The following is a 144,179-nucleotide window of genomic DNA, read 5'->3' on the forward strand; positions in this document are numbered from 1 at the left end:
TAATTCTTTTTATTAACAGATTCGAGTCGACTTCACAAGTTACAACCAATGAGGCAGAAACTTAAAACAAATGTTGGCATGATTACAGGGTACATAGTTAGTTTGTGGTAGTTAACAATGACTATGGGATATTCAGATTTTCTGGCTTTGGGACAATGGGGGGGAGCACAAATATTGCCTCTGTATTCGTTCCATTTACTCCAAATGGAAGACCACTTTCTGGGGCACCCACGTGCAACATATACAGTCTTTTCACGGAACATGCACCAATCCATGTCTGTCTTCCAAGATGCTACCTTGGGCGGCTCTTCCGCCCCCCACATTTGTGCAATATTCCACTTAGCCACCATCTGACCCAGTGTGACCCAGATTTTGTCTTTACTGCTAAGATCGGTGGGTTCCCATATGTTCAATAAGCATCTCTTAGCTTCCAGCCACAAGGCAGCCCCCAACACCTTGTTCATGCAATCGTGTATTTTCGACCAATAGGATTGAATATACTCACATTCCCATATTATGTGTATAAAGGAGCCCAGCAGTCCACACCTTTGTCTACAGTTGCTGTCCTTTGCTGTCCCCATTTTAACTAGAGTTGGTCCGGTGACATATACTCTATGGAGGATTTTCAACTGTACAAGACGGAACCTAGATGAAATTGCCACCTCTCTTGGGGATGCGACTGCCTCCTGCTATTCTTCGTCATCTATTTCTTGTCCGTCTCTCTCTCTCAGTGTTTCCTGAGTGGCGTCAGAGAGTTCGGAGAACCATTGATCTGTTTTTTATAGGGCTGGGATATCCCCTGGTTCAAGCACATCGTTAAATGGTGCAAGTTATTGAACCTAATGGATCTATGGGAGTATCCAGAAAGGGCTACCAGTCGTGACATTTTGTCTCTCAAAGCTACTTACTGGAAGGTGGTGGGCGAGCACTATATGAACAACCCAACTAGCGGCCAGTTAACTACAAACTTCCTAATCATAAAATCTTGCTCCCTATTTGAACCGTTCCTTGACCTGATCTCGCCCCCTTTTGCTAAAAGCTTGTACATCAGGTTTAGGTATTGTAATCTGTTGTTGAAATTTCCGGGGAAAGAAGCGAAGGGACTAACTATATAAACCTGCCCGGCATGCTGCGTAGCTGCCGAAACGGAAGAACATGTTCTGTTTGTCTGCCCCAAGTATAGGCAGGTACGCAGGAGATGGATTAGACCTATATGCCTCAACATGATTATTAGGAAGTACCAGTTTGCATTTAGAATTTTAAAAACAGACACTTCTGGACCAATTGTGTTTTCTCTTAGTCGTTTTCTGTTATCTTTTTGGTTGATTCGTAAAAAATGTCTTTGCTAATCATGACACCATTTTAAAACTTGTTTTATCTATCCTTTCATGATATATATGTATCTTACATTCTTAGCTGACTTACATGGTTTAGTTTCCAAATGCTTGGTGACTGCATTGTGCCCCTCCCCTAGCATAATTAGATTGTTGGTACATGTATTTATGTTCTTAAAATGATTCAAGATGTCATTTGTATTTGCGATTGCAATGGTTTAATACTATTTTAATTGTAGATATATTTATGTTTTATTCCTTGTATACTTTGATGGCTTTTTCACAAATGACCGAATAAAGTTATTATGATGATGAGGTCTGGGATATCGCTTTATTCGGCATATACCCGTCCAACAACTTGTCCTCTAGTGGCGAAGAGTCAGGTAGGGTGGTACCTCTGGGTATATTAGACAGTAGTGCATGTCTGACTTGTAGGTAGCGAAAGTGCTCAGTGCTAGCAAACTCATGGCTCTGTTGCGCAATGTGCACATTTGAATACACTGGTGAAATGGGAAATTTGGTGACTTGCAACATTGTTCTTTCACTTTTGATGTGAACATTGTTAGGTTAATGACCTTATTTACATGGGCATTGTGCTCCTGGAGGTGGGATGATTACAGTGCCAAAGGAGTGAAGTGAAAGGGCCACCCATGCTGGGAACTGTACATTTACACGCATCCGCACTCCCTGTTGTGTCACCTCTTCACATTCAGAGGCATTAAGTGCCTGTCATTATCCGCTGTGCCACGGCCAGCTGCGCATACTGATGTGGAGACATGCGCATCATTCCTCCATTGAAGGAAGAGACTACATTTCAGGCAAACAAGCTCCAGTCCTCTCTTGCATATTCTTGTAGTGTCAGGCGTTACATCTCAAAAACAAATCCTGATATTTTCATTAGCAGCTTTCTTTTGGACTGCAGCAGATGCTTCTAGGGACTTTGGGGCAGACTTTAAAGCCTGGATTCCAATCGTGGCTTCTCACTGGAGATCATGTCATTCTCCACAAATCACTCAACCTCCTACATATTTCATTTCGCTACCTTCACTGTGCTCTCCAGCCTCTTTCCATTCTTCGGCAGCAGGCAGTAGAAATGTCAAAACGGTGTAGGCTGTGGGCTGCTACTGCTCATTTAATGATGCCGATCCCATTTGGCAGCTTGCGTGATAAAGTGCAGGAGCCCTCGAGAGAAAATAAACACGCTTTTGCAATGCAATCGGTCTCGCATTTGCGATATTTTGAGCTATTGGCATTGTAAATGACAATGCAGCGGCATTGTCATTTGCAATACCAATAGGTCAAAGTTTTTTTGTTTTTTTTAAAAGAATTTTTATTGTTTTCATGATAGGCAAAAACAGCAAGACACTTAAATAAACAATGTGCACAGATCATTTGACATACCAGCACCCCAACAAACAGTATAGGAGTAAACCCCATTTCAGGTATGCTAACACAGCCGGTATCAACCCACCGCCCCTCGACCCTGCAGTCCACCTCAATCATCCGAGTCCGAGGAGTCCTCATGGGACAATGGCGGCGGGACGCATATTCCTCCTCTGAATCTGTTCCAGGGCCCCCATACCTTGTCCCATTTGCGAGGGCAGCCCCGCCTAATAAATGCTGATCGCTCAGCGAACATGGCTACATCCATATCTCCTCTCAGCAAGGGCACCCCCACCGCTCCCCATTTTTGGGCTATGTTCCGCTTGGCCGTCATTATCCCCATCGTTACCCAGCCCTGCGCCTGGCGGCTGAGATCATTGGGCTCCCACACATTCAACAGACACCGTCGAGGCTCCGGCACCAGCGACACCCCACACGCCTGCGACATTGTCCGCATCACTCGCTTCCAGAAGTCTTGGATGACAGGGCACTCCCAGATAGTGTGATAAAAGGTTCCTTCCTCCCCACAACCCCGCAAGCAGAAGGGGTGTATTGCTCTGCCCATTTTATGTAGTAAGCACCTGGTGTAATATGAGCGATGCAAAATGCGAAGCTGCACCAGCCGCAGCCGCGAAGGTATACCCGCCTCGCGCGGCAAGGCCAGTGCCTCACGCCATTCCGGGTCATCGAAGTCGCCCATTTCAACGGCCCACTTCTCCCGCAAGGGCCCCATGGGGTCCGGCATGTTGTTGATAAGTTTGCGGTACGTTAAGAACGTAGCCTTCTGTGGCATGTACTCCGTCAACAGCCTGTCCTCCAATGGGGACGCCTCCGGAACCTCCGCCCCAGGGGCCAGCTGCGCGACCAGGGCATGTTTAATCTGAAGATATCTGAACCACTCCGAAGGAGCCAGCTCATATTGCTGTTGCAAGAGTGCAAACTGGACGACCGCCCCCTTTTGCCACATATCTCCTAGCACCGAGATCCCGATATTGTCCCAAGCGTCGAAGCCCTTGCTATCCCTCAATCGTCCCAGCTGCTTGGCATTCCAGAGAGGTGTAGGTCAAAGTTTTTAAAATGCGAGACCTATGGCATTGCAAATGCTTGTTGTTAATATGCTGGCGGACAGTTGTGCTAGGGAAGGGCAGCATGTATGCTGCCTTTGTTGATCTTAAGTCAGCTTTTGACTTAGTCCCACAAAAAAAGGCTCTGGATAGTGCTACAGGATCTGGGAATGCCCTCTGATTTTCTATCTTTAATTCTTAGGCTTCATGAAGACAACTTTGCACAAGTCCAATGGGTTGTGCAGGGCAACGTTACTGATCACTTTCTGGTGGAAAAGGGTGTGTGCCAAGGGTATGTCATGGCACCAACGCTATATTCACTCTTTTTAAATGGAGTCTCACAATTTCTTGCTACTTATCCCTCAGATGCCCCAGTTTTAGCAGGGACAAAGATTTCCATCCTATTATTTGCATATGACATGCTCATGATCTCTAAAACAACGAGCGGTTTGCAGCGTGCACTTTCTCGCTTTGAAGACTTCTGCAGCATACGAGGGCTAGTAATCGATACTATGACAACATAATTTATGGTTTTTAACCAGCATCGATCATTCCGGAGTACCATCAAACTATATGAGAAGCCCCTAGAACAGATAGATGTATTCACTTACTTAGGAATCACACTGGCAAAAAAATTGAGATGGAGGCCCCAAATAGAAATTATGGCTTCTAAAACACCACCAGCTAGCAGGTGCACTAGCAAAAGTATTTAAGACTTCATTGACAAAGCCAATCAGTCCGGCATTGCATATCTACTACTCTAAAGTAGTGAGTTCGGTCCTCTGTGGTTCAGAACTCTGGGTTTTTGAGAACCTGACTCCTCTTGTTGCAACAGAGAATAAATTCTTTCTAACAATCACTAGTGTCCCACAAAGTACTCCCCTTAACCTTCTGCTCAATGACCTAGGTCGAAAATCATTGGAAGATATAGCAAGGCTTCGCCCTATTTTATAGTGGTGCAGAATATGGATTACTCCTGAGCTGGCAAATTATGCTGACGCTCTTAGGGATGTCATTGAGGCCAACCGCTATTCAAGACCTGCTGGCTTCTTAACATCAGGGGTGCGTTGACTAAAATGGGAATGCAGCAACAATGGAGGAACCCTACTAAAGAAAAAAGGAAAGAACATTATTGGGAAATGACTAGGATAAACAATCTTAGAGCAACAGAGTAACTCACGTACAGGGAGATTTCTAGAATTCAAGCCATTTCCCTGGTAGGAGCCTTATTGAGACACAATTATACATCCAATTCTGCGTAGGCACCCTCCCTTTAAAATCTTTTACTTGCAAGTGGTCCACCACAGTCGATAATAAATATCCCAATTACCCAGGGGCAAACTGAAACATATTCTCACGTCCTTTTTGTCTGCCCTGCCTACACACGGCCATGAAAGAAATGGCTCAAACCAACCTGTGAGAACCTGGGCACCAGCTATAGTAGTGTCGCTCTGAGATTGCTGCGCTCAGACCCATCTTTGCAATACACAACTCCTGTTGCCAAGTTCCTGGGATTAATGTGGATCGTAAGATCAAAGATCAATGTCTTGTGCACTGTATCTTTAGGAAATTGAATACGAATTTAGCTGGTCTTACCGTGAATGATAGAGCTATGTTTGCTGAGTCTGGTCTCCATTCATAAGTATATATGTTTGTATGATATTTTAAGTTTTTAAGTATTTATATTTTATACTGCTTTTATGACATGTATTGTGGAAATAAAGCTTTGATGATGATGACTACTTGTAACCCTTATCGATCTGGGTAAGTACAACCCCGAAACACTTACCACTTTCATCTATGGCAATAATGTTTTTATCTAAAGGGTTAAAACCATGTAAGTGTAGGGCTTTCCAATTTCAACTTACAGAAATCTCTTTGCCATTCGTGTCCACAATAATTTTAATTTGTTTTTCAGCAATAGTCTAAATGAGTATGTTTTATGCAAACATATTTACAAATTTAGAATGGATTTCTTCTAAGCCTTAAAGACTCATACATCGTCCTTTCTTTTACCAAGGAGTGGTTCCTTGATCACTACAATTAGTCTTTTTATCAGCTTAAATCCATGTTGGGTGTGCTCAATATGTCAGAATATGTACTGCAAATCTGCATTTAGGATATTGTGCTGCCGATCCCTTCTGTTGTAACATCTTCAACACTTCTTTCAGTCTCAAGTCATGCAATTCCCTGTTCCTCCCTATCACAAAAATGTAATCTTGAATGTCTTTAGAAATGGCATACATTAGTCTTTGAAAGATGGCTATTGATATGAGCCCACAAGGTACCCTCATAAATTGAAAACATTTTATTCAAATTATAAAAATTGTCAGAGGACTTCTTTTAGGATGTAAAGGTACCTGACGATATGCAGCTGAAAAGTCAATGCTGTTCTTCCGTACTCGGCTTCATAACTTAAGATTCAACGACTGACTCTCATTTTCGCTGAAAGTTACCAACTAGATGTAGCTTGCCCTGATGCCTTTTGTATATTTCACCTGCTCTTTATTACATATTGTATATTAGTACCTAGTGCATATATTTGTATTAAATGCAAAGCGCCCCAAAACCACTGTGGATCTGGTTTGTACTATGGAAAACAACAAAGTAAATAAAGAATTTGTATCCAAATAAGTTTCACCTGCAGCTTTCCTATAAATCAAACTTGACACAACAGTTTTTTATTCTCTTCTTTTCTACATATATTAAGAATTTTATTGTTGGAAATCTCATATTTCTTATCACCAACAATGACTAGGAGCTTGCCTCTAGTCAGGATGCTTTCTTGTGTGGATTCTAGTTTCTAGTCAGTACAACCTTTTTAATGTGCATATTAAAAAAACTATGCACTGATTAGAGTGGTCAGATGTACATTTCTTGTATCTGTTTTGACATGTTTGGTTTTGATCATAACTTTTCTGTTAGTATCTGGATTGCCTTGATGACCACAACTCAGTCAGGTTGCACGGGTTGTGACAGCAGACGAGGGGCTATGTTATAGTTCCCTTCATTATAGAAAATTGTTCCATAAGGAGGCACTCGTCCTTCTTTTCTTAAGGTATTAAAGACAATTACGTTTTAGTAGAAAATGTCAAGAGTTCATGCCAGACCCCTTTTATGTGTGTGCGGTGTGATGGGTCCACAGGGCAAACAGGGGCTACTGTGCTTCAAAAGTGGTATACTTTACTTATAGTGTCCTGAGGTCCTATTATGGCTGTGCAAAATAAAGGGCTAAGTATAACACCTTACGCACTTGACTCTCAGGTGAGGACAAGCATTCAAAGGTTTCTTAGAGAGGTAACATACAGCAGGCACAATAATTCATTGCTCAGCGCAGTGCTTTCCTTTTAGTAAAATGAGAAGAACTTTAAAAACACAAACCAAGATACACAGACAAAAAATGTTACTCATAACAGGATTATGTGCTACAGGTGGTATGGGGGTTATCTGCACAGAAATCAGTAGTCTAGAGTAAAGCACAGGAACCTGATCTCTAAGGTTGAAGATGACAGCTTCCCTGTGTAACATACTGCGCTGACTCATGACCATGATTACATCAGTTGAATGTTAGGGATGTAATAGAATGAAGAATGGTGTGGATTGAGGAGAAAGCAGCTGGCAGTTGAAGGTGGCTGAGGTGTCTGAATAAACGGCACCTGAAATGAGCTGGTCTTCCATCCTTCACCTATACAAAATTTGGGTGGTGATAGTGATGGTATACGACTGACTCCAACACCTCATCATGAAAGGAGTGTCACCCAAACTCAACACGAAAGGAGTATCTCAGAATGTTTTGTTTTCTTTTAACTTGGTTTTTGACTGGAAGGTGACCTGCAGGTGAACCCTCAGCTGCAGCAAGGGGTAAAGGCTTGTCTCACTCAAGTCTAACATGAGGTACATGTGGCATACTCTGTCTATTTACTAAGCCAAAGTGGGTGTTAGCACATTCTAGTCATTCGTAGGTGCGCGCGCATGCGTTCTTCCCCGATTCAGGCCGCCTTTCAGTAACACGTTTACTGCGGGTGTTGATTTGCTGGGCTGACTCGTTGCCATGTGGGTATGATGTCATCAAGTAAGGTACATGGCGGCCATTTGGAGATTGTGGCAAGTCTCTTTTTTCAGTGTAAGCCTAATTCTTACTGAAAAAGGAACAAGCAGCATTCTGAGGCAGTCATTTCGAAATTATGAGAAGTTTTTGGTGAGCTTCCAATCTGCACTATGAGGACAACTTACAATTGAAAAAGGACAAGCAGAGTAATTTGGAAACAGATTAGCCATCTTGTGAGGTTGAGAAACTGATTGAGGACATCGAGGGAACTCATATTTGAGACTGATAAAAGGAAAATATCATAACAGCATTGTTCTCAGTTTTTTAGAGACAGCTGAAGAGTGACTTATGGAGAAATGGTTGCCTACATCATATGAGGTACTGTAAATTGAATTTAGCTGTGCTTGAGTATAAAACGTGCGATAATAGGTTACACAAGGTAACTGGAGTAACTAGTTCAACATATCCCTGGGACTGGAAATCACTATTAAAGATAGAGAGTTTTCACGTATGGAAATTCCTGATCAATAAGAAATAGTGAATAAAGCAAACTTCACAGTATTAATACTTTTGTCAATTTTTCAAAGTTACAGTACCTACTGTGGAATTTGACCAACATGAGGAATGTTAGAGCTCCACCTTTTTTCTGCCATCCCTCGGTGAACCAAATCTCAAGTGGAGCAAATGGAGGGTCTTTGGAAATTATGCACAAGATTGGGGCTCCAACCTAAGTTCTGAAAGAAAACATGTACTGTTGTTTGTTTGTCTGGGTGTGCTACAGTACCCTCTCAGGGCCGATATGAAATGGTATCATTTTGGATTGAGGATCAAGGGAAAGAAGAATCGATGGAGGATTTTGTAATTAGTCTCTGCAAACTCACATCAAGCTGCAAGTTTGGTGTATCCACGGAGGAAATAATCTGAGACCAGTTTGTTTTAAGATGTAGTAATAAGATTTGTGAAGAAGTGTGGATGAAGGATGACCCACCACTGGAAGAAGTACTAATGGTGGTGAAACGAGCGGAACATATGTTGAAGTGTGTGGAAGAATTGAGTACAGAGAAAGGAGGAAAGCCCACAGTTGTAAAATATAGTACAGGTGAAGTATGCATCATGAAAAACAATTTTGTTCCCCCCAAAAAATTGATGGAGAGTTTAAAGGTACATGTTTTAAATACAGAATGAAGGGACATAGATCCAGTGACAATGTATGTTTAGCATTGCCTCTGACATGTCATGCCTGTGGTAGGAAGGGTCATTTCAGTAAGTGTTCAAATTACTATAATTTCAAAGGATATGTTTTATATGTACTTCTCTAAGGGAAATAAACTTATGAAGATGGAGATCAAACCTGGCGGTTATGATGGTTCATTGGTTAAAATGCTGGGATACTTTGAAGCATGTGTAGAAGTTGAAAGCAAGTATACCATTGCAAAAGTGTGTGTCGCATGTGGGAGATGATTTGCTAGGCTGGCCCCATCAAGGCAATTTGGGTGTCATTTTGAATCCCAACAAAGATACACAAGTTCAGGTTGAAGAAGTAGTATCACCGATCAACACATTTGTGAAGGAATTTCAGGGTCTTTCTCAAAACAAACTTGGTTCGCTCATAGGCTGTAGGCACAAAATAAAATTGAGAAAGAATGATATTCTGGTTGTGGCAAGGGTAAAACACATTCCTCTAAGTACACAGGACACAGTCACCAGTTAGTTAGAACAGTTGTTTTCTTTGGGGTTTATTCAACCAGTGGAAGCTACGGAGTGGTTGTCTCCCAAAGTTGTAGTTCATAAAGGGAATGGTGATATTGGACTCTGTTGATTTTTGTGCACTCAACAAAGCGGTTATAATTGACAAACGTTGATTGCCCAATTTTGAAGAAATTATTTCTACCTTCTCCAAAGCAAAATGTTTAATGAACTTGGATTTAGTATCTCATATCAACAGGTGAAACTAGATGAGGTGCTCTAAGGGCGGTAAGGTGTTGATGGTGGCAGTGTCTACCCTGACCCGCTAGATGCCAGCCAGTGTTGCAGGAAGTGTATTGAACCTACTGAAATGCTTAGCGCCGGATAAATCACAGTAGAAAGAGATTTTAAAAATCACGTACCTTTGTTTGTTTTAAAATATGCTACAGCTAACAGAATCAGTGTATTAATCCCCCTCTTACCAGCACTGAGTTGGTAGGGAAGTCTGGAGTCAGTTGCCAGCCTGTACGCCTCGGTCCGAATCGGTTATTGTAGCCGTTGAGCGGAGGGCGGACAGGCAGACCCAGCTACTTCCGCTTTGCGAGCGGTTAGCGCTCTAGCGTTTCGAACTGCGAGCTGCGAGGACTACAAAGGCTGCTCGTCACTCTGACGCGCAGCGGTCGCGCGCAGGGGTGTGCCTAAGGGGTGTGCCTAAGAACGCGCCTAAGACAAGCCAAAGAGAAGCCCGTCTGCGCCCGTCCGCGACTGGACGAGGCTAGGGGCCAGAGGAAATGGTTCTCACGCCCTTTGAACTGATCAAACCCCGGGTTAGATATTCTGTACTAGATCTACTACGTATCTGGACACCACCGCTTCATGGTTCATGTCGCAAATGCCAATATCAAGCCCTTTCATGTCAATCGCTTTGTATTCCACATGAAACCACTACACATAAAGCTATCGCACAGAGCCGGTTCAATAGCAAAAATCTTTTGTGTAACATCAGATCACTGTCAAAACATTACAGTGAAGTATGGGACTTGATTACCTCAGTACAACCTGAACTTTGTTATCTGACTGAAACCTGGCTAAAACCCTATTCAGTCCCGGCAATCACACTAGGAATCCCAGAAGGCTATAAAATAGTTAGGTTAGATCGTCCTGTCAAGATTGGGGGTGGTATTGCGATTGTATATAAAAATGTCCTATCGATTACCATCTTAGAAGAAATGAGTACTCCAGAGCTAGAAATTTTGGTTTTTAGGGTCTGCATCTCTAGTAAAATTAACTACAAAGGGGCTTTAGTATACCGTCCTCCAGGTCCCTGTGCCAGCTTTAATATCTTACTGCTGGAAGTGCTGGCCAGACACATTGACCCTGAGAATGAATTCATACTCTTAGGAGATTTCAATGTGCATAGTGACCTGGAAGATAGTAGAGATGCACAATCCCTACTGACAGATCTTTCTCTGTTTGGACTAACTCATATGAACTCTGGTCCCACACACTTAGCAGGTCACACCCTGGACCTCATTTTTACTAATAAACCCACCACCATGACATGTGCTCCTCCAACTCAAGTGAACTGGACAGATCATTTTGTTTTGGAATTCCACACCTCCCACCTAGGTAAAGCCCCCTTGCAGGTACAAACCTTCTCTACCAGACGCAGGCAATGGTATAAAGTCTCCCCCGAATCATTTCAAGAGCAATTTACTGCACCTTTTATTGGCTCTACAGATGATGTGGATATGGTTTTGGCCAATTATAATCAGGACATTCTGAAAGCGATAGATTACATAGCCCCCATGAAAACATTTAAACCATGCCTAGCTCGTAAACAAGAAGCATGGTTTTCAGAGCATTTAAAATCGCTTAAACAACTAGCTAGGAAACTGGAAAGGGTGTAGAGAACGACCCATGATGAACATGACAAGAAGCATTATTGGGCAGCTCTCACCACTTATCACAAAGAAATTCGGCGCGCCCGAAAAACTCATATTGAGTCCCTTCTCTCCACCGCAGGAAATAATCCTAGAGTTCTATACCAAACCCTCCAGTCGTTTTCGAGACCAGCTGCTTGCGAAACTTCTGAATTAACATCTTAACAATTATGCAACGAAGTCACTCAGTTTTTCACCAACAAAATAAATAGGATACATGATGACATTACTAGATCAAATCTGTCTATCATAGAAGATACATCCCTACCCCGGGAAGAAAGAACAGAATTAGGATCGGCGACCTTGGACTCCTTTCCCCCCATCTCTTTGTTAGAAACTGAATGTTATCTAGGCCAGATTAAGAGTGGGAGCCCCTCAGACATCATGCCGGCTAGAATCGAACCAATAGTAGGTAAGATTATTAGCCCGCAGATCCAATGTCTCGTCAATCTCTCATTGAAGGAGGGTCAAGTTCCGAGGGAATGGAAGAAAGCATTAGTACGACCTATCAGGAAAAACCCTTCAATTCCCTGGACTGATATGTCCAACCTTAGGCCCATTTCCTTACTCCCTTTCTTGGGGAAACTGATAGAAAAACACGTCAACAAACATGTATCAAATTACATTGAACAGACTGGTAGGCTAGACTGCTCTCAGTTTGGCTTCAGACCAAACATAGTACCGAATCTGCCCTGTTATCGGTGACTGACGATCTTCATATGTACCAGGACAGAGGATATTCTGTTATCCTGGTACTATTAGATTTATCGGCAGCGTTCGATACGATATCTCATAAAATCTTAATTGAACGCCTGGTTATGATCGGCGTTGAGAGCACAGCATTAGCCTGGTTAAAGAGCTTTCTATCTAATCGTACCCAAGCTGTCAACATGGGCGCATTTCGGTCGATTGAGACTTGCATTACGAAGGGGGTGCCACAAGGCTCCTGTCTGAGCCCTACTCTTTTTAACATCTATGTGGCACCCCTGGCCACAATTCTGAGAGACTTTGGGTTCATCCCCGTCTCCTACGCGGATGATACGCAGCTCTTATTCCCTTTTAAAAAACTCACACAGGAAGTGAGGACGGCCTTCTCAGAAGGCATGAAGGCTGTGGCAAATTGGATGACATCAAACTATCTCCAATGCAATGTAAACAAGACCGAAGTCGTGCTCTTCGGGGAGGTAAGAACATTGTGGACACCAGATTGGTGGCCATGTGAGCTTGGCCAAGTGCCAGAACCTAAACAGGTAGTAAAAAACCTAGGGGTTAGCCTCGATCGAGAGCTTACTTTTAAACAACATGGCAACTGGGTGGTTGGCCAATGTTTCCATGTTATTGGACTCCTACGAAAAGTTTTTCCAATCCTACCGGACTCTGTCAGAAAAACCCTGGTACAGGCGCTAGTACTGAACCGCCTGGATTATTGCAATGGACTTTTGCTGTCAGCTAATGAGAGTGTCCTAGCAAAACTCCAGGTGATACAAAATACTGCAGCGAGGCTCGTGCTGAACGCCCCTTCAAGAACGCCCTCCAAGCCCCTCCTGGATAAATTACACTGGCTTTCAGTTCGTAAGAGAATTTATTTTAAGATTTGCTGTCTGATCCATAAGAGCCTACATGGATGTGGACCTTCCTATTGGACTGATAAATTCGTCCCTTACAATCCTACTCGCTCACTTAGGTCAAGCAGCCAACTTTTATTGAAAATACCAATCACAAAGAAGGTCAGACAAGGTGGTAAAGCTTTTTCGGTTGTCGGACCTACCTTGTGGAATACTCTTCCTCTCGAGCTTAGGCAATGCCCAGAACATTTAAATTTTAGAAAAATACTTAAAACATTCTTATTTTAATTTTATTGAACGATATACTTTCTGCTGCTGCTGATGTCTTTTTTATGGCTTTTCTCTCTTCCTCTCTCTATTTTCTTTCTGTGCGCAGAGATACTCTGTACAGAGTCGATTCTGGCGCGTTATAAACTATAAATAAATAAAATAAATAAATAAATAAATAAATTCACAACATTTGCTACTCCCGGGGGATGACATTTTCTAAAGTATGCTATTTGGATTGATTTCAGCTGCTGCAGTATTTCAGAGTCATGATATCAATAATAAATGGTATTCCTGGAGTCAAGTGCTACCAAGATGATGCTCTCATACACGGTTCAACTATGAAAGAGCACAATGAAAAGGGAAGTGAAGCACTTAGTGCATTGCAGGAACCAGGTCATACTTTGAAGGCTGAGAAGTGTGTGTTTAGAGCCAATAAAGAGAGTTACTTATGTAATAAAATATCAGGTGATGGTATATATATCCAAACAAAGAATTAGTAGACACAATCACATCGTTGAATGATTCAATGAATAAGGAAGAACTGTCATCTTTTCTAGGCGTGAGTGACTATTGAAGCAAATTTGTTAAAGAAGTTGCCATTAAAATCAAAAACATGAGGAAACCTTTGAGTAAAAAAGTAGAATATATATGGAGGACCAAATGTGAAAAAGAGTTTATGTGTTTTAAAGAAGAACTCTGCCATGCTCCTTATCTACAAGGCTTTGTTCCTATAAGTACTACCAAAGTTGTCTGTGATGCCAGTACAAAGACTTTGGGGGCACTACTCATAAAAAAGAGGGATGGAGAAGAGAAACTCATTGCATGTGGGTCAAGGTTATTAAAAAACACCGAGTATAACTGCTCGTTCATTGAGTGTGAGTCACTAGCAGTGTACTGGGCTACTAACCGATTCAAGAATTTTGTGCGGGGAATGGAATTCACAATGCAAACTGATCACAAGCCTTTGGTTAAAGTTTTCATGAAAAAAGGTCTTGACTGCATCTCTTTTCACATATGTAGATGGGTGGTAAGTTTACAAGAATACTCATTTAATATGCAGTATGTGCCATGTCCTGGAATCTTTTCAGCGGATTGTGTGTCTAGATTGGTGGACAGGAGTAGTACAGTTGATGTGGATTACGGAGTGTGTGAAGAAGAGAGAATATCAGTGTACGTGAAGTAACAAAAGGGTCCATAAAAGAAGATGAATAGAGACAGGAAAGTGAAAAGGATGATGTCTTAAAAGATGGTATAAAGTTGTTTTGGGCTGGAAGTCAGAATAAATAAGAGTAAATCCTGGTGGTCGTTGAGAAAAGTTAATGGTTGATAATGGGTTTCAATTGAGAGAAATAAGATTAGTACCTCCACAAGGTATTCTAACAAAGCTCTTATAGTTGGCTCATGAAGGCACTTAGGGATTGCAAAGAAGAAAGAAAAACTATGCAAGGAGTTTTGGTGGTCCGTACTTGGTTATTATGTTGAGTGTATAGACAGTATTATGTGCTATGTGATAAAGGTTAAAAAGTTGCAAATACCCCCATTGTTTTTCTGAAACTTCTCTACCACCAGTATGGATCTCTTGGGACTCATGCGCGGCGAACAATCCACTTCTTATATTCTTGCTCTATTGGATTTGTATTCGAAACAGAGAGAGAGGTATTGTATAAGGGACATCTATTCAGCAACTGTGTTTAGATTTCTAGAAAATATTTTTAAGAGCGAAAGTTATCCCAGATATCTACTTACAAATAACGGGGTACAGTTCTGTTCCAAAGAGATGAAAGATTATCTGAGTGAGTGTGGTATAGTTCACAAGAAATCAGCTTTGAACCATCCCCAAACCAATGATGCTATTGAGAGAGTGAATTAGACGTTAAAGTAAGACATACAATTAGCTAGTGAAAACAGTTTCGATTGGAAAACTGAATTGTTCAGAAGAATCACAGGATATCACGTCTCCTCACTCTATTACAGGAAAATCCCTTAAAAGCTCTTCAAGGGGAGGATTCCATGCACTAAAGTTTTCCCATGTTAGATGGTGCAGAGCAACAGGTGTGTAAGCAATGTCCCCGGTGAGTGAAGAGAGACAAACTGATTCACAAAGAGGAAGAAGAGGAGATTATGCAAAGTGGAAAAACGGGAAGTATGTTGTAATTAAGGTGTGTGATTGGGTAAGAATAAAAGCATCAACATCATGTGTTGATTGGTTCAAGTTCACTAGAGATTAGAAAGGTGTTAAAACTTTTTAACAAACCACAAAATGGCAGGATTTGGAATAAAAACAGCTCTTCACCATCAACCCTTGTCGGATGATAAGAGGAAGGGACTAACAGATGGAAGTGATGTGTGTGAAAATGATACAGAAAACAGTGGTCCAGGACCTTTCTTTAGCGTAAATTCCTTCTAGAGACAATAAAAAACTCAGAGCATATAACAATTTTTGCTCACGGTTACATAGAACTGAATAAATTCAGGTACTCAGATGTGCAACAAACATAGGTTTCCAAAAGGCATGTATTTATTTAATCACAAAATTGAACCAACATACAGTAATTGTTTGGCTCCACTATGTTGGTTGCACATCTGAGTACCTGAATTAATTCGGTTCTATGTAACCGTGAGCAAAAATTGTTATATGCTCGGAGTTTTTTTATTAAATAACAACTGTCTCTAGAAGGAATTTACACTAAAGAAAGGTCCAGGACCACTGTTTTCTGTACCAAGGACTTCTGTTTGGGTTACCTCATTTATTATAATGGTGTGTGAAAATGACGCTGCAAATAATATCAACCCTCCTTGTTTTATGCATGATGGGAGGAAGAGCCCTAGGTTTGTAAGGAAACCCACGCACTTGTCAGAATGTGTAACACATTAACTGTTTACTGGCAAGTTCATTGATAAGTGAACCTTTGTATAAATCTTTAAAGCATGCTTTGTTCATTTAGCAGCAAATTAGTATAATTGTTGAGATTGTTAAGCTTAAAATAATTTATGCCTATCTCATTTTCTTAAGACGTTAAGTGCTAACTTTAATTCAGTTAGTCTTTTTGTACAGAAGTGAGGCATATTGCACTGAGTCATGACCATGATTACATCAGTAAAATGTTAGAGATGTAATAGAATGTAGAATTGTGTGGGTTAAGAAGAAAGCAGCTGGCAGTCAAATGTGGCTGAGGTGTATGAATAAATGTCACCTGAAATGAGCTGGTCTTCCATCCTTCACTGGTTGGCTACAGACAGTGATACTATACCCTGGTTTATGTGCCCTGAATTGTTAAAAAATGAATCCCACACAAATCAATAGTAAAGTTCACAGTGTTCAATTCAGATTATGCCTTTACCTGAGATGTTGGGTGCCTGTTAGGCTGGAGCGTGAGCATATGGGCCACAGCTGCACAGAGAAGCAGACATGCTTGTGGGTGCCATGACTTGGCCAGGCAGCCCAGCCTGCTCTTCACATAGGGTCCACTGCAGGGGTGGCAGCTCTGAGGAAGTCAGCTCTGATCGGGCAAGTCACACTACTCCTTGAAGTTGACTTTCATCCTCTGGTCCTTAGTGCGGGTCCACTGTCTCAGTGCACAGAAGGTAGAGTTCACACAAGTCACTTTTACTCCTCTGTTGGTGGTTGCTGAAATGTGCACACTGAGGGAGTTGGTAAATTGGCTCGGCTCACCTTGCCTTCTGCAGACCCAACAGATATTAAAAAAAATGACTGACACATTTCGCTTCTTCCTTTCCCAGCAAAAGTCATGGAAAAAGCGACTAACATCCAAATGACCAACTACCTCAAATCCAACAAACTCCTGGACCCCTCACAATCTGTTAACTGCACCAACCACAGCACAGAAATCACACTCAAAGTAGCCATGGACGACATCTGAGCCCTCATTGACAAGGGCGAAACGGCTGCCCTCATACTACTAGACGTCTCGGCGGCTTTTGACACCGTATTTCACCACACACTACTCCAAGGCCTCCACTAGATGGGCATCCAAGGAGAAGCCCTCAAATGGATTGCCTCCTTTCTCAAAGGCAGAACCCAAAGCATCCACCTCCCACCTTAGCTCCAACATCATCTGCAGAGTCCCCAAGGCTCCTCCTTCACCCCCACCCTCTTTAACACCTACATGCCCCCCCAGCCACCCTGGTCAAATCCCACAACATGCACATCATATCTTACACTGCTCCCACCCAACTCATCCCTTCCCACTCCTCAGACCCCGCCAACACAAAAGCCAATTTCCACAGATGCATGGCAAACGTCGCCAGCTGGATGCAGAGCAAGTGCCTCAAACTAAACACCAACAAAACTGAGGTACTAATCTTCGGGAGCTCTGCCTCAATGTGGGATCACACCTGGTGGCCCATCAAACTTGGTCCCCATCCCAAGCCTATAGAGCACGCAGAAAACGTAGGCATTATTCTCGACTGCAACCTATCCATGAAAAGACAGGTGAACGCCGTCACCTCAGCATGCTTCCAAATCCCCTGCATACTGAACAAAATCTTCAAATGTCTTCCCACAGACACCAGAAGCACCATCACCCAGGCCCCATAACCAGCCGCCTTGACTATGGAAATGCTCTATATGCAGGGATCAACACACATCTCCAAAACAGGCTCCAAAAAATACCGAATTTGGTCGCCAGCCTCAACCTCCTTAGATAAACCCACATGACTCCCCCACCTCAGAGCTCTACACTGCCTCCCCGTCAGCAAATGCTGCCCCTTCAAACACCTCACTCACACCTACAAAGCCCTCCACAGCAAAAGCCCAGTTTACCTCAACCACAGAGTTAACGTCCACCAGCCCATTAACCAACTCCTCTCCTCCTCCCTCTACATCGCCTACTCCCCCTGTATTTACAAAAGCGGAGGCCACTCCTTGTCCCACCTCGCACCCAAACTCTGTAATGACCTCAACCTGTGATCTGCACCTACTCTACTGGAGTTCAGAAAGAGACTGAAGACCTGGCTCTTCAACAAATAGCTCAGGAGCAGCGAGCGAAGAACCCATCCCCAGATCCTGGAGACCCTCAGAGTAATAAGTCACGTTTTAGAAATCCCAAGTGAATCGATTGATTGCCTAAATGTAGAACCACTCAGGGAGACCGAGAGATCTTCGGGCAGACTCAGGACAATTCTTGTTATTTTCTTGCAAACAGGCTTTCCTCTTCTGGGCTTGCCTGCTGTTTTTTTTACTTCCGCGGGCAGTCAGTTCCTGTGGAGCAAGATGGCTAGACTTCATGTGATGTCCTCTTATCACTGGGAAATTTGCTGTCCAACACCAGCCCTGGATCTCAGCAGTTCTTAGAGTACTATGCAGAGCACAACCTTCCTTGATCTTGAAAAACTTGGAACTGGTCCCAAGTGAGGATTTATGGGTCCTGCTACTATAAACACTTCTCAAACAGGGGATGTTGATCCCATGGTAAAGCCCAGGAACCAATTTATGGTGCTTTCTGTTCATTTCATTCTTTTCCTGCAGTGCAGATACAGTCTTTTTCATAGGTGACGGCTCTCACAGAAGGTAGTATGCTGTTTTTAGGAAGGAGTACTCAAAATATGAGCACAATGAGAAGTGAAATCTCTTCACCTGGATGCCATCAGCATTCCTGAAGTAGCACTCCGGGAGAGACAAAAGGGGCAGGCTTTACTTAGAATCTTTCCTCCCTCTAGAAATAGATAACTCTCAACCCCATTGCCCCACCATTAACCTAAATGGCAGAGATCAGGAATGACTAATCAGCAATCTCCTGCTAAAAAGGTTACCTTTCAATATCTAAATGCAGCCTGTCTCCATCCTCTCACACTCCAGTGTCTACAGTTACGCCCTTCAGTTAACAAAAGTAGACAATACATTTCCACGGTGTGTGGAGCCTCTACCCCCACGTTTATCTTGTGCCATGTAAAGCCAGGGATAATCCAAAATGGAACCTGACAGTTTCAGCAATTTTACTCTTACATCGACATGGAATGCTGCTACCAAACATACTTTACTTAACATGTGCTCAACATGCTCATGGGATGTCAGCTCTAGGGTCTGGGTCTCGCATACAAGCAGAACTTTAGATGAGTGGGACCAGTAGGCGCCAGACTCCTGAATCGGAGAAATATGCCTGCTCAGCAATATAATCATCAAAACAATCTGGGACATGGAGAGCACTACCTTACCAGCTACAGGACATGCATGAGGTGTCCCTACAGGTCTCAGAAACAGAGTCCGGTTCTCAGACTCAAAGGACAGACCGAAGCCTCAGTATTCACATTGGATTTGTGAGGGACTGTGCCTCAAAAAGTCAAATTACGAGATATCAAATTCAGTTAAGCCACTCAGGACAGTGGTAGATGCATATTTACCATGCAGGGGTCATGCCCATACCAACAGTTCATAAATTATTGGTTGTAATCAATTACAGAAATACCTTGCATCAAACATAATCATCCAACCAAGTATTAAAAAAATCTTTTAAGCAACGCAATTTCCAAATTTTTGAAACTTCTTTATGACTTTCTCTAACAATTTCCTATGATTTGAGTGCAAAAATAGTTTTTACTCTTCCTTTAAACTCTTGAAAAATAATTACTGTCCATTTGTTTTATCCATGCAATGCTTAATTTGAGAAAGAAAGAGTGCTATTGTCTGAAGCTCTACTCAAAAGCCATCTGCTGTTCAATTAATTTCAGTGCACCTAAAACCAAGGCTAGTAGTATTTAATCCACTACCAGACTTTTCCTCGCTCTTGCTGGCTCCTGCCTTCTCCCTTTGTGACGGTTTTGCGGTTTTTCTCTTCCTCTATCTTTCTGCCCTGTGTTTTCCCACCCCTTGCTTTCTTGTGGGAAAGTAAGTGCTGGTCCTCAAAAAAAAGTGCTGGTGGCCCCACTGACAACCACAGGCTCTAATTACGCACTGCATCCATGTCAGACAGAGTCTCATACTGCAGACACTTGCAGTTGGTAGCCATCTGTCATTATCCATGTGTGCTGGTCTCTGCTGTGGTTATGTGTAGGAGGACTGAGCTAATGAAGAAATAATGCAAATTAAATTGAAACCATAGCAGATAAAGGTGCAAAATATTAAAAAAGACAAAATATTAAGTCAAAAATCAAAACAGCAAAATAACTATGCACAACACACACTTGTGACTTCAAATGGCAACAAAATTGAGTGGAAAAGGACTGAAAACCATTGCAGAAGTGACAAAAATCAGCAAACCTTGGGAAAGATAGTAAAAGAGTCAGACAAGAAGAACAAGCAAAGCATGCGTAAGAGATTGATACTGGAAGTAAAGAGAAGACTAAGCAAACAAATGCAAGAGCAAGACGAAAAATAAAGCAAAACCATTAAAGATCACAAATCACCTTTACAAAAAAAAGCATTAAGTCATAGGTCTTCATTTCCTGTTGAAATGAAACAAGATAGATACATTACTATCAGCATTTGTAAACCTATCCAAATGTATGTTATATTAATACGCTAAACCTTGATGTTACTAATGGGGCACCATGTAAGCAGTGTGGAGAATATGAATTCATACAGACTGGTTAAACACTTAGCATCATAATTGACACATTGCTACTTCCTCATGACTTATCTGCATTCAGTCTTACCATATTTTCATGGCCAGCAAACAACTTGACAAAAGACAATCAATTAAATCATTTCAGGGCTTTGAGGACTTTCCTACAGCAAATAGAAATATTACAGTCCACTAAGCAAATTAATACTGTCACAATTTACCAAGCATAGGCAGTTGCAATTGGACAATCACTATTATAACCATTTTCTGGGCAAATTATAAGCTTGCACACAAAGCACTTTTTGTAACTTCTATTTATTTACCATTTTGCACATTTCATTATTTACAGCTATAAAATAATTTATATTAAAAGAAGCTCTTTTCCACTTGGAGGCTGACAATTTGCCACACACCTCCCCCATATCATGAAACAGCATGGGCCATTTTTTTCTGAGAAATTACTGTTTTGCATGTATTGTATTAAAAACAAAGGATGATACATTTTGATATATTAAAAAAAAGAAATCACATTCTGTGGAACATTTGGTTTTAGGATCACATCTTGTGAAGCATTTCTGTCTTCTGCTCAGGGTATTAAAAGTGGTTAAAACCCTCAATAGAAATATAAAGCTATTTTCTTCCAATGCAGCCAACAATGGGCATGAATTGGACATAGAATGTTTAAGTGTTAATTACATTAAATTATTGTTGATGAAACAATTGTCTCTCCTGAGAGTCAGTAGATTTATGCCACTCTGTGGCTGCAGGTTTTACCACGTTTATGGACGTATTACAGTTGCCTAAATTTGCTAAAATTGTAGATTTCACAAAAAAGGTTGTTTCTAGCCCAAATTGACGAAATAACATGGCTAGAGAAAAGGCTGTATAATTTGTGTTTTCAGAATAATTCAAATAACTTTACTGCATAGTTTGGATAATCTTACTGCATAATCCCTGGGTCTCTGATAATGGTATAAAGCTCTGCAGAGTGGTTTGCGGCAGTCACTATGATGATGCGATCAGTATTTCACTGGAAAACATTACACATCTCCCATATTTTAAGGTTCTCTGTGAAATGTAGAGTTTATGACACTGCTTGTTGTGCAATAAAAGCACTCAACCGTGATCATATACTTAAAACACGAAGAATTAAATATGCCATTATTACCATTGCTAACAGTGTTTAGGGGCCATGAGTCGTGCTCTTCCCCTTCCTAAACAACGGTAATAAATAAATACAAATGACACTATGTGCATCTACATATATGGTTTATGCAAAGACATTGATTTATGTATATTTGTTTCAATAAAGGGTATTTAATTATAAACCAGGATGCAAGAGGTTACATTTGTGCAGTATGGTAAAATCATATTGAGAAGTATCTATGACTATTAGGAGAGTTGATTGCCTGTGTAAATTAATAGCTGCTTGCAATCTGTGAGGCAGTAACAACTGTTCTTCCAGTGTAGATTTTGCTGTACTGTGGTAATAAACTCAAATTTAAACTTTGTACTGTAGTATTACATGTCTATGTCTAGTCTAGTCGCTCTAAATATCTAATTAACTTTTACCTTATTTAAAGTGAACATTACACCTATTCTGTGAGGCAGTAAACAGTACTTTTCTAATGTCGGTTTTGCTATACTCAAATTAGATTTTGGGACTGAAGCAATTGCATTAATTTACAAAGTAGTTTCACTCTTGCTCATATAATATGTTCATACAATGTATACTCGATCACTGCCCTACTGTTCCCATCACTTACAATACTCCTAAGAAACACTACCCATCTGTTTCTTTTGGTCCTTCTTTCTACTCCTCTTCAACATTTTCTTTTTAGAAATCATAAACTTCTTATTGACACCAGCATCAAGAAACTCTTCTGTGGCTGGGGTGTAGTCTTATACTGACTGTGCTCCCTTCTGGGGTTTGCTGTCTCTTGGCATTCTTTTTGTCTCCCTTTTGACATTTTTGGGTTTTTGATAACATCATCCTTTTGTCAATTTGCAGATTCACTTGATGGCAATGATTTCCATGTAGGCTGAATTCAAGAATGAAGTCTTCTGTGTGTATCAAGACGGCTTTTCCGAGTGAAGCTTCTGTCACATTCAGTACATTTGAATGGTCTTACTATAGTGTGTAACAGTAAACGGTGCTCATTAAGGTTGCTTCTCCGGCTGAACCTTTTTTGACAGTCAGCACAAGAGTATGGTTTTTCACCTGTATGTATTCTCCTGTGTGCACTTAGATTTCCTTTTTGACTGAAGCTTTTGTTACATTCAGTGCATGTGTATGGTCGCTGGTTTCGCTGAAGGTTTGGAATACGAGTAAGACATTTTGTATTCCTTCGATTACTTTGACATTCATTATATCTATTTGGTAACTCTGCTGTAGGAGTTCCCTGGTGCAAAATGAAACAAGTAGGGTTATTGAAACCCAACTGGAAAAGTGCAGTATTCTCTCCTTGAAACTCCCAATTGTGTTCTGTTATTGGCTGATTTCTAGAGTCCATTCCTCTGTGGAAACCTTGGTGCACATTCACTTTAACTTCTGAAGCTCTGCCAAGCAGTCTGTCTTCAGAACATTTCATAGAATCCTCCGCTGTTCTTGGTCTTTGCAATCCTCCAGCTTCTATTACAAGTGAATGAAATGTGTTATTAATTTTCTACATGTTATAAACCTATCAAAGAATTAACAAACTTAAGCTTCTTATACAATAATTTCTGTTTTGTTACAGTGAGGCCTGTAGCTATATGCAGTCTCTATAGACAAGTGGAAGAATATTATTAGCTTTCGAGCAGAGCTGGAAATATGCAAAATAGGGTACTGATGCTAAAGACGCTTGTAGAGCATACTCCTCTTACCACCTCTAACATGCATCCTAAGTGCACTTGCACCCAACATGATTCTTTAACAACTGCTGTGTGCAGCGGTACACAGCTATTAAAACAAAATCCACATTGACATAATGAAGATATCTTCCCAGACGGATGACCAGTGCATTTGCACCAGGAGCCCAGGGCATAGCATAGTCAAATTATATGGCTGTCAGCATGTTCAGTGTTAAAGACTGGACAGAGAATGCACCTGGTCGCAAAAGCATCAAAGCTGAGTGGGGAAGGTCAAGTGGTCAGAGTGGCAGGGATCAGGAGATGTCTTGGGTAGTTCTAACAGGGATTCATGGCAGGCTTCAGAGCCCATAAGGGCCACAAGCAATGACAAAGAGCTGAGGCTGCAAGCAAGATTGATCAACACATGGATTCTCAAAACATGCCAGATGGACATTTGCTGCCTAATGTGGACGAAGCTAAAAGCATTTAGTTCCCATCATTCACTCTGATGCACCCAAAATCCATTCATCACTATGACCAGCTCAGCAGGCGTCCTTGACTCACACCTTAGTACACTCCAAGGGACTTCCACAATAAGTGAATGAATTTATCTTTTGACAGTTTATTCATAACGTCTTACTGAGGAGGGTCTTACGAAATGAAAAAATTAGAGTAGCGTTACCTAAATCCTTCACTATTTCAAACTAATAAATTAGAGTTTACAAGCCTTCCAAGAAAGGTAATTAAAGCTCCTAATGGAAAGTAAACATCTGCTTTACTGGGAACTTCGAGTAAGAGTAGATCGGACACCAAGATCAAGTCTATTGATCAGTCTCCCACTGCAACAGGATGGTTCTATGTTATGTAAATGACCATAAAAAATCATGCTATAAAAATATTGTGAAGATAGGTATTTATCAGTAAATATGAATTTACTATTCTTAACTCCACATCCATGTACCACGAAGATATATATCTTGACATATAGGTGGAGTTAATTATAATAAATCTATATCTACCTGTGTATATTTCTGCTGTCTAAATGATTGCTAAGATATTTTTGTAACTCAGTATTCTGGAAGGATACCGTTCAGGATCCTTAAAAACATCTCCGTTACTTCTTTCAAAGAGTGTCTCTCCCTTCTGTACCAGAAGTTGTGCACGCAGCGGGAGGGTGACTTTCTACTTTCATTCCATCATGCAAGACCAATGGGTTCTGAAAGTAATTCTGTAAATTCACTTTTTGAACCACTTTCCAGGTCCACCTACCTGCACTCCAAAATTTCAAGAATGATATCTAGAGTTTTCCCAGGAGATTGAAAAGGGTCTACTTCTAAGAGATCTGTCTCATCAGGAGAAGGACCTTGGGTTGCACTCCAGAAATGTCATAATTTCCAAAATGACCAAGCTATCAGTCCTATTATTGATATGTATGAACTGAGATTTTTCCAGGTTACCTTCAGGCAAATACTGAAGGTGCTAAATCAGAGATCAAAGACCGTCCCTTTCAAAAATCATCTAAAGATTCATCTCTTCCATCTATTTGAACAAGCCGGCATCTGTTAAAAGATGACAACGTCTCCATAATATCTATGCCTCATTTTTCATGTTTGATGCCATTTCTGTTGTTCATTGTAAAAACACTAAAGGATTTAGGTACAGCTGTACTAAAGACATCTGTTAAATAAATACATAAAACGGGACAGATGACCATCTGGATACCTACCTACTTGCGTTGCCCCTTCAAAAAAAGATATTAGCAATACCTGGTGATTGTAAAAAAGTTCTCTCCAACAGCAGTAGAGATGCCTCCCATTTGCTCTCAGTTCAGTTCGTAGGGTGTTCACAAACATTCTTTCTGTATAGCCTCCCATCTTCGCCTCCTGGAAGTTCAACTATAACCTTACCTTAACAAGGGCCCAATCTCTGGAAAAATGGTCTAGAATTTACCGATGGTGTCCAACATCTTTCACAACTTAGGATGTTCCATAAAGGCCAAAAAGACAGAGCCTGTTCTTGCCAAAAGGTTATAGTTTATAGACTCTTCTAAATACTTCATTGGGAATGGTCTATTTGTTGTCAAAGTGAGGAGTTGCTGAAACAATTGCCTACCTGGCGTTAAGACTTTGGTATTGTAGTTTCAGAGCCTGCTACGCCTCATAGACTCATGCAGCTATATAGTTCCCCTCGCTTGTCTGAAAAGGACAGATATACAGCCCTGTATAGGACCAACTTTGAGAGTTGTTGTCCAGGAAAATCCTCATTTTAATTCTCATCCCAAATAAAATTGAGAACCACCTCTCCCACAGTACTGGCAGTAAGAAAATCATCTAAAAGGTCGAACTTTTCCACCATCTACTGTTAAATGAATGATGACAACCGCCTCCCCACACTGACACAACTTGAATGCACAGTCTTTGGTCCGACCAGTAAAAGAAGCTCCAAATGGCTCATTTGGACAAAACAACACATGTTTCAGGGACTGAAATTATTTCTTCCCCACCTGGAGGGGGAAGTGTCACAATCCTTAAAGACAACAAAGCAACCATGTTCTATATGAACAAACAGTGTGGACCAAAGGCTCACTTTCTTTGCAAACTGACTGTTCATCTAAAGAACAGTGCACTGCCTAACACCTGTCCTATGCTTTTTTATCTGCAAGTGAAATGCAATATCAATGTAGGAATTGAGCCTAAACTGGAGACAGCAGGGCTTGCCTTTTCTCCTGTGTTGATCAGCAAATTACTCCTTTTTTTCCCCTCCAGCTACCACGGTAAACAAGTGTAGGAGAGTAGGGTCTGCAATCCTATGATCACCCAGATTTTTTGCTTTTGCTTCATTGGTTTACGACTTTCCCCGGCTGTGGGCCTGCCAATCAGACCCACAGCCTAGCTGTTCTCTCTCGAAATTAACACACATGTACATTAGGTGCATCCACCAATTGGAACTGGGCCGCCTTGTCAGTCCCTGTCTCAGCATACCCCAGGTATCCAGGGCATCGGGGTACCCAGGGCCTACCAGGGGCTGCAGCATGTATTATGCCACCCCTGGAATGGCCGCCCAAATCTGACACAACTGGCTGCACGACAGCTGGGGCAACGTGGTGTAATCACCCGTTGCTATAGGTGTAGTATTCCTACACCTAACCCTAAAATGGACACATGGGTTCCTATCAGTCACTCCTATGGCAGGCCTTATCAATCCTGAAGGCAGAGTGCAGGGAATCATGTGGGACGGTGCTCTGGCGCGAGCTGAGCCCGTCGACGGCTTGCGGAACCAAGTCCTAATAGCCGTTCCATGGTGACGCGGGCCAACTACTTTTAAATGCATGATAATCCTCGCGGTTATTTGCTAACTTTAGCATCGCATCACCTACACATGTCGAGTAAGGTGTCATACGAATGGGAATACGAACCCCTCGCCAGTTCTGGCGACGGGGTTAGCATTCCCCCCTTTTAGAGGGGCACGACATGGAAGTAACCTTGAACCCCGGTTAAAGTTGACTCAAGCCTCAGCATCACAAAATGGATGCTGCCACCAGACACAAGTCTGACCTCCTGCTGCTGGGAGACCTTCCAGCGAGGGGAGCTTGGACAAAGGGTTTCCTGTCGAGGGCGGTGTTAGCACCATCCCAGACAGGGTTTGTGTATCCCAGGTAGGCAGGGCTGAAAGGAAGGTGATTGCAAGTGGCACCCCGGTGCTCACTGTGCATAGCCCGGCTCAAACCAGTTTCGGGGGCACACCAGCCCCTGAGCTGGGGCGAAGCCGGACAAAGGATAGGGGTGTAACCACCCCCCTCCTGGCTCCACCCATAGGTAGAACCTAGTCACGGGCCAGCCCCTTTTCTTAGAATAAAGGTAGGAGCGAGTCCCCTTCCCAAATGGGATAATTCTGAATCTTGAACTACTTTCCACGAAAGGAACTCTTGACTATTTCTGAAGACTCTCCCTTGTGGCTAAGGAGTAGCCACCCTGCACCAGCAGGCACCACCTAAGCGCTTGCGGTTTGCTGTAAGTCTCTCCTACGGATCAAGACTGCCCAGCTCGACGAGACCCGAGTCCCTGCCATCTCTGACCTTTTACCTACCTCATCAGCCCAGCTGAGAGTCGTAGGTGTGACGAGACCTGCGGGACCGGCCATCTTCAGAACCGGCACGACGCTTATCTAGCACGCCCACCGAGGGACCCTCGAGTGAGTGCACCTAGGGTTTGAGAAGCCCTAAACCTGAGCAGCTCCAGCACCGAAGTCTGCCTCCCCAGCATCCACGAGATCTGCGTGGGGGCCCTTCCGCTCCTTGCTGTTCACCGCATTGTTCGACCACTTGCCGACCGGCTTGTGGCCCTCTTCACGACGCACCACGATTGTTTCATCACTAGTCTGGTTGCTCCAGACTGGCTCTTGCTCCCCTTCAACAGAGGAGTACCACGGACCCTCCTAGTCCACTCCAGACGCCGCCTTGACTCCACCGCGTGGGTTTGCCACTGCCAAGATCCGCTGCCCCATTCCTGGGCCCAGCATCATTGACAGCAGACACCTTCGTGGGACAGCTCGCCCTCCATCCTGGTCGCCGCCGCGCCTCCAGGTCCGAGGAACAGCCGAGTCCGACGTCATCCACTCACCTGGTCGAGGTGACTTCAGCCGGTACCCTCCCGGTACCCCCACGATCGCTGGCTAGCGGTTGAGAACTGAGTCCCCTCTGCTTTCAGGTTTCCTTCATCACCGATCCAGGCTTGGATCTCGCTGAACATCGACACTGGTCGCCTGCCAGCAACTCTTCTTTCAGGCTCCTGAGACTACAACGAGGACTTCCGACATCTTGCCGAACCTTCCACAGCCGCAGCCTCTGGGCTAGGTAACTTGAGCATTTCGGTGCTCCATCGCAGGTTCGCTTTACAAGTGTCCAGTTCCTTTTTCGTTTAGTCCCACTGATCGGACCACTCCGGAATCAGTAACTTTAGACTTTCTAACTTCTCCCGTTCCACTTGCAGTGTAATGGTTTCGTGCCCTCGGGCATTTGTGTAAATTGTGCAACCAGAAGTATTTTCCTAAGAGTTTTGTATTGTGCTTAGCTCCTTGACTCATAAAGAGCCAGGGTAGTCTCGTTATAAATAAATATCCTTTATTTTCATAACAACTTGTGTGGTGTCCTTTCACTTGGTGTTCAAGGGGTATATGTGATGGTAAACAGCTGGCTTAACACGCCCTCTAGAGTTTAGCCTAAGACTGCTCGTATCCACGCTACTAGGATAGCTGGTCTATAAGGTTGACTTACAACCAATCATCAATAAGGGTCGTTTGGAATGATACACAGTGATCACTAGAATAGTGAGCACTACATATCAGGCCAACTTCTCACATTGGTGGCAGCGGTGGGATTTGAGCTTGCTGTTGTTTTACCACACATGTATCCTAAGAATATCGCAGTGAAAGATCACATAAGTACCCAGGTACATATAACTTAACTTAGAATACTCCGAGTTCTACTGAACCGGCTGTTGTAGTGTAACAGGGCTTAGCACACCCTGACTACAACTCTTAGCAAGGGATCAGTAGGTAAACACATAGTGTAGGTAGGTGCATCACTTACACCTCACTAGAAAAACATGTCGGTCCACGGAGAGTCTTCGCAGACTCCCTTAGTGGTCAGTGACCCTCCACAGGTCGTGTCACGATATGCAACTCTTAGCTTTAAGGAGATGAGACAACTGTGTGCCTCCAGGAAGCTAAACCAGGGTTCTAACCCTACCATCGCAATTCTGATAGGTCTCTTAGAGGCGTACGATGCTAGGAGGTCCTCTAATACAGGTCCCCCCAGTGCTGATGGGAACATGCCTCCCTTAGAGGGAACCCTCGGTGACCCCGACCTCGACCTCCACACAGAGGAGGAGGACGAGGAGGAGTTATCAGGAGACGAGGCAGACAAAGGTCCAGTGGTAGTCGGCAGGCTTACAAGGACCAACTTAAGCAGGCATGAGAATGGAACTGGGGGAGCCCCGGGCCCACGCTCAAGCAGGCCTAACATTGGGAACGGACGAGCTAGGTCTCTCTCCAGAGGCTCTGGCAGATCGGTTCATACACATGTCTCTCAGGCATCTTCTCAGAGAGGAATGACGTCCCCTCAGAGAAGGGAGCATGAAGCGAAGATGAGGGAAGTCAATCTGAGGATCGAGCGGGAAGAACTTGCCCTCGCCAAAGAAAGACTTGCCCTGGCCCGAGAGCAGAAGTTAAGTGGGTTAGATCCCACTGGTGGCAGCATTCTCAATAGAGAGAAAGACAGGGGTATAGACACTAGACACCTGAGTAAAATAGTGCCCCCCTTTAAACAAGGGGACGACATCCACAAGTGGATAACTGCCTTGGAGAGGGCCTGCACTGTCCAGTGCGTCCCCCCAAGTCAGTGGGCAGCTATACTGTGGCTTTCCTTTGAAGGTAAAGGAAGGGACAAGCTCCTCACTACTAGAGCTGAGGATGCTAACAACTACCAAGTCCTGAAGAACACACTGATTGATGGGTTCGGCTTAACCACGGAACAGTACCGGGTGCTGTTCCGGGACACCCAGAAAATTCAGTCTCAGGATTGGACTGACTTTGTCGATTGTGCCACTAAGGCTTTGGAAGGCTGGTTGCTGGGTAGCAAGGTTACTGATTACACAGGATTGTACAATCTTATCATGCGAGAACAGATTTTAAACAACTGTCAGAACCAATTGTTGCATCAGCACCTTGTCGACTCGGATCTGACCTCTCCCCAAGAATTGGGAAAGAAGGCAGACAGATGGGTCAGAACAAGGGTCAAGCAGAACCAGAACCAGAACCAGGGTGGTCAGAAGAAAGCAGACCGAAAGGGTAGTAACAAGAACGAACAAAATGACCAGAAGTCTTCGACAGGTCCCCAACAAACCAAAGAGGGTGGGGGTCAGGCTTCACAGAAGAAGAAGACTCAAGAAGGCCAGTCAAAAAGGTGGTGCCAATACTGTAAAAGTAAGACTCACTGGTTTAGTGAGTGCACCAAGAAAGGAGGGCAAACTCCTGCCACTGCAGCCCCTAAGGCACCTGCACCCCCTAGTACAGTCAGCAGTGGTAGTGCGCCTCCCAAGGCACTAGTTGGGTTAACCTTGGGAACCGAGGGGAGTGACGACTTAGTCGGCACACTCACTCAGGCCGTCCTTGTCTGTACAGGGGATATGGATATGTCCCCTGATGCCAGTCCCAATACTTTGGGCAAATACAGACAGACACCTTTGATTAATGGAAAAGTGGCTCAGGCCTACAGGGACACTTGTGCCAGTGTCACCATGGTGACGCCTAACTTTGTGGACCCTGGACAGATCATGCTAGGTACCAGTTACCTAGTGACCAATGCCAGCAACGTCACTACCAATCACAGTATGGCGGTTGTTGATTTCTCCTGGGGAGGGGTAAGTGGCCCGAAAAAGGTTGTGGTTAGTTCAGACCTCCCCGTAGAATGTCTGTTGGGCAATGATTTGGAAACGTCACAATGGTCAGAAGTGGAGCAGAGGACTCACATGGAAATGTTAGGCTTGCCAGCACATGTCCTTGCTGTGACCAGGTCACAGGCCAAAAGATGCCCCACTGAACAGGTGCTGGATCCTGGAAGAACGGACCAGACACCTTCCAAGAAGAGGAGCAGTAAGGGTAAGGCTTCGCCTTCCCCCTTGCCCCAGGTCGTGGATCAAGTCTCTGAGGAGGCTGACCTTAAAGAACTGAGGGAAACTGAGCCGAAAGAGCTTGAACCTGGTCCGGTTGAGTTTCTGGGCTCAGGGGGACCCTCCAGGGAAGACCTGGGGAAGGCACAGTTAGACTGCCCCTCCCTTGAAGCCCTCAGACAGCAGGCTGCTGCTGAGGCTGCAGGGAACGCCACAGGTACCCACAAGGTGTACTGGGACGATGGACTCCTGTACTCCGAGGCAAGAGACCCCAAACCTGGTGCGACCAGGAGGCTGGTCATCCCCTTGTCTCTGAGAGGTTTCCTTCTTACCTTGGCCCACGAGATTCCCCTTGCAGGTCACTTAGGCCAGAATAAGACTTGGGACAGGATTGTTCCACACTTTCACTGGCCCCACATGTCCGAAGATACGAAGGAGTTTTGCCGCTCCTGTGTCACTTGCCAAGCCAGTGGCAAGTCAGGTGGCACGACAAAGGCCCCCCTCATACCACTACCGGTGGTGGGGGTACCCTTTGAACGAGTGGGGATCGACATTGTCGGACCAATGGAACCCCAGACAGCATCAGGGCACAAGTTTATACTGGTGGTGGTGGACCACGCCACTAGGTATCCTGAAGCTATTCCACTTAGGACCACGACAGCACCTGTGGTGGCACGGGCCCTACTTAGAGTGTTCTCCAGAGTGGGCTTCCCTAAGGAGGTCGTCTCAGACAGAGGTGCAAACTTCATGTCGGGATATCTGACTGCAATGTGGAAGGAGTGTGGTGTCAACTACAAGTTCACCACACCCTATCACCCACAATGCAATGGGCTTGTTGAGAGATTCAACAGGACCCTAAATGGGATGATTCACGGACTACCTGAAAAGCTTCGGCGGAGATGGGATGTCCTGATACCCTGCCTCTTGTTCGCCTACAGAGAGGTCCCGCAGAAGGGGGTTGGCTACAGCCCTTTTGAGCTTCTGTTCGGACATCCTGTAAGGGGACCCCTTTGTTTGGTAAAGGAAGGATGGGAGAGACCTCTCAGAAAGCCGGCATCGAACATTGTGGACTATGTACTCGGTCTCCGCTCGCGGATGGCGGAGTACATGGAAAAGGCGTCTAAAAACCTTGAGGCGAGCCAAGAATTACAGAAAGCTTGGCACGACCAAAAGGCTGTCCTGACTGTGTACCAGCCTGGACAGAAGGTGTGGGTGCTGGAGCCAGTGGCCCCGGCAGCACTCAAAGACAAATGGTCTGGGCCCCACACGATCATTGAGCAAAAGGGAGAGGTCACCTACTTGGTAGACCTGGGAACTCCCCGGAGCCCCCACAGGGTGCTCCATGTAAACAGGCTCAAGGCATATGTCGACAGGGAGGGCATGGGCTTGCTCATGGCCACAGATGAGGGACAGGAGGAGGAGAGTGACCCTCTCCCGGACCTGCTCACTCAGAACCCTGACGATGGGTCAGTCGATGGTGTTGTCTTTTGTGGCAGCCTCTCTGGACATCAACAAAAGGATTGTAAACAGGTTCTTCAATCCTTTCGACATATGTTCTCTCTGACGCCCAGTCAGACCAATTGGTGTACCCATGAGGTCGACACTGGGGACAGTCTGCCCGTAAAGAGTAAAATCTATCGGCAACCTGATCATGTCAGAGACTGCATCAAGACGGAGATGCAGAAAATGTTGGAGCTGGGAGTCATTGAACCCTCGGACAGCCCCTGGGCTAGTCCCGTAGTTCTCGTGCCGAAATCTCACACCCAGGGCGGTAAGAAAGAGATGAGGTTTTGCGTGGACTACAGAGGTCTCAATGCAGTCACTAAGACTGACGCCCACCCAATACCAAGAGCAGACGAACTTATCGACCGGTTGGCTTCGGCCAGCTACTTAAGTACGTTTGACCTGACAGCTGGGTATTGGCAAATCAGGTTAGCTGAGGAGGCCAAGCCCAAAACAGCATTTTCAACCCCAGGTGGGCATTATCAGTTCGTGGTAATGCCCTTTGGTTTGAAAAATGCACCTGCCACCTTCCAAAGGCTGGTGAATCGAGTTCTCACTGGGTTGGACGACTTCTGCGCGGCGTATCTGGACGATATCGCTGTCTTTAGCTCCACCTGGGAGGATCACCTGGTCCACCTGAGGAAAGTGTTAGAGGCCCTGCAAAAGGCAGGCCTCACTATCAAGGCCACTAAGTGCCAGATAGGGCAGACACAGGTTGTATACCTGGGCCACCTTGTAGGTGGAGGCCAGGTTCAACCATTGGAGAGCAAAATACAGGCCATCCAGGACTGGGCTCCTCCAACCACCCAGACTCAGGTTCGAGCTTTCTTGGGCCTGACTGGTTATTACCGGAAATTTGTCAGAAATTATGGATCCATTGTGACCCCGTTAAACGACCTGACAAGTAAAAAGATGCCAAAAAAAGTTCAGTGGACAGCAAGCTGTCAGAAGGCATTTGATGACCTAAAGCAGGCCATGTGCACAGCACCTATCCTAAAGAGTCCAGACTACTCCAGACCATTCATTGTCCAAACAGACGCTTCGGAGCTGGGTGTGGGAGCTGTTCTATCTCAACTGAATTTTGATGGTCATGACCAGCCCACAGCTTTTATTAGCAGGAGGCTGACCCCCAGAGAGAAGAATTGGTCAGCTATTGAGAGGGAGGCCTTTGCTGTGGTTTGGGCCCTGAAGAAGTTGAGGCCATACTTGTTTGGCACTCACTTCAAGATTCAGACCGACCATAAGCCCCTCTTGTGGCTAAATCAAATGAAGGGTGAAAACCCCAAACTACTTAGGTGGTCCATTTCCCTACAGGGGATGGACTTCACAGTGGAGCATAGACCTGGCACTGATCATGGCAATGCAGATGGGCTCTCCAGGTATTTCCACTTAGAGCAAGAAGACTCACCTGGTCAAGGTTAGCTTATTGTCCCAAAGTTTGGGGGGGGGGGTCATGTAGGAGAGTAGGGTCTGCAATCCTATGATCACCCAGATTTTTTGCTTTTGCTTCATTGGTTTACGACTTTCCCCGGCTGTGGGCCTGCCAATCAGACCCACAGCCTAGCTGTTCTCTCTCGAAATTAACACACATGTACATTAGGTGCATCCACCAATTGGAACTGGGCCGCCTTGTCAGTCCCTGTCTCAGCATACCCCAGGTATCCAGGGCATCGGGGTACCCAGGGCCTACCAGGGGCTGCAGCATGTATTATGCCACCCCTGGAATGGCCGCCCAAATCTGACACAACTGGCTGCACGACAGCTGGGGCAACGTGGTGTAATCACCCGTTGCTATAGGTGTAGTATTCCTACACCTAACCCTAAAATGGACACATGGGTTCCTATCAGTCACTCCTATGGCAGGCCTTATCAATCCTGAAGGCAGAGTGCAGGGAATCATGTGGGACGGTGCTCTGGCGCGAGCTGAGCCCGTCGACGGCTTGCGGAACCAAGTCCTAATAGCCGTTCCATGGTGACGCGGGCCAACTACTTTTAAATGCATGATAATCCTCGCGGTTATTTGCTAACTTTGGCATCGCATCACCTACACATGTCGAGTAAGGTGTCATACGAATGGGAATACGAACCCCTCGCCAGTTCTGGCGACGGGGTTAGCATTCCCCCCTTTTAGAGGGGCACGACATGGAAGTAACCTTGAACCCCGGTTAAAGTTGACTCAAGCCTCAGCATCACAAAATGGATGCTGCCACCAGACACAAGTCTGACCTCCTGCTGCTGGGAGACCTTCCAGCGAGGGGAGCTTGGACAAAGGGTTTCCTGTCGAGGGCGGTGTTAGCACCATCCCAGACAGGGTTTGTGTATCCCAGGTAGGCAGGGCTGAAAGGAAGGTGATTGCAAGTGGCACCCCGGTGCTCACTGTGTATAGCCCGGCTCAAACCAGTTTCGGGGGCACACCAGCCCCTGAGCTGGGGCGAAGCCGGACAAAGGATAGGGGTGTAACCACCCCCCTCCTGGCTCCACCCATAGGTAGAACCTAGTCACGGGCCAGCCCCTTTTCTTAGAATAAAGGTAGGAGCGAGTCCCCTTCCCAAATGGGATAATTCTGAATCTTGAACTACTTTCCACGAAAGGAACTCTTGACTATTTCTGAAGACTCTCCCTTGTGGCTAAGGAGTAGCCACCCTGCACCAGCAGGCACCACCTAAGCGCTTGCGGTTTGCTGTAAGTCTCTCCTACGGATCAAGACTGCCCAGCTCGACGAGACCCGAGTCCCTGCCATCTCTGACCTTTTACCTACCTCATCAGCCCAGCTGAGAGTCGTAGGTGTGACGAGACCTGCGGGACCGGCCATCTTCAGAACCGGCACGACGCTTATCTAGCACGCCCACCGAGGGACCCTCGAGTGAGTGCACCTAGGGTTTGAGAAGCCCTAACCCTGAGCAGCTCCAGCACCGAAGTCTGCCTCCCCAGCATCCACGAGATCTGCGTGGGGGCCCTTCCGCTCCTTGCTGTTCACCGCGTTGTTCGACCACTTGCCGACCGGCTTGTGGCCCTCTTCACGACGCACCACGATTGTTTCATCACTAGTCTGGTTGCTCCAGACTGGCTCTTGCTCCCCTTCAACAGAGGAGTACCACGGACCCTCCTAGTCCACTCCAGACGCCGCCTTGACTCCACCGTGTGGGTTTGCCACTGCCAAGATCCGCTGCCCCATTCCTGGGCCCAGCATCATCGACAGCAGACACCTTCGTGGGACAGCTCGCCCTCCATCCTGGTCGCCGCCGCGCCTCCTGGTCCGAGGAACAGCCGAGTCCGACGTCATCCACTCACCTGGTCGAGGTGACTTCAGCCGGTACCCTCCCGGTACCCCCACGATCGCTGGCTAGCGGTTGAGAACTGAGTCCCCTCTGCTTTCAGGTTTCCTTCATCACCGATCCAGGCTTGGATCTCGCTGAACATCGACACTGGTCGCCTGCCAGCAACTCTTCTTTCAGGCTCCTGAGACTACAACGAGGACTTCCGACATCTTGCCGAACCTTCCACAGCCGCAGCCTCTGGGCTAGGTAACTCGAGCATTTCGGTGCTCCATCGCAGGTTCGCTTTACAAGTGTCCAGTTCCTTTTTCGTTTAGTCCCACTGATCGGACCACTCCGGAATCAGTAACTTTAGACTTTCTAACTTCTCCCGTTCCACTTGCAGTGTAATGGTTTCGTGCCCTCGGGCATTTGTGTAAATTGTGCAACCAGAAGTATTTTCCTAAGAGTTTTGTATTGTGCTTAGCTCCCTGACTCATAAAGAGCCAGGGTAGTCTCGTTATAAATAAATATCCTTTATTTTCATAACAACTTGTGTGGTGTCCTTTCACTTGGTGTTCAAGGGGTATATGTGATGGTAAACAGCTGGCTTAACACGCCCTCTAGAGTTTAGCCTAAGACTCCTCGTATCCACGCTACTAGGATAGCTGGTCTATAAGGTTGACTTACAACCAATCATCAATAAGGGTCGTTTGGAATGATACACAGTGATCACTAGAATAGTGAGCACTACATATCAGGCCAACTTCTCACAACAAGACTCTCCAAGAATGTGAACATGTCCAACATCTTAAAGATGGCGCTTTTATCCCCATTCTTGTCAAAAGCGGATTGTGACCTGATTTTACTATCCAACAAAAAGACTCTACTATGAGATGATATAGTAATAACAATCATAATAATAGTTATCATAAAAATGATAACTTACTTTCTGCTTCGTATCACAGTTCTTGTATCCTTGGGTATTGTAAATGATTGATATTTCTTTTATTACATAACGGTACTCAGTTTAACAACCTCAGAAGATGGAAGGCTGGGTTGACCTTTCCAGGATTGATATGTGTGTCACAGAAGATGTCCGTGACAAGGGTTTATTACCCTCACCCACCTTGCCAGCTTGTCAGAGCTATAAAACGCTTGTAAGGAAGATGCCTGTCTCTGTTGCTCAAAGACTGCTGTGTCAGCAATCGAATCGGGCACTTCTTCCAGATGGGCTGGTTGGGAATGGGCCCCTGTGGGGTTGGCGTGCAGAGAAAGCAGAATCTGCATTTTAGAGGTGAACACAACAGTAGTCACTTGCATCTGATGAGGAGACAATGGCAATGCGGAGTTGTGATTGTCAGGGGGGAGCTACAAGATTCGCTTTGATTGTGGGAGTGGAGTTGACAGTAATGGCAAATCTATTTGGCACACAGCCCTAGAATCTGTAATAAATGGAAGCCACCAAACCCCTAACTATAATGTTCATGGTCAATACTCAGACAATAGCGAAAATTTCTTACACCTCTGTGTTAAGACCACTCACTGCCTGTGGAATAAAACTAGAGGAATATTATGCTTTTACCTGGTCACACATTCGTAAACCTCCTGTGAAATGAAATAATATCGGTGCAATTACAGGACTGGAATGGTAGAGGCATTTTCAAATTATCCTTTTTGTTTAATTTTTCTGAAAATGGAGAATGCAGTTGCATGAAAAGTATTTCTTTCTCCTTCAATCCCTGCACTAGGGCCCTATTTATATTTTCACGGAGGGAGGCAGTAGCCTCTCTAGACCAAGGCAATCCACCCTTGGGACACCAATTACACGAAAACATATCAAAATATGAAAAACACTGAAAAATCATGGGAAAAAAGACTGAAAGTAGGATTTCAGTGTTTCTAACAAGACATGGAGATCCTCTGCACTGTATACATGTTCGAGCTCAGTAGAATCAGGATCAAAAAGAAGAGAGTTACCCAGGTTAGACCAAAAGGCACTGGGTCATATCACACTAGTGAAAATCAAAATTCCCTTCTGTGTCATAGACTATTTCTAATGCAGATTTCTAAATTAGTGTAAACTGAACCAACGTATCTGTTGATTGTGTTGATGATCCTCATCGATTAGGAAATATTGAGGAGACAAGATGGAGTAAATGAAACGAGTCCATCAGTCCTATCGGGATTCCCCTGTAAAGAAGTCACAAATTGCGAATGCAATTTCAAGGGTGCAAGGGTGTCAAAAGGACACCCTGTTGCACCCCTGAAATATGTATGTGTGCACATATGGTGTACATACATACCACCAAAAAAAGTGCATTTTTCAAAGAAATCGCAAATTACCACAAACTTGAAGTTGGTGGTAATTTGCGATTTCTTAGGGCAAAATCGCACAACTTGGATGCTTCCTGCATTGCATTTAAGGAATTGCAATTTGCGATTCCTTAAATGCATTAGCAAAATAGCGAATCGCAAATTTTGCGATTCTCTAAATTGCGAGGGCCTTTTGGGTTGATACATCCCAAAGGACTTTTTCCCATTTGCAAACGGGACAATTCTGAGAATCGGCCCGTTTGCGAATGGGAATTAGGCTTCATACATACGCCCCTTAGAGACCTGGAAGGCGAGTCTAGACAAATGCATGAGTCTGGAAATTCTCATTTACACCGCCTTAGGCTTCCCACAGAAACACCACAGAATATGGGCAACTTGGGCACAATACAGAGGGTTCCCCTTGGTGAAACTGGAGGCTTGATTCCACTTCAGTGATGTAGACATCAGGATATTTTGGGATGAGTGAATTAGATGAGCTGCAGGAAGGCGGATGGGAGGAAAAAGGGGTTATTATTGCTACCTAGTTTATGGATGTCTGAGACTCATGGGGGGGAGGAGGTGGGGAGACTAGGGGACTTTAGCGGCAGACATGCTTATACAATGGTGGATTCATAGTCTATGACGGTGTCTTTGTTATAACTAATAAAAAGTGCTCTAAAAAACATAATGAACTGAGGTGTGTATGGTGGTTTGAAAAAAAAATAATTGAGCCCGTCACAACCACTAGCACAACAAAGATCAAATGAACAATAACTCTTGGATGCTATAATGATGCTTCATGGCTATCTCTAAACAAATTACTTCTATTTCCAAGGATTCAGGTCACAAACTACCTAAAAAATCCTGAGTAGCACTGACAGCACACACTGTAAGATGATTGTTTTGTACAGCTTTTATGATTGGGATGATTCTCAAATAAATGCATAGTAATAAGCAATAGGCAACATCCTTTTCTTTCAAATATATAGCAATAAACGCCTGGAGATGCCTGGCACCCTGTAGTAATTTTAGCATTGTATGCAATGTTTGGCCCTAAACTAAAAAATGTTCAAAGATTTATCAGAGGATTCTCGTCATTGCCAAATTTGGGCACTGTATCTGTATTTAACTTTAAACCGTGACTTCATCTGGGAAAGGGTTGTGAGCTCTAAAGTCCAAACACAGCAAAGGAGCATGCACTGCAGTACTCAATGACTTACACCATAGAACACAAGCCCTTTAATCTCTTTGTCCGACATAGTACTGGATTTCTGTAATGTCTCCTTAACCTCTGTGTTAGGACTATGCCCCTGAAAGTAGCATCACATTAGAAATGTTATGTTTTTAAAGGTTTGAAGCAACAGCAAAACACTTTCCCTAACCAATATGTACGTGAGCTCAACTCCTTAAACCGTATATCTGCCCTCTACCTAAGATCTTCCATTTGCGCCTTGTTAAAACTGCGTACATAAATATAGCAAAGGTTATCAATAAAACTTCTACTCATTGCACAGTGACCACATACTCCATCTGGAGCAGTTTTATAGTGCTTGTATGCTCACCCGTGGTTCTTTCTTCAGGCTCTATCTGTTCCATGAAAAGTGTGTCTTCTTTATGGTTGATGTCTAGTGGAAACACAGAGGTGGCGTCGGAACCAGCTAGTGGTAGGAGAAAATAAAATATATCCTTTCACAGTATAATAACAGTGCACTAATAAAAGGTGATAAGAAAATAGTTTTCAATTTTAGGTTTCAAAGTCAGATTACAATTCAGATGTAAAAAAAATATGTCAAACCATGATCTGATAAACTTTAGTCTATGGGAGAACACACTTAGATGAGGTAGTGCAGTCAACAGTAAAGTGTGTCAATAGCTCCCCGACCGACGCTGAGGAACCAATGCTATGACACCAGTCGACCGTCATTTTATTAGTGCTATTGTTAGATGTAATTATGGGTGGCAAACTCTTTCCCTCCATTCAGAACTGTGGTATTTGTTTTACGGAGATATTGTGGCAATATCGTTTTAGTTTTCTTTTTCAATTTCAATTTTTTCCTGCAATATATTTACTGTGGAATGAATCCGTTACTATTGTTGGAAAAGTTGACTTTCTTGCAATTTACATACCTTGGGTGCCCTACAAGGCCCTTGTATTATATTGGCTGTCAACAATAAAATTATTTTGCTCTTCAATGGTATTTTAGGGGAATAGTACCGGATGGGTTCATTATTTTGGGGTAATCTCTCAAGGATCATCTTGGAATTTCAATGGATTAAGGCAATATGGTTTTAAACCCCACACTTCTTACCACTGTGATAATTTATCATTCAACCAGCAAAAGGACACTGGTTACCAGCAGAGACAGTGCTGGGTGAGATGGCATTCATAAAATAAAGATAAGATCCTCCTCATCCCACAAACAAAATATTGTACTGGTTACACTTGTTGATTTTGTGTTTGTTTTTTGGATCTAACTTTAGTTGGTTACGTTTAAGGAGATAAACTCTCTGCATCACCAAGGACTGATATGAAAATCATGTGCTTCTAATTCTCCCTCCCAATCGTTGTGGGCCACAACAAGGAGATAAGTTCTATAAAATACATTGTTATTCATCACCATGATAACTTTGGGTCACACAATAACTGCTCTTTTTTTCCAATGCAAGGGAATTACAGTGCATAATGTATCCACTGACCATACAGTGGTGTTACTGTGTAAAGAAAACTTGGAACAATTATGCTGTCATATATATATACTGTAAGCTCACAATCAATATGGTGTTAATACTGCCTAGTATTTGTGTTTTTATTAGCATGCAGACCAATGCATTTCCTTGTACTCTTCTGTTTGGAATTTTTCATTGATAACTCTTTTTAACAAGCATTTTTTTCAACTATATTTTATTGGGTTGTAGTCCTAAGCATCTTGCAACAAGTTTTTAACCTAAGCAGGTCTCCCTTCCACATCTCAAAATACCACCACCCCACCCACACGAATGAGCATGAGAGTCATCCAACTATACAAAGAAATGTAAGGTATCTTTTGCTTACATATCAGACATTATTATAAGGACAATCACAATTGTGAGCTGACATCGATTTTAGCAATAAGTCAGCTTTAAAGATTGCAATGATCTTGGGCTTGTGAAAAGCAATCCTCCTACAGACAAGTAATCCACCAATAGTCGCAAAGTGGCTTCGAATTTAGAACCCATTATCATTAAAGTCGCAACTTAGTTTTCCCCTGCCAACTGTTCCCACAGCTTATTGGTCCAGCCCTGTATTGTCGGTATATCCATAGATTTACATTTATAAGGCAGTATATTTGGAGTGGCTATGGCTAGTAAGGAACCTGGACCAAACTTTTAAACTGGCGAGCTGAGTATGCCTTTTAATAGTTTGTGCTTTTGAACTTGCTGTTAGTTAGGTTTCTACTTATTTTCAGTAACTCTGTCTCCGCTGAGCAATTCCTTTGAAATACTAGAGGACATTTTTGGCTTTTTTGGTAGCGCACTAATTTGAATGTTGCTACATTGGTAAATGTTTACAATTGCTTTGTGCACTTGCAAAATAAGTATGCTTTTTTCTGCAACATTTTGAGACTGTAACTGTTAACACTTTCACCGGTTAAATTCTCTAAACCTTTTGGACACATAATTATGGATGCAGAAATTAATGCATTTGGATTATAAAATTCCAATCCTGATTTGCAAAATCAACACTGGTGGAATTTTACCAGAATGTGGGGTTTCTATGTTTGCACATTTAAAGTGAAGGCCAGGTTTGTGAGAAATCCAGTGAGGTCTTACCTGCAAACATATGTGAAAACTACCTGCAAACATATGTGAAAACTAAGGGCAAACATATGTGAAAACCTCCTATGTCTAGTGGTACTTGCAGGATGTTTTCCACACTGAAAATGTAATTATGTCAAGGATAGGATTATAAGCATGTGCATGGTGGGAATGGGGAGGAATCACGCTCAAATTTAATGGGTGTTTATTAGAAGGGAGAAAAACTTACACTTGCTCCACATTTCAAAATCCAAATCTTTGCAAAGAGTGGAAATGCTACAAGGGTAAATGGTATGTATGTGTTTAATCCTAGACACTGCTGTTGTGCAGGAGTATGCCTAGGGAGCCACTTTCTGCCTTTCCTGGTTCTTTCTTTATGGATTTGGTCTTCTGAATTAATTGTTGCCTTTACTCTATTGCAGGAAGGGCAGTTTACAATTCTTTAGGCTTCTGCTCATTGCTTCACATTCGAATTATGCATGTTACTAAATGTTCCTAAGAACTGTGAGACTAAATAGGTTTCTTGTCTCTATTCTTCGAATTATTTGTGATTTGCATTTTAAGTAGGATTTTGTGTATATTGAATGAGCTTTAGCACTCATTCGTCTTCGAGTTACAGAGCATGAATCTTCCTTCTGCCATTGCATTTTGGGGGTTTCCTTTCCATTATTCCCTAATTCGCCTGGATCAAGCAGGATGGGCTACATTCTGGTTCAGCATTGTTCAAAATTATAACTATTCATCGAGTGTGTGAAGGAAAACACTATTTTAAACCAAAACAAAGAGCAATTTCATTCCTCCTTGATTCGCTCTCAACGGACATCTTAATTATACTGCTATGATGCCTTTTGTTTTGCGTCATAATTTATAACCTACCTGTTTTATTGTGTTTCTATATATCATTCACGCTGCTTTGCAGTTGATTCACAGCACTGAAAGATTGTATTGAGGGAATGGAAGCTACTTAATCAACTTCTGGAACTCCTCGATACCCTCCAGATGCCCATCGAGCATCCAGCGATTCATCTTAATGTTGCCACATGGCACTGGTCATCTCTCCGCTGCGTACAAGTCACTGATGTCTGGACTGAGTCCATTTCAATGGAAGTGTCTTTAACAGGGTTTGAGTGGAGTAGTTTGGAAACACTCTAAATGTTATTAATTTTAAAAGGGACCTGTGTTTCAGATCAAGTGTATCAGAACCTGTTAAATATTCTCCTGTTGGATTGTGTACGTAGGACCTGTCTAGATAGCAGTGATATTTCCCATGAGCAACTTCACAAGTTCTAGTCTGTACATTGTTAAAGAGTCTTACTGAGCACATTGCTACCCGAATGTGTCCTAGCACTGCTTAGCCAGATACTAGACTGAGTTAAACTAGAAGAAGCATGGAGACTCGCCGGATTAAACTAAAAAACAGTATTTGGGAAAGAGCCAGGTCTTAAGACCCTTTATAAATGCAAGACGATTAATTATTTCAGCTCTTAAACTTGTGAAAAGTGAGTTCCATCGATTATTGTAAGAACATTGAATGAGCAGCGACATAACCTGCACTTTCTCAAGCGGAGTACTTTGGCAAGATGCTCAGCGGAGGAGTGAAGGCTCAGAGATGAACAACTGTGAACAAGTTTAGTTTATAAATACTCAGGGCCTTGCCTTAAGTAATGGATAGATTTATTTTACCATAAGCTGTTCATTAATGGAGAGACAATGTAACCTGTAAGAACTAGGGCCACATGAGTCCTTGTGGGCATATATTACTCCATTAAAATGCTACCAATAAAGGTAACCATATTTTAGACCATTAAAATGAACTTCTGTATCTTCCATACAGGACAGTACAGATTATTGTACTATAATATGTAAATTCATAGAACAATCAAAGAGAATAAAAGGCCATATCTGAGACACCAAAAAATCTGAAATCCATTCAGCAGAAACAAAAACAATAGGAATACTCTGGTGCAAAATATTAGGCAAACCCCCAATGACAGGTAATTAAAAAAAGGGTTTTTCAAAGGAAAAATCCTTTTAGACCCCACAGCGAATCCCAATTAGGGAATGTGTTTTTAACATTGAAGCGGAAAAAGAGGCAAAGAGACAAGCTAGACAGAAGTAGGGCACAGAAATGTTTGAGAAAAGAAATGAGGGTATGGAATAAGCCCTAAAAAAAGACGCATGGAAAGGAAAATGCTACTTACCAGTATGCATCTGTTCTTGGCATGTAGAGCTGCAGAATATCATACTGTTGCATAGATCGCCATCTGGTGTTGGGCTCGGATGCTTGCACCTTGTTGACTTGGAAGAAGTCTTTTGTAGTCAAGAGATAGGTGACTCCTCTCTTGGATGATAGTGCGCATGGGCATCGACTCCATCCTCAGATTGTTTTTCACCATGATGGGAAATGAGTTTGTAAGAAACCGAAAAGATGTACATGTGAATGTATCTAAGTAAGAAAACACTGGAACAGATACAGGTACCGGGGAGGCGGGTGGGCGTGTGATATTCTGCAGATCTACATGCCAAGAACAGATGCATGCTGGTAAGTAGCATTTTCTGTTCGAGGCATGTGAGCTGCATAATTCATACTGGTGCATTGACTGTACAGCAGTGTCTCCCCTAGCAGTGGTCACCTGTATCTGTTGAAGTGGTTTGGAAAAGTGTCTTAAGAACAGTCTGGCCTACAGAAGCCTGTTGCTTCGCCTGCACGTCCACACAATAGTGTTTGGTGAAGGCGTGTGTAGTAGACCATGTCGCTGCTTTACAAAGGTCCTCTAGGGGAATGTTCCCTAAGAATGCCATGGAAGCCGAAAGTTTGCGTGTTGAATGTGCTCTAGGGGGAATTGTTAATGTGCATTTTGCCTTTTGGTAGCATATTTGAATGCATTTGACTATCCACCTGGCGATTCCAGCTTTGGAGATGGGATTTCCTTTATGAGGTGGAGAGAAAGCTACAAACAGTTGGTTTGTCTTTCTAAAAGGCTAAGTCCTGTCAATGTAATAAAGTAAAGCTCTCTTGACATCAAGTGTGTGAAGAGCTCTCTCTGCTACGGAGTCTGGGTTTTGGAAAAACACTGGTAACTCTACAGATTGATTAAGATGGAAAGCAGAGTTTACTTTGGGAAAGAATTTTGGATTTGTTCTAAGAACCACCTTGTTATGATGTATTTGTAAGAATGGTTTTGGTATGGTTAAAGCCTGGATCTCACTTACTCTTCTAAGAGAGGTGATTGCGACGAGGAAAGCTACTTTCCATGCAAGGAACTGCAATTTACATTTGTGTAAAGGCTCATATGGGGGACCCATTAGTCTAGTAAGGACAATGTTTAGGTGCCACACCGGAGAGGGAGGTAGTTTGGGTAGAATTATCCTTTTAAGGCTTTCCATAAAGGCTTTAATTGCGGGTACTCTAAACAATGACAAATGTTGTCTGTTTTGCAGGTAGGCGGCGAGGGCAGCCAGATGTAATCTGATGGATGAGTATGCAAGATTACATCTTTGTAAATGCAGTAAATAGCAAATGATGTTCGGAATGGAAGCATCTATCGGGTCAATTTTGTTGTTATTGCAGTAAATGACGAATCGCTTCCATTTGGCTGCATAGCAAGCTCTAGTAGTAGAGCGTCTGGCTTCTTTGATAATGTTCATGCAGTCCGGTGGGAGGTTAAGGCAACCGAACTCTAGGACTTCAAGAGCCAGATTGCTAGATTCAGTTTTGCTGGATCTCGGTGTCTTATGTCTCCATGGTTCTGCGTCAGCAGTCTTGGGGAGAGACATAGCTTTTGGTGTGGAACTACTGAGAGTTTGAGGAGTGTTGTGAACCACGGTTGCCGCGTCCATGTGGGAGCAACTAGGATCATTTTGAGAGACTGTTGTTTGAGCTTGCGTACTACTAGCGGAATGAGTGGGAGTGGCGGAAAAGTGTACGCAAACCTGCCTGACCAGTTCATCCATATCGTATTGCCCTTGGACAACGGGTGTGGAAACCAGGCAGCGAAGGTTGGGCATCTTGCATTTGCGTGTGCGGCGAACAGATCTATGTCTGGGCGACCCCACATGTGGAAAAATGGTTGAAGAACTTGAGGATGAAGTTCCCACTCGTGCAGCTGCTGTGACTGAAGACTAAGCAGATCCGCAATCTGATTGTGTACTCCTGGAAGATATTCTGCCAGAAGATATATGTTTCGCGGAATGGCCCATCTCTATATGCTTTGCACTAGGTGAGACAGTTGCAAAGAATGTGTTCCTCCTTGTTTCTGTATGTAGTACATTGCCTTCATATTGTCTGTGCGGATCAGGACAGCTTTGTTGAGGAGATGTGATGGGAATGACTTTAACGCTAGAAATATTGCCAGTAATTCTAGGTGATTGATGTGTAGGACGTTATGTTGAGTGGTCCACCTGCCCCGAGTTGTGTGATTTAGGAGATGGGCTCCCCAGCCAGTGAGTGATGCGTCTGTTGTTAGCACTATCTGTGGAACTGGCTCTAGGAACGGCCGCCCTCTGGAAAGGTTTTGTGTGTTCCACCACTGCTGAGAGCGGTATGTGCGGCTGTCCACCAACAACAGATCTGTAAGTTGACCTTGAGCCTCATTCCATTGACGTGCTAAGCATTCCTGTAAGAGGGCGCATCTGAAGTCTTGCGTGAGGTACTATGAAAATGCAAGAGGCCATCATTCCTATGAGCTGCATAAACACTCACGTTGGAAGGGAGTGTTAGGGTTGAAACTTTGTGATGAGAGTCGGCATACTAGCTATCCTGACTGGATTGGGGTATGCTAGAGCTTTGGACGTGTCTATTGTGGCCCCTAGATACTGATGTAGGTGTGACTTGGAATGGTTTATTGTGAACCTCAAGTCGTGTAGCAGCTGAATTGTTTGGTGAGTGGTGATGAACACACTGACTGTGCGATTTGGCTTTTATCAGCCAATCGTCCAGGTATGGGAGCACATGGATTTTCTGCCTCCGCAAGTGTGTGGCTACTACCGCGAGACACTTAGTGAAGACCCTGGGTGCTGTGGTTACCCCGAATGAGAGAACCTTGAAATGATAGTGTTGGCCGTCCACGGTGAATCTTAGATATTTCCTGTGAGCAGGGTGTATGGGAATATGGAAGTAGGCGTCCTTGAGATCTAATGTGACAAGGAAGTCGTCTTATTGGAGCAGTGGAAGGACCTGAGAGTGATCATGTGAAAATGATTCGACTGTATGTAGAAGTTGAGAGGTCTGATGTCTAGTATAGGCCTGAGAGTACCGTCCTTCTTGGGAATGAGAAAGTACAGGGAGTAAACCCCTATTCCTTGAAGCTCTGGGGGAACCGGTTCTATTGCGTGCTTCTGAAGCATGGAGAGAACTTTTTGTTTGAGAAGCGTTAGATGTTCTGTGGACATGGGACGCTGTTTGGGTGGTATGTTGGGGGGAGTTGCAGTAAGTTCCAGGCAGTAACCATACTGGATAATTTGTCTTACCCACTTGTCTGTGGTGATGGAATTCCAGACAGGTAGGAACTGTGAGTGTCTCCCTCCGACCGGAGTGGAATGGTCTGGAGGTAGTGGAGGGAAGTCACTGTTTGTTAGTGGGGGAGGTGCAAGTGTTGTTACCTCACCCGTTTCCTTTATTATTTCCCCTGTATCCGCCTCTGAAATATCCCTTGTTGGGGGATGTTTGCGTGGGACTTTTATAGGAGGAGGAAGCAGTGTCTGTGCTGATGTTTTTGGATGCGACCCTATTAAAGGAGCGACAAAAGGAGCCTCATGTAGATGGAGACTGTAATGCTTCCATTGATTTTGCAGTATCAGTATCTTTTTTCATTTTTCTAAGGCTGTGTCTACAGCTGGGCCAAAAAGTTGTACCTGATTGAAGGGCTGATTCAGAATAGTTGTCTGAACCCGGAAATGCGCAACCATGCGTGCCTCCGTAATAACACGTAATAACACACTAGTGTTGATTGATCTAGATGCAGTTTCTGCTGCATCTAGGACACATTTAATGGATGCGTTTGTTATCAACTTGCCCCCTGAATCAAATCATGGGCTTTGGCCTTGTATTGGTCAGATAAATGCTGCATTAGGCCCTCAAGCTTGTCATAGTGAGCCCTATTGTACCTCGCAAGTAATGCTTGTGCATTAGCTATCCTCCAGTGATTAGCTGCCTGGGAGGCAACTCTTTTGCCTGAAGCTTCTAGTAACTTAGACTCCTTGTCTGGAGGTGGAGCATCACCGGAGGTCTGAGAGTTGGCACGCTTTCTAGCATTGGTCACCACCAAGGAATCTAAGGGGAGGTGGCCTTTAATGTAGGTGGGAACATTAGGGGCGGGTTTATATTTTTTCTCAATCCGAGGTGCAAGCATCCGAGCCCAACACCAGATGGCGATCTATGCAACAGTATGAATTCTGCAGCTCATATGCCTCATTTGGCAGAGCAGATACAACTTTTAAAACTGTATTTAAATCATCTCAAAGCAAAAACAGTACTGCATTCCCTCACAATTAAAAATAAGTATTGTAATTAGTGAGAATTAGTTGCCGGCCCTTATGATGAGCAAACATCATAACTCTGCAACAGTGTCTGTGGTGGTTAGTCCAACACTAAACACCACAAATATATAAATGATGGAGGGTGTCGGTGTATTTCCCTTGAACTCTGATCAGATTCCTCTAGCTAAAGGGATGGTCTCTTATGGTAGTTCAATACCCCAGCGCCTACTGTGTTCTTCAGTTTGTGCATTTGAAGCCCCACAGGAAGGTCTATGTTGAGGCCTACTGAGCAGCAAAAGCCCAGTGCTATCCAACACTTGAAACATTTTTATGAAGCGATTTCCCGGTTTGCATATTCACCACCTACTCTCCTCCATAAGCACCAGTTCTTAAGGCTGTAAGGTTACATAAAGAAGTGGTGACCGACAGCCATTAGCAACACACAGGGAGTCTCACAATCATAAGATCCATTTATATGTAATCACAGTTAGTCAAAAGACTTATGACTTGATATAAGTAGTTAGGCATATCTTTAGAGTACAGGCACATTGCATGTTATACAGAACTCAGACATACCCAGTTGGGTGGAGTTATAGAAAGGTAGATATTATATCCCTTTGAATCTAAGAAGGGTAAACCCTTTTTCCTCACTTGTTAGATTCATGGTAGATTCTGTCCTCTCTCGGTCATGATGATCCATAGCATAGGTTTCTTCTTTTTCTTCTTTTATGCAGAATGGAGCAACAGATGGTATGACTGCCGGACCTGTTATGGACATACAACATCTGTTTATAACAATAAGTGAAATTCAAACATGTTCAGTTTACAGGCTTTTAATAGAAATGGGGGCATGACAATACACTGCACGTTTGTTGGGTGATTAACAGAATGGGGAAATATTAAGGAAAAATTATCATTTTTGGGGCTGACAGTATTTTAGTTAATTGACCACATACTCATGTATACGTGAAGAAAAAAGAATATTCTTTTTATCTTTGAATTAATCTGAAAAAAATAAAAGAAAATAGTCCGCGACTCAGAAGTCTGGCTACACTCAATATTTAAATGGCCTTATTTTAGCCACCTGCATGTAGTCCGGAGGGTTTATGTCAGCTTTGAGCTCCTGGATTCCTTTACCTCATACAAAACAGTACTGGTGTTTCATAGCGCACGCCACACTGTTTAATTTCCATATGTAGGGTTTTTTCAACATCCCTGTGATGTCAGCAAAACCCTTGCATTACTCTGTCCACTAGCACCGACACTGGTGCTTGTACACCTCCAGTAAAAGATGGTGAAGATATCAGCCCCCCTTTCCTCTACTTGCATTGGTCATTCTCTTAACAATCGTGATACATTTTATACGCAGCCACGCATGTGAGCACTGTCCCCTGCCTGAGTGAAAAGGAAAGAAATCCATAAGTTTGATGGCATTCACAGTTTGCAGCTTTAAAACATACAAATGTACCCCTGTAAATGGAAGTACATTTCCAGGGTGGGCAAGGAAAGGATACTGTTCAAACTGTCATGGGGATGTATGGGAAGGGGCCTTCCAAGATGACACTGTGTGGTATCTTCATGTTTTGCCATGCATTCTACACTTGCATGGAACATCGTTGTTGCATCGACACCATCGATGTGTGTACCGCAAAACCTTCCAACTACTACTCTGCTGTTACCTTCTACTTAAGTCTTGTCTGTTTTTTTCCACACAACTTATTTGGTGTTTACCTGCAGGACCTCCTTTTCTACACAAAGACATGCCTGGTGTATAGTAAATTCTGAATTACACATTTTGTGCATGTTTAAAACAGGCACAGAAAATGTGTGTAAATCTTGCCCCAACAGCATTTCCTAAACAGCTTTCAGTCAAAAATCCACACTCGTTTAACTTTTATCAAACTGGAGCAATGACTAACTCTATACACTACGGTACAACATGCCAATTAGGGCAAATGAATTTCGTGACTAGGCAACTGCAGTACGTTCTGCCTTATTATGGATTTTGCGCACTTGCCTTAATATAAAAAATAAAACAAGGGTGTCATATGCTGAGCAGTGACAGGCCCAATGCAATGCTTTTTCTTAATTGTTATTGAAAATGTTTCAAGCATATACAACAGCATGTATTAAATTTACATGAGCAATCAAACCCTGCAGCCCCAGACAATTCAGTCAACATGGCTTGCTAATATCATTGAGTGGCTCGCCTAGCAGCAGTAGACTGCAATTCCAATCCACAAACATCATCTTTGCCAGCTCATTGCAAAGGTCTCTGTCAATAGTAATTCAGGGAGGTCATTCACTGAGGGGATCTGTGATTTTGGTGGGTATGTATCCACAGATTACTAAATCATCTGCAAATTTGCCTTCCCTCTGGCTAAGCGTCATGTGTTGCTCATCAGCGAGTGCCCAGTCCACTAAATCTTTTTCCAAGCCTTAACATCTGGGGCTCGAGATGCTACCTAAGTCAACGAAGGGCTATCAAGAATCTAGCCAGCACCATTCCTAGATGTACCTTTCAAGCTTTTATTTTAAGATGTTTTCGTGTTGGCACTATATCCATCAAGCACATTTTTATAGACCTTTCCAGCCCCAGCCCTACAACGTGTGACGAGAGTCGACTACCTCCTCCCAGAAACTCACAATTGTCAGACACACCCACGTCATGTGCTGCCATCCTTATTAATAAAAGTTAACCGTTCACTTGCTGGTAGCTTTACTCAGATGTTAAATTGGTACTAATGAGGTGAAATTATTGCCTAGAAAGTATTACATTGCGTGCTTGTGTGGGTTTGTTAAAATCCCAAAAACATAGAAGTAGCAAAGACGAAGTGAATGCCAATTGACACCAGTGCATCAACTCGTAAGACTATAACTTTGTTTTTTTAACTTTTATTTGTAAATTTTCACCACAAACTGAGCAGTCATATACAGAATACTTCGAGACAATATCCATTGACTTATTTACGCTACACAAAGTTGAGCCTCAAACACATAGCACCGCTGGATACACTTTAAAAATGTTCATGGCTTAACAGAAGTCACAGCGTCATACAGAGTTAGATAGGCACAAGCACCCACATTTACATACTATCGTAGCCATCAGTCTCGGCAGTCTGATCACTTTCTGTTCCTGTTGAGTTCAACAATTCTCTACTTAGGTCTCTCCAGGTTGCTATATCCTCATCCAACCTTTCATCCCTACGGCAGGTCATGTGTAGTTCCTCGGCCAGGGACCACTACCCTACGTCTCTCAACCAATTTACAAGAGAACGAGCCCGCTCACCCATCCAGCAAATGGCAACCCTCTGTTTAGCTAATACCAATGATAGCTGCAATAGCTTATTAGCCATTTTCTTCTTCTTGGGGCGTGGCGCCAGCCCTAGGAGGCACTGCTCAAGCTTAGCCTCCAATGCAATTCCCACACTTGCACGGAGCCGTGCTACTACCTCAATCCAATACTGATGCACTTCCGGGCATTCCCACGCCAAATGCATGAACCCAGCATGGGCTTCATGACATCTAGGACAGCCATGCGGACGGGTGGCATCAATACGATAGAGCCTCGCTGGGGTCATGTACACCCGCTGCAAGAAGTTATAGTGCAGCAACTTCAGCCGGGCATTACACAAAACCTTACGTGTTAGTATACATACTCTTACCCACTCCCTCTCCAGTAACGGTGTCCGCAAATCTTCATTCCAAGCATCCAATGCCCTAAGTGCCAAAAACCACGAGTCCGCCCTCAAGGCTTTATACAATAAAGACACCAAACTACGCCCTCCTCCACACGTTAACAAAATATCTAAGGTCTCGGTGGTCTTGGGCATTCCCGGGTGTGTGGGCCATGTCATCTTGGCCAATTCCATTAGACCAGCATATTGTAGGTATAGCCCCAGTCCCAAGCCGAACCCCTCAAATGCCTGCTCAAATGTAAGATAGGTGTCATTTATATATAGATCAGCCAGCACCCTGCAGCCACCCTCAGCCCATGCCTGGAAAGACATGTTTTCCGCCATCCTGCGCACAGGGACCAACTGCCAACCTGACAACTCCGGGTGGAAGGGAGCCCGCCCCAGTTCTCATTCCACAACTTTTTGCCATATATAGGCCGTTTGTCTAACAATATATGGCAACTCTGCGCTCACCCCCGCTCCCTCCATCAAGAGCGTAGGGAGATCCTCTGACTGTACTCGCCCGGCTAATAAACGCTTTTCTCAGTGATCGCCCTCATCCAACCACTGCACCGCATACTGGAGGTGCGCCGCATAATAATAAAGGTCAAATCTGGGTACTCCAAGGCCACCGTCCTCATACCATTTCTGAAGCACCTGCAGCGCAATCCTGCAACGTTTTCCTGCCCAAAGCAGGGACACCAGTTGTCGAAACACTTTCACAGGAATCGGGCACAGTGCATTTTGCAAAGCGTATAGACATTTAGGCAGCATCACCATCTTGGCTACTGCCGGTCTTCCCATTAAGGACAGCGGCAGCGTATTCCAGAACTCTACGGAGTGTCTCAGTGACTTCACCACCTTGTTCATGTTGAGCTGTAGCAGCCTGGCGTCTTCATGAGCCACCTGCACCCCCAGATATCTAAAGTGATCCATTTCCCATCTCAATCCCAGACTGGGCAGCTCCTCCACCTCACAATCACGCAGTACTGCCAGGGAGAACACCAAGGATTTGCGTCTGTTTATGCGCAGTCCTGAATAAGTCACAAACCTATCTAACAGTTTCAGCAAGCGTGGGATAGCTTCACGCGGAGACGTAACATAAAACAGCACATCATCCGCATATAGTGAGATAAGATGCCTACTCTGCCCAATTTGTATGCCCCAGGGGCCCAGTTCCAGTCTTGCCCATACTGCCATAGGCTCAATAGCCAGAGCAAACAGCAGTGGCGACAGTGGGCACCCCTGCCGCAAGCCCCGCCCCAACAACCACTGCGCCGATCTGGTTTGACCCATTTGCACACATACCGCTGGGATTGAGAATAATATTTTAACCCATCTGCGAAAACGCGGTCCAATCCCCAACTTCCCAAGTATTTCTAGCAGGTACCCCCAATCCACCCTGTCAAGCACCTATTCCAGGTCGATGGACACCAGTGCCATCTCCCCAGGGCCTCCCTGCGTCTCAAGCAACACATGCGGCAGCCTCCTTATATTCATCGACGTACTACAGCTTGGAATGAAAACGCACTGGTCCTCATGAATTAGTTGGGACATATGTGGACCCAACCGCTTGGCCAGCACTTTACATTAAATTTTTACATCCGAGTTAATCATCGTCAAAAGTCGGTATGCCGCCGGGTCCTGGACATCGCCTCCCAGCTTTGGTATCAGACAGATTTCACCCTCACGCGTCGTAGGGGGCAATAGCCCAAGGACTCATTAAAAGTTTGCAACAGAGGCTGGGTCAGCATTGCCGAATATGCTTGATAATAATCAATGGGTAACCCATCCCCTCCAGGGGCTGTAGCCCTCGATATGTCAGCTATTGCCTCCCTGAGCTCCTCCTCAGTAAGCTGCGCATCCAGTTCCGTCCTGACCTCATCAGATATCTGCCTCAACTGTAGACCCTCTAAAAAGGAGATATAATGGTCCGCACTCACCAACGAGACCGCCCTATACACTGTCTGCAGGTGTTGCCGGAACACCTCCAGCATAGCCACACGAGTATAAACCAGCTCGCCCGACTGCGCCCAAAGACTGGTAACCAGGAGGGGGGGCTGCTCCCTTTGCAATATCCAAGCCAATAACCGACCAGATTTATCACCCTCAGCATGCAGCCTTTGGCGATATTTCGTGAGGGTATACTTATCCAGCCAATCCCGAATATCTGCCGCCTGTTCCTGCAATGCACGCTCCCATTCCTGGGAATCATCTCGCCCTGGCGACCCTGACTGAAGATCAGATAGCATTTTCTCTTTGTCCTGCAACTCAGATTGTAATTGACTCCGGACGCCATATCTCAACCCCATCGCCGCCCCTCTAACCACAGCCTTCATCGCATCCAACTTGTGAGCTCTAGTGCTGGCAGTGCCCCAATTAAGGGATACATACCCCGTTAACGCGCTCGAGATTGCCTCCCTCCCAACCGGGTCCTCCGGAATGTCAACAGGGAGCCTCCATCTACGAGGGCCCTGCTCTCCCGCTGCCCATTGCACCGCGTAAGACTATAACTTAATAAGATGTTAACTACATACCAACTTCAATGGTTCAACAACTCAAAAAGCATTCCTAAGGTACCTGAGCTGGGGTATGTTATGCCTTCTTCTTCTTCTGTATGGTGTCCATCTGAGAGATCCACAGATGATACATCTTCGTTCTTCAAACAAAATTCAGTGCCGACAAACTGAACACCTGCTGAGAGACATACATTTCAGAATAAATTGATTTGTTTTAACGTTATGCAAAATAAAAAAAATGCAATTTCAAACCAATAATACTGTTCAATAAAGATAACAATTTGAAGACCTCTATTGTTTAATCAGTTTACATATGTTGCCACTGACAGGAGGCACGACCGAACCCTTTGGGAGATTTCTTATTAATTTCCATTTCTTGCAGAGAAATCCAGAACATTTAACAACAGATATGGTTTATCCGGCCCATCTGGACAGTGTACTTGTTGGCTTACTCTAAAACAGACAATACTATGATGGCCCCAGTGAATACCTTAGTCTACGTGGGTCCAGGTTTGATGCTTTTATATAGGCACAATGGCTCTTACTAGAACTAGCACAAATTATCAACATACACAAACCTCCCAACAGAAAACTCTTGACAGAAAATCATTCACGCACCCCAGCATAGCTCTGGTGCCATTTATTTAGCCAATCACATGTCTCACAAGAGCAAGTTTCAATAATGTCAAACACACACAAAAATTCAAGGGAAGACATTTGACACAACATCTTACAGACACCCGCACAACAGTGCACTAATGAGCAATATTTCTGTACTAGTCCAGAAGGTTCATAGGAAATTGGTTAAAGCCTCCAACCTTATCCCTAGACACCAAAATCATACATCTACAGCTCAATGGCTAAGACAAAACCTAGCAGAGAAAAACGGAGAACCTGTAACCTACCATTATCATCACAAGTTGAACTAGACTCCAGTCTCCCATGTAAATCTGGCAACCATGTTAGAGGTCACTAAATGGTAAAATGATCTGCAAGGCCATACCAATGTCAAATATGTGCTACAAAAATGACAACTTACACAAAGTATCAGAAATCGTTTTCACTTTTTCAGGATAGTGCTTTTCTCTTAATGAACTTCGCCCACTGTGTGAGGGAGTGTGTACTTTAATGAATAGGTGAATGTTCACTTCCTAAGTGTACTGTGTAGTAAATGCATGGTATAGTCCTATTACCTGTAAGTATCTTTATTCAAGTAGGTACAGCGCGGCTGCCACCACACCAGGAGCAACAGATGTTCACAACTTGGTCTTGGCCTTCATCCCTCCATTCAACAAACTATCCACACTGAACACTCAAGTATCATCATGTTCCACTAAGACAACAAATACAAAGAAAGACACACACACAAAGCTCTAAACCATACATGGTGCAAAATGACCAACAGGGACAAACACACAGGCACTTCTCCTTACTTATTATGCTCAATTTTATCACACATCTTCACATCTCCCCACACAGGAAAAACTAGCATTGCAAAAATGCTACACACTCATACAAAACACACCCACGTAGGACTCATGCAGGGTAAAACGGCTTAATTTCACTCCTCAATTCTGCTCCATCTCGTCACACACAGGGTCCCAAAGAAAACCAATGGGGAATAACTAGCTCTAGGTGTGAAACACTAGGCACAGCGAGGACAAAGTCAACCATCAGAAATAGTCCAACCATCAAATGGATTCAAGTCCCTACTATACACACATCAAAGAACAGGGAACGCAAGCAGTGCAGTTAAGTGCCACATACAAGAAGACCGTGCCCACCGGAGAAATCACCTTCCATTCAAAGAAAGACTGCACAACAACAGGCATCCTGCACAGTGGAGCACAGCACACACATAAAAGAACGGGCATACCCCTTAGCAGAGTACGCACTCTCCAAGCACATAACAGTACACACTCGAAATGCACATGTAAACCAGCAGTGGGTGCCGCCCCGATGAACCAGTCACACATATATGAAAGACGTTTTCATATTTCTATTTCAATTCAAGCATCATCAAGTGCCCTTAACCACTCCTTTGCCAAAATAATTAACATTAAAGGTATGCAACACATAATAGCCACACACATGCACCCCAACAAACTAAATAACTGTGCTAACTTCAATTTAATGTAATAAGCCAACAGAACACAGTAGAATGCATTCAATACGCACTACTTCAAAGTAGATTGAACTAGCATCCATAAGTATGTGAGCAACATTTTACCCCCACATAAACACCATAGTAAAGGTAACACCCAAATAACCACAGATCAATATTTACTTGTAACAATGCCCATAGCCAAGAAACAGCTTGGGATTGACGTACATGTTCGAAAAGTCACTGAAAAAGATACAATACCTTATAACAACACAGGATCAGGGCACATATATCAATCACATGGACAGATGCATAGTAACTGTTCAATACAATATCCACATGAGCTGTTAACACCGCACTGAGTCCCAAGAGAATAATAAGTACATAAACTGCAGACCTTAGCAATGAAAAGAGGGGAACAGCATGGAAAGGATGGGAGCGTCAGCACTCAATGTGAAATGGGCAACAATTAAGCCGTGCAGCACAGTACTTCCAGAACGCAAGAGCCGGCAGCAACCTGATATTTCTAGAAGGGACAACTGAACCACATGTACACACAACTCCATCCTCAGCTGAACTGTCTGTGTGTGAGTCTGCAAAGAAACAGCACTAAGTGAGGCTTGGTATGTAGCAACAAATGCACTGTGGAAAGTCCTTAACAATGTTTCAGCAAACACACAAGCATCCTCACTTCCATACTGGCACTGCTCTCCATCAGAGCCTGAGCAGAAAATGCAACTGTGGAAGGGAGGCAAAAGTATGTGCTACACATAAGACTAGTCCATGTCCATGCCCCAAATTACATTACACATCACTGAATCCCCTGTGTGAGAGTGTGTATATGGCTCCTGTGCACCTCAAAGACAAAACATGCAAGAAATGAGGATTTACTTAAAAAAAAAATTGAAATTGTGCAACACAAGTCACCCTCTGTCCCACAGATAGTACATGATATAATACATTATATAGCTTGTATTGGAAATAAATACAACTTCCACATTTGTTTCTGGAAACAGAGCTCTTTAGAGGCCAAACTACTCAACACAAAGTGCACCTTAAAGGCAGATATGTATATTAGGAAGACAGCAGCTAACAGCATCCACTTTCTCTTCACAGACATGGCAGATATAATTAGAGGCATCCAGAAAACAAGTTCTAAAAAACCTAGTCCAGCCCCCCCCCCCCCCCCCCCCCCCCAATGTGAAGGGATGTGGCCTGCAAGCAACCTGAACAATAGAAGAAAGCTGAGAGAATACTTTTACATATCAAAATTCAACTCTGTTGGGTTAGGTCTTGATAGCAGAGAGGAATGGGAACGCCTCACGTGACCATGATGGGGAACACTGGGGCTTTCCCTTCAGTCAGGTAGCGATATAAAGGATGCATTGTACAAACCCACTAGATTATGAGTGACATTTATAGCTACGTATTAAGATGTAACGTCTGTAGGGTATTTGACCTTTCATTATGAGATTAAAAGGACTTAGTGCTGTATTGACCGGAGTGCATTTTTATGTTTCACAGGAGTAATTATAACATATTGGAGCGATTTACATACCTTTGGCCCCATGTTTTGATAAATTAAGGAAGTTCTCCTTCGAAATATATTCATGTTGAGAGTATACAAATAGCTATTTGGTTTCTGTTTTAATAAGAATTGTTACTTTTTGTATGTTTGATGACTGTGCATTTGTCCCGTAATACATCACAGGGGGGGTCTTATACATCCCAGTACAGGATTTTCGCTATCCAATGACGTCACCGGTATGAAGATGCCGCGACACAAGGCAGGCACCACTGTGATCAAAGTTGACTGACTCGGTTTTTGGGCTACATTGTCGCTTTACGCCAGTGACGGCAGGTCCAAATAGGGTGGCAAGCTTAACAATGCGAGATTTTCGCATCTTACAAGGACGAGAGTACACCAGGCGACAGTCTAGAGCGCATTTTGATTTTATGGTTTGTACCACGTATATAGTTCTCCCAAAGGGTCTCTATATTCTTTAGTATTAATGCAGTCTTTGCATTTTTTTAATTGAGCACAGGGGCAGAGTACTCTTAACTTTGCCTCCGCACTCCAAGCATAGAGACCATTAGTCTGCACCACCTTAATTGCCGCCTTCTCTGTAATCGAACAAGGGTCCGAGTGTTTACAACTTTGCTTCGCACCCTAGTGAACTTGGAGGCTGTTAACTTGTACTATTTTGGTGGAGAACAGGTGAGTGCGGAGTGCCCAATTTTGACTGAGAATCCTATTAAATATATAGAGTTGCCGATATCTTGGCTTTAGAACGAACCTGTGTTCAAACATAATGTTGATCTAGGATAGAGTCGCCAGTACCTGATTTTAAGGTTTGTGGTTCCTAATTTGAATCTCCCTATGAACAAAAGGGCTAGGTCAAATAGGAGGGCTGATTCCCTATGTTTAAAATGGGATCAGTACAGAGTGCGGTGCATAGCCACTACATGTACAGTTTCCAATTATAAACATGGGTGTACCTACTGTAGGAATATTTATTTATGCTGTTATAGAGAAGTATTCTTCACAATATGGCCAATAAAATTTAGTTTGATCTTTCTTCATTATCCCAATACAGGGTTTACATAGATTCTTGTTTGGAAACAACAGATATACCTGGCCGACCAGCCATATTTCCAGGATCTACACCATTTAGGAGAAGGCCGTCTTGTCCTTCTTTTTGGTAAGGCCATTTTTGTATTAGATACCTATTGGACAGGACCCTTAGGGTGGCCAAAAGATCGAATGAGGTGGAGTAGATAACCTCTTGATATATTTGTGATGGAAACAATTCCAAGTCCTGACAGTTATGAAGGTGATTTGTAATTACGAACACTTCATGTCAGGTTTGTACCCCGTGACGATGAGATCTGTCTTATAAGTGAGCCAATAAACATCTTTGATAATCAATAAGCATTTGTTTCTCTTTCTCTTTAATAAAGTCTGATGATGAAAAATAAGTGCCGCTCACCAAAAATGAGTTTTGTGCTCACCATCTGTACATTTATGGAATAAAACTTTATTAAGGGCATCGCTTTCACCTCTAGCAAACCATTATAACTTTCTCACTCACCTGGGGAATGGCTGGTACTGTGTCTTCTCTCCATATCCTGATGCTCCATGGGATCCACGTTTTCCTGATCGTTTGGTCTCATTGAAAAGACAGCAGTAGCAAGAAAAGGGCCTGTTATGAAAAGAGACATGTTAATCCAGGCCTACAGTTTTGGTATATACCATCATAATTTCCATTGCACAGAACAGCATAGACATTTTGAAATCCGAGATCTATGGCCACAGGAGATGAAGGGTTTTAAGGATACGTTCTCCAAATAACACACTTAGACCACCACATCTCGTCTTGTCCTGACTCTCCACTCTGTCACAGACAAACAGAAGAGGGACACATGAGGACACTAAAGGGGGCAGGTGAGATTCAGTGAAGGCATACAGAATACTTAATTCCAGATAAACAGACATTTTCAGTTTTGATCTGGCTTAATCGAAACACGTGAGAGACTTTACTTTATACATTCTTTAGAGGGCTGAGACACTGGTTATAATACAAAGCATTTAGTATCAAATGATAATATTAGGAGATCATAACTTGTAAGATCACGGATAGCTACGAGTGAACCCAGAAATTAAAACTGTTGGAATATTGCAATTTTTCCTTCTTCAAGTAAAGAGTTTATGAATAGGTGTTTTGTTTTATACTTCTTTTTTTGTTATAGAATTTCCTATTGATTTGAAAAGATTAAACAATTAAATATTTATAGTGACATCCCCAACATTTTGAATAGAGTATAGGTATACAATATGATATCCATTTCAACTTTGTTTGTTTATCTGTTGGAAAAAACTTCATTGAAATATTGCATCCATGGACCCTACGTTTCAATATGTATTCCTACATCACCTGTTATTGTATTCCTCTTTCTCAGTTTTGAGCATGTAATCTATACCTTTCAACCACGCTGCGATTAGGGGCGCTGCCCCTGAGCATCAGTATCTTGATATGTCCTGATTAGCCAGCATCATTCCTCTAGCAATAAAAATGACAGTGAGTACCTTGGTCTCACCAGCACATCCAGGATCCAAAGTACTGCAACTCTGAAGCCTGGAGTAAAGGGGCGCCCTGCTACTTTTCTAAGTGTAGTGTGAATGTACACCCAGTATATAACAATAACCGGATATGACCAAACTGTATATAGGTAAGCACTTACCATTGTTTTGCATCTGAGGCAGTTTGCATCAGGACTACAATTCATTTTCCACAGCCTTTTAAAGAAGTAATAAGTCCTGTGGAAGTATTTAAATTGTATAAGTCGTACTCTCAATGAGATAGCCGGGTATATTGTAGCCATTTGGGCCACTGACCATTCTTACTCCTCTATTTAACCCAAGTCAGCCTCCCACCTTCTGCTACTGGATCAGGTGTGTTTAACGCAGGTGGCCAATATATATCTTTTCTGCACAACTGTCCCAATGTAATTTTGGGCTCCAGTGGGTTGAATTTTGGAAGGAGTGTCAGCTCTATTATGTACTTTTTCAATGCATGCCATAATTGTAAATGTAATAAACCATGGCCCTGATTACGATGTCGGGCAGACCGCCACCTCCAGGCCGTCGGGGTGGAGGTCCGCACGACAGACTAGCCATTCGTTTGACCGCCGCATTACAATGCACGCGGTCAGACTGCAGCAGTCGGGGGGAAAGACCGCCGAATGGCACACCCAATCCCAACAGGGCGGCAGTCGGAATCGTACTCCCAACAAGAGGCAGTGCGAGGCAGGCCCCGCCGCCAGGATTATGATGTCCCTTTCCGACAGCTTTTTCATGGCCATCCGACCGCCATGAAAAACGGTCCAGAAGGGACTTTGGGGACCTCAAACTTGACCCGTCCCTCGTGGGCTGCTGCAAAGTGGCCCAGGGGGCACATGTAGGGAGCCCCACACATCCATGCACCGTGTGCCATGCCCCACATGGCACACACTGCATGGATGTGCACAAAGTGCTCATTTACACTGCAGCTTGTGCTGCGGCCCTTTCCTGGGCCACAGCACAAGTCGCAGTGTAAATGAGCACCCTCCGACTGCCACCACGACAGTCATATCGTAATTTGGCGGTCAAACCGCTGACTGCTTGTCGGGTGGTCTCCTGACTGCCCAACTTGTGGACAGTGGTCCGAACGCCTGATATTGCAATCAGGTCCCATGTTTTGCAGGTTTGTATTTTGTATTCTTGAGTGAGTTTATCGTGAGATTTCATGTGTTCAAAGTTGCATTTGTCCTCCAATTTCGAAATGCCAATAAGATCCCATGATTTAAAATCATTCAATTTGGCAACCTGGTCAACCAGATCCCATGCCACAGTGGAGTCTCCTGTGTGATCCACCCCTTCCAGCATATCCACGCAAGTGCCCTGTTCCTTCCTTGTACTGATAAAGAGGTAACTTCAGTGAGTGCGTCGACTAGGCGCTCCATAGAGTATGTTCAGCTCTCAGGGGTGTGCTAATAGGTGAGCCTCCAGTCTAACCACCTCATCATTTCCGTAACCAAATAGCCAATTGTTGATTGGAATTACCTAGGCTGCCCAATAGCTGTACATCAGCAATCCCCAATCTACCATTGTGTGGCAGCTGTTTTCTCTCAGAGAAGGATGTCCTTGGAACTGCCCACCTCCTTCGTTCCACAAATAAGCAGTCTAGAAGGACTGAAGTCTCGAACAGAAACTAGTAGGAATTACGTATGGGTAATTTCATAAAACATATCAAGGTTGGGGTAAGGAAATCATCTCATTAAGTTAAGTGAAACCTTCCTCAAGTTTTAAACAATGGGGTGCAGTAATAATGGGGTGATACTTAGCTCGGAGTGAATGTTCGCATCCCTTGAGACATATACACCCAAGTATTTAAACTTTACTGTCTCCCACAGCAGATTAACAGCTTGTGGAGTTCACTCATGAGAACTAGTCAGTGGAGTGTCAATGGACTTATCCCAGCTCAATTCAAGTTCGGAGGCCTCTCCTGAAGCTTGCAAGAGATTCCAAGAATCTCAAACTGCAATAAAATCTGGAAGATAAATTGGGGAAGAATAAGTCCACTCACTGGATATATAACAGCATATCATCGGCATATAGTGAGACTCTGACCTCATGTCCCTGCAGCCAATGAAATCTTCATATTTGAGCATCCCTGCAAAGCAATTCAGCCAGGGTTTCCATCACTAGGGCTAACAGCCTGGGGGGAGATAACTGACACAACTGCAATGTGCCCCTTTCCCTTTCCATTGTAGAAGTGAAAACTCCGTTAACACAGACCTGAGCCCATGGTGACACATATAGGTTTGTCACAAGGCTCAGAAAGAGGGGTCCAAAGTCCATCCTCTCCAGTATCGGGAGCATAAAGGGTTTTTTTTTTCAAAGTCAATCGAAATCAGGAGGCTGCTCCTTCCCTTCACATTCCTCTCCTGTGTCACAGCCATATGCAATTGCCTAAGACAATGGCACATGCTATGACCAAGCAGAAAACCATTGTGGTCGCAGTGGACCAGTGTTGCTATGTCCACCTGGCCGCCATCTCCCAACCAGGCCAACTATGCAACTGAGAGATTTTCCATCTCACTTTCTGTAGGGCACAGCCTCTTTCTTTTAAGGGACCCCACCATATTGCAGTCAGTCCGAAGATGTTGACTGTAAAGTCACAGGAGCGGAAGCCAAGTACAGCCCCTCCGCCATCCTGGCTAACTAGCCAAGCTGTCTTTTTATTTCATATTTCTAATGGTTGTTTGCACTGTGGATTTGAACTGGGTATTACGTTATTTGCAACAAAATAAGGTAAACCTTCCCGGTTTTGTTCATGACTATCACCAGTGATTTGAATGATTTGTAGGAGTCTATTACACTTTTACCCCTCTAGTTCTCATTGTATTATTCACTCTGAGCTCAATTTGCAGTATATATCTGACATGGTGAAGCTGGCCCCTCTCTTACTTTGGGTCTGCATCTGGGTCAATACTGAGACGACCCTACACAGGGACATTATTTTAGACTGTATTACATTGCATTGCAATTCCCTGGTTAGCGTAAGCTCATAAGAGTCTTTCTGGTTTGAGCCTATGAGGGTTTTTGATGCACCTTGAAAAATCAGACAAGTTATTAGTGAAGCTTTGTTTTTTAGAGTATTGTAAATCACTGAAATATGTAAAAGCTCTATTAAAGATTATCTTGTGTTTTTTGTACCCATGGAGCCAGTAGTGTATTTAAACACTGCTGTTTCACGCTGGGAGAGATCCCTACTATTTCGTGTAAGGGCAGGTACTGGGTGGCGGTTAATGAGCTTTTCAACATTTAACGGTCCTTGGGGTGTCAACCTCAGCATGTCCTCGTAAGATCTTTCAGACCAGACTTCGAGCCATTTTATGGGTTTTTTTGCAAATTTTACAAACGTTATGCACAATCAATTATGAAGCCAATTGTAAGACCATTGAGGCTCAAGAAACGCAGGAATGCTTTGATTTATCTTCAGTTTTTAAACCACTATAGTTTGTTGTGGCGTGTGCTCGTTCCTGAAAGCGGCGGCAAGATGCGGGAAGTCAATGGAGGGTTAGCTCGATATCCATTCTTATTGTCTGTAAAGCGGGCCACTGAACCGCGTCTTTTATTATTATTCTATGTACACAATTGTAAATGTATTGTTTCAATTAAAGAGCTGATTTGTTTATGAAATTCCTATTTATCTTGTGTATTGATTCTTTATGTACCTTTTATGGCCACAAATGAGCTGAATAAAGTAAATTAACTGACTGACTGAATGATAACTCAAGTGCCATCCTCTACTGGCCCTCTAAAGTGGAACACTTCTGGAAGGCAATCCATCAAGAAGGCAAATATTTGCATGTTTATATTAACTTGCATTTCACATCCATGTGGAACGTGGTTCGGCCCATGCACAATGTTTCCTGTACTATCCGCGAAAATTCACATTGCACAAAATTTCTGAATTTTTTGAAATTACACTAGTGTGAAATTCAACACACTTCTGTTCCAGCGAGGACTGATTCAAGCATCTGGTGCGAGACCGGTTTGAGCAGATAATGTCTCAAGGGAGATGGTTTCTCCTCGATCCTCGAACCAGTTCCTTTACAGATATAGTGGATCACCTTGAGGGATGTTTGAGAGGTACATTATGTAAACTGGTTCAATCAAACGATTTATGAATAAGGAAGCTGAGGCTGACAACAATATGAAAGAAACTACTATAAACAGCCCTGTTGTATTTAATCCTCCAATTAAAGGAAGATGGACCAAGCCTAATCTCTTTCTTAAAATGCTAAACTTGTAATATGTCTTGTTGCTGTATGGGTGTTCTGCTTATTAACCAAGTCCATGGTCACCCTTGTCTGTTTTCTGGATCTGTCCTCAACACAAGTTTAACAGTCAATAGAGTTTCACATAGCACTAGTTCATGTATACATTTATTTACACCTACAGATAGGTCTACCTACAAGGTGTGTGCGTCTTTGAAAAGATTGCTAGAAGAAAAAGTGCATAATGTGTGCTGTTGGGACTTGTGTTGAACGCTCTGGCCCACAAAGGTAGGCAGCGGTGACTTTTAGCATGGTTGCAAGTCCTTCCCCTTCACACTCCCAAACAGCCCTAAGTCTGGGGTCAGCAAATATAGCACACTGCTGCCTGCCATGTAGTCAATGCTGACAGAGCTTGTCGCTCTATTGCTGCTCTCTGCTCTCTGTTCCACAATGCTCTTACCAACAGTAGTCGTATGCGGCATAGAAAAACATCCATCCAAGCAGTGGTAGAAATGGAAAAAATGACTCCAGAAGCTCACACTTTTTTCTTGAGACGAGATGTAGGGAGGGTGTAAAAAGCAGATGAGTCAGTAGGGCAGAGTCAATGACAGTCCCCTTATGACCTGCTAGATCTACAAGCACAGCTTCCAAAGACATGGCTACGGATACGTTGCTATAGTAAAGCTGTTTTGGCTTACTTTAATGGTCACAAACAAACCACATTTTAAGACTGTTTGAGTGGTTAATGCACCTGCTGCAGAGATCTATGGGTATCCATCAAGTCAAAGGTCAAAGCAATGTTAATGCTTTTTCTGCAGAGATCTGTATGTAATCAGCTGGTCATAGGTTTGAACCATCATAAAAGAGTTTGGAGAATTAACTCCCCTGCTGCAGAGCACTGCCTGTAATCTGAAAATCACTGACCATAACCTAGCAAAGTAGCTCACTCAGTTGGTACGTTTATTGCAGGGGTCCAGAAGTAAACTGAAGGTCACAGGATCGAATCCTGATAAAATAGCTCCGTGGGTTTTACCCCTGCTACAAAAAGCTGCAGGAAAACTTGTAAGGATTGAGTTTGATTCCGTGCAGGCACTGATTCAATCTTTCATTCTTCTAAGGTTGAGTAAATGGGCACAGTGGAGATGGGTGGTAATTAGCATCTGCAATTAAGGGATAAAAAACAATGGTTTTTTGCTGTGCGCTACAGACCGTATCATTATTAATGTGTTCACACCCTTAGGCTACCACGCTTACTCACAAACAGTACTATCTCATTTATCTCTTGACCGACTTGGCATGGCATACTGGACATCTGTTTTCCTGGAGAGGATGTTGTGTTTGAGGGCCAGGTGAAGCGGTTTCCCGCTGTACTTCTCTTAACTTCAAAAACTTGCTCAAAGCTAGAATACAGTTTGGTTAAAAGGAATACCTTAAGTGAGGCATTTGGGGCAAACAAACTGCCAATTACCTAGTCCCACATTCCCAGGAGTTGTTTATGCACAGCACACATTAAAAGTACACACCTGACTGCACCATGACACATTTGACACTATTTGCAGGCGACAGAACCCCTTTTTCTAGCATAAGAATAACTGCTAGAGGCGCTAACCAAGATGGCCGCACTGAGGTGAGGCTCCTGGATGCTTGACCCCTCGCATCCGCCCTACATCCGCCATGGCCGTCCTAGGTCCGATCTAGTGACCATCGAGTGCTGCGGAACTGCTGCCCTGCCTCCGGTGTGAATTCCAGCCTGTTCTGTGCCGTTGGAGCCGAGATAGGCGGCCCGTGAACAGCGCCGGTGAACGGGACGCACTCGGCCGGTTCCTCGGCCGGCAGTGCAATCTACGGGCGCCCGCGGCGCACCATGAGGGGCGAAGGCCGCGAGACTGCCAGCGGCTGGCCGGGGGTCGGAGGAGCCTCCGGAGTGGAACCCGAGCTTGTGCCAGACCTCAAGTGAGCTGGGGGGGGGCGGTGGATGGTGAGCACCCCCGGAGCTGCTAAGGGGTGGAGGCCCACGACAGGTGGCGGCAGGGCCCTGTCCGGCGGGCGGATCGGCCCGAGCTGTGCGGGCCTGACTGAAGGACCGGGTCCGGTTTTGCCGTCGCTGGCGTCCGCTCCCTCCCTACGCTGCCAACCCTGGGCCAACACCGACTGAGGGGGACGGCTCCTCCTGGCCCCCCATCAACCTGTCCTGGGTGCCTGCCTGGGGGACTCGGACCCTGAAGATAGTCACCACACACAGAGCTGTGACGTCTCCCTGGCGCCCGCGACGCCGGCTTCTGGGAGAAGCTGTGCCGGACCTTTCTGCCTTGCACCGTTGCCTGGGAGCCATTGCCGGCGGGGAGGCCCCCCCATATCGCACCTTGTCTCTCTTGCCCGGCGCTGTGCCTGGACTGGCGGGGGCGCCCCCCGACCCTGGCGGCCGCGGAGTTCCCTACTGAGTGGGTCGAGCCTGTGAACTGGAGCGAGGGACGGCGCTTCCGCGGCCCGTGTGCTGGGTGTTGAAAGGTGACCATCACGGGTGTGGAATACAGCGCGAGGCCTACGACGAGGTGAGGGCGGCTCGGCCCGGATCCGGCTTGTGGGGGTGCGTGCCGGATGGACTCTGGGCTCTCCCTCGCTGGGGACAGGACGCACCTTCACCCTTCCCTTCTTCCCGATTTCTCCGTCCCTAGCTCGGCACGGGGAGCTAATTCGCTTGGCGGGCGGGAGCCGCCTGCCGGTCCACTGCGCACGCCCTCGTGCCCGGCGCGTGCTCCCTGGGCCCACCATGGGCAAAGAAAGAGGCCCCAGACCGCCGGCGGCGTCCCACCAGACGAGGATTGACCAGTTCGCCAGCTCTGACCCACCGGGTGCGGGCGGAGGGGAGGCGCCAGCCCCGAACAAGGACTTGGCCACCATCCTCCAGGCCATTGACGCCTCCCGCACATCCTTGGAGGGGATGGTTGGGGAAGTGAAGGTGGACGTTACGCTCCTGAGGCAGGACCTCCGCAACGCCACGGCCCGCATTACGGAAACGGAATCCCGGATCTCCACGGCGGAGGACGACATTCGCCAGCTACAGGACCAGGTCCGGGAGCTCACAACCCACTCCAAAGAACTGCACAGACGGGCAGAAGATGCCGCAAACCGCGCCCGCCGCAACAACCTCCGCCTGGTGGGCTTTCCGGAGGGGGTCGAGTCTGGCCGAGCCGACGACTTCCTAGAAGCCTGGTTTAAGTCTTGGATGCTGGCGGCCGGTCTGTCAACTTGGTTCGTGGTGGAGAGGGCGCACCGGTCGCTCGCGGCCAAACCTCCTGTGGGAGCCCCCACCGCGCTCCTTTATTCTTAGGATCCTCAACTTTAGGGACAGAGACGCTATCCTGCGGGAGGCGCGGGTGAGCGGCCCTTTGACTTTTAACAACCACACCATTATGATTTTCCCAGACTACACCCGGGAGGTCCAGGAACAACGCCGCTCCTATACGGAGGTAAAGCAAAAGCTGCGCTCCCTGGGCCTCCAATACCAGCTCCAATTCCCGGCCCGCCTGCGCGTCGTTTCCCAGGGCAAGACACTGTTCTTCGACACTCCCAGGGCAGCTTGGACCTGGCTCACCGAGGAGAGACCTCTGCGCCAACCCGGAGGGGTGCCGCCCACTACTGTGCCCCGGGGCCACGACGCAGCTGGGTCCCAACGACCACGGCGCAGGAAGTGCACGCACTCCCGGCAGCGCCGAGGCGCGGCGGTGGCCCGGACCCGGTCTGCGAGCATCTCTGGAAAAACAGTGAGAGACTCCTCTGCCTCGTCTGGAACATCATCTCATGCGGCTGGGGGGTCCCGGCGCTGCCTGTCACCTCGGCCGGGCGGGTCTCTAACCCCCCTCAACGTGCAAATTGACCTGTCAGACCTCTCCCACAGCCCTGCTATATGACTTCATGTTTGTTTCCCACATCCACAGGGGGAGGCGACGATCCTGCCCGATGGCGGGGGTGGGGGGCTCTACAGTCTCTCACGCTTTCCCGTAGTAACCTAGGACGAATCACTGGAATCCGTGCTTCAGGAGGGTCCACCACGCTCTTTACACCTGAGCGCTCAAGCTTGGGGTCCTGTAATTGTTGGTTCAGTTAGGGCGACAGATGCTTCCGTTCTTGAAGTGTAGGGTGGGGGGTGGGGGGTTGGGGTTGGGGTTGGGTTTTCGTTGGTTGCTCCTCCTTGGGGGATTGTTTTGTTTGGTTTGGGTTTGTTCTCCATTGAGCCTCTTATGCAGCACCACGCCTCGCGTGTCACCACACTATCCCATGCAGCCACTCACACGCGCTCCGCCGCCGCTCGCTTTCCTGCGCCGTCCGCTGGCCTCCCCTAGCGTGGGACCCGTAGTCCCGACGTCCCCTGGCCGCTTCCTTCCCGGCGCGCTCCGTTCCCATCGCTATCATGGATGACATAGCTTCCAAGGCCCAGGTGCGCATCCTGTCCTGGAACGTGAACGGCTTATTGGACAGGCTCAAGCGCACCGCCGTCCTTAAATATGCCCAGCGCGCGGAGGCAGATGTGCTCATGCTTCAGGAAACCCACCTGCTTGGCGAGAAATGTCCCTTTCTGGCACGCTATGGGTATGACCGGGTGTGGCACTCCGGGTTCTCGCGCGGATCGCGGGGGGTTGCCGTCCTGCTGCGCCGCTCCCTTTCTTTTGTGTTTACCCGGGTGATCCACGACCCCCTTGGCATGTGGATTGCCGTTTGCGGCACGCTTGAGGGTCGGCCGCTCAGTCTCATATCACTCTACGCGCCGCCTTCGGGGCTGTCTCAGGCTTTATCTCAGGCCGCATCTTTGCTGGCAACTCTCCCGCCGGGCATTGTTGTTCTTGGGGGGCATTTCAATGCCGTCTCGGCCCCGCAACTCGACTCCTCGGGTCCGGTATCGGCACCCCGCGCCGCGCGGGCGAAGCAGCTGGCGGGCTGGGCGGAGGCTCAGGGCTTGTGCGATGCATGGCGGACCTGGCACCCGCACGCACGGCAGTACACTCACACTTCGGCCGCCCACCACACCCATGCATGCATTGATGCGATCTTTGTCCCCCCCGCCGATTGTGTGGGCATCCAAGACATCCGCATCCTCCCCAGGGGGATATCTGATCACTCTCCGGTCCTCCTGGGTCTGGGCCCCCCGCCCCGTGTGGCCCGCCAGATGTCACGCTTTAACGCCTGGTTCCTCCAGGATAAGACGCTCCGTGGGGAGGTGGGGTCCGCATTGGCGCATTATTTCGGTGACAACGACGGGTCGGTTTCCTCGGCGGGCACCCTTTGGGAGGCCTGTAAGGCCACCATTAGGGGGTCTGCAAAAACACATGTGGTATGGCATCGTCAGAAGCAACTCCAGCGGCTCACTGCCTGTGAGGCCCGCGCGCTGCGACTGGAGCAAACTCTCTCTGAGTCCGGTGATCCGGCCGGGACCCGGCAACTGCGACTTCTGCGTGAGGAGATTCGGCAACGGTCGCTTGATGCAGCTAAGCTCCTCTGGCAATCCTCGCTGGCGAGGGTATACGGGTGGGGCGATAAGAATGGTGCGCTGCTGCATCGGCTGGCTACTTAACACAGGGCATCGCGCATCATCCCGGCGGTAGCCGACTCTGACGATGTGCTCCAATCTTCCTCCGTGGCAATAGCGGAAGCTTTCGCTCAGTATTATTCGCAGCTCTATCGGGCCCGGGCGTCTGACCTTTCCCTGGCTTCTCTGCTCGCCACTAGTAACCTGCGGCTTCCCCAACTGTGGTCGGACGACTGGGAGAGTCTGGAGGTGCCCATTACTCCTGAGGAGATTGGGGATGCGATAGGGCGCACGTCCGCGGGGAAGACCCCGGGACCGGACGGCTTCCCCCAGGAGTTTTATGCCACCTATAAGGAGCACCTGGTCCCGCGGTTGGGTGCCCTCTATGCTGAAGCGGTCACCAAAGGCTCCTTCCCTCCGGAAGCCGACATAGCCACGATTGTGGTTCTGCCCAAGTCTACGCCGCCTCCTTGTGATAGGTCGGCCTACCGGCCGATCTCTCTTATTAACACTGATATCAAGCTTTACGCAGCGGTCCTGGCCCAGAGGCTTCGGCCCTTTTTGTCGTCCTTGGTGCATCCGGACCAATGCGGCTTTATGCCGGATCGGGGCACTCGCCACTGCCTTCGTCGCCTTCATGTGGCCTTGGCTCACCGCCATCGCATATCTCCATATCTCACCCTCCTGCTTGCCGATTTCGAGAAAGCTTTCGACTCGGTTGGGTGGCCCTACTTGTTTGAGGTCCTGACCCACATGGGTTTCGGCCCCAAGTTTGTTGGAATGGTACGGGTCCTTTACGCGCACCCCCGCACCAGAGTGTTGGTTAATGGGGCACTGTCGAGACCGTTTCGGATCGGCCGGGGAACGCGGCAGCGGTGTCCGCTATCACCCCTCCTCTTTGCGCTTGCAATGGAGCCCCTTGCTGCCCTGATCCGAACGGATCCTCTCCTTCGGGGCTGGGAATGGCCGGGCCTCGAGCCGGACAGAATAGCCCTCTACGCGGATGACGTCCTGTTGTACCTTAGCGATCCGGCGCGCTCGGGACCGCGCGCACTCCATATCTTGGGCCGCTTTGGCCGCGCGTCTGGCCTCTACTTAAACCCGCGAAAATCGGTCCGTGTGCCTCTGCACCCCTCCCGGGAGTGTTTTGACTGGCAGGACACTATTCCCCTCCGCCGGTTGTCCTTCAAATACCTGGGCATCTGGGTCTCTCTTCTCCCGGAATTGAGCTGGGCTCTTAATGTGACCCCCCTGGTCAAGAAAGCCAAGGTAGATCTGGTGCGATGGCAATCACTCCCGCTCAATCCGCTGGGGAGGGTGGCGCTATACAAAATGATGACTCTCCCCCGGTTCCTTTATGTATTGCAAAATACCCCCGTGTCCTTCCCACGGCCTTGGTTTCGCGAGCTGGATGGGTTGGCGACCAGATTCCTCTGGGGTGGTGGGAGACCGCGGTTGGCCCTGTCGGTATGTCGCCTGCCCACCTTTGATGGAGGGCTAGGCATGACCAATCTTTACCTCTACTACCTGGCCACCCGCCTCCTGGTCGTCCACGACTGGTTTGGGGGGGGGATGGTCTGACCCGGCCTACAGGGTGGAATTAAAGGACCTGGGTTTCTCCCGTATGCAGGACCGCCTCTGTGGCGCCCCCATCCCCGCCTCCTGCCCCGACATCACCAAAGCGATCTTCCTGGCTTGGCGAGCGGCGCTCCGCCACACCCGGTGGACCGGGAGGCTGACTCACGCCACCCCCTCTGGCATGGGACATGGCTGCGGGATGTGTCGGAACTGGAGGGCTTTAAATCTTGGGACCTTCTCGGCATCTCCCAGCTGGGAGATGTCTGGCGGGTGGGGGACGCATGTGCTCATTCTCGGAACTGCAGGCGCGCTTCTCCCTCCACTCATCTCAATTTTATAGATACCTCCAACTGCGACACGCCATACGCACCTACACCCCACTGGACATTAGGCTGGCGGACCACAGCCCCCCGGAGGCTCAGGTCCTGCTGGGCAACCTGGGGAGGGGGGGTATATCCAGATTACATCGTTCTCTTATCAACAATACCCCCATGCCCCGGGAAGGCCTGAAGGAACGATGGGAGGTGTGGGTGGGTCCCCTGGACGAGGTCGACTGGCGGGATGCCCTTATGGCCCCCAGGCTGGTGCCGGCCTCCGCCAAACTGAGGCTTATTCAAATTTATTACCTTCACACTGCCTATCTCACACCGGCTCCTCTGCACAGTGCGGGCCTCTCCGTTGATGCAGCTTGCCCCCGCTGCGGTTTTGAGCCGGCCGACTTCATCCACATGGTGTGGTCTTGTCCGGACTTGGGGGGGTACTGGAGGGGCATAGAAGCCGACCTCACGGAGGTCTTGGGGTGGGTGGTGCCACATAACCCTAGACACACCCTACTGGGTATCACTGACGGCCTAGATGGCACGCGCGCAGAGAAGCTATTCCTTATGACAGCGTTAATGGTGGCGAAACGAGGCATTGCAGCGGCCTGGAAGCACCCACAGCCGCCTAGCTTGGCCAAATGGAGTACTGGAGTGGACTGGTGTGCGGCACAGGAACGGACTCTCTACCAGGCAAAAGGATGTCTTAAGAAGTACCGTAGGGTCTGGGGGAAATGGCTGGGCAATGTATTGTGATCATGCTGTTTGGGGGGGGAGGGGGCGGGGGGAGGGTTTCGGGGGGGGGGGGGGGGCGGGGGGGTGGTGTGGTCCAGTGCTGTGCGATTGTAAGCTGGTGGTTCGACAGGCTCAATGTTTTTCTGTTTTGTCCCTTAAAACAATAAAAACATGTTTATAAAAAAAAAAGAATAACTGCTAGAAACAGAATGTGGACGATTTCCACTCTACCTTAAAGGCCGTGCAACTACTGATTATGCGTGACCACAAACTGGAGGCACAGGCGCGAAGACTGACGAACTATGCATTTCAAAACCATCAATATTGGAATTAGGTTGTTTGTAATGAAATTATGTGGTTTGAACTGGAATTGTTAGTTGTGGAATTCTGTGGTGTGTAGTGTAGTTTAATTCCGTAGTATGGTGGACAGATAGGGGTGAGAGCTGTATAAAATAGATAGAAAGTAAGACTGAGAGGGTTTGTGTGTGAAGTGGTGAATGAACTTTGGATAGAGTAGTTGGCCAAGCACGCCATTCCTGGTGACCAACCGCTCTCGGTCTTCTCCTAGAAACAAATAGTCTCCATCCATTCGTCCACTTAACTGTAGTCTGCACTTCAGTGCATAATTTATCAATGCAAAATGAACCGTGACTAATAGTCCTAAATCCTGGGAGTAGGCCATTCAACTGAATTGTATGTCCGGAATTTGCACGCTCCCTGCATGACCCGAGACCACTAGTTTTCAAAAGTAAAACCAGTTTTATAGCACTTACAGACAGATAAACCCAGCACTACAGCTTGCCACCTTGTTGCAAATCCCACACGCGCACTGTGACTCAGTGGCGTAACGAAAGTTTAAGGGCCCCCCATGCAATGTACACAGAGGGGCCCCTGAGTACTGTGCTGAGGGGCCCTCTGCAGCCTGCGTTACACCCTGCTGTGACTAAGAGTCTGTACTTGTTGCACCGGTGTGCTGCAAGAAAGGTGAGGTATAGGTACACTTGTTTTTGCTAATAAATGATGCATGAAACTGGGTTTGTGTTAGTCACTATGTGTAAGGCAAGTGCCTTATATGTGGTACATAAAGCCATCTGTGAAATGAATGTGCTCAAGTTTGTAGCATGCCATAAGTTACTTTCTTACAACCTATAGTTTGCATTCACAGCAGCCAGTCAGATGTATTGTTGCAACATCAGCCCTTTCCCCTCTGAAGCTATACAAACATCAGAACATAGCAGCTAATCAAGAAAGTGCTTTACATTTCCCAGAAAACTGATTTACCTGCCCTCTGTTCCAGCCTGATAACTGTATCATTCCCTGCTCATGTACCATTCTCAGGACGTTAAAATGCAGAAGTGATGTCATGTGCAAGAACAAATAGTGGACGACGGCCACGGTGAGAAATATATAGCCATCTTAGTTTCTAGTGATATTTAATGTCATTTTTTGCTAACAAATTGTGTCTATTGGATTTAACCACTAGGATTTGAATGATCCGCCCCTCAGCTGTCTGACAGCTCAAAAATAAATGTTCTAAATACCACATGCCACAAGTGGACCCATATGGCAACAGGATGACAAGAGTTTTCTTGTGAGACGAGAGGAATGCCAATGCCAACCTGGTTATATTTTATTGGAAAAGTAGGCCAGACAGGTCTTGCCAAGTTAAACACACAAAGAGCACAGAGAGGTCTGAGATGGCAATTTACGGGCGGGTAAGTGTTGTATGTGCCATGGTGACATGCACAGGCATATTTTGCTTAGGGGCAAAAAAACACATTTATTGTTTGAAACGCCAAGGCTGTAAATACTGGCCATCCAGAGAAAACAGTGAATTAAGCGCTTACTGAGTGTAATCCCGCAGTTAGAGACATTTATCCCTGTGAGGGTAACATTCAGAGTATCATTACAAGGGATAACTTAGGCACTTATTTACAGCGCTATGAAATAGCAAGGCTGCAGGCGCTTCATGGCAGGGTGGGGAGAGAAGGGCCTGCTTGGTGAACGTGGAAATATTGAGCTGTGAGACGCACACAGAATGGGCCTGAGGACAGTAACCATGGAAAGGAAATCCATCATCAGAGAATGTTGAAATGTTGAGCTCTGAGACTTGTGCATTATAATGAGCTTGGGGAATTTAACCAAGGAAAGGAAGTCCATAGTCAGGGAATGTTGAAACGTTAAGCTCCGAGGCTAACATAGCATGGGCTTGGGGACATTAACCATGGAAAATAAGTCCGTCATCAGAGAATGTTGAAATGTTGAGCTGTGACGCTCATAAAGCAGTTACTAGCAAGTTCAACCTGGGCTGAGGAAAGGTAGGCCTGCACTAGAGAATATTGAAATGTTGAGCTCTGTTCCTCACACTGTGAGACCTGGCAGTGGCATAACACAGGCCCACGCAGCTCCAGCGCTCCAGGGGCCCCCTCAGCACAGTACTCAGTACTCTGGCCAGAGAGCTCTCAATTGAGCCCGGACCTTGCAGGGGGGGTCCCTCAAGTTTCATTACGTCAGTGAGACCTTGGGTACTTATAACAGAATTCCAAGCAAAGGACCACAGGTGAATGTTGAAAGTTCAAGCAGTGTGTGTCTTACTGTATATAGACTTGGAACTTCAAACCTATGTGGGCGGAGAAGGGCCTCCAGTGAGCATTGAAATGCAAGACCGTGAGCCCAAAACACACATAGGGGCGATTACGATGTCGGTCGGAAAGGCTCCGAACGGCATTCAGTTCATCCGAATCCGTGATGGAAGCCTTGTTTCCGACCGTCTCAGAAACATTTCCGATCGACCGATTATGATGGACGCAAGCTGTTCGGACTGTCCAACTCTGTTATGACTCGCGTCCGAACAGCATTCGGAGACACTGAGTCGGTCGGAGCTGACTCGTACGTCTTTACAGGCCGTGTTTCGGACCCAGTGATTACGATGTCTTATTCGGACAGCCTTTCCAAATATGGTCTGTACGACACAGATTGGCTGTCGGAATCTGACTTTGGGGGCCCAGAGCAGGCCCCCCTTCACCTGAAGGACTCTGGTTGGGGACTGTGGGGGTACCCATGGGTCCCCTCTTTCCAACCATTCACAGTGTGGCAGGCACCATGAGGTGCCTGTGAGAAAGGGCCATCTTTCTTGCATGGTATGCCCCCACTTTTTGCTGAATTGCTGAATGTACTTTGACTGAGTGTGCCCTGGACGCCTGCCAATCAGGTGCCCAGGGCCTATGTTCCTTCCCTAAATTACTCGACCAAGTCCCTCTCTTGATGGTATACCCCTGGAAAGGGTGAGGACATTTGACTACTTGGGTATTACCTTATCAGAAGATTTTACATGGGAACCCCAAATGGTCAAGGCCAGACTCAAATTAACACAGACGGTAGGTGGGATAATGAAATTCCATTGGTCAACCACATATAGGTCAGTGGCACCTGCACTAGAAATATACAAAGCCCAGGCAAGAGGAGCCGCTTTATATGGGGCTGAAATGTGGGGACATATGTCTGCTGCCAATTTTGCAAAAATAGAGAACAACTTTATGAGACAGATTGTAGGTCTCCCACCCAGTACCCCCTTAGTTCCCCTTCGTATGGACCTGGGCTTGCTACCTATAAATGAAGAAATTGCCCTGAGGCCCATTACATTTTGGCGCAGGGTGTGGGTGACCCCAGAACTTTCCGCCTACAGAGACGAGCTGAGGGAGATCCTTATTACTATTAAAACATCCAAAAAGATCCCGTGGTTGTTGTATATTAAGGATCTCTTGGCCAGGCTAGGTAGGCTGGATCTCTGGCTAACCCCAGAGATATCATGCAGATCAATATCTAGACAAGACCTAGAGCTCCTCTATAGACAGGTTAACTTGCTAGCTATCCAGGGAAGTGCCATCGGGGGCTCGATGACTGCCGAGTTTTTGCTAGTTAAGGCTGAATATAGGAAAGAATAGTTCCTGGACTTGATTTATCCCTTGCAGGCCAGGAAACTCTATATGCAATTTAGAGTGGGGAACCTCCATCTAAATGCCCTTACTAGCAAATGGGCACTAGGGAATAAGATGACCTGTCCTGCATGTACCCATAGGGAAGAGTCGGAAACACATATATTACTCTTTTGCCCGGCATACACCCTCCCACGCAAACGCTGGATAATACCAATATGTCGCAATCTTGGGTTTAAGCTACATTTAGAGGCCTTTAGGATACTAAAATATGATACCCATCCCCCAATAGTTTTTGCTGTTTCCCGATTTTTAAATTCGATGTGGTATCTACGCAGGGGCCTCGTAAAGTGACATGTGAATTTCTGTGTATACTGCGTAAATTTCTAATTTTGATTTAGGTTTTAACTCTTTGAGTGTTTTTATCCTATTTTATGACATTTTTTAATTTTGAAGCATTTTCTCTTCTCAAGATTTACACGTTGATTATACTGTCTCTTTGACACGAGATGAATTAGCTAAATGAGGTTACTTTTACATTGTAGATATAGCAAGGGCATGTGCTATAAATGATGGACTCTCTGCATAGTCCACCTTGCAGTATCCTTAGACTTATGTGGTCCTTGGCGTCCTATCATCTATGTATATTACAAAGAAATTGTGATAGCATTCATATTTGTGTAACTCTTTTGTAATGTATTTTTACAATTAATTAATGATTACGTTTCTGGTCAACCAAAATTTGCACTATTTTTTATGTAACTGGCGGCAGTCTTTGCTTGTTTGCACTGAAATTGTATATTGTAGTATTTTTATTCTGTGCTTTTATGGTCTTTGACCGAAAGAAAGTTATTTAAGTAAGTAAAAACCTAAAACCCAAATTGGCAAACCCTGGCCACATGTCAGCCCCTGGTAAATGGTACCCTAGGTACCCAGGGCCTTGTGACCAGGGAAGGCCTCTAAGGGTTGCAGCACTCATTGTGCCACCCTTAGAGGCCCTGTACCCTAACAAACACACACACTGCCCTTGCAGGCTGAGTGTCTGGGTACAAGACAAAACAAAGAGTCGACATGGCACACATCCCTGTGTGCCATGCCCACCACCTACACTGCCCTGGCATACTTCAGCCACCCCTGGGTGCCCTATGCCAGTGGTGTGGGCACAGGAGCAGGAGCCCTGTGCCCCTACAGTACCCAGGTCCATTCCTGGGCACTGTAAGTGCAGTGCTGCCATTTAAGAGTACATGGTGCTGAGAGCTCATCAAAAACGAACTCCACAGCACCATGATGGCAACACTGAAGACTGAGAAGTTTGGTATCAAACTTCTCAGCACATTAAACCCACACTGATGCCAGTGTGGGATTTAATGTACCAAGCACCCCAGAGGGCATCTTAGAAACCTAACCTACAATCCACGTCTGCTCTGAGGCTGCCTAGGCTGCCACACAGCAGACATGTTGCTGGACCCCTGTGAAGGAGAGCCCCTGCTCTCCTGGGCCTGCAACAATGCACATCCTGGGCGAGGTGCTAGATCTCCTCCCCAAGGATGGGCAGGGGGAAGCTTCAAAGGCATGCAGCCTCCGTGAGCTTCCCCAGGCCACTGCAACCCCCCACTCTGGTGGGAAGCTTGGCTGGAAACCCCAAATAAGGACAGGGGATGTGCCAGCCTGCCAACCCCACCCTTAAGGTGGGGGAGGCGAGGTGAAGCACATCTCTGGGCTCTCGCCATCTTGAAGATGGGAAGCCCTGCCCAATCAGGACTAGGCTACTGCCCCCCTCCCCCAGGAGAGAGGCAGGATAGGGGGTGTACCCACCCCAGGACAGGGACCCATTGGTCCCTGCCCTTCACCTACATGTAACGCCCCTAAATCTAGTATTTAGGGGCACCCTGAACCTTCCTTCCCCAGATTCCGAAATACAGAGAACAGCAAGAAGAAAGAAGACCTGCCTTGCAGCTGCTAAGAAGAGGAAGACACCAACTGCTTTGGCCCCAGCCCTACCGGCCTGTCGACCCTCGAACCTGCTCCTGCTACAACCCGGCATCTCTTGTGGCCAGCAACCTCACAAACCGCGGAGGACCTGGCTACCTTTTGGCTCTAAGCCCCTGGGACTCCCATGAGTAGAGGCTCTACTCAAATGTTTCTTCTAATCCCTGGCATCAGCCCGGAACTGCGAACCCTTCACACTCTGCACCCGCCAAGCCTGGCCTGTGCAGGAGTGAACAAAGACCACGAGGATGACCCCACGGCGACTGTGACCCCGAGTCCGGCACCCAAGGACTTCCCTCGACGCTCCTGAAGACGCCTGCAGCCTCAGAACCAGGTGCCCCCCCAACCGCGATCAACAGAGGGTAAGATTTCCCGACACCAAAAGGCACCCCTGCACCCGGTGCCCTGCGGCCCCCTGTGCCCAATCCCGGGGTACCTACCTATCCTCCAACTACCCAACTTACCTCTCGAAGTGGTGGTGGTACCTGAAGAATCTTCGTCCCCGAGCTTGCAGTCTTTTTCTAAACCGGAGCTTTCCCATTGAAATCAATTGAGCGCCTGAAGGCTCAAAAGCACCCTGCACCCAGCCGCCCGAGTGGCCCTGGCAGTGTAACCTCTACACCTATCTACTTCCCCATTTTCCCTGAGCAAGTGACTTTGGAGCCCAGCTCCCACAGCCGCGTGGCCTGCTAGTCAGCAGCCACCAACCAAGGGCCCCCTGCCTCCCATAGGATAACATTGGGCCTAACTCTCTCTGCACCCGGCTGCCCCTGTGCCGCTGAGGGTGTAACAACTGTACCTACCTGACCCTGGGAGACCCCTGAGTCTATGCCCAGAACCTTAACTCTGCCAGTCGAGTACTTACCTTAAAGCCGATAACTCAATTTCCTCCATAGGGTAACATTGACTGGTTTTTCCTGAAATGTCTTCTAAGTGTGGACTTCTCAAAACCTAAAATCTTCACTAAAGATCAGCCGAGTAACGAAAACGAAAATACTCACCTGCTATTAGGTGAGCTCACAGTGCTGGATCTTGGTACCCAGCATTGACTCTAAAAAATATTCACAACTGTACTTACCAGTAACCCAATTTTCTTCCATAGGAAACCATTGACTGTTTTTCTGTGAAATTTCTTCGAAGTGTCGATTTCTGCAAACTTTAAATATTCTTTAAAAATCGTATAGAATTGTGAAAACGTAATTACTTACCTGTTTTGGATAAAGGTCCCAGTACTGAGTATAGGCACCCAGTACTGGATTACAAAAGTAACGAGAACATACTATACCTGCAACTTGAATTTTCTTCCATAGGGAATCATTGACTGTTTTCTATGAAATATTTTTTAAGTGTCAACTTTTAAAATAGCAAAATATTGTCTAAAAATCATAACAGTAACAAAGTCGACTTTTATCACTTGTTACTAACTACTGTCCCAGGACTGAATCTAGGATCCAGTCCTGGAATCACAAAAGTCATCCTAAAAGTAATATATTGCAAATAATTTGAAACTTCCATTGAACTCAATGCATTATTGTGTTTAAAATAGTGTTGCCTATTGCAACCACTTGTAACTTTCTACAAAAGCCAATTGCCTATTGAAAAAGTATTTATATAAAGCATCTCATTCTGAGAAAGTATATTTTAATACCTATTGTTGGTTCTAAAATAAAACAAGCATATAATTTTTTATATATAAACCATTGGCCTAGAGTTCAGTTAGTGAGTGTGTGAGACCATTTGCTGACTGAGTGTGTGCAACAAATGCTTTACACTGTCCTCTGATACTGCCTTACTGCTCGACCAAGCTACCACTTTAGAGAGTAAGGTTATATCAAACTTTAGCCTCTGCCAAACCTCTGGGGACTGTGGACTCTGTACACCCTGTACCTATGTGGGAACAGTATATACAGAGTCACTTTCTCACAGTGCCCGCCACAGGGTGCAAGGTTTTCTGCACCTACCCCGTTTTTGGTTGGAACACAGACTCCCATTGAAGTCAATGGGAGTCCGACCTAACGGTGTTCGGAAACATCATAATCGGTCGGTCGGACTCCCCGAACCCGAGTCGTAATGCTTTCTGACCGACATCGTAATGAGGCCCATAGTCTTCCAAACACCCTGCTCTCCTCCAGGTGCAATTTCACTATGAAGCAATGGTGCCAGACTAAACACGTGTTTCCATATTCATTTTATTTTAAAAAACAACAGACAGACCCGGGTCTTGTTGTGCAAGGTCTACTTAATGCACTTAAATGCTGTTAAAAATGCAGTCTTCGGCAGTCCCACAAGCGTTTGAGCTTTTAGGCACGTTATACTGATCTGAAGCACGTGGTAGTGAGTGCTGTCAGTAGCTTCCGGCCTGCATCTCTGAGAGAGGGAATGTGCCCTTCAACCCAGAGGCAGCCTGCAGCTGTGTGAGAGAGCATGTGCCTATACTACGAAGAAGGTCTGCACATCAGAGGAGTCTCCATCCTGCACCTTAGGGAGGGAGCCGGAAGCCTATACCTCAGAGAGGAAGCCTGCAACCAGAATCTCAGTGACAAGCTTATACCTCAGAAAGGTTGCCCCTTTATGGCACCTCAGAGAGGGAGCCTGCATCCTGTGCCTCAAATTAGAGTAGTGCGCCATGAAAGGTATAGATGAAGGGTGTGCCCCGAGGCTCAGAGACATGTCGCAACTTAGAGAGGGAACAAGGGCTCCGTATGTCAGTGATCGAGAGAACCTACTCTAGAATGTGGGAGACTGAACCCTTACCTCAGAAATGAACTCTGAGCCTCAGAGGCAGGTATACTGTATTCCAAAGAAAGTAATGCGTGTTCAGTACCTCAGAGAGAGCTACCATTTCGGAGGGATAAGAGAGGGAGCCTGTGGTTTGTACCCCAGAGAGGACGAGAGCATGCACTCTGCCTTAAGAGAATATAAAGTGGCTCAAATAGGGGTCATGGGCCTTGGAGAGAAAGAAAAGGCATTGACGGACAGAGACAGGGAGAGGATGTTGCGAAAGGGCCAGAGTTGCTGACTTTGGAACTAGAGAACTATGTTCGAGTCTAGGTCAAAATCCTGTGATTGTGGGCAAATCAATCAATCTCCCAGTGCCTGCCACAAATGAATGTGTCCTTGTATAATGTTACTGGTGCTCATGTAACAAGATGAGGATGTGGCATAACTGCCAGAGTTGCCAACGTTGGAACTGGGGAACCAGGCTCGTGTCTCGGCGTTGGCTCAACATCCTGTGACTGTGGGCAACCACTTAATCTCCCCCTACCTGCCACAACTTGGGAGAGAGAAATCAGTGCGTGTATGTGAGAGAGAAAGAAAGAGAAAGAAACTGGGTTTGAGGTTTGTAGCCAATGAGTGATAGAGAGGAAGAGAGAGCAAGAATGTGTGTGTGAGAAAGACAAGTGTGTGAGAGATAGAGGGGAGAGAAAAAATGGAATGTGCTTGTGAGATAAAAGTGTGTGTGTGCAAGAGAGCCAGAAAAAGAGCTAATGAGAGACCTTCTACTACGTCCCTTAGAGACAGACTGCACCTCAGAAAGGGAAGGTGCTGGAGTGAACAAGAGTCTGTTTGTCTTCCAAGAGCACTTAAACGCCGCTACGCAGGTCTGTCTTGTGGCAACCGTTGGCGCCACTTTTCGTCTAACAGTTTTTTTTGTGGACATTTTATTAAAATCCCATAAGGTGCAAAACAATGGCACGCCTGCTCTCAGCGTTCGACCCAAAACATCCCATCTTGCTAAATATGTTGACCATGTGAGGAATTATTGTGCAATTTATATCTACCTCCGAGAAATCTCCAGAATTAAGCCTGCGTTCAAAGCCTGTGTTAACATCCTTACCGCTTGAGCAATGGTGAAAAAGACTGCAGATTATTGTGGTCGTGCTCCAGACCCATTGCCTACTAGCTGTGTGTGTCTGAAGTCATGGATATTAACACTTGTGTGGAGCCGTGACCTGAACACGTACTGTAGATTACTTTCCTATGAAATCAGAAACAGAATGTACCGGGGTAGGTAAAATGCCACATTCATCTTGTGGCCACAAGCGCATGCATCGCACTAGCGCAAAGAAGCCAGGGTGCTTTTTTCAAACATCCATGAGTGCTTAAAATAATGATCCTTGATGCAGGTATCACCAGTGCAGGCAACATGAAGCTGCCACTATGTGATTAAAATAGGTGTAATCCCTCCATACATTTGAACCAGGCAAGCGCGGACTGTCCTGGTGGCATAAAAGCTGACTAATAAGCACTACTCGATTTTGTGAAATCCTTAACAACCGCATAATTTCACGATATTGAAGACTCATCTGGGCATTATCATCTGGTCCTGGCCATTTTTAGAGCTTCCGGGGCATTATCGGCTGCGCCTCTGCCGGAATGATAGAAAACCTCACCCAATGTAACTTGTCCTGTGATGGGGCACTGACCCCCACACCTCGCCTATATGCTCATCACACATCACCTCAATCACCCTCTAATCTTCAAGCACGGCTGGTGCTTGTCACAGCGGAGCCTGCCTCCATCACACAACTGTTGATTCTACGCAGCAGACATTTAGAACAAGTGAGCGGTATTAAAGGACAAGGTGTAACGTACAGGAGGGAAGGGCTAAAGGTAACACAGACGACGGGGGTAATTAACAACAGGGGAGGGAACAACCGCATCAGCCTTAACGTAAAACTTCTTGGGATCCCAGCACCTGCCTCAAACATAATGAGCGGATGTGGAGAGAGACTGGGGATTGGGAAAAAGCGCATAAGGCACTTCCTGTTTTTTTGGTGCTGTTTTGCAGCCGTCAGTGTGATCCGTTGCCCCGACTTTCCCCGTGCACAGTCAATGATAGAAGCGGGACGGTATACTTTTAAAAAAATGGTGTTCGGATAGGAGCCCAGCTCACAACATGAGTAGGAAATATAAACAGGCCTGTTTTCAATCACGCAGGGGGAGCAGCTGTGTGACCAGTGAGACTTCCAGCACAGTCTTCAGAAACAAAAGAAAAAAGTAGTGCGCAGCAGCAGCCTAAATGCACACAAGTGGGAGGCTACAAGTCCTGGGGGCGTGCTCCATAAAAGGGAGCAAACAAGGAAAAGGTGAGACAAACGAGAACAAATACCCACTTGAAAGTAAGGATTTTTAAAGGACACTGAAAAAAATCCAATGAGAAGCAGTGGGCGGCCTCTAAGTCCTCAAAGTTTATACAGCATGTCTCGAAGAGAAAGCGCAAGCTCTATCTAGGCAAGACCTAAAAAGTGGTAATATCAGGGAAATCAACAGTAAAAACCAGCCAACCTAGCAATAACACCAGCCCATCGAGCACTGCGTAATTGCCCTATAGGCCAGTCCAACTCTGCCTTCGCCTAGCTCTCTGCAGGCCAAGATGATGGGTGCTGTGGCACCCTCAGGCTTAGCAAGGCCCCTTCCAACCAGATAGTAGTAACTCCTACTTTTGAAGAGATTTGCTTAGACCAGCACCTTCTTGGAAAGAGCCAGGAGATGGGATCCCTTGTATAAAGTTCTCAAACAAATATTGTTGAGTTGTACATTTAAATAGATAAATACAAAAACAAGCACTACCAAAATATACAGGTAAATACAGAAAATATCAGAATACTACTCATAAAAGATGCAATAAACATTTTACTTGAGAAAAAATATTTTTACAAGTTATGGCACAGCAGGTGTAAAAACAGCTTTTCGTCATAGGTGAAATTTGTATTGGGCAAATAGTGGCACTGACAGAACTTGTAATTATAATTTAACCAAGTCATGTGATCAATTTTGGAGGAATGAAGTGTTGAGTTTGGGCCCCAAGAGTTTTTGAATTTTTTTAAGGGAATATACAAAATAAAAGAAAAAAATGTAGAAGAAAACTAAAAAATCACGCCAAAAATCTTTTTTACATTATAAATCTGGACACAGCAAACAGACATATTTACATTTAAAAAACACTGCACCCTATACAATCACGCAAACTGAATCAAATGCTTAAGATCTACCAACCACATTTTCTTGAACTGTCCCACACAACGTCACTACACAAAGAGGAGAGGGAAAGGTCAAGAAGAGAAGAAAGGAGTAGATAGAAGAAGAAAAGAGATGAGAGGAGAAGAGAAGAGAGGGTATGAAAGGAGAAGAGAGGGGAGGAAAGGAGTAGAAGACATGACTGTAATGAAGTTGTGGGGAAAATGTTGAAGGTAGAACTTAGTGGACAGAAACAATGACAGACTTGAAAAAGCAAGAGAAGATCGTAAGGTCGAAAACTAAGAAAGGAAAGAATGAAGGCAAAATAATGACATGTACGACATGAAGATTGAGGGCGGAAAAGAGCAGAGAAAGGAATGAGAATAAAGACCATGAGAGAGAAGGAGGAATGGCAGGAGCATAAGAAAGGAGGGGGATAGGGATAAAAGGAAATAAAGAATAAGTGGAAGATACAAGTTCCAAGAAAGAGGGGCTGGAAAGAGGGGCCAGAGAGAAGAGGGATCAGAGGGATGGATGTAGGAAGGAGAGCAAGGAAAGGGAAATTCAGGAGAGCAAAATGAGAAAGGGACAAATGTAGAATAGAGGGGAAGAAGAAGAGGAAAATGGAAGATGGAGAAGCATGAGGTAAGGAGGAAGGTAAGGAAGGTGTTATATTCTGGTCTTCTCCGTCCCTGCTGCTCAGCCTGTGTGTGTGATGTCATCAGAATGTTGGTGAATGCATGGTTTGAATGTGTGGTTAGTTTGAGTGAGTGGGGCTGAGCAGCTGGATGCTGCTCCCGGTGGGGCCTTCTTTACCATCTTCCTTATAACTAATAAACCTACTTAATTACACCTACGGCTACTGGATTACTTACCTAAGAGAGCACTTTCTTCAATGTAATAGAAGGAATGTACAGGAATCAGCGAGCGGAGGAGGGGAAATGACGAGATAAGACATAAGGTCAAGTGAATAGGTTGCCCACTATGGAGCCATAGGACCAATGGATCTAAAAAACAAATCCCCACTTCACTGTGCTTCACGTCTGCAAAACTCAAGCATGCTTTGAAACAGGCTACATCATGCATCGGTGCTGTCTCCTCCAGAATGGTGACTGACTGGACACATAATCTGGTGTACCATGAAAAACATAATTTTAAGTGTCTTCACTTCTGCACTCCCAACATCTCCTCAACAAATGATCCATTCTCTCCATCTCCAGTGACTGAGGGTAACATCAGTGGCTTCTCTGCCAAACATCTCAGCAATTTAAAAAAGTTGTCTAGAGAGGATTTTACAGCATGGGGTGTCGGCTTGAATCCCAAACCCAAAAGTGAGTTTAGACGAAAATCCACTCCGTCATATTAATCTCAGAGATGAGGTAGTAGCTATTTTTGAAATATTACTTAAGCAAGGTAAGATTTACTATTTTTAGTGGTAGCAGGTAGGGTGAACGACAAATATAATTTTACTAGAAAAGAAATGGTACTAGAGACCAATGTGATAAACAAGCCACAAGTACTATTGTCATTACTGAACGTTTATACATATAAAATAGAAAGAAATGCAACTAAAAGACAAATGTTATTAGATGTGTTTACTGAGGTATCTCAGATTGGCATTAAATCATAATTCAATGATTTATTGTAAAACATGTTGTGAAAGTAGAATCATCTGCAGTGGCAATATGACATTCTTCGTACCAACCCTATATTTGTTACCAAAAACCCATAAATCATTTCAGAACCTAGCAAATGGTCTACAACATGAGCTTGTGACAGTCAATATGTCAATTTATTGCAACACAATTTTGGCCCCTTACATAGGGTTATTGAGCCCTACTTCTGATGTATGTTTCCAAAAAGGTATGATTCCTTGTGATACATTGCATCTTTGAATTTCCATTATGCATTGACTTGCACCATAATAAAACCAGAGGTTGTTGTGATTTTCAGTACAATGATCAGGTTTTCATAGTCCTTTACATTATGTCCACTAAGAAGGCCTAGCTCCTTTTTGACCCCTTCTGGGCGGATTCACAACACTTTTTTTCTCACCTATACTCGAATTTGGAACACAGAGGGTTCCAACCGTATGCACAAATTATAGATCTCAATTCATGTGGTCAGGCTGGTTGTATGCTTATGCCTGGAGCTGGACCTGGATTTCTCTCAGTTGTAGCTGGAGGATTAGGGAAGGTAACAAGAGTATTCAAAAGAAGGATGTGTTAGGATTGGCGATGGGAAAGATGTGAAGTCTCACAAGGTGGTCATTTTGTGACTATTCAGAGACTTTAAAAAGGGTATCTCACCCCCAATTTGTGGGCCTGAGCAATTTATTAATAAAAGCTGGACTAAGTGTGCAAATTACAAATAAAGTTGAAAATAAAACAAAAGGCCCAGGCAGAGAAAAATAGAAAAATAAGTATTCAGCACTTGGACTGTCCGCCCTTCGGACAATTCATATTTGTAAGAATAACGCAGTATATACATCTACAATTTACATAGATTTCCACCCATGAAACTGGTGATTTTTGTGAATTCTCTAAATGTGGGAATCTAAGCATATCATGTAGGGAAACTCATAATTTGTAAATTTCCAAGGTTGATGAGGCTGTTTTGTAAAGTGCGAACCTGAGGGTGCCCTGGTGCATCGCTGAGTGGAAAGATTTCATTCTGCAGAATAACCAAGTTTTTATACCCATCCAGCACTTTGAATAATCAGTCTCTGAGCAAATCAAAGCAGGAAGAGAGTTCCACAACTTAGGTGCCAAGGTCTATGGATGGTAAGCAAGAAGGCGCCCTTAAAAAGAGCTTGTGTTAAGATACAATGTTTGATTTTATATTTAACAAAAGGTGTGCCAAGGTAACCTCTATGAACAATGCATAACAATTTAAAATAAAAGACTTATGTCACAGGCAGTCAGGACAGATTTCTCATATGAGGAGATAAAGGGACAAGCCGCGGCCGGCATGCTCGCGGGAGGGTGGGGGGGGGGAATAAAAATAAAAGGTTAGGTACCTTACCACCGAGTCCGCTCCTGGCGCAGCAGGGTCCCGCGTGTTCTGAATCCTGGAGGAACAGGAAGCAGTCAGCAGGCAGCTTCCCTCCCCCTACCCTAAGCCAATCAATTGGTGAGAAAAAGGGGGAGTGTGCATGACTGGATTGGTCGGCCCTGAGGCCGACCAAACAGTCAGTACCCACAACAGTGGGCAAGGCCACTACCCCCCTGCCCTCAAGCAGGACCGAACAACCAGGCACTCCAGGCAGTTCTGCTTTCTCGCAGTGCGAGAAGCAGAAACATAAAATGGTAGTTTTACCATTTTATGTTTCTGCCTTCTCGCACTGCGAGAAAGCAGTGGGGCGACGCCCCCACGTACCTATGGAAGAGCCACCACTGTAGGGAACAGTGCGGAGGAAAATGAGTGAAGGCCTGGCAGCTGGAATCTGTTTATCGATCTATTCTGATCAGTGAAAGGGAAATAGTTCCAAGAAAAGGGAAATAGTTCCAGTTACACCTTGAGTCTTACTGTTCTACGAACAATACATGATTTACCATTTAAATTGCTCTAGCCATACACAGAATTGTCCAACTAACACAGTTGCGCCTCTTTCTCACCTGGAGAGTGGCTGATGCTTTGTCTTCTTTCACAGTTTCTCTGGTTTGGGGGATCGATCTCCTCCTTTTCAGGAGGTCGTATTGAAAAGACAGAAGTAGCAATGAGAGGACCTGTAATTAGAAGCATAATTATATTATTAATTAATATAAACGTTATATGTATTGACCAATTATTGGTTTTATTATGCAACTCATTAGGGGGATTGAATGACTGACAGGTGGACAGGTGGATATTACAGTGTTCCTTTTGAGTGTGGCAATTTTGTTGTTGAAAAATAACATTAATTTACCCTACAGATGTTTGGTTGGCATGATGATTGAGAGACTAAACTTAGAAGTGGCTAATTCTTTGAAGAATCTATTTTGTTAGAGGAGTTTGCTGCTTCCATTTTAGGATCTTGGACATAGGCTGTTTTAGTCTTGGTGCAAGCTATTTTGTAAATGCAGGCATGGTTTCTGCAGAGCAGTAAGTCTGCAGAGGGCTTTACAGGCTTCTGCCCCTTCATTTCACGGCGTGGCAATCTTCAATGAAGCATTTCTGCTTTTTTGTTTGAGCTTGGAGTATTTCAGAAGAAACAACTGGTATTGCTAATTTTTAACACTAGATTCCAGTTGATCAAGGGCGATGTCACTGAGCTGGAGATGGGACAAACCTGGCTTTGCAGGGCTTGCATGAAGGTCGGAGGAGTCAGAGACTTGCAGTGCCTAGGTAGTGTATGTTTTTACAAGAGGACTATAGAGTACTTTTATTGGTGGATGCATCTGCGATGGAGATGCGGATGCTCGAGTGGCCAGACCAGTAATCTCTGACCAGTCGGTTGGTTGTGAACCAGTATAGAAGACCCAAGTTTGACTTTGTTAATAGGTGACTTCACTTGAGGTGTGTGAAGCCAATGTTGTCCAGGTCCACAATGGTAGCTTGGGCAAGTTTGTTGGATGAATCTTCTCCCTTTATGATAAAACAACCAAAAACAAATACTCGCTTTGTGAGGGTGGAGATGTGGAAAGAAGTTCGAGTAGCACAAATTAAGGAAATGGAATGGCTAGAGATGCATCCGAGTAATAAGACTTCAAAGGGTCCAAAGGAAAGACCCTGAATCTCTGCAATAAACTGAAGCATGGTAAATGAGTCCAACACCATCTCCCCTGTTTTCATAGAAATATATTTTTAAGCAGGTAGGAGGTCAGAAATGTGAGGTGAGAAAAAGCAATTAAACCAAGTTTCTGGGAATGACAAGATTTGTGGGGAGAATTCCAAACACAATTCATGTGCTTATGCAACATTTTATTACAGCTGAATTGGCATTTAATGGTAATTTTAAAAGGTTACTATTGGGAGTTGGAGTCTTTTGCCCACAAGGAAAAGTGAAATTTGAACCAGGAGCACATTTGATCTTTTTAGTTTTCTTTAATAATCCACTTCGAGGAATGTTTAAGGGGAATGTGTGGGGTGTAAACACCACAGTGTTAGAAAAATTGATTTAGAGAAAACGTGTTAGATTCAGAGAAAGCAATGTATGTTGTTGTAAAACAAACCTTATAAGAAATACATTTAAATGTGTTTCTCAAGTAGGGCCTCAGTAGAGGACTTCTTACAGCATGAAACTCTTAGTAACACAAAGAGGGTACAACTTTACCCAGCGAAATCAAGGCCTGGTGAATTTCCTTCATCACGTTCCTGTAAAGTTCTTTCTGCCATTCGTGTAAAAGCTTCCACTCCTCTTCAGAGAAATAGGCAGCAACATCCTTGAATGTAACTGGTGCAGGAAGTTTCTGAAACACCAAATATTACTCACTCTGTCAGCAATGTCACTGATTTTAGAGAAACCTATTGCCTGTGTTTTTTTCAACATTCAGAAACCAATTACAAATAAATTAGTGATGGTAATGAAATTTCCACTATTTCCATGATAGGTATGAGTTTAAAAGAGTAATTTAAATGAATGAGTGCTAGACTCACAAGCTGGCCAGTCCCAAAGGAAATTATTCGATTCTCAAGTGTGCGATACCAAACTAGTTAGTCCTCACTTCTGTGAAAACAAGACAAATATAGTTGTGGTAGCACTCCTGAGAAAAAATTTATAATTTGTCTCCCCTGACTTATTTGCTTATCTTCCATTATGTTCAGATTGCTGCCAATTATTAAGTTTCTACTACATTTTATATTGGGACTCCGATCATGGGAAACTACAGTACATAGCAAGATTTGGTTATAGAAAAAAATGTGAAACTTCAACTATATCTCTCATAAAACTGTATTTTTAATTTTTGTGCTTTAAGATAATTCAGACTAACACTACTTTCATCCTTAACCCCCAGACTCGGTTTATTATACAATAACAAGCACACATACTGAATGTACTAATGCAATAATGGTTCTCACTACGTGTGAATTCTGCAAATGAAGAATTCAACACGAATTCTACTTTCTCAATTTCACAAACTCAATGCTTTGAGACTCTACTGTCTCAATCTAAAATTTTGTATGCACACTAGCTTATGAAAACTATTGACTGCTTACAACAAACATATTCACAGATATATATTACCTACTGGCAGTCACCAGTAGGTAGTTATAGTTAGGACTTCGTGTCAAAAGGAAAAGCATTTTTTGACTGGCCTATTATAACTTTGGCGTAGTTTGACCAATCTTCATGAAATTTCCCAAAGTATCAAAGAAGGTCCTATCTGTCATGGAAAGTTTGGGGGTGATCCATGCAGTGGGGACCGAGAAATAGGGGCGTTAAAAAAGGGTGCGTTTGTAATGTTAATTCCCATAGGAAGGCGTTGTCGAACCTACAGCCCAAACAGCTGGACGGAATGAAAGCAAATTTGGCAGAAAGGTAGATGTTGTTACTCAGATTGTGCTTTTTGTTATTTGGTTCAAATCCGTCCTATAGTTTTTGATAAATGTAAGCCAAAAATTATAGATATATTATAGATATATCTCTGGCCGCAGATATTTCGCAGTGGTTTTGCAGTTAATCGCGGATGCGCGCACCATCGGGAATGCTGTGATTGGCTGGACGCAACCTGAACAGAAAGTTGCGGCCACCATTTTATCATTAGGGAGAGGTTCCCAGAGCTGAAAATGTGTGTGAAAGCTAACATAAGAGGTCAGGGTGGAGATACTCTGACCCCATGTTTGAGAAATGGGTGTGTTAGTGACACAAGTTATGTGTCCAAAATAGATTTCTTTTTAATTGCACACGGTATTTGCGCAGACGCCGCAACAGCCAGCAGGGTCCCCCGTGTAACATCGTGGGGACATCGTGAATATCGCAGTGACACCACGAATATCGGTGGAAATATAAAACATATATATATATTTGTACACAATCGCCGGTCACTGTCACAGACTCATGTACTCACTCACAAACTCACTCAGACAATTATTCACCCATTCACATACCCACTCACACACTTATACATCCAGTCACATACCCACTCAGATACTCATGCACCGACTCATATACACATTCAGGTACTCATGCACCCAGTACACACCCACTCAGAGACTCATGCACCACCTTAGAGACCCATTCATAAACGTATGTGCGTAGTCTCATACCCACTTAGAGACTCTTACACCCACTCACAGACCCACCTGGGCAGTCATGTACCCACTCACAGACCCACTGAGATACTTATGCACGCATTTACAGACTTGCTCGGAGAGTCACGCACCCATTTATAGACCCACTCAGAGACTTACGCACCCATTTTAAGACCCACTCACACATGCACCTATGTACTCACAGACCCATTGAGACACTCACACACCAACTGAGAGACCCAGTGAGACACTCATACACCCACTCATAGATCTACTCAGACACTCATACACCCACTCACACACCCATAGTCACTCACACACTGTCACAGATCCTGTCAGAGTTTTGCACTAAGTTACTCACTCAAACACCCACTCATAGCCTCACTCAGATGTACACGCACCCACTCACTCACCCACTCAGACTTAAGCATCTACTCACAGACCCAAACAGACACTCGTCCTCCAATTCACAGGCCCTCTCAGAAACTCATGCATGTACCCGTTCGCTCACCCACTCAGAGACTTATGCTCACTCACAGACTCATTGAGACACTTGTACACCCACTCACAGATTCACTCAAACGTTCACACACCCATACATTCACTCACACACCCACTCAGAGACTTATGCACCCAGTCACTCATATACACTCAGACTCGCGCACCCACTCACAGTTGCAGTAAGAGAGCCATGCACCCATTCATAGAACCACTGACACTCACACCACCAGACATGGACCAATTCAGACACCCACTTAGACACTTGTGCATCTACTCACAGATCCAGTAAGACAGTCAAATACTTGCTTACAAATACACAAAGGCACTCATGCAACCAATCACAGACCCATTGAGACACTGATGAACCCACTTATAGATGCACTGAAACAGTCACGCAGTTTGTTACAGAACCATTGATAGACTAATGCACCGTCTCACAGATCCACTCAAATACTTATACACTGAATGAGAGACTTACTGATCAAGTGATGCATGAAGTCACAGATTCCATGGAAAGAGTTATACACTGTGTTATAGAGATATTAAGGGTGTTATACATGCTATTATAGAGTCATTTATAGATAGTAAATGTTGCAGGTATACGTTTTGAATGTGGTGGTGATTAAAATTCACTTAAAAACCAAAGGTTACAGGGACGCTATAGTTAGGAATTAGCATTTAAAAAGCCTTTGAAATTCACTTAAAAATCAAAGGTTACAGGGACGCTATAGTTAGGAAGTAGCATTTAAAAAACCTTCGAAAGTCACAAAAAAAAAAGGTTACAGGAACGTTATAGTTAGGAATTAGCATTTAAAAAACCTTTGAAATTCGCTGAAAAAAAACAAAGGTTCAAGAGACGTTATAGTTGGGAAATAGAATTTAAAAAAACCTAAGAAATTCACTCAAAAAACAATTGTTACAGGGACGCTATAGTTAGGCTGACATTTTACTCGTACAAAATCAGAGAAATTCAGCAGTTATAGTTAGCTCAGCTAACTATAACTCGCGCCCCCGCAGTTCACTGCTTATGACCTTGCATAATACATCACTCATGACATTGTCAGTGACATCACTGATAACATCTCAAATTACATCAGTGATGACATCATCCACAGAATCTGATGCACCCACTCACACCCCAGTATAACCATTAATATTCCCACTCCAACATCCACACTACCATTCTCAAAACCATTAACACACCCATACCAGCACTTACACACCCACTCAATGATTCATAGGTCTACACACACATCCACTCACTCACCCAAACACCCACTCACTAATACAGTCACTGACATATCCACTCATACACCCATACAGCAACTCACACACTGTCAGTTACTCATTGAGCTACTCACACACCCATACAATCACACAGCCACTTACTCACCCATGCAGATACACACACACACACTCACACATACAGATACTAAAACATACTCACCCAATTATACAGTCACTGTCACAAGCACACACTCACTCATACAGCCACTATCACAATCCCTCAATCACACATTCAGTCACTCATATACTCCAACACTCACCTATACTCTCTTTCATATATGCAATTACTCATCCATATACCACTGACACATCCATTCACTCACCGACACAGCAATACACACGTTCAGTCACCTATACAGTCCCTCACTTGCGCACTCACTAACTCATACAGCCACTGACTCACCCACTCACTTGTCCATGCAGGCAGTCACACACCCTCTCATCCATCTAGACATTCAGACACCCATACAGGTACTCAGACAACCAATCACCCACACAGCTACTCACGTACCCACTCACCAACCCATACAGCCACTTAGACACCAACCGACAGACTGATACAGACATTCTCACAACCTAGTCGCTCACCCATACATTAACTGAGACACCTAATTGCTCACTTATACAGTCAGTCACGCACCCACTTAATCATCCATACAGGCACCCAAACACTCACTGATTCATCAATAAACTTTGGTATATATATTTAACACTTATAAACGTTTTAAAAACACTCACAGTCACTGGATGATGTCAAGAGTGATGTCATTTGAAATGTCATGAGTGATGTCATTGACCATGTCATGAGTGATGTAATATGTGAGGTCATAAGCAGTGCATTGCGCGGGCGCAAGTTATAGTTAGCTCAGCTAACTATAACTGCTGAATTTCTTTGGTTTTGTAGGAGTGAAATGTCAGCCTAACTATAACGTGCCTGTAATCTTTGTTTTTTTCAGCGAAAATATATATATATTCAGTGAAAAAACTAAGGTTAAAGTGACGTTATAGTTAGGTGAATATCTCAATGACAACAATAACATTGTAAACTAAAAAAACACAGAAATTCACCAGTTATAGTTAGCAGAGCTAACTATAACTTATGCCCCTGTAATGCACTACTTATGACTTCACATATTACATAACTCATGACATGTTCTATGACATCATTTATGACATCACTGATGACATCTCAAGTGACTTCATTGATGACATCACTGATAGCATCATCCAATGAGTCTGTTAGTTTGTTTTATAGTGTATATAGTGGCGGGTAACTACCTAATTACTTCTCTAGCTAATTTTGTACAGCCGGTGTCCAGCTAATGAGTGTATGTTTTTAGCAAACGCATGTGCTACTAATGCATCATAGGTGTGTAGAGGTACTGAACACATTATAAATCTTTGCATTGAAGGGTAAATCTGTGTGCAGGTGACAGTTGACAACATGTGTCTATAAATCTTTTGGTTCTGCGGAAAAAGTTCAGAACAGTGAAAAGATTCTACGCACTACATACTTAGCACTGAAAGCAGCCTTGAGTTATTAGACAGAATCGTCAAAGCATGACAATTCCTAAATAACATAGAAGACTGTGTGCATCAGGCACTAACCTATGTACATGTGCTTGCTTTGCTTCAGAAGATAGTCTATCTGTAAAGTTTTTTCCCACAGTGTGAAGGCAGTATGATCTTTAGCACCTTCAGACCTTGGTTATTTTAAGTGAATAGTCTCTCTTTGGACATGTTGTGCATTGAGTGTATACTGTTCTTAGTAGCTACTTGTTAATACTATGTGGTGCATTTCTCATGAGAGTTTCACTGTCTGCAAACTGTGTGGTACAGAGTAAACTCTCTCCTTTGAGTAAACACTGTTTACAGTACCCACTTTTCTAGTCATAGCAACTTCATTTCTCAATGAAACTTTGGTGACTGCGAGGGGTTAGATACAGATAAAGGCTGTCCGAAGCAGGGCATTAGTTATGTAGCAGAAGTTAAGAATCTAGAGGAACTTGGTTTTCTCTGAACAGTTTATACAGATTGAACACCGTGTGCAGTAGGAGTTACCCTTCTATTCAAAGTTGCTAGTCGACATGAACTCAGCTATTCATTAAATGTATTGTTTAGGGTCAATGCTGCACACAACACAAGCTTGGGTCACCAAAAAAGGGTTGTATATATGATGGCATGAAAGATGCTGCATATTATTATGATCTATTTTGAACCTCCTTTCAGGCCTCTAATGCTGTACTCGGTTATAGAGCAATGTGTGCAAAAGAAGCGTGGATGTTGTCATCAGTGATGTTATAAATGATGTCATTTGAGATGTAATCAGTGATTTCATAAATGATGTCCTCGAACATGTCATAAATAACGTAACATGTGAGGTCATAAGTAGTACATCGTGGGGGTGCAAGGTATAGTCAGCTCTGCACACAGAAAGCTCTGCTAACTATAACTAATGAATTTCTGTGTTTTTGTAGTTTAAAACGTTAATGTTGTCATGGAGATTTTGACCTAACTATAATGTCACTTTAACCTTTGTTTGTTTCGTGAATTTCTAAGGTTTTTTTTTCCAAACAAAAACAGCGTTTTATCATACCGAACTATAATGTTCATTTAACCTTTTTTTCAGTGACTTTCTAGGGTTTTTAGAACAAAGTAATATTTTATAACCATACGTAAAGCCAACCCCCTGCCGCACACTGCCTTTGGCCATGTGAAACAGGGGGTTGGCCATGTGGCCTGGCCTGTCGTCAGGTCCTGCGGACAACCCCCGCAGGCAGCCAAACCACCACTGTGCACAGCCTTTGGGTGAACATGGCGTGAGGACAGTCCAACTCCCCGCATGCAGCCAATCCTACATGTGCACAGTGGGGTTGCCACATGGCTCGGCTTGCTTTCAAGCCCCGTGGCCAAACCCCCAGCAGGCTGCCAACCATATGCCAAACACAGCTTTTGGCGTGCACAATGTAGGGTTGGACTTCGAGCCCCGGGGACCCCATCCACTGGCGCCAAGACATATATTAAAAGGAGGGTGGGCATACAATCCCTCTCAGCGAGTCTTTTAAACAGAGTAGGGGAGTGTGTGCCCCCCTAAAACCTTCCTTGGCCCGGGGACTCTGTCCACTGGAGCCAAAATCTAAGCAGGGTGACAAGAAACTCTCCTCCCTGAGCCCTAATAGCGCCAAGGAACCCATCCCCTGGGGCCAAATATAATATGGAAGTGTAGGGGGGACGCGCACCCCCTTCCCCTAGCCTATTTAGGCTCCAAGGACCCCATCCCTGGGGCCTGCATTATAAATAGGTTAGGTTGCCCAGGGGTCGGCCATTAAGCACACATTGGGGGCCACCGGAAGTGGGGGGTGTAGCCCTAAGGTCCAAGCAGACCCAGCCGGCTCCCTGCATGGTTCAGGACCTTGCATTGCACCCACCCGGAAGGAGCAGCTTTTTATGCTTTTCCCTCCAGGCAGGAGTGAAACAGAACACAAGTCTGCCCCCGGCCGCGGGAGCACTTTTAAATCTCTCGCCGGCTGGGAGCGGACTTAGTGTTTGCTCCCACTTGGCGGGAGATTTAAAAATGCTCCCACCAGACAGGAGCAAACACATTTCAATGTGCACACAAGTGCAGGCAAGGACGGGCGCCGTGTGGCTCTCCTCCCTTTAAAAAAAGTAGCGGCCCTGGGGTTGAGGTCCCAAGGGCATTTTAAGGGGGGGGCCACGCAGCCCTCCCTTCCCTTTATTTTTAGGTCTCGCCTGGCGTTAGCAGCACGCATGCGCTGCTCTTGCCATGCGAGAACCTTTTGGAATCAATATGGATTCCAAAGCGTGCACGCGGACGGACAGAAGATGTGCACGCGAGGATTGGATGCTTCACTGGCGGCGTGACACACTGGCGTCTTTTTTTATCTAGACATCCTTCTGCCGTCACTTGTTTTTTTCCTTCTGCCATTTTTTGAGGGTCTGCAATCCCAAACGCAGTGCACATCTGGAAGTGATTTACCGTCCAAGCTCTGTTTTTCTTTCATTTGCCCATTTAACCTTTCACTTTATTAGGATATCTCCGCATTGCAGAGGTATCATGCAATTTTAGGAAAATATGGAATGCGGTCAGTAGGGGGCGAGCACGCTCTTTCATAAATGTGTGCCGGGAGTCCATCCGCCATGCAGGACACTTCGAAGAGACCCGCTGCTACCACCAGCGCTGCTGGACGACTCGCGGGAGACAGAATTCAATCTAGCTGCGGTTCAGCGTAATGCTCAGGCAGTTTGTCAGGATTAACATCTCTCTAGTCAGTGGTTCGCGTTACCTTCAGCATCGTGTTACCACCTTGAGCTCTCCAAAGTTTGGAAATCGATGAAGGCTGAAGGTAAGGAAGTAACGGGGCTGGGGGAGGGGTGATCACCGGGACTGGTGCTTGACGTTTTCAGTGATGGGTTGGAAGGGACTGTGCACCCTACTAAAGGGAGACCGACTTTGTGCTTTTTAATAAAATAGCGCCTTTTACCTTCTAGTTACTCACACTACACTGAATTGGGTGGTCACTTGTTTTATTTTCTTTACCTCGTCTATAGTTTCGGACAGAGGCGAGAACGCATCTTTCACTTTACTAAAAACTCCCCTCCAAGAGGGGGCGTGGTTAACGCCTAACGAAGATGGCGGCTTTTCCCTGACGCTCCCGGGTTCGGCAGGACAGCGCCGTTTTTCTCTCGCATAACAGCGAGTGCGAGCATGCTACGAAAGGGAGACAAGCTTTCTGAGCACATGGAGCGCCGAAATGTGCCGTTGCTGTGCCTCTACATCTTAGTAAGCTGCATTTAATCATCTTTAATTTCCCCGGCGGTCCCGTTTTCGGAACGGCCGCCATTTTGTTTTTTCAGCTGAGGAAAATGTAAGCTTCTGAATTGAAGAGACGTGCTGCAAAAGTGATTTTCTACCCCCTGGGGTATTTTTGGCTTTTCCTGTTGGCACTTTTTCTTCAGTTACTCACCAACTTCTGATATCTCATTGCTGCATCCCTGGAAGTTATGGAAGGTGCGTATATTGTACAGCGTTTTTTCCACTGAATCAGCCGCCATTTTATGCATACACCTCACAGGAGTGCTCGCCTATGCTGTTTTCCTCACATGAAACAGTTCTCCTTTCACTGATGATTATTCTTCACAAGTATTTTCATTTCGGATATTGAACTTGTTTTTATGGTCCTGCCTCATTTTTTCGGATATGTAAATTTGATGGCTAATTTTTAAATTCTGTTTTGAGCACTCGCTTCAATGATGCCTGCTATGTTCGCCTGATGCTTACTGGATCTGACTATGATGTTAAATATTTAACCAGTGGTATTCTACTTTTGGGCCACGTTTCTGCCCCCCCCCCCCCCCACTTAGAGTGTTGGACTTGCCACCTATGGGGAGAACGAAAGGCTCTGTTTCTAAACAGCCCACGCCTAAGCATATCCTCATCAAAAATTCATGAATTTTTGCTGCCTTTTCCAAACTAGAGGATTCTTTGTTATCATCACAAGATCCCGCGGTGAATATGGATCCCTCTCCCTCACCAGTGCCTCCTGCGAAATCTGTCACCAAGCGTTTAAAGCAAAATCCGCCTTCTCCACCTAAATCGACCTCGCCTGTTTCCATGGAGACACTCCTGGAAGAGATTAGGGCCCTTCGTCCCTTTATGGAGGAAACGAATAATAACTTACAAGTCCTCACTGATACTTGGGCTCAACTTGACTCACGAATTACTGCAGTTGAAAGTCACATGTCTTCTTTTACAGATACTAACTCCAATGTATCTCACCTTCAATCTCAAGTATCTGTCCTCCAGCGCCAAGTCGAGGATCTTGAAAATCGTAATAGGCGGAACAAGCTGCGCATTTATGGTCTGGTGGAGGGATCGGAAGGATCGGATCCTCCTGCCTTCTTTAAAACTTTTCTACCCAAGATTCTCCACATGCCGGAGGGTACTACTCTTAACATTCAACGGGCCCAAAGGTTGGGACGTCTCCCTTCGAATGTGTCATCCTCACAGAGACCGAGAGGTGTCATTTTGTACTCCTTGGAATACACGGATTTACTAAAGGTTTTATCAGCGGCTAAATCCTCTCAGCGCATCACCTGGTCCGGTTCCACTTTGTTTTTTGCTCAAGATTATGCCAAGTCTACTGCTAACAGACGTAAGGCCTTTCTTGATATGAGACCTACTCTTCGTTCCATGGGTGCACGCTATGGACTCTTTCACCCCTGCCTATTTAAGGTCACGTTCAATAACAAGACGACATCCTATGAAGATCCGCAGCAGCTACAGAGTTTCAGAAACTTTCACAGGACGGAGACCATGGAAGCTTCGGGACCTTTGTCCTCAAATGTTACTTGATGCTATGATGTTTTTTCTTATGGTTCTTTCATTCACTGCTTCTCTTCATTATCGTTCTTCATGTAATTTCTGGTGTTCTTTCCTGGCTTGGATTGTTTTGACAGTTTGAGTTGATACCTAATCGTTTTGTTTTATTTTACATCTCCTATTTTTCATCACTCAGTGCGCTAAATAGTTTTTACGTTTTTGTTTCCTCTAGCATTCGTAGCTATCCTATATTTTTGGCGCTCTGTCCCTCGTCCTCCGTCTGGTCAGCCTGGATGGGCTGTCTGTCTCGTGTGGCCTCACCCCTCCCCCTTGTTCCCTTGGATCTTCTTCATGTTACCGTGTTTATTGTCACCAATATGCTTAATATCCTTTACTGTATATATCATAATTACTTATGTTTTCTGAACGGATTTTGATTGTACATTGTATTTTCTTGTTGGTCTCAATAAACTTAAACTTAAAAGAAAAAACTCCCCTCCAAGTTTATAAATGCAGTCTTCCTACTTAAACCAAAATTTCCACTTTCCGTGAACACTTACAAGTTTTAGCTTCTGTATCACAAAATAGCCCTCAGTGCAACGGAAGTCAATTAAGAAACGCACCAATTACTCAGCCATTTTACTGCCAGCCCGCCCGGTGGAGCGTTCCCCTACTTTTTTTTTATTTATACAGGTGAATTCTCATAAACACCTGTCTGGGCTGAAGATATATTCAAATATGGAGCTGGTCACATGCTGCGGTGTTCATAGCTCCAAAGCAGGCGGCAGAGGGAAGCGTGCCCTCTGTCTGCAATTTTGCCAGACCCTCTTCCTCCCTCCTTGGATTGTCGGACGGCCCTTTGTGTCTCTGGCTCTCGTCATGTGACCTCTCTCTTCACAGCCAGACAACAGCCCTCCCCTGGGCTTTCGAAAGTTGTTTGCAGTGGGCAACTCCAACCACTGCCAAACACGCATTTCACAAATTCTCAAGGCGCTTGTTTCACACACACATGCCCCTGATTTGGACTTTATCGTCTTTGCCAAGGTGAACAGGCTTTTGTTTCTCTCTGAGTTGACTGGATTAAAACGCATATATGTTTTTTGCTATCTTTCCTACTCCTGTCTGGTGTTACTCTTTCATAACAATGCATTTTCAGCTCGGTGCACAAAAAATATTATGTTCTCCTCGATTTTCTTTAACAAACTCTCATGGGAAAGAAATAACTGCTTGTAATTGCTAAACACACAGTGTTAATGTTTTCTTTTGGGGTTTGACTACAAATCCAAATACTTGGCTCGCTCTTTCTTTTTTTAGTATTTGGCAGGGAAATGCAGCTGTCAACCATATGTTGGTCCTACCAGGGCTCTTTTAGTGTTTATTTAAGGAGTTATTTTTGTTCAGTTCTCACATCACCACAATATTTCAGTACACTTTATCCTATTGTGTTCTCAGCCACGCGTTTTCCAAAGCAGTTTGGGCATTAACTACAATTATCAATGCCCACTCCTAATGAGATAATTATCGGTAACAAACTATGCATACACCTTTCAACAAAGGAAACCCTTTTTCCGGATACAGTATCCTATGTTGTCGACTTTCGTAACTGCTGTTCACCAGCCGCTACTGCTACTGTAGTGTTTTGCACAGCCAGCAACTGTACATCAATTCCATGTCATCTTTCTATGTGTTGCATTGTTTATTCACCTCCCAGCTTGTTGTCACTTTGCACCTGTTTCTCTTGCTTCGGTGACGGGATTTTTTGTTGTCACTGTACACACAAACGTGTGGTATTACACAAGGAAATGCACACAGGAAAGTACACAACATGAATCTGAGCAAATTTGAAGACTTCTCCCATAATTCTCTAAATCAATCTTTAAACTAACGGAAATTAGGTTAAAGCCATTTGCTTTGCTATACAATACCATTAGAAAAGCAAATGGCTTTAACTTAATCGAAGTCGAGACCTATTGCATTTTCAATGCTTGTTTGATACAGCCATGGAGGATAAGGTCCCTGGGGCCTCCTTAGGCTTGGGGAGGGGGGGGCTGCATGCCCCCACTTCCCTTAATAAATGCATTGGGCCCGAGGGATGGGGTCCCCCGGCTGAAAACTGCTCGGGAAGGGGATACTACTCAAGCTGGTCCTTTGAAGAAAATCATAATGTGCGGCAGTCCATTGTCGCGAAGTTGCACCACCCGGATTGGGGGCCACGGAGACTCTTGAACTGTGCAAAGTCTCCGGTGGGGAATTCAGTCAGCTTCATCGTCGGAAGACTTTCGCCTTGGGGGGCCCACTGAAGGGCTGTTTTAAAATATCAAGTAATTATTACATGGAAACGCGCAGGACCCACTATGGTGAAAAAATGTAAAGCGGGCATTCAAGCCTACTATAGGAATACTACGAAAGACTTAAGTACCAGCATGCAATATTGTGTAATCAACTGCCGAATGACGGCGAAATAAAAGACGTGCTGGAAAGATGCCCTTCTTGATTTCCTGTGCCTTCATGTATGCCTGTGAACAAGGAGCATCATGGCTCCGAAACGCGTTAGGCAGAACTAATTTCCCCGAGTGAAGGAAAGCCGCTGAGCAATTACTGGGACTTAAATTCGAGTGCACTTCGAAGCGCTGGTCCTTTGAAGAAAAAAAAATTATATATATATATATATATATATATATATTTATATTTGGTACGGGCGGTTACATCATGCCGATGTGATGAAACAGCTGCTCCGTCGTGTCTTGCCTTACGCGTTTCGAAGTCACTACTTCTTCTTCAGAGGCGTGGCGGAATAGAAAGGTGCAGTTCCGGTCACTTACCACTCTGAAAGAATTGCTTTATAGCACGCCCTCAAATGGGCAGTCCAGTCGGAAATATGCTGTGCATTATGGGAATGGTAGTGTCCAAATTTCTCCACAGATGGCTGCCCTTTTATTACTGTTTGATTGACAAGCCCTGCATGGGCCTCCGCACGATGAACCGTCCTCAATCCATAACTGCAGTCCCACATACCAGGCTCGATAATTATCCGACTATGTGGCCTCCGCAGGCGCGGTGGTGCATTCTTCGCGACAGGACTGCCGCGTCTTTTATAGAAGCTCAAGGGTGCCCAACAGTTTAAGAAGCACTCAGGCTGCAGTACTTGCCAAAAAGCCTTTATTTGGTACGGGCGGTTACATCATGCCGATGTGATGAAACAGCTGCTCCGTCGTGTCTTGCCTTACGCGTTTCGAAGTCACTACTTCTTCTTCAGAGGCGTGGCGGAATAGAAAGGCGCAGTTCCGGTCACTTCCCACTCTGAAAGTACTGCTTTATAGCACGCCTTCAAATGGGCTGTCCAGTCGGAACTATGCTATGCATTATGGGAATGGTAGTGTCCAAATTTATCCACAGATGGCTGCCCTTTTATTACTATTTGATTGACAAGCCCTGCATGGGCCTCCGCACGATGAACCGTCCTCAAACCAGCGTTGGGGAAAGCACACTTCCACCCGAGTGCGGCTCGCCTGATGGACAATACCCACGAGCTTGATGTTACACGCGGCTGTCCTGCCGCGGAGCCTGCACCACCCCGGGACGGGGGCCCACGTATTCTCCAGAATGCAGGATTCATACAGTGGGGTGACAGTGATGGATTAAGGACGGTTCTTACCTGCGAGGCTCATACGCGAGCCTGGAAACAAGGCACTAAAAGTGCATCCATTACCAGATAGAATTTGGACTCCAATTCCCAGAAAGCAACGTGTTGTATCATAACGATCAGCCCATTTTGGTGCACGATATCACTACATAAAAGGGAGTGCCCTCACCGCTGTTTTAGCGGACTGTATCACCGTTCCTCTCAACTTTCGCCGCCATCTTGGGGGACTGAATTAGCTTGCGGCGCCATAGCACTGAGCGCTCTAGTGCTCAGGTGAACCGGGGGGGAGCTACTATTTAAGCTGACCGCCTAACCTTATGCCCTAAGGGACAGCCAGACCTATCACCGCAGCGCTTTATATTTGCTTGCGCTTTGCTTGCTGCATATCAACTCATTAGCGTTTTTAACTATATTCCCGAGTTTTGTATCTAAGTTGAGTTGCTTCATCTTATACCCTGTTTTTAATTCTAAAGCCAATAGCCCACATTCTTGCATTTTAAAACGTGCCCTCACCGCTGTTTTAGCGGACTGTATCACCGTTCCTCTCAACTTTTGCCGCCATCTTGGGGGACTGAATTAGCTTGCGGCGCCATAGCACTGAGCGCTCTAGTGCTCAGGTGAACCGGGGGGGAGCTACTATTTAAGCTGACCGCCTAACCTTATGCCCTAAGGGACAGCCAGACCTATAACCGCAGCGCTTTATATTTGCTTGCGCTTTGCTTGCTGCATATCAACTCATTAGCGTTTTTAACTATATTCCCGAGTTTTGTATCTAAGTTGAGTTGCTTCATCTTATACCCTGTTTTTAATTCTAAAGCCAATCGCCCACATTCTTGCATTTTAAAACGTGCCCTCACCGCTGTTTTAGCGGACTGTATCACCGTTCCTCTCAACTTTCGCCACCATCTTGGGGGACTGAATTAGCTTGCGGCGCCATAGCACTGAGCGCTCTAGTGCTCAGGTGAACCGGGGGGGAGCTACTATTTAAGCTGACCGCCTAACCTTATGCCCTAAGGGACAGCCAGACCTATAACCGCAGCGCTTTATATTTGCTTGCGCTTTGCTTGCTGCATATCAACTCATTAGCGTTTTTAACTATATTCCCGAGTTTTGTATCTAAGTTGAGTTGCTTCATCTTATACCCTGTTTTTAATTCTAAAGCCAATCGCCCACATTCTTGCATTTTAAAACGTGCCCTCACCGCTGTTTTAGCGGACTGTATCACCGTTCCTCTCAACTTTCGCCACCATCTTGGGGGACTGAATTAGCTTGCGGCGCCATAGCACTGAGCGCTCTAGTGCTCAGGTGAACCGGGGGGGAGCTACTATTTAAGCTGACCGCCTAACCTTATGCCCTAAGGGACAGCCAGACCTATAACCGCAGCGCTTTATATTTGCTTGCGCTTTGCTTGCTGCATATCAACTCATTAGCGTTTTTAACTATATTCCCGAGTTTTGTATCTAAGTTGAGTTGCTTCATCTTATACCCTGTTTTTAATTCTAAAGCCAATCGCCCACATTCTTGCATTTTAAAACGTGCCCTCACCGCTGTTTTAGCGGACTGTATCACCGTTCCTCTCAACTTTCGCCACCATCTTGGGGGACTGAATTAGCTTGCGGCGCCATAGCACTGAGCGCTCTAGTGCTCAGGTGAACCGGGGGGGAGCTACTATTTAAGCTGACCGCCTAACCTTATGCCCTAAGGGACAGCCAGACCTATAACCGCAGCGCTTTATATTTGCTTGCGCTTTGCTTGCTGCATATCAACTCATTAGCGTTTTTAACTATATTCCCGAGTTTTGTATCTAAGTTGAGTTGCTTCATCTTATACCCTGTTTTTAATTCTAAAGCCAATCGCCCACATTCTTGCATTTTAAAACGTGCCCTCACCGCTGTTTTAGTGGACTGTATCACCGTTCCTCTCAACTTTCGCCGCCATCTTGGGGGACTGAATTAGCTTGCGGCGCCATAGCACTGAGCGCTCTAGTGCTCAGGTGAACCGGGGGGGAGCTACTATTTAACCCTCCCTTGGCTCGCGCAGCGGTGACGCGCAGCGGTCGTGCCTGACTCGTGCCTGAGTCAGGCCAGAGTCCTGCCCGTCAGCGCCAAGGAGGCGCGGAAGCGGTACCCTTGAGGTAAGTCATTAGGACCTTCTAGTGTCGTTATGATTATGTTGGATATGGTGCCCAGGATGGATGTGCCAGATCCCGCTCCTCACTCGCTGTACCATAAGACAATCGCCAACTCAACTATCCTTCGAGGTGGCCTTATTAATGCTCGTTCAATTTGCACAAATGCTCAGAACATCCATGATCTGATCTCTGACAACACGCTTGATTGGCTATTGGTTACGGAAACCTGGCTGAAGCCATGGTGTAACCCTGACTTAGCCATAGCTCTACCGCAGAACTATGCTATTCAGCGGTTAGATAGACCTACACAACGAGGAGGAGGCATTGCTATTATTTATCGAAATTCCTTAAAATGTTCTGCCTATGAACTGGTAGACATTAAAGGAGCTGAAGCATTAGCTTTCTCTCTGGCTATCCATGAGTCCTTTACCTTTTCAGGTGTATTGGTTTATCGCTCTCCAGGCCCATCGAAAGATTTTTTGGATAATTTAGGAAATGCACTAAGTGATCTAGTGCTTAGATTTGCCAATTTTACTCTGCTAGGAGATCTAAACCTGCATCTTGATGTCCCTTCAGCTCCTGGAGTTGACTGCTTTATGGAGATCACTAAGGTTCTGGGACTCACTCTCCTGACCAATGAAAGCACACATTCAGGAGGTCATCTCTTGGATTGTATCTGTTCTAATTTTACGGGACTTGCTGTAAAATCACCTTGCCCTCAGATTTGGTCTGATCATTTTTTTATACCTTTCCATATTGCAATAAACCAAAAAAATATGATACCTAATTGCAATAATAAATTTATTTCCAAATCTATAGGTAAACCAAACTGGAAGAAATTACCCAGCAGACCTGATGTGATTGAATTTCTCACATCTAGTGCACCTAGGGCAACAGGGAACACATCTGGAGACAATCAAGGTCTCTGTGATTGGTTGACCAAGGCAAGCCACCGTTTAGACCCTATTAGGCTTCAGATCTCAACCTCTAATAGCAGAGCAATAAAGAGGAGGGCCCCCTGGTTCTCATCTGCCTTGAGACTAGAATTGACAGTGTTAAAAAAATTGGAACGGAAATGGCGCAGGTCATATGAAGCCTCTGCTCGTGACAACTACAAACAAGCAAGAAGAAACTACCATGCTAGTATCAAATCAGCTAAGAAAGCCTACTATCTACAGGCCATCTCTATGGTAGCTCCAGAAAATAAAGGAAAAGAAATTTTTAAAATAGTCAAAGACTTCACGAATCCTTCAGTCCTTCGGCAGGAAATCCCTCCATCTCAGAAACTCTGTGACGAAATCTCAGATTACTTTGAACATAAAATTCTTGATATTGTCAAGACTTTCCCGCAAACATCGTCTATTTTAGAAACCACTGAAGACGCAGAGAGCACGAAAGGTTTAATTACTCTAGAGAAATTCTCGTATGTTCCGTTGGAAGATTCTCTAAAAGCCATACTCGCCTGTAAATCTGGCTCTCCTTTTGATCCTTGTCCGCCATCAGTTTTACAAATTCTAGCCACAGTAACGAACCCCATTATTAATGGGATTATTAATTCATCTCTCGCCACAGCGGAGGTTCCAAATGATTGGAAACTAGCAGCTCTTAAGCCTCTTCAGAAAAAGGCTCTAGCCGACCCGACTACCCTCTCCAACTTACGGCCAATATCCCTGCTCCCGGCTGTATCCAAAATGGCTGAGAAGTTCGTGAATCATCAACTCACGAACTTCTTGGAAGGTAATGACATTCTGCATTCCAATCAGTCAGGGTTTAGGTCCAATCATTCTACCGAATCTGCCCTGCTGTTTTCGGCAGAGTCCCTTCGGATGGCTCTGGACCAGGGGAAGAATGCTGTTTTAATCCTACTTGACCTGTCGGCAGCCTTTGATACGGTTTCTCATAACATCCTTCTGAACCGTCTGGCTGCCGCAGGAGTAGGTGGGGTGGTGTTGGCCTGGCTAAAAAATTTCCTCATAGATAGGCGACAAATCACAGTGTTAGGTGATTTTCAATCAGAGGCTAAGCTCCTTAGCTCTGGAGTCCCCCAAGGATCAAGCCTGAGCCCCCTGTTGTTCAACCTGTATATGGTTCCCCTAATGAAATTAATTACTAGTTTTCAGATTAATAGTATTTCGTATGCTGATGATACTCAGCTTATCTTAGTACTGGATAGTGACCAGTCAGATACTGAGGAAAATTTCAGACAGTGCCTAGCAGCTACTTTTCACTGGATGGCGGATAACCACCTTAAATGCAATGCCGGTAAAACCGAAATCATTCCCTTTGGAAAACAAAATTTGTTCTCTCCAACAACTTGTTGGCCTGAAGATGCAGAGGCTCCTCCTATGACCATTACCTCTGCGCGAAATTTGGGCGTTAAATTCGATTGCCAACTATCTTTTAAACAACAAGCATTGACGGTAGCGGGTTCATGCTTTTGCATAATAAAATCTTTAAGGAAATTTTTCGATCTCCTGCCTCTGCCAGCTAGGAAGACAGTCGCGGTGGCCTTGATTGCCTCCAGGCTGGACTATTGTAATAGTCTATACGCTGGAGCCAATAAATCAGTATTACATAGACTACAAATAGTCCAGCATGCTGCGGCTCGATTAGTACTCCGCTGGCCTCGCAAATCTTCAGCTTCAGCAGCATTAAATACGCTTCATTGGCTGCCTATTTGCAAAAGGATTCTTTTTAAGATCCTTTTACTTACGTTTAGGGCCTTTTATCAGCGAGGTCCTAAATACCTATGTAATGGTTTTAAACGTTATCTTCCAGCACGCTGTCTAAGATCATCAGGACTGAACCTGCTTGCGGTCCCCAAATTCAGGTTAATCACTAAAGGTGGCAAATCTCTCTTTGTCTTGGGCGCAAAAGCCTGGAATAATCTCCCTGCTTCCATCCGATCCCTGTCTCAGGAGACTCTGTTTAGAAAGGCCCTGAAGACATGGATTTGTTCTCTTACTGATGCAGCCTGCTTAGCAATGGTGTAGGTATTGGTGTTAGCGTGAATTTGTCTGCCCCCCCCCCCCAACCATTCCATCTGGTTGGCTTAGCGCCAAGATACTCCTTGGAGTGGTAGCCGCGCTATATAAGTACACCTTAAAAAAAAAAAAAAAAAAAAAAAAAAAAAGGAAGTACCAGCATGCACTTTTCTGACAGCCTCTGAGGAAGAATAACATTTCGAAACAAGGCGAAGTCAGATGCTTCAATAACTTCGAAGGAACAACCGCCCATACCAATAATTAGGCGTTGGGGAAAGCACACTGCCACCCGAGTGCGGCTCACCTGATGGACAATCCCAAACGAGCTTGATGTTACACGCGGCTGTCCTGCCGCGGAGCCTGCACCAGCCTGGGACGGGGGCCACGGATTCTCCAGAATGCAGGATTCATACAGTGGGGTGACAGTGATGGATTAAGGATGGTTCTTACCTGCGAGGCTCATACGCGAGCCTGGAAACAAGGCACAAAAACTAAAAGTGCATCCATTAGCGGATAGAATTTGGACTCCAATTCCCAGAAAGCAACGTGCTGTATCATAACGATCAGCACATTTTGGCGCCTGATATTGCTACATAAAAGGGAGAAGGAAGTACCAGCATGCACTTTTCTGACAGCCTCTGAGGAAGAATAACATTTCGAAACGCGTAAGGCGAAGTCAGATGCTTCAATAACTTCGAAGGAACAACCGCCCATACCAATAATTATGCGTTGGGGAAAGCACACTGCCACCCGAGTACAGCTCGCCTGATGGACAATCCCCACGAGCTTGATATATATATATATATATACACATTTTTTGGGCAGCCATCATTTTCTTTCTGCAAAAATTGTAGATTTTTTATTTTTTGCCCCCAGGGTTGGGGGGGTCCCTCAGGATCGTCCTAACAGGGCCTATGGGAGAAGGGTATCCCAACCCTGACCCAATATGTTAAATTATTGTTTAAACTTCAGGACAGAGGACTACGTTTCTGAGTCCTGAAATGGCTGCCAGCAACATTTTTCGCATGTTGCTGGCAGCCAATCAGAGCGCATCGCCCGTTGAATCAAAGTGCCCAAGGGTTATAAAAGCTCCCTGAGCAGCTTTTGCTGAAGCGCTGTCTAAAGAAGTCTACTGAAAATGAATGCGGATTTTGAGTTTCAGGATCCCCCTATTTTTTCAGCCCCCCCCCCACACTTGATTAATCAACCAGAGACTTTCCATGCACAAACTATGCAAAAAAAGCAAATTTTGGAAAGTTTCCTACAGATATGTCAAAAGTTAATAAAGTTATAAGCAAAACAAAAAAAACATCTCCTATGGAAATGCTGACCTAACTATTCCTACTCAGTGGCGACCACTACTGGATGACAGCATGTCTCCATAATATCTGTGCCCGTAGCAGACACTAGAAGAGAACTGACAGTGACAGTACGCCATACCTGTCTTACCACACGCTGGTCCGTAAAGGCTGGCAAGAGTCAATGATTTGTTCAGATTTCCCCACCCCAACCAAGTATACAGAAATGCTGACGAGACTACTTAGTAAATGCCAGACCTTTATGGCTTTAGCTTACAATAGGTGTAAACATGGAACTCAGTCTTCTATTGTCACAGAAACTTTCTGTGTAGAATTGAATCAAACAATAAATAAAAGGATATCAAACAGTATTAGACTGTCATGCAGATTAGAATATTTCTTAATAATTCTTTAGTCTGATTTCAAGTTTTCAAAACACTCAGTCCAGCTGAAATGAGTTATTTGTTCTTTTGTGATTGCACAGGATTTTCAAGCATAAGTATTTGTATATATGTATATTTACACAACAGCACATATTTTTCAATTAGAAATGCTTTTTAGACATATGTGATAAATAACCCCAGGTGAAGTGACCATAACCAAACATCTAGTGCCAGTGCCAGTGAAGTGACTTCTAATAATAGTACATTTAAGAAGTTATTGGTATATGGAAGGACGTCTAATGGTTGTTGAGACAATAGAGAAGGAGTGGCCAGAGCATTTAAGGTGCCTTCGCCTAAAGACTGTCCTTTCTTTGGTGTCAACAATGTTTCAACCCTATAAAGAATATGAGGGTCTCATCACGACTGGAATGATCTGGGGGCTACAAAGGGTGCCAAGTTAGTTTATAAATAAAAGCTTGTAGTCAGACTAATGTGTGGACATTTTATCAGATTTGCATACCCAGAGTGGTGGGCCAACTACGATTCTTCTGAGGAATACTTAATTATCCTGGGACTGATACCCTTCTCTCTGGCAATTTAATGGCAACCGATCTTCTATTCTGTTAGCCTGTATATCTGAAATTGATAATAAGGGCTGACATTTGCCATCAAGTAAGCCATAGTAGGTAAGTGATTTACTATGCATAGGGTCATGTGCAGGTGAGAATGAGACATTTCTCACCTTAATGAGGGGTGCAACGTATGCCCCTGAGCTTCCAGAAGTTTCTGTAAATGGTACTTCCGGTCCGTAGGGCCTGGACGTCTGAAAAAAAGGACATGGAAGGCTAAGATCAAGCCTACCTTGATAAGTGTTAATGTAGCACCAAGCGCTGCAAAGGTGAGGAGGGGTAACACATGGTCATAAGGGGGGTAAATTGAATCCCCCAACTTCAAGGCAAGCCCGTAGTTGAGTTCCGGATAGTGCACCGCCTGAAAGTATACAATGGATAAGGGAGTGCCACCGTTAACTATCAGGGCCGACAGTGTAGTTTGTTACTGCAGCAATGAGCAATTAAGAACCAAAGTGGTGGGAGTTTTTACCTCCCAGTTTCAATAGCGATCACAAGAACAGTCTGGGTAAATCGCTCAGGGAGGCTGTCTGAGCGCCCAAAGTTGTGGGTAATCTATTTAATTGTATGCGAGGCGAACTCCCAATTGGTGAATGCCGGTTGCTTAAACGCACGCCGCCCACACTTGGAACTATCAGGCACATGCTTCAAGCTAGGATTTTGCGAGTCCTTAATTGCAATTATTAAGGAATCGCAATTAAGGATTCGCAAAAGCCTATGCATGTAGGAATCGCTATGAAAATAGCGATTCCTAAGCAATCCTTAATTGCGAGTCGCAAATTGTGAGTCGCAATTAAGGAATGGCTTCCCATTCATTCCTATGGGCCTATATTGGCAGTCGCGACTGTTCAGACGGTTGCCACTCTAGTAGATTTGGCGGTCACGACTGTTCAGAGGGCTGCCACTCTAGTAGATTTGGCTGCTTCTCTAGTAGATTTGCCTGCTGCACGAGTAGAAAATCAGCTCGAGCTGCAGCAGAATCAATTTGAGTAGCTGCTCCCTCTGGAGCACCGCATGGTACTGTTGACACTGATTTTTCACGCTACCAGGCACTTAATCAGAGTGAGCAGCATGATGTGCCTATTCCTGTCTGTTGGCAGAACTCTGCTGAATCTCACTGAGTTTTTATGTAACTCCGCGGAGTCAAATTTTGTGAAATTCGCCCACCCCTAGTTAAGTGTATCAAAAGGTACCTACTGGTAAACAATAACACAGTTAAGCAAGATATGTTTAACCCCTTGGCTGCGGCAGGAATTCCGCCGCAGCGCTGGGGGGGGGTTTGGGGGCAGTGCGGTGGCGCTGTGCTCATGAAGGAGCCACTCCGTCATGAGTCAGGGTTGAGCTGTGCTCATGACGGAGTGGTTCCGTCATGACTCCACCCACTGCGCTAATCGCCCGCACAGGCGGGGAATTAGCGCCGCGTGGGCGGAGCGGCCGCCAACGGCCGCAGCATGACGGAACCACTCCGTCATGAGCACACGGCGCCCGTGGCTCATGACGGCGTGGTTCCGTCATGAGCACGGAACGGGTTAACAAACGTGTTCACAAAATGTTGCTATGTTGTGGCGAGTTACAAGGGACGATTACAAATCTTCTAAGAACAGTGAAAAAAAGCAGTTTTCTTTTGGTTCCTGTATCTGACTCAAACAACATTAAATGTGTCTCGATACCTGTGATGGTATATTATCTACTGGCGCCGTGAAAAAATTTTGTTTAAAAAAATATATTAATAAATACATAACTTAGCATTTAAAAAAACGTACAAATTCACTGAAAAAACCATAGGTTTCACACACGTTATAGTTAGGAATTAGCATTTAAAAAACCTTGCAAATTCACTGAAAAAACCATAGGTTTCACACATGTTATAGTTAGCTGGGCATTTCCCTCGTAAAAAACCAATGAAATTCCCCCGCTATAGTTAGTGCAGGCAACTATAACTCACGCGACCGCAATCCTCTGCTGATGACGTCAGATATTACATCAATGATGACATATGTGTCTTTCTGAAAAAAAAAAATATGTAATATATGTATAGCTAAAGATGAATGGAAGAAGACATGGGTAAATAAGTGTCTAAATACAGTGATGTAATATTTGACGTCATCAGCAGAGGATTGCGGTCGCGTGAGTTATAGTTGCCTGCACTAACTATAACGGGGGAATTTCATTGTTTTTTTACGAGGGAAATGCCCAGCTAACTATAACATGTGTGAAACCTATGGTTTTTTCAGTGAATATATTATATATATATATATATATATATATATATATATATATATTGCCCACCTCAAAAGTTGAATTGTATCAGGGTGTGCATTTTTTGGCGATGTCATTTAGCCTGTGTGTGTGAGCTGCTGTGCAACATGGCTTCAAGTGCAGAAAACATGCGCAATGGCTTGGTCAACGCTGGCCACAACATATGCTAGAAATTAATGACGAACGCAGGCACATAAAACATAGTGGCATCTACAGTACACCTTTTTGCCTCCATCGTGTCTCATTTGATGAAGGTCGTTGGCCACTGGACATTTTTAGAAGGTGAACAAAAGTGTCCTTGAACTGTCTAGGTTGCGTTTATTTAGGCATCCATATATCGGTGACTCTAACTGCAGACACAAGACAATTAACTACTTCCATTGGGTTACCGTCTCCTTATGCATCATCACTATGCACATTTCACATGCTTTTAAACACGATTATGAGAATTGTTCAGTAAATGTTGATTAAAAACTGCCACGTTAACTATATACCATTTAACACCCAAAACAGACACTCACTTCACACAGCACAAAGTGCTTTAAAGCACATTTCTGACCTTGTGGGAATCGTGTTCTGACATTTCCTTCCTGATTTCCATTGGAACGATCCGGCTGAAAGTTTCGTGTGTCTGCTGTAATTGGGTAGCGAAAGAGGAATGGGATTATCCCGGAATACGCAGCCCACCTCGCTATGGACGGTCCAGAAAGGGAAAAAGACCAAAGTCGTACGGCTTCCTTTAGTGTTAATCTTAAAATGCATTACAGTCAGTTGAACGGAATATCCTGATGTCGTCAGCAAACCCAGAATTATTTCTCTTGGGCACAACTGAGCATGCTCAGAAGGGAGACGCCGCTTAAGTGCGCATGTTTAAGTGTACAACAGGTATGTAGTACAGACGTTGTCGTGTGCTTATAACATTGATAGTACATGTCCGTGTTTCTAAGGTCAGCGTACGAGCGATGGCGACTGAGGTTCCATTGCCGTTCTGGAGACTGAGGGAGCACAGGTACAAAGTGTCCATTGTTCATTCGTGAACATCCGATCTACTCCAGTATATATTTTTTTTAAATTCTGTTATTATGCTTCATCTAATGCAACAATTGTAGTGCTCTGAAGCTTAATATGAACCCAGGCAGGGTTGGGATTAAATTAAAAATCAGCCCGGACACGCAAAAAAAAGTGGCCCACATTTGCATATTGCCTTTCCGCAAAACACTGCTTCGGCGATATTTTATTTTTTTTAAAAAGAGGGGGGGGGATTTTAAAAAAATGCACGAAATAGTTTACACTGGTGAAGCACACCTGAAAACAAGTGAGGCCACTTTTGCTCAAGCCCCTGCCCCCGCTTAATATGCATATATTAATGGGCCGGCCCAGCGAGAGAAAGGGAGTGACACGTCTGCTGTTGATAAAAGGGAGGTAATGGACGCCCATCTACCTCCAGAATGGCCACTCAGGCACCCACTGGGACACTGGCAGCATCGAACAACGCAGAAACTGCTCAGTTCGGCCCCCAGGCTGCTCAAAAAAGCAGCCCACAGCTGGAATTCGGATACCGGTCCCTCGGGCATTGTCCGAGTGCCCGTGTTACCAATCCCACGCTGAACCCAGGAGTACATGTATCCGAATGCAAAGAAAGAACTTGGACTTCAAGCAGGGCTTTAAATTGGATGAAAATCTGTGCGTGTGGGGGAGGGTCCCCTAAAAGGGGCGTGGCCTATGTAGTTAAAGATGTGGCTTAAATTCCTAAACTAAATAAATGTGATATCCACAATGTAACACATTATGCCTCTATCACTCACTGCTACACCCTAAAAGAAAGACAATCACAAACGCGATATTTACAACCCACGACATTTTCACCCTGTTGATACTCACACCTTCAAAACCGCAACTGCCTATACCGCAACCGCTTTCGAATTCCACTTCACCACGCTGTCAGGATCTGAACACTGGAAACTGGAGTTGGGAATTATTCAAATATAGATTGGTTACTACTTGTAATGCTCAATTCCGAATGTGAACCATATCCTCTGCTACCGTAAACTGTTTGCACCCCTTTCTTCTCCTTGTGCTTGTCTCTGTATTTCAACTGGTGCTGGTGGTCTAGGTGGTCTCTCGACTGGTGGTGCGACCACTAAAGCTCTTCTTTCCGGATTATAGACCAAAGGCATTTCTTCTGGATTGCTCACTTTCTTTGTGTGTGAGGCATGTGTCCAGTCAGAATTCCAGCACATTTAACAGCAGCGTTTGTGGTCAGTATGACTTGGAAAGGGCCGTTCCATCTGGGTTCAAGACAAGTCTTCCGAACGTGCTTCTCGATCACGACCCAATCACCAGGATTAAGGTTGTGGCACTGTTCTTCGTGGAGGCCTTGAATGGCAGCTGACACCGGATGAGAGACAGAATGAACCACGTCAGCCATTTTCTTGCAATAGTCCAATTTCATATGTGATATTCACAAGGGCACGTGCAGGCACAGCAGGCAGTCTCATTGCCCTTCCCATTAGGATTTAGTGAGGGATAATCCTGTCTTTCTGTCTGGTATGCTTCGATTGCTCATCAGCACAAAGGGTAAAGCTTCTGGCCATTTCAGTGAAGTGGAAGCACAAACCTTCGCCAATCTAGATTTGATTTTTCCATTCATTTGTTCGACTATGCCTGTTGCTTCTGATCTGTAACTGCAATGTTGTAGCTTTTGTTCAACCTGGAGAGCAGCACATAACACGTTCATCACTTCATTGTTGAAGTTCGTTCCTCTATCTGACTCAAAAAGGACTGGCATCCTGAATCTCGGAATGAGTTCACATAATAACAGTTTAGCTACAATCAAAATGTCATTTCTCCTCGTTGGGTAGGCTTCCACAAATCTTGAGAAAACACAGATAATTACCAGAATACATCCCAACCCTTTGTGCACTGGAATCTCAATAAAAATCCATCTGTATTCTATTAAAGGGGCCACCTATGTGTGTGTGTTTCTGATGTGTTTTTCTCCCTCCGTACAGCTGTTGACATATAACAAACGTTCTGCAATTCTCATCAGCAATCATTCGAAACCTGGGATTGTTTCAACTTTGGCGAAAGACTCTCACCATGGCATTCCTCCATAAATGTGTGTAACCCTGGTAGTAACATGTCATTGGAAACAACAAGCTATCAGGCAACACTGGCCTTCTATCTGTTGACATCCAGATATCATTTGCAGTTTTTACAGTTCCTCCCAAGTGTCAGTTATTTCCATTATCATTGCATAAGCACTTTCTTCCTCAGATTCACATGTAAAACCTCTATTAAATGTGCATGCTAGCAGTGCACAATACCTGGCTACGGAGTTAGCGTATCTGTTTCCCATGGGTACCCGCTGTTTGTTTGATGTCCTGGACATTTTACAATAGCAATTTCACTAGGCATTTGGAGTGCGCCCAGCACATTTTTATCATGGTGTCCATTCCAGATAGAAGTACCTTTGGAGGTGAGAAAACCATGTTGCAACCATAATTGCCCCAAGTCATGCACTAGGTAAGGGAACCATTGGCCCCTACCTGCTACTCCCCTGTAACGCCCCTAAATCTAGTATTTAGGGGCCTTCCTCAGACTCTGAAAAGAGTTCCTGCCGACCTAAGAAGGACAAAGAGGTCAGCGTGCAGCGAAACCTGAAGATGCTTACTGACTTGGGCCCAGCCCTTCCTGCCTGTCTCCACCTTCAAAGACCCTGCAAAGAAGATGATGCCTGTCCTGCAGCCAGCGACCTCCAGAACCTGAGGAGTACTGTCTGACCTTTGATAAAGACCAGAACTCCCGAGGACAGCGGACCTGCCCCTAAGAAATATACATAAAGGACTCTGGTGCCCTCCGGAACCGCAAGTCTTGACAACTCTGCACCCGACGCCTCAGGCCGTGTCCAGGTAGCCCACCGATCCAGAACAGGCTTTCAGCCATCCTGACCTCAAGTCCATCTGACCCCTCCTGTACTCCACGACAACGCCTGCAGTGTGCATCCAAAGGCTTCCCCTGACAGGGGGCGTAGCCTAGCCGAGCAGCAAGATGGCTGATCCTTGAGCGCGCTTTGCCGGACGAGGCAAAATCTGAATATAATCTGCCCTTTAGTGGGACTTTCCTGATTTCACCCCCACGGTACAGGCTGCGTGCCGAGAATTTGTGCCGGTCAAACGTCTGCTCCTGTAGGCTGATGTCCCTTATGCACACTTTACCCAGCCAAGCTCAAGGTCTCGCAAGACGGCTCCGCCCCCTTTTTCGCAGATGCTAAATCAGCCATGAAGGTTGCTAAACACATATGTGGGCTGAAACAAGCTAAGAAACATGCAGACACTCTGAACCCTGGCGAGCATCTAAGCGACATTGACTGAACACTGCATATACTGTATGGCCAGCACTGACTAAGCAACGTGAGATATCTGAGGTTGTTATTTCTCATGCTCCTGGTGGGATACTAGTACTGATCTGCTGACTCTCTACTGGTGTGAGTGCCTTGGAATTCTGGAACATTGGCCATTGGTTTCCCGAACTGTTCTAACTGTTCTCGGCCACCCGCCACCTGGCAGGGCTTTATGCTGGTTAACCCATCCCTCTGGGGAGTGTTCCCAAGTTTTGCTTCCAGGCATTGATCTGGGGCGCACTGTTTTGTTCTTCATTGCGGGTGGGATGTTTTGCACTACCTGATTGGTGGGTTGGTGTGGGTGGGGGGGAGAAATGTTGACATGTTGGGTAGGTTTGTCGGGATAGCACTTAAGGAAGAACTAAATATGATACTCATTCGAAATCTTCAGACCAGGCTAACGGGGCACTCATGAGAATTAGGTGATCCACAGACATTAGCACATGGGGTTAACTGGGCTCCCTACACAGCAACAATTCTAAATCTGGGCATTACATACACAAGCCTCAGACAGGGATGACTAAATACAGATTCCTAACCTGGAACATTGGGGGACTAAACAACAGTAGGAAAACTAGACTAGTCCACTCTTACTTAAGCAGGCATCGCATTGACGTCTGCATACTCCATGAGACCCACTTGAACAGAACGTCCCCTATCAAATTACACATCAAGCAATGGGAGCATACCTTTTCCTCCATTTACTCTAATTATGCAAGGGGGCTCGACTGGAAGTCTGTTGACTTGCAGCTGGACCCTGACGGCCGAATTGTGATTCTTTGCGAGATATTGGGAGGGGTGAGGGTGGTAATTGAGGCACAGTATGGTCCCAATGCCAGTTGCCCCAAATTCTTCCGTACTCTATGGGCCAAAACATACGTCACTGGCTGCGATACCATAATATGGGGGGGAGATTTCAATGTGGTGTTCAACAACACCTTGGACAGGAAGGGCAGCACTCGCGTGCCACATCCCATCTCTAGGAATGCGCTACAAACCATAATAAAAGAGGGCAGTCTAGTTGATATTTAGAGGTTGAGAAATCCTGGGGAGGCGGAAGGCACGTGCATATCAGCACATCATGGGGCTTGGTCAGGATTGGACTACTGGTTGGTTTCCCGGGACATTGCGGTGTGGACCACGGTCACCACTCATCTCCCCAGAACACTATCCGACCATGCCCCGTGCTTGCTACAACTAAGAGTCCCAAACGCACCATGCAAGATGTTTAGCTGTAAACTACACCCTAACGCCCTGCTAGACTCCGCCTTTAAGGAGGAGATATACAAAGATATCGAGGAGTATTTTGACACGAAAGCTGGATCAGTTTCTACCCACGCAACACTCTGGGAGGCATTCAAAGTGGTTATTAGGGAGAAATGTATTTCACAGCAAGCTGGGGTACTCAAGGCTATTAGAGGCACGTTGAAAGCTCTAGCAACCCGCATCAAAGAACTGGAGACCACGTAATGTAATGTAATGTAAATAGGTACTTATAAAGCGCACGGCTGCTCCACAGAGTTTCCGGGCGCTGAAAGGACCGCAAGACAGACACCAGCGCTATAACAGGGGAAAAGAGAAAAAACTATTGCTGGAAAAGCCAAGTTTTTAGCTGTTTCCTAAAAGTCAACAAAGCTTGGAACTGTCTGAGACACAATGGCACACAGTTCCATAAGCAGGAGGCCAGCACTTAAAAGGAGCGACCGCCCGCAAACTTAGGAATGGATGTCCGAAACCGCACTGAGGACCTCAGGGCTCTTTGTGGCACATAGTGCTGAATTCTCTTCCTAATATAGATGGCTCCCGTGTCATGGAGGGCCCTGAACGCCAGAACCAGAGCTTTAAACTGAATCCGCTTCCGGACCGGCAGCCAGTGCTGTATTATATTACAGAAGACCCAGCACTCTTGCTATCCATTAAAGAATTACTTATTGAATTTGAGGAGGAGGCTTGCAGGGAGGTAGAATTTCTGGGCAAATATACTCTGGCCAGACGCTACGGGAGGGGACAGGCCTGGTAAAACTCTAGCAAACATGCTCAAAAAACCGCACACATCCACTTACATAACTTAGATAGCGGGTGAGGATTTAACGGTGGTCAGGGGGCCTCAGGGAGTCTTAGACCGTTTCACCAAATTCTATACTAATTTATACACCGCCACTCATCAGATAGTACAGACGGAACTCCAAACATTTCTTGAGTCTATTGAATGACTGTGGCTCGGAAGGGCTCATAGGGAATACCTAGATGAACCCTTTACCTCTCATGATATTCGGCAGGTCATTAACAGCCTACCGGCGTATAAGGCCCCGGGATCTGACGGCTTGATGACTGCCTTTTATAAGACAAATGCTTACTTGCTGGTGCCCCAACTCCTTGAGGTGTTTGAGGAGGCACAGACCTCTGGAATACTCCCTCTATCGATGCGAGAGGAGATAATACAGACTATACCGAAGCCTGGTAAAGCGAGCCACGAGATAGATTCATACAGGCCGCTTTCCCTGATTACTATTGATGCTAAGATTTACGCCAAACTACTGGCTAACAGACTTTAGCCTCCACTCCCCCCTAATCGCGAGGCCTGACCAATCCTGCTTTATCCAGGGCAGATCCACTTCCCACAACCTCCGCACATTCTTTACGGTGCTGCATTATTTAAACCCCAAAGCTAAGGCACTGGTGACATTTCTTGATGCGACCAAAGCATTTGACTCACCAGAGTGGCCATACCGTTTCGCTATTCTTGAGAATGGGTATAAGTCCAACCTTCGTTGCATTAATAAAGCTGCTTTATTTACACTGCCCCCTCAGCCAGGCTGTTCATGAATGGGCTCATATCAGACCCTTTTTCTATATCCCGTGGAACTCGTCAGGGCTGCCCCCTTTCCCACCTCCTCTTTGCCATAGCGATGGAGGCGATAGCTACTCGATTACGCCAACATCATGCGGCAAGGGGGTTGGGATTTAGCACTAGAGGGCTTCTTATTTCTTTATACGCAGATGATATGACACTATATATTTCAGACCCAGAAACTAATCTAAGCCCTTTGCTTAGGGAGCTGACTATGTTTGGCTGGCTTTCTGGTATATTTATAAACTGGACCAAGTCTACTCTATTCCCACTTACAGAAAATACCAGGGCTTTCGATTTGGATCACCCGTTGAAATGGGCAGATGGCCCGGTAAAATACTTGGGCATTTGCCTACGTCGAGATGAACAGGAAATTTGGAACTTGAATTATGGGCGCGCGGTATCCTGGCTGGAGGAGAAGACAAAGCTATGGTCCCGGTTGCCACTATCCCTTGCGGGTAGGATAGCCATAGCCAAAATGGTCGTCCTGCCTAAATTAATATATTTGTTTGTAAATATCCCAATCCCGCATACCCGGGCCATTTTTAACATTATCCGTTTGCTGATGATCTCGATGGTCTGGACTGAGAGATAGGCGCGCGTCTCCTGGGAGCTGCTCACACTCCCCCTCACACAGGGAGGACTGGGAGCCCCGGATATTCCGCTATACGCGTACTGTGCGCAAGCTTAATTTTTATATTTTTGGCTACATCCTACACCATTTCAGCCTCATGTGTCTGTGGAGATGGACATTGCAGCCCCCGTTCCCCTTCAGGTGGCGATCTGTAAGCCAGATTGAAAATCGCAAGATGGCATAGACACTGTCGAAGCCCTTAGATGATACTGGGATAGGCTGCGCTCCAGAGCTGGTTTGCAGATCTTATATGCCCCCTCTCTCTCGCTCGCACGGAATTCAATGATCCCGGCATTGACTGATGGTGGCAATGTTGTTATGGCGAAATCCATGGGATATGAAACCTTCGCTGACCTCTACCCTGAAGATGCCCTCTGTGCCCAGCCGGGCCCCATGGCTGAAGTTGCGAGGAGATTTTCCAAGTTGTTTTTATATTACAAGGTGAGGGCGATGTGCAGACAACTTCACCCTACCTTCCGAACCACCCCACTCCACTAGCCGCACTTGAACAGATGATCACAAACGCATCTCCACGTAAACTGATCACACAGCTGTATAATTCTATGCAAACCACGGCACCAGTTCTTGTGCCTCGGGCCCAACGCAGCTCGAATCTAGATCTAGGCGACTAGATAACAGAAGACATTTGAGCCTTTTACTGTGGCCAACTCCTAATGCTCTCATCAAACTATAAGCTGAGACTGATACATTTACATTTTTTACATGGGTTTTAAAGGACCCCTTCTCAGTTGCATTGTATGGGGATCAGGCTTGATGCTAGCTGCTGGAGGTGTGGATATACCCCCGCTACTTTCCTACACATGTCCTGGAGTTGTCCACCTGTGGCGACTTTCTGGGCGGACATATTTAGCAAAATACAGGAGATTCTGGGGACTTCGAGCGAGCCCCAGCTGCTTATCGGACTGTTGGGATATGTTAAACAGCCGGAGAATCGTAAGTTACACGCCATGTTGCTTCTGCTTGCCAAACGAAGAGTACCCATACATTGGGGGGATAGATGGGCTCCCGTGAGTAAAGCATGGATACAGGAGGTCACGTTTAGCCACACTCAACTAATTACCTTCTGGGAGCTAATGTCAATGGCCTCTTGACCCAAAGATATGTGGGATCCCTTTCTGAGCTGGCTGAAAACACTACGAGATGACAACACACGCCCCTCAATTCCTGCAGATAATTGAGTAGTGTGCTGGAATTGCATGGGTGTGGATGGGGGATCAGACGGACACCTTGGAGGACTCTGCCAACCAGAGGCATGCGGAGTAACTGTAAGCGGGACTATGTGAGTCAATGCTCCATGTGCAATATTGTTATGCTGAACCGGTGAATCAACTCTTATCAAAAAGTTATACTATGACATTGAATGAGTCTATATTGCTTCCCAATTGGTTTGTTATGTTTTTGCAGTTACGCATTCGAACTATATCCTTATTAGACTACATTGATTATATTATGGCTTGAAATGCAACCTGTTGTTTTCTGGTTTGAAAATGCCAATAAATAAATTATTTTTAAAAAAAAGGCTTCGCCTGACCACGACCGGTTCCAGTAACAAAAATCCGACATCAAAGGATACCCCTGCACCCAAAGCCCCTGGGGAGCTCTACCAATTGTGTCCCTACTACCCTCAACACCTCAACTTGCTTCTGCTGTCGCTGGTTTCCTGTGTGTAGCCTCCAGCTCGTCGCCTGCAGCCTGTCTTCAAATCCAAGTTCCTCCACTGAAGCACATTGGGCGCCCAATGCTGTATTTCCACCATGCACCCGTCCACCCCTTTGCCGCTGATGGTGTATTTTTGGTGCTGCCTTAGTGGCACCCCTGTGCTTCCTGTAACCCTTGAAGTTTGGCCCCTGCAACCTACATATCCTTTTCCTCAGAATACTCACAATCTATATCTTGTTGAAATACCTGCAATAACCTCTCATTGTACTCATGGGCTGTCTCTTTTGGCTCTTGTGTGTGGTTCTTTTAATTTTCTACCAATTAGTGTCTGTTAGACCTGGTATCCTTGGCGTGGGTTTATGCTGTATTTTTGCCAGTGCCTCCTGTGTTTCTACTGTTTGTTGGACTTCGTTTTTGTTGGTCTAGATGCTTTGGGCACTTTGTCAGTGCTGTTCAGTGCCAACGTGCAAGTGCTCCCTCTATAAATGGTGTTTATGGATTGGTAATTCCATGATTGGCATATTTAATTTACTAGTAAGTCCCTAGTACAGTGCACTCACTGTGTGTGCCCAGAGTCTGTAAATGAAATGCTGCTAGTGGGCCTGCAGCACTGATTGTGCCACCCACACGAGCAACCTATAAATGTAATTCCGACCTGCCACTTCAGTGTCCGTGCACAGTCTGGTACTGCCATGTCGACCTGGCAAGTGCACCCACTTGCCAGGCCCTAACCGTCCCTTTTCTTACATGTAAGACACCCCTAAGGTAGGCCCAAGGTAGCCCCATGGGCAGGGTGCAGTATATATGAAAGGTAGGACATGTACTGAGGTGTGTGACAAGTCCTGATAGTTAAATACAGTGTATTTCGTTTTTCACTATTTAAAGGCTATCTGTTCAATAGGATAGAATGGGAGTTTATTTATAATATTTTATAAATATAACTTTCCATTGGGACAAGATAGAAAGGTAAAGTTTAGTATGTCTGAACTCAGAATGTGAAGATGCATCTCTTAGTAGGGTTGATTTTTACATTCTGAGTTTCAAAATACCACTTTTAGAAAGTTGGTATTTTCTTGCTTAGCCATCCTGTGTGCCTCTGCTAGGTTAGTGTATTGACTGTCTGGCTTTGGAGTGACAGGGGCTGGAGATGTGCATTGTTTTTTTAGACAGCCACTTGGGGGGTGAGGTGTGTCCTGCCTTTCCAGGGTGAGTCAGGGCTGAGCTGAATAGACCTGGGCTGCATTCAGAGTAGGGGGAGGAGATTTCTTTCACACCTGAATAGGCCTGGTCTGCCCTTGACAATGCTGTCTCCACCCCCTGCCAGGAAGCTGCACAAGAGAGGACAGAACTGTTTTTGGTTGGGCAAAGAGCTTCTCTGCCACCAAAGAACAAAGGTTTTTGTGCTCTAAAAAGTGGGTCCCAGACTTTTAGATTACTTCTGGGATTCAAGAGGAACCTTTGCCAAGGAGAAGAGCTGGAAAAACTGAGGAGAAGTACTACCCCTTTGCTGTGTGCTATCTGGGGTTGGCCTACAGTGGCCGATTCTGCCAAGGAAAGGACAAGGACTTTGCTGTGTTCTGTGTCCCCTGCTTGAGGAAGATCTCCAAGGGCTTGAAGTAGAGCTTGCCTCCTGTTCTGAAGTCTCAGGGACACAAAAACTTTACCCCCAGTCCGCCCTGAACTCCTTTGCTGGGAGTTATGACCTGCCAAGAGGTGCCTGCCGGTGTTCTGGGCCTCTGGAGGTTGTTTTTGGGGCTTGGAACTCCAAAAGACTAAAGAGCTGTGAAAACCAACGCATCGCCTGGGTCCGAAGTCTCGCAGGGGTGAAAGAAGAATTTCCGACACATCGACACAGTGGAAGAATCGACGCAGCGCCTGCCGACGGCTGAAGTGTCTGCTGTGCAACGAGTCCTGTGCAACGATATCCGGTGTCGGAGATCACCGCACCGACTCGGACGCAGGCCCTGCTATGTAAGAACCGACGTATCAAGGGGATGTGGCTGGAATTGTCACAGTGCATCCCGGATCTTCACACATTGCATCGTCCCGGATCGTCACGTATCGCATCGAGGCGCCAGGTCTGTCGCATTACTGGAAGATGCTTCAAACAACTGAGGCATCACTTCCCCATGCAGTACGAAAACGACACATCACCTCTTCTCTTGTAAGGAACCGACACATCACCTTCCCCGGAGCAAGGAACCAACGCATCACCTTCCCTGTGTGTAAGGAACCGACACATCACCTTCCCTTTTTGCTTGTGTTCTTGATGCATCTAAGGTACTTTGTGTTGAAAGTGCGTCATCCATCATTTTCTATTATCATAACTATTTCAACCTTTTAAGAGTCATATTTTGATTACTGTATTGTGGATTTTTGTCGTTTTGGTCTTTTTAAATTTAGATAAAGATTACTTATTTTTCTAAGCTGGTGTGGTGTTCATTTGTAGTGTTTTAACTGTATTACTGTATGTGTCCACAAATGCTTTACACGCTGCCTCTGAGATAAGCTGTCTGCTTGTGCCAAGCCAACAAGGGGGTGAGTAGGGGTTATTTTAGAAGTGTATCCCCCTTACCCTGCCTAGGAAGAATGGTCCTAACATGGACAAAGGTGCAAACCATTGCCAACTAGAGACCCCTATTTCTAACAGGGTCTTTTAGAGGTATTCTCCCTTTCAAAAAGGTAATAACCGCTTCATATTTCTCCATTACTAGTGGTGATGGTGCATGTGTCCCTTTCTCTTTAGGTGGTTCTCCTTTGGGCCATTGTACTGCGGTCTTTACTTTCTTGTCGGAGGGACAGGCGGAAACAGTAGCGAGGAGGCCGTATGGATGTAATAATGGGATTGGTTTTGATTAAGTATACAGTCCCTTGACTTGCAAATGGCAGGTCTTAGTTATATAGGTACACGTTCTTCCAAACAAAACACCGTCTTGGCTGGTTCCTGGGCGAAACTTGTGAAGATGACCGCCTATGGAGAAGTTCTCTTCACTTCTTCTTGGGTCTGGTCGGGTCCCCGAGGTTTGCTCAAAACAAAAAGAAAGGAGCGGTAAGTCGTCACGCTCAACCTGATACCATTTGCTTTCACCACACCTTTTGAAGGAATTGCTAAATGGACTGTGCAGGAAAAGGTAGGGATAACAACTAAGAAGAGTAAATTAAACTAAAGGGCAGGATGCTCGGGTGTTCCCCACTTCAGGGTCTCAGGGAGTTTAACAACGAGTTTTTGCTGCCCCCTTCCCATTGCCCAGGTCACGTATCGATTACTGCCACAACTCTCCTGAGCTGCGGCGGCTCTTGTGCGTCCTCCATGATCCACCAGTCTTCGCACCACACCTCAAGTTTCTCCTAGTCTCCGGCATTGTCTTCTTCGGCGTTCATCTCCGCGACGTCCTCTACTGCACTGGAACTCCTTCTTGACTCTCCCACAGTCCATCTCCTGCTGGCTCTCTCTCCGGACGCTGTCTCCTCGGGTTTTATCATCCAACCCCCGGTTTCCCCTTGGAACTCTGATTGGGCAGTTCCTACCGCAGCTCCGTCCCTCCCCGGATAGAGTGGTTCCTGTGTTTTACTTCCAGGCTACGTAGAGGAATGAAAGTCAGTTTTTAATTGTTGGTGATTCCTCCCCACGTTTGTTGTGCTCGTCCGGACCCGAGAAGTAAGGAACCCACAGCGAGGGAACGGGGATAGTATCATGACCGCTGGCGGGGGTTTGGGGTGCTTCCCCACAATTCTGCCCATTAATCAGCTGGTACCACAATGTCAAAGAACGTATTCAAATCAATCCACAACACCATTGAAATCTTTATGAACCTATCCTCTTGTGCATACCATTACATTGGCTTGTCTTTCAATTTTGGAAAATTGTTTGTAAATGCTGGCAGGTCACCTCTATTCCATGGCACATGTACGAAAGTTTCACCAGCTATTTCTCTCAATGGATAGGCTGCTGCCTCGTCCTGATTTAGCTCATTCTGTTTTCCCTTTATAGCTGCTTCTCTCTTTTACTGTTTCTTTGCCCTCCTAAGTTCTAGCTTTTCCACATCCTTCCATCTGTGAATGCATTTTGTTTTTTCGATAAGGTACAAACGCATTCCAGTAATCTTCATGTTTTCCATCGCCTGTTCATCCAATTCAATCCTATAACTACGATACTGATTCACTTTTTTGGTAAGATCCACATCATACTTCTTTGCTATCCCTGCTAATTTGTTATGTACCATAGTAGACCTTTGAGTAATCTCCTTGCAGAGGTAGATTAACTATTTTTTCCTGGTATCCACATCATACTTCTTTGCTATCCCTGCGAATCCGTCATGTACCATAGCAGCCCTTCGAGTAATCTCCTTGCAGAGGTAGATTATCTAATTTCTCTGGTATTGAACTATATGATAGAACTCCAGGCAACCCTTGATTAGTTCTTCTAATTATAGCTTTCATTTTGGAATATCCAATGGTCTGTTTTCTCTTGTCTCTAATTCTTCTGGGGGTTCTGTGACCTCAGCCCTCATTTCTCTAGTAATCTCTTCAAGCCATGCTGGTAAATATTTATCTTCATTGATGCTTAAGTTATTAGAAGCTAAGGGAGTGGTAAAAACTAGGGCCCCTCCTCCAGCTACTAGAGTCTACAAATTTTGTGGGGGTCTCCACAGAACTAATTGTGTGTTTTGGGTTGTTGGCACATTTCTAACAACAGATGTTGTTAGGCCTTCTGGCCTTCTCTCAATCTGGAGTGGTGTACTTGCAGCCATTCAAGGTGCAATGGGAATATAATGGGAACCACAGCTGGTGGTTTTCTCACAACTGGTGGAGCAATTTAGAAAACCTGTAGAGGTTGTTCAATTAGAAGTGGATCTGGATCAGAAGCTATGGTCTGACTGGCACTAGTCCTTTTCTCTCCTGGGTCAGAAAATCTAGTAGGTGATGGTGGATGGGAAGACAACATCTGCTCTAATAGCTCATCTCCTGAATCTATAGCTGACTCATCTCCCACCTGTCTAACCGTATCCTTATTCTTCTTCGCACCTTCTGATGTAAGAACCGGGAATAATCTGGCTCCTTCAATAATTCCCTTTACCCATCTATGTTGTTCTTCATCCCATCGAGCATTTACATAATTCTGCATTGCTCTTCCTGTCCTCCTCTGATATTTCTCTCTCAACTTTTCCTCAAGCCTCATACTGCATTGGGTCGAAGTGGTGGCTTCATCTCGTACACTTTTCCCTTCAAATGATCTAGGATTCTGGTATTAAATGCCCCATACCTAGGAAAACTCAAAGCACCCTTGTTTTCCGTAATCTTGCTCCATTGTAGTCATAATGTATGCCGGAGTACCCTCAGGAGGTGGCTCTTCACCTCTGCAAACAGGAATAGTTACATCTCCTATTACCAATTCCTTAAAATCCCTAAAACATTCCATGATGACAAATTAATTTTTCAAAATTTCACGTATACCCAAATGTTTTCATTCCGTTTCGTACATGTCCATTTTAGTTCACCAATCATATGACAGCTATTAATTTCATGCAACTCTTTGCCAAATCTAAAGACAGCACTTAATTTTGACAATATTCAATCACAGCATGACACTGAAAATCCATTAGCCAATGGCAGCGCGAAAGCATACCAACTGTCCGATCCCAGCACGGAACACTATGATGTACAATCCCACCCCTTGCAGCAGTAGCCCTCCTTTACAATTTTCTTAGCATTCACACACACTTTCAAATAATTTCTTTAAACAATTTCTTGTGTGCTCTTACGCAGTGCTGGCGGGGCTGAAAAATGCATTTTTCCACCCGCGAGCAGCGGAACTCACGTCCGCCATATTAGTATGGCCAAACATAGGCCAATTCCCGTCCGCCGCAGTGCGACGCGCACCACCATCAAAGTGTGCTCCCCACCGCGGCGGTGGGAGCCAATGAAGACCCACCGTCATGCGGAATGATGTCCGCCCCGCCCCACAAATTAGGATGACCAAAACAAGCAGACTCACCACAGCGGAGACACCGCCCAACCAGAGACGGCAGAAGCTCGACAGCGGAGCGCGAAACCTGACTCCCGGACCACACCACACGGTCACGACCGCCATGGACCATGCCCTACACGTGTTCCCAGTGCTGTACCTGCTACATCACCAGCAACTCATGGCCCACCGCGGACGCCGCCACAGGTACGCAACTACACAAAGACAACACAGAAACACAAAACACAACTGAAACACACACAGAATCCCATCAGAAACAGACATACCCTGTCAGGCAAACTGTGGAAAGGCAATGGGAGCACAGACACAACAGGAGTGCACAACCTCATCACTCAGGAACAAAACATACACAATATAACACAACTCACACAAGAAGTGCACCATCACAGAACAGCACAGCCACATCAATCCAACTACAGATGCACAGGCAAAAAAACTGAACAAACACTGCAGGACATCAGGGGATGCACATCAGGCAATGACAAGGCCATATACACACAGCACTGTATGCTCAACAAGCAGTGTGTGCACACCAAGCATAACAGTCACACACAGACATGAGTGACACAACATCAACCCACACAACACAAATCAGCACAGCACAAACACAACAGCACACCCAGGAAGTGAAGCAATACCACAGCCAACACACATACATCCAACACAACAACAGATGCACAAATCTGGGATAGAAAGGCAGGACCACCTTGACCAGAGCACTGGGCAGCACACACAGCTGAAGTGCACATAAACAACCATGATGATAAACAGCACAAGAACATCACATATAACCCATTGGGGCAATGTCCTGAGTGGCACATTTCTCCTGGCCAAAGAACTGCACCATAAAGCACAGTGTCACAAATGATGTGATGGGGAGGCACACACACATGGAAACCAAGGGGACAGCTGACATCAAAGTGAAGTGTCTTGCATGTCAGTAGTGGACATGTAAGGAGTGTACCATACACAAATAGAGGGAGTGCAGACTCACAATGGGTAGGCAGAAGAAGCACACATAGGGGATGGCATTACACCACACACACCATGCCATACAGGAGGATAAAAGGCACCATGTGCCTGCAATGCATGAGAAACACAACCACAATGGCAGTGTGGAGCAGCAGGCCTGCACAGTCTACACAAACAGACTCAAGACACATGGATGATCAAACAAACACAACACCGATGTGCTAGTCACACACTCTGCACACTCAGAAGTGACTAAAACAACAAGTATGAGTCAGACAGAACAGCATGGACACACCAACACACTGCACAGTGTACAACAGACAACTCACATGTGCATACAACCACATCCACAGGGCTGAACAATCAAAACAACAGGCACACAACTCCTGGGTGACACGTGTGTGTTTGACAATCCAGGGGCACACACACATCCACACCCCCTACAAAGTCACACCCTTCACACTGCACACCTATTGACTACCCAAGAGCACACATCTCATGTAGGCCATGGGACCAGGATTACGGCCCATCACAAGATGACCATATACATACACAACTGGGCACACATAAAGGAATCACACACATACATGATGACATTGCCCAGCCTGCATGCACACCTGTGCACAGAACCACACCCTGTGCTGGCAGTGACCCCCAACCTGACATGTGAACAATGTGGTCAACAATAGAAAACCATGAAAATGACAACTGCATTACAGGTAAAATTGACACCACAGATACCACAAGTATCAGTGTCTGAAAGAGCTGAAGTCCCTGTCACTCCTGTGAATAAATATTAGGCCGGCAAAGAGCTTGGCAATGTTGAAGTGCCACATAGAGCATGGGGCACAGTCAACCATATGCACACACCAAAATAACTTTATTCAGTAAGGACACTGTCGAAACAGACAACAGGAGTAACTGTCTTTATTCACGGATGTGACAGTAGATCAACAGTAGAGAAGAGCAAGGCACAAAATGCTGAGCATATACATGAGAATCTGCACATACAAGCTTAAAACAGGAAGGCCAGTGGCCAGTTCAGGGTGCCCAGCAAGTACATGAGAGGCTGCACAGGGAATAGTCCAACACAGCAGAGCCACAGGGCCAGTGGCCAATTCAGGGTGCCCAGCAAGTACATGAGGGGCTGCACAGGGAATAGTCCAACACAGCAGGGCAACAGGGCCAGTGTCCAGGGCTAAGTTCACAGCAAGTACATGAGAGGCTGCACAGGGAATAGTCCAACACAGCAGAGCTACAGGGCCAGTGGCCAGTTCAGGGTGCCCAGCAAGTACATGAGAGGCTGCACAGGGAATAGTCCAACACAGCAGAGCCACAGGGCCAGTGTCCAGGGCTAAGTTCACTGCAAGTACATGAGAGGCTGCACAGGGAATAGTCCAACACAGCAGAGCTACAGGGCCAGTGGGCATGGTAAAGTGCCCAGCAAGTACATGAGAGGCTGCACAGGCAAGGGCAGAACAGGAAGGCCAGTCGGCATGGCAAAGTGCAGAGCGAGTACATGAGAATCTGCACAGGCAAGGGCAGAAGAGGAAGGCCAGTGGGCATGGCAAGGTGCAGAGCGAGTACATGAGAATCTGCACAGGCAAGGGCAGAACAGGATGGCCAGTGGGCATGGCACAGTGCAGAGCGAGTACATGAGAATCTGCACAGGCAAGGGCAGAACAGGAAGGCCAGTGGGCATGGCAAAGTGCAGAGCGAGTACATGAGAATCTGCACAGGCAAGGGCAGAACAGGAAGGCCAGTGGGCATGGCAAAGTGCAGAGCAAGTACATGAGAATCTGCGCAATGAGTGTGTGTGACTGTACCCTTCCATGGGCAGCAACACAGTCAGGGGGGTAACAATGGGCAGAACAGGCCCACCTGTGAGAGGGACAGGTGTGTGAGGTGGACTAGCACTCACACTTGGCTGTCATGCAGACTGGGAGCTGGCTGTGTGTCAGGGACATCAGGAGCACCTGCTTGGGGAGAGAGTGGCCCAGGTGAGGTAAGCCTATCAGTGGCTTGGCAAGCCGGAGGGCTGCTTGGACCAGGTGGTGTAGTGGCACGTGGAGGTGGAGTGATGCAGACCTGAGACACAGTGTGGGTGGGAGAGGTTTGAGGGGTGCCTTTCCACTTCTTGGGAATCCAAAATGGCTTCCCTGTCATGGGGTTAATGGGAACTGGTCTTGACACAACAGTCACCCACACCAACAGAGCCACATCAGGTGCAGACACTGGTACTCCCTCTGGTGATGTGCTGGATCCTGCGGAATGCTTTGTCTGGCTACGCCTCTGGCCCTCCTTCCCCTGTTTGCCAGGAGTACCCCCTACAGTGCCCTCCTTCCCCTGTTTGCCAGGTGTACCCCCTACAGTGCTCTCCTTCACCTGCTTCACTGGGCTTGGAATGGGAGTCGATGTGGTGGGAGAATGTGGCTCTGAGCCCTCCCTAGGTGTACCCTTGCCATGCAACACCTCCTCAGTGGGCACAGAAGCTGCATGCCTTGCTTTGCGTGAAGCTTTAGGGACAGGAGAGTCCTTAGCTGGGGATGCCTCTGATACATGTGAGCCAGAGGTCTGCTTCTCTGCTTTTTGGGTCTTGCTTTTCCCTGAAGGGCTCTTGTCTTTGCATTCTGGGGTGGCTTTGCCCTTCTGTGGGGATGGAGTCTGCGAGCGGGCCCGCTTGGGTTGTTTTTGCTGGGTGCTTCTTGTGCTGTATCGTGACTGTGACGCATGTGACCTGTGGTCACTATCATCAGATGTGGCCACTAACTGGGGGGTGGACAAAGGCCCTGGAGCAGGAATGCGAGTACGTGCCTGTTGAAGGGCAGACGTCACTGTGGACAACAAAGCCTGGACAGTACGGTGCAGCCCACCCATGTCGGAGTGTATGCCCTCCATGTAGGCAACCACCTGGGTTAATTTTTTGTCATGGTCACTGAATGCATTGAGGAGAGCTGTCTGGCCCACACAAAGCTGGCGCAGAAGCTCAACAGACTCAGCACTGAGGGCAGCAGGGGGAACAGGTGCAAGGGCAGCGGTGCCAGGTGTGAATGTAACTCGTCCCCTCTTACTGACACGGACACGGGCAGCACCAGAGGAAGTGGATGGGAGTATGGGCACTGGCCGCTGTGTGGTAGAAGATGATGCAGAGTATCCATTCCCTGTGCCCGCCAACATGGATGCATCCCCGCTGGCATCAGATGATGTGGTACTTTGTGTCTCAGGCAGGGATTCCTCTGGCATACTCCGGTCCCCCTCTGAGGCGCTGGTGACCTCTGTGTCACTGGGCTCATGTGCAGCTATGGTGCTAGTCTCACCCCCACTGGTGTCCGGCTCCTGTCCCTCCGTGACCACTGGCGAATCTGCATGAGAGAGAGATGCAGGGTCAGGTTAGTGGCATCAAAAGGCCAAAGCAATGCAATCAATGCAGTAAAAAAGATGCCCAAATCTACCTGTTGCACACCACACTCTGCAATTACATTGCAGCAACTCACTACATAGACCGCAACAGTGCATGTAACTGTGGAAATATGGATTTTTCTGATCAGTTATGTCCCCTATCTTGGACCCCAACGGTTTCATGTATGAATCATAAGTACATGTATGTTCCCTCCAGTTCCAGTTATGAAGACGCAAACACATGTGCGTCCACCGCCAACACGTCCTCTTTCAGATCCGCCATGAATAGGCCGGATATTCCATTCCTAAGTATGAAAGGCCACCGGCTTTATATGGTTCACTTATGCCATTTTACAGTCCAGGCAAGTAGGCCCTGATTCTGTCATCAAGCTTTTCTTGCCTTCTGCCTCTGAAAGCTCCAGTCTGAGCCTGCATCTGTGACCATGAACTTTGTCTCATTCTCTGCGCGGCTCACGGTGCCTGACATCAGCTTGTTGCCTGCCAAAAACTGTATTTCACCTTCGAAATTATCTGCTCCGCTCCCTGCCCAATGCATTCCTGTCTAGTAGTTTAAGTAAACATTCTTCCAGCTACCGAGAAAAGGCCCGGCTTCTCTGTCTTTATGCAAGTAATTCATAGCCCTATTATTATGAAAAACTTCTGCCCTCGCATCTACTATAGACACTTAGACGCTTGTACACGCACTAACAGTCAGTATAGTCAGTATAGAATAAGATTCTACTCTAAGAGACCTCTCTTTTGGATAACATAGTTCTTTAAACATAGGATGTTAGATATGATTTGGGATTAGGTTGACTTGACCCTCCAGACATCTGTCGCCACATGTAGAGTTAAATGTCAAATCCCCTTCACCCCCTAGTCGCACGTCAATCATACGTCATGCTGCTGCGCGCGCATTTCTGCCAAGTATTTCTGCTGACATTGCAAAATTCTTTCATGGAACCACCCTATTATGACATCATACCTGATGACGTTCTTTAGTTACACCCGGTTACGCCCACTTTTTGCTACGCATGTATGTTTTGTCTTTACTATCAATTGTTACGCCTCCTGCATTTGCTTCACTGTAATGCCTATTGTATAAAAGTGATTACTTATCAATAAAGTATGTACTTCACTTCCTGAACCTCCGTGGTGATGGAACTTGGAGTCCACGATTCGAATCGTCCATTGGAATAAAGCCCATTCCGAACCTCTAATATCACGGATTTTGCCTCTTATTTTACTGAGCTATTTTTATTATTTTTCTGTATCAAATTAAGTCCCGGTAATTAAATTATTTACCACATGAATGGCGCCCGAATAGGGACACTTTCTCATCTCACGCGCCGGCGGTGCGTTGCAGGCCCGGTCTCCTGCCACAGCTGGACGGACAACAACGCGTACCAGCAGGATTTCCTGTATCTCCCTCCGGTCAAGCGGGGGCGACTGAGGCTGCGATCAACACCCAGACGAGGCGGTGAGAAGTGCGAAGTATCCCGACCAGAGCCTAGCTGAGAGAGCAAGATCCGAGGTATACGGAGGCCCACCAAGTTCCGAAGTTCCGAAGTTCCGAGGTTTCCGATGTCCCGAAGTTTCCGAAGTTTTCGAGTCGAGTCCAGTCCAGTTCAGTTCAGTTCCGTTCCGAGGCCTTCCGTTCCGAGCTACCCGGTGAGTACCATTACTGGGGAGGCGTTCTGGCGTGCACATAAGTTGTGCCGGTCCAGACGGGTTTGGGTACACAAATCCGGTCTGCACTGTTTTAGCAGTGTATCTGTACTGTTTAGCAGTATATCTAGTATATCAAGTATATAAATTCAGAATAATTCAGTTAATGCCGAGGATTATGTTTTGTGATTAAGTTTTCTTAGATCGTCATCATCATCGTTGCTCATTTAAAACGTTAAATGTTAAATGTGTTAATACGTCCTGCATATTGTGGTGTGGATGACTGTTCATTATTATGTTTATTGTATTAAGTTTGTTCAAGACCAAGTATCAGATCAGTTCTCAATATGCCGCTCTTTTCGAAACTAAGACAGATCACAACTAGAAAAGGGGTACTCGAAGAAGCTGTTCCCATCCCTCCTAGGGACACTCCAGGGTACTTCATGTATCATAAACATGGCCTAGACGCCATATTATTTCTTGATCTATGGGTAGACTACACTAAGGAATTACCAGAAAGTCAGAGGTGGCCCGCAGCTGGGACCTGGGATGCAGATTGCATCGTGAAAGTAGAGGAAGAATTATGGAAAAGGAAAGCCAGACAGTCACAGAAAGACGCCATTGAATTATGGCGTAAAGAATCGTATAGACGTACAGAAAAAGCACGTAGACAGGAAGAGAGGAGTAAGGAAAATTCAAATAAAGTCCGAGAAAATCTATTAATTGAAGAAGGTACACGAGTGAAATCAGAACAAGTAGACAGACAAAGAAATGCCCTTAAGAATGGTATGTATCCCCTTCTGGCCGAGGGATTACCTAAGGCTACTCCGGAGATACCAAAAGACTTGCCACCCCCATTATTCCCAATAAAAAAGCATCCTAAGGGGCATCCTAGAACAGCAGAAGACGTTTTTCTTTCCTCATATTTAGATGACGCAGCTCCCGAGTATGCTAACCCCGCCCCACATAGACCGTCTGCCGGGGAGGTTCAACGCCAAGATCCTGTATCTGTATCCTTACAGCATCAAATCCTGACACAAGTTCCGGCAAGCACATCTGTTTCCACATCTGTTCCTACAGCTGCTTCTACAGCTGTGTCCACACTGTGGTAAATAAAAATTCCTTTACCGGGACTGAATTTGATACAGAAACATTATAAAATAGCTCAGTAAAATGAGAGGCAGAATCCGTGATATTAGAGTTTCGGAATGGGCTTTATTCCAATAAACGATTATAATCGGATGCCTCAAGTTCCATCACCACGGGGGTTCAGGAAGTGAAGTACATACTTTATTGACAAGAAGTAACTTTTATAGTCCATACATTATAATGAAGTGAATACAGTAGGCGTAACAATTGATAAGGAAAATGACGTTTGGTCCGCGTAACCGAAAATGGGTGTAATAATGAGTAAAAAGGAACATGATTGGTTATGATGTCATGTATAGGTGGATCTATAAGATAATACTTGGCATGGATGCGCGCGCAGCAGTATGACGTGTAATTGACGTGTAACTAGGGGGTGACGGGGGACTTGACATTTAGCTCTACATGTGGAGACAAGAGGTCTGGGGGGTCAAGTCAACCTAATCCCAAATCATATCTAACATCCTATGTTTAAAGAACTATGTTATCCATAAAAGAAGGACTCTCGGACAGAATCTATTCTATACTGACTGTGCGTGCGTGTACAAGCGTCTAAGTGTCTATACTAAATGCGAGGGGGTAGGAATATTCCATGGTAACAGGGCTATGAATTACTTGCATGAGGACAGAGAAGTTGGGCCTTTTTTGCTTGGTAACTGGAAGAATGTTTACTTAAACTACTAGGCAGGAATGCATCGGCTGAGGGGGAAGTAGATAATTCGAAGGTGAAATACAGTTCTTGGCAGAGAGTAGGCTGATGTCAGGCTTCGTGAGCCGCGCAGAGAATGAGACAAAGTTCATGGTCACAGATGCAGGCTCGGGCTGGAGCTTTCAGAGGCAGAAGGCAAGAGGAGTTTTGATGACAGAATCAGGGCCTACTTGCCTGGACTGTAAAAGTGGCATAAGTGAACCATATAAAGCCGGTGGCCTTTCATATTTAAGAATGGAATATCCGGCCTATTCATGGCGGATCTGGCAGAGGACATGTTGACGGTGGGCATACATGTATTTGCGTCTTCATAACTGGAACTGGAGGGAACATACATGTACTTGTGACATGCACATAGAACCGTTGGGGTCCAAGATAGGGGACATAACTGACCAGAAAAATCCACATTTCCACATTCCCTCCTTGTCCCCTCCTTGCCCTTCAAGAGATATCAATCTTCATCAATCCATTGATCTGTTCATATAGCATCATTTGTTCTTCTTTCTTCTTCCGGAATCTTGAATGAAATCTCGGTGGTGGAATACATGATGTGGCACACAGACCACAAATCGCTGGTCCACATTGCAGACATAGACAGCAACTGAATAGTATGAGAAGGCCAATACCTAGAAAGGATAGAACTCTCCATCCCCAGGCTGATACCGCATTCCAAAACCAACTGGACCAAGTCCAAGTGCCTGGGTTCTGGTGTATCTGGCTTATAATCTTATGAAGGCGAGTGATGGCTTTATATCTAGTTAATCTACGTATCAGCTTACTATTAGTAACAGTACCTATATAGGGAAAGATGCCTTTATTGAAATCTACATACTTGTCCCATGCCGTCTCAGTGTAATCGACAATGGGGAGATCTCTCCGTTCTCTGTTGTGTACTAAATGAATATTTCTGTAATAATCAGGAGGAGCTAGGAAAACAGGTGGCAAAAGGAATGCAATGTAGCAGGTACCATCCCAATCTAGAGGTAGACGCATATATGCAGTCTGACCACATATAAAGTAGGAGTGGCGAGAAGCTCTAAATGAAGATTTTCCTTGATCACTGAATTCTACTATAGTAGTGCATTTGCTATGGCCCATATGTATGGAACCAACCTTTCTTACACACAATTCACCTTTTGCTGGGAATACTGACATGGTGGGTAAGACTAGCTCAACTTCGGATACGACATTTAGAATCATGAGATTAGGTGTAAAATTACCTAATCCATACACTTCATTTTCTAGATCAGTTCCTGTTCCTTTGGGGCGACCCTCCTTGTCAGGGTAGCAGACTTTGAGTAAAACTAGGTTCAGGTTTCCCCATATCCAATGATCTTGGTAAACTGCTGTGTCTGAGTCTATGGAATTGATTAATCTGAACCATGCTCCACAGGAGCCATTATGTGTGAATGGATGTGGAAAGAAAGGCAGGACTCCTTCATAATTCTGATAGGGAGGGAGTCGGCCACACACCCAACAATTAGTAGCATTACTAGTCTGATGGGAATGATGTAACATACTAATGAAAGTGTTATTGCGCAGCGCAAGTCTATAAGACAATTCATGCGGAGGTAAGTCACTAAAAGAATGTTCAGCAGCAACATTATAAACATGTCTAGAAATAGGGTAATATATGTGCAACAACATACTTGTAATAATTATTAAAAGACTCAATAAAAACAAAATTAATAATGTCACTATGCAGTGGCTACGCAGTGATTTACAATACGCCTGTCGTTTCATCATTTTTCGCGACTGTTCATGATTCAGGTCTAGAGGATTCATGTCAGAGACAGATTCAACCGCTTCACCTAGGGGAGGACTTAAACAATCAAACCGTCTGACGTCCTAGGCCTTAACTTAACTTTGTAAAGTTCGCTTTCAGTTTTTTCCACCAAAGGAAGTTTTGAATCAGTCTGTGAGGGAGTGCAGGGCACAATGTCTATATCCGAGGATAGTCCATGAAATTTCTTGATGTGGCTTGAATGAATCCAGCCCTTGCGGCCCTCGATCTTCACGGCTGTTCTTGTGGTCAACAGGACCAACTTGGGTGCTTTCCACCTGGGCTCCAGCTGAGTCTTTCGGTCGAAATTCCTCACAAAGACAAGATTACCCGGAACAACGTCATGGGGTTTCACCTCAGTGTTGTCGGGAAAAGCTGCAGCTACCTGTGAACGAGAAGATTGTAGTGCAGACATCAAGGAAGCCAAGTAATCTGTCAGCATATTACAGTCAATATCAGTTATTTTGCGTGGTATAGGCGTCCCCCACATATTCGGTGGTCTACCGAAGATCACCTCATACGGGGATAGCCCTGTTCGTGAATGTGCTACCATTCTCATGTAAAAGAGTGCAACTGGTAACGCTACTACCCAGTCGACACCTTTCTCTCTGCATATTTTGGACATTCTAATTTTCAGTATCTGGTTATGTCTTTCTACGAGACCTGCTGCCTCGGGGTGTCGGACACAGTGGAATTTCCACTGATAACCTAACAGAAGTGAAACGTGTTTCATTAATTCGGATGAGAACGGCTGGCCGTTATCTGAGTAAACAGCACGTGGTAAACCGTATCGTGGGAAGAATTCTCGAACTAACTGTTTGGCAGTAGTCGGGGCAGTGTAATCTGAAACCGGGTATGCCTCCGTCCAACGGGACAGAGCGCAGACAACTACGAGAACATATTTGAATCCTCTGCATCGTTCCATCTGGATATAATCCATCTGGAGTACTTCAAAAGGATGATTAGGGGTATGAAATCCACCCTGTTCTACGGGAACGCTTTTTCCTGGGTTGAACTGACAACAGATCATACAGGTACGGACCTTTTGTTTTGCTGCTGCTCGTAAATGTTTATTGAACCAAATGTGTTGAATGCTGTCTAGCATAGCTTTCTCTCCTAAATGTGCTGGACTATGTATAGTGTTAATTATGACTTGGACCATTGAATCAGGAAGGAACCATACAGACCTTTCCTTCATCATCCATCCTTGGTCCGTTTGGATCCCTCCTAATTCAGTCCATTTCTTTATTTCGTCTGGTGTAGCATGTGTCTGTATGTCAATTACGTCAAGAGTAGGATCTTTAACTGTCATACAATGTGTCGGTGTCGGGACTATTGTCTTTGTCATATCGGGGGTTTGAGTTTGAGCAGTCAGTTTAGCTGTTCTGTCGGCTAGATCATTGCCTTGGGAAATGATATCAGTAACCTTTGTATGGGCCTTACATTTCATAATTGATATTTTAGTGGGTAGATGTATTGCATCTAATAATGCATGAATGAGGGGTCCGTGCTGAATGTGGGCACCGTGGGAAGTTAAATAACCTCTCTCTCGCCACAGCACGCCGAAGTCATGTACAACTCCGAATGCATAACGCGAGTCAGTGTATATGTTGACTTTTTTATTTATGGCTTGAATACAGGCTTGTGTCAGAGCGATAAGTTCTGCGGCTTGAGCTGACAAAGTATTTATACGATTAGTTTCAATGACTTCAGTATCTGTTGTGACTGCGTAGGCGGCTACTAACTCTCCTGTACTTGTTCTCATGCATGAACCATCTACATACAAGGTCAGGTCTGGATCTGACAAGGGGACATCGGTTAAGTCTTGTCTGGGTTTTGTTGTTATTGTAATAACTTCAATACAGTCATGGGCTAGTGGGTCAGTTCCGATTACAGGTAGAAGTGTGGCAGGATTCAATGTGTTACAGCGTCTGATTTCTATATGTGGCTGAAACAATGTAAGTTCATACCCTGTAAGTCGTGCTATGGTCAAGTGTTGTGTTTGCGTTCTATTTACAAGAACCTCTACTGCGTGTGGTACTTGAACTGTCAATGGATGTCCTAACACTATGGCATCGCTTTGTCTGATTGCTAAAGCTGTCGCTGCCACTGATTTCAGACATGCAGGCAAAGCCTGAGCTACGGGATCTAATGTACTAGAAAAATAAGCACATGGTTTGTGTGCTCCTGCTTGATCCTGTGTGAGTACTGACAAAGCAGTACCTTCGCGTTCTGTAACAAAGAGTGTAAACTGTTTTCTGTAACATGGTGTTGCTAAAACAGGTGCTTGACATAAAGTTTTCTTTAGGCTTTCAAAAGCTTGTGTATGTTCTTGAGTCCAAGGGAGAACAGTCGATGTGGCTGCCTCCTGGGTTGTCAACTGAATGAGTGGTTTTGCTAGAAATGCATATTGAGGGATCCACTGTCTACAGTATGAAGTGAGGCCTATAAAAGCCCGCACCTCCTTTTGTGTCTTGGGTATTGGCATGTTAGCTATCAACTGAATGCGGTCTGGTGTAAGCTGCCTTCCCTCCTTGGACAGCGAGTGTCCAAGATAAATAACTCGCTGGACACAGAATTGCAGCTTGGAAGGGGACACCTTGTGCCCTTTTTCGGCTAGAAATTGTAAAACTGTTAGTGATGCTTTTTCACATTCCGGTTCGCTTCTAGCGGTGATCAGCAGATCATCGACATATTGAAGCAGAGCAGTGTTAACTGGCATGTGGATACTGTCAAGTTCTCGTTTCAGTGCTTGGCTATAGATGCTGGGGCTTTCTGTAAATCCTTGAGGTGCGCGGGAGAATTTAAAGCTACGCCCATTTAAACTAAATCCGAACAAATATTGACTTTCCGGATCTATTGGGACGCTGAAAAAGGCATTCTTGAGATCTATTACAGTGAAGAATGTCGCTTCGGAATCAATAGCTGTCAGTAATGACGAGATATCTGGGACCACAGGGAATTGTGGCACAATGCATTTGTTTAACTCGCGCAGATCAATAACCAATCGATATACTGGCGGAGCTGTAGGATCTGTTCGTTTAAGAATCGGAATTATCGGTGAATTACATACATTGGAGTCTGTTTCTACAACCACTCCTTGGGCAATGAGCTCGTCAACGATTTGTAGTAAAGCCGTTACAGCATCTGGTGGTAACTTGTATTGTCGCATTCGTGGTAGCACCACTCCTGCCTTTAGTGTGACTCGATATGGTGTAATATTCATGCAACCAACATCAGTAGGGCCTTGTGCCCATAGATGTGTAGGTAAAGTCTGCAGTCGGGGATCCATGTCTCTAGATACATAGTGACCTTTAAAATCACGTAAAAACAACCTTACTCCTTCCGGAGAACAACATATTATGGCTCCTAGAGCTTTCAACGTTTTTATTCCTAACAGATTTTCTGGACATGATTTAGTAAGCAATAAATCTGTAGTTCGGGTCAGAGGTCCTATCGTAAGTGGAAGAGGCTGTGACACTTCATTAACAATAGGTTTTCCTGAAAAACCAAGGGAAATATTCTGTGAGCCTGAGAGGGGTGCCCCTGGAACTTCACTACGTTTTATGGTCGTTCGACTTGCCCCTGTATCGAGTAGAAATTTTCTATCTTGGCCTAATAATTCACTATGTACATAAGGTCCTTCTTGATCTACAGGAATCTCGATAAGGGGTAAGTCAACTTCCCTCTCTAGGCTTGTTCATGCGTAACGCTGATACTCGGGATATTCATACTGTGCGGTCTGATACATTTGTCGTGTTGTTGTCTGTGTGGCAGCAGCAGGCAACGGTGGTGCAGCTGGCACAAACTGTATTGGCTGTTGTGCGGCTGGCATGGCCTGGGCATGCTGCGTAGCTCCTTGTTCATTCTGATCTTGTCTAAGTGGCCGTGATCTTTCTTGTGTTTTACCTATGGCGATATTATGTTTTAAAACTGGACAATCGTGTACGTAATGGCCTGGCTTTTTACAATAATTGCATGTCCCTTTTACAGGTCCTGCTGAATCGGAATGTGTCATACCCTTTTTATGTCCTTCAGCTGGAACTGTCTGGGAAACTAGCATTTTCATTTTCGTGTCTTTCATGCGTCTGTGTTCATGTTCTTGTTCCTCTTTAATTCTATTGTGGTGGTACTGTAACATTTGTAACATTTGTGTTGGAGTGTTACCTTGCCAGGTACTCTCGAATTTTAATACTCTATTCTTTACTGGGGGCAGAGCATTTTCTACTAATTTTGTTACAAACAGATGTGGGTATGATTCGCTACTTGCTTTTATGCCACTATTTATACCAAAACATTTTTCAAATCGGGCATAGTAATCACTAGTGTCTTCATCTTGCTTCTGCTTACAGGCTGAAATTGTACCCCAATCTTCCTTTTTCGTAGTTAATAAACGTGGCAGTACCTGTACTAGTAGACCTGGTAGTGCTTTAGTTTTGTCCCCAAGCCCCGAACCTGGACCTCGGGCCCTTTCTTCTGCTTCTAATGCTGACCATTCTATCTTTTGATCACCTACCTCCCACTCTTTTTCCTTGAGTTTCTCATAAATGCCAGCAGGCATCAACACCTTTAATATTGTCATAATGTCGGGGTAGGTATACTCTCCCATGAATAACATGTCTTTAATTTCTCGGTGAAAACCCGCTGGGTCTTTGTCATGACTGGGTACCACTTTCTTCATTTCTAACAATTCTATTTTCGATATGGGCGTATATACAAATACGCGTTTAAACTCATTGTCCTCACCCTTTATTGGGTGCACTTCTCGTAAGGGATTCTGTCTATCTATGTGATACGTAGTTCTTTCCTTGACGGACAATGGAACATGTTCTGAACATACAAAAAGAATATACTGCTTTCTTGATTCTAGAATTTCTTTAATTAATTCAGTACCTGGACCTCTCCATTTATTCATAAGTAATTCAGTCAGTATGTCAGGCAAGGGACCAGGGTCCGAATGCTGACTCCGATATAGTATAATGAGTTGTTGAATCATATAA

General features: G+C 45.3%; 1 protein-coding gene across 3 annotated transcripts; it reads right to left on the reverse strand.

The window, feature by feature from the left end:
* Positions 1 to 21,112: 21,112 nt before the first annotated feature.
* Positions 21,113 to 114,767, reverse strand: LOC146861858 (uncharacterized). 3 transcript variants are annotated; one of them, XM_085641037.1, is made up of 8 exons: positions 114,509 to 114,767; positions 90,576 to 90,711; positions 88,939 to 89,049; positions 60,050 to 60,160; positions 54,915 to 55,031; positions 49,309 to 49,422; positions 39,948 to 40,010; positions 21,113 to 23,445 (listed from the first exon to the last, which is right to left on the reverse strand). In XM_085641037.1, exons 1-8 carry the CDS (start codon positions 114,548 to 114,550, stop codon positions 22,862 to 22,864), a joined length of 1,278 nt encoding a protein of 425 aa, XP_085497163.1. In that variant the 5' UTR covers positions 114,551 to 114,767; the 3' UTR covers positions 21,113 to 22,861. The 3 variants fall into 3 exon arrangements, with proteins under 3 accessions (XP_085497163.1, XP_085497161.1, XP_085497162.1); XM_085641035.1 differs by having other exon boundaries at positions 39,948 to 40,043; XM_085641036.1 differs by having other exon boundaries at positions 39,948 to 40,043; positions 54,915 to 55,028; positions 114,509 to 114,723.
* Between the last annotated feature and the right edge of the window lie 29,412 nt (positions 114,768 to 144,179).

This window comes from Triturus cristatus, chromosome 2_2 (genome assembly GCF_964204655.1).
Source record: "Triturus cristatus chromosome 2_2, aTriCri1.1, whole genome shotgun sequence".
Classification (NCBI taxonomy): Eukaryota; Metazoa; Chordata; class Amphibia; order Caudata; family Salamandridae; genus Triturus; species Triturus cristatus.

Bases quoted from the DNA above. Each gene is read 5' to 3' on its own strand.
- LOC146861858 (XM_085641035.1), bottom strand. From the start codon at position 114,550: ATGGAAATCAGGAAGGAAATGTCAGAACACGATTCCCACAAG. The intron at 90,712-114,508 runs GTCAGAAATGTG...TTGGTGTTTCAG, and splicing joins CAGAACACGATTCCCACAAG to AAACTTCCTGCACCAGTTAC. The intron at 23,446-39,947 runs GTGAGCATACAA...CACTTGTAATAG, and splicing joins GCCTGAAGAAAGAACCACGG to AAGCTGGAGGATTGCAAAGA.